The sequence below is a fragment of the Melozone crissalis genome, unplaced genomic scaffold (genome assembly GCF_028551555.1).
Source record: "Melozone crissalis strain CALT ecotype California unplaced genomic scaffold, PUWL_Pcris_2 ptg000056l_1, whole genome shotgun sequence".
NCBI lineage: Eukaryota > Metazoa > Chordata > Aves > Passeriformes > Passerellidae > Melozone > Melozone crissalis.
The window spans coordinates 6471341-6583412 of record NW_026535834.1 but is presented as its reverse complement, the minus strand read 5'-3'; the positions used below and the strand labels follow the sequence as shown (position 1 = coordinate 6583412).

General features: G+C 45.2%; 3 protein-coding genes and 1 non-coding gene across 5 annotated transcripts; 2 read left to right on the top strand and 2 right to left on the bottom strand.

Moving 5' to 3' along the window:
• Positions 1–1140: 1140 nt before the first annotated feature.
• Positions 1141–63366, bottom strand: ARMH4 (armadillo like helical domain containing 4). Of its 2 annotated transcripts, none has more exons than XM_054286771.1 (8): positions 63315–63366; positions 56144–57617; positions 55147–55359; positions 53306–53500; positions 40451–40705; positions 8943–8974; positions 2694–2828; positions 1141–1911 (listed from the first exon to the last, which is right to left on the bottom strand). In XM_054286771.1, the coding sequence occupies exons 2-8, from the start codon at positions 57582–57584 to the stop codon at positions 1843–1845; spliced, it is 2340 nt and encodes a 779-aa protein (XP_054142746.1). In that variant the 5' UTR covers positions 57585–57617; positions 63315–63366; the 3' UTR covers positions 1141–1842. The 2 variants fall into 2 exon arrangements, with proteins under 2 accessions (XP_054142746.1, XP_054142748.1); XM_054286773.1 differs by having other exon boundaries at positions 1141–1908.
• A 10904-nt stretch (positions 63367–74270) lies between these two features.
• ACTR10 (actin related protein 10) lies at positions 74271–86755 on the top strand. The gene is made up of 13 exons (XM_054286712.1): positions 74271–74375; positions 75851–75923; positions 77218–77300; positions 78186–78294; positions 80016–80123; positions 80304–80371; positions 80625–80704; positions 81648–81683; positions 82944–83023; positions 83120–83193; positions 84775–84856; positions 85462–85663; positions 86173–86755. Exons 1-13 carry the CDS (start codon positions 74299–74301, stop codon positions 86352–86354), a joined length of 1254 nt encoding a protein of 417 aa, XP_054142687.1. The 5' UTR covers positions 74271–74298; the 3' UTR covers positions 86355–86755.
• A 2249-nt stretch (positions 86756–89004) lies between these two features.
• Positions 89005–89077, bottom strand: TRNAK-CUU (transfer RNA lysine (anticodon CUU)). The gene has a single exon. It is a non-coding gene; the product is annotated as a tRNA-Lys (tRNA).
• A 93-nt stretch (positions 89078–89170) lies between these two features.
• PSMA3 (proteasome 20S subunit alpha 3) lies at positions 89171–99427 on the top strand. Its single transcript, XM_054286713.1, has 11 exons — positions 89171–89233; positions 90131–90213; positions 90642–90765; positions 92631–92732; positions 92825–92898; positions 93452–93524; positions 94436–94501; positions 97053–97099; positions 98611–98678; positions 98822–98886; positions 99239–99427. The coding sequence occupies exons 1-11, from the start codon at positions 89213–89215 to the stop codon at positions 99281–99283; spliced, it is 768 nt and encodes a 255-aa protein (XP_054142688.1). The 5' UTR covers positions 89171–89212; the 3' UTR covers positions 99284–99427.
• The last annotated feature ends 12645 nt before the right edge of the window (positions 99428–112072 follow it).

The following is a 112072-nucleotide window of genomic DNA, read 5'->3' as shown; positions in this document are numbered from 1 at the left end:
ATTCCCATGTCAGAAACATGGATTCCCATGTCAGAAACATGGATTATCCTCTCAGAAACATGGATTCCCCCTTCAGAAACATGGATTCCACCTTCGGGAACATGGATTCCCACCTCAGAAACATGGATTCCCTCCTCAGAAACATGGATTCCCCTTTCAGAAACATGGATTCCCATGTCAGAAACATGGATTATCCTCTCAGAAACATGGATTCCCCTCTCAGAAACATGGATTCCCCCCTCAGAAACATGGATTCCCCTCTCAGAAACATGGATTCCCCTCTCAGAAACATGGATTCCCCCCTCAGAAATATGGATTCCCTCCTCAGAAACATGGATTCCCTCCTCAGAAACATGGATGTTTTTCATGTCAGATTGAAGTAATTCCACAGTGGGAAGCACAGCCCAACAGTGCAGCCTTTTCCTGGTTATTTTGGCAGCGTTTCTGGGCAAAGCTGCATTATTCTCCCCTGCTCAATGCCTGTGACACCTCAAGCACTGTGTCCCTCAGTACTCAGGACAAAGAGGGCACCTCCACAACCCCCTGCACCCATCTGTGCCATGGATTCACCTTTCTCCCCACACCAGGGGTTCCCATCTCACCCCCCATACCTGATGTCTCTGCAGCTCTTGCTGTTTTCCCACTGTTAGCCACAAATCCCCCAACAGTGACTGCACCTTCTCCCCAAGCTTTAGAGCCTTTCTGAATTCCATGGTTTGGACACCAAGGCCCAGGGAATCCGTGGCTGCCCCATCCCTGGAAGTTTTCCAGGCCAGACTGGACGAGGCTTGGAGCAACCTGGGATAGTGGAAGGTGTCAGGGTTGGAACCAGGTGCCTGGAAAGTCCCTCTCCAACCCAAACCATTCTGTGATCCTGTGAGATAAGACCCATCCAGATCCCCCAAGGGTGCTGTTCCTCAAGCACCTTTCAGGGGCTGAAAATGCATTTTCCAGTGGGGTAAAGGAGTTCAGAGGCTGCACTCTCATCCCTGTGGGAATGCAGCCTTGGAAAGAGAAGAACCTGGAGCTGGTGTCCTTCCAAGAGGAGGCAGAAGCTGGGGAAGTCTCTGACCTGCCTCTTCTGTCACCTCCTTGCACACTGAGCAAAAGCCAAGAGATGCAAAGGCAAGAGCAGCCATTAGTAGATGAGTGCTGGTATTTATTGTGCTGTAACAAACAGTGCTGGTTGGACATGGACAGGGAATTTTGAGGTGGAATCAATGCTGAGGCCATTCCTGTGTGTCTCCAAGCAGTGTGGAGCAGAGCTGAAGGAAGAAAGGGGTGAGAGTGAGGGCACCCAAGGGCAAAAATGTGCTTCAAACTGTATCAAGAACCCTGTACATGGGCACTTCTCAGGCAGCCAGGGGTACAGGCCAGGCTTACAACTCATTAATAAAGCAGAGCAGCTAATCTTAGCACTAAGGAACTCTAGCTCAGGTCATGTAACATTTAAAATGAATTGGACAGAAGTCATTCACAGTAAAGATTTCCATTCCTGGGATGGGTGAGAGCTATTGTTACGATTAGATTACTGCCAGCCAGGACCAAAACAGTACACCAGGGCAAGAGGAAAATAATCATCCACACGGATCAGCTCCAGCTGTGGCTCTGAATGAGGGAGTGTGAGATCTCCACTACTGTATCAAAACAAACACCACGGGTGGCACACGTAGAGCATAGCATTGTCATTGTCATTGTCACTGGGCTGGGGACGCACCCCTGCCCGGGGCAGCCGAGGGAGCAGCGCTGCAGCAGCACAAAAGTCGCTCGTTCTTCTCCTCCCCCTCTCTCCCTCCTCTGGAAAGTCACGGGCTCTCCCTCCCAAGGGCACTGCAGTTCCACTCAAAATTCATCTTCAGAGCTGTCGGCCAGGAGCATCACTCGGTCCTGCATGCTGTTAAATTCCCTCTGCTGGGGGAGGAGAACAAACATCAGAGAGCTGCAAAAAGGAACCAAACTGAGAGAATTCGGATGCCCCCATCCCGTAACCGAGGTGCCCCAGCTCAGACAGACCCCAGCCAGGCTGAGCTTGGTTTCCAGCCAGGAGGGTTCAGAGTTTCCATACCTTCCTGTGAAAAATGTATGTATTTTATGATTGGCTTTTCGCAAATATTAAAATGAATATTAGATGTGTTGTGTTAGAAAGTAATGCTGTATTAATTCTCTTAAGTACTGTGTTAAATATAGTTTTAGGTTACAAAAATTGTTAAAATAGAAACTATGCTATGTAAAATACTTTCTTTAAAGAAAGGATTTGCAGCAAGATAGCAGCCACAGGACACCTGAATCTTTCAGATAAAAAGAATTTATTGCTCCATTATCAGAAGAAACGAACTTCTTCCCGCCTCAAAGGCGCTGTCAGGATTCAGAGGAAGAAGCTGACACTGACCAGACAGAATCCTGTGTTTGAATGGAATTTATGCATCATGGATGAGGTGTATGAATATGCAACAGGCTGTTGCTCTTAAGGGTTAATCCTCTGTTAACGGGTGTCCTTTTTCAGGTTCGTGCTGCCCAGAAAAAGGTACCTGGACGTCCGTAACTCTTTGTCTCTATTGTCTCATATTGTCCTAATTAAAATTGTCCAAATTATTATTACTCTAGTTGTATTACTATTTTTATATAATAATTTTATTGCTATTAAACTTTTAAAATTTTAAAAACAAGTGATTGGTGTTTCTCACACTCCATACCTTCCTTTTGTGCCGCTTGGAGCCGTTTCTCCTCCGGCGATTCATCATCTTGATGCTGTAGAGCGCTCCCAGGATGAAGAGAGCTCCAGCTATTCCAACTCCCACAGGAACCAGCATCCCTGACATGTATCCTGCCTAAATGGAGGAGAGAGGAGCAGAGCATCACTCCCAAAACCATCCTTTCAGAGCCATTTTCACCAGCCAAGGACTGCAATTAATCCCTATGGTGATATCCTCAGAGTTTCCTGGATTTGAGCCCCCATCACCTTCCTGCACGGGATGATTCCCCACTCCAGGAGCCAGTTGGTCACCAGCACAACTCAGCTTTTCCTCACAGACATTTACTGCTGACACCCTGCCTGCCTTTAGGAGAGGGACATTTCTCTCAGAGATGGGCCACTGTGTGCTGGAATCCTTGTCTGGGTGGAGGGATTCTAAAACAGAGGATGGGGCAAACGAGAGGGGCACACAGACTGGCGCTGATAAACTCAATTAGGAAGAGGAGGGAATGGGGTCAATTGTTTGCAAGTGATTTGCTACACCAGCAACTGGTTGGGAGTGTTTTTTTGTTTTGAAGGAAAACCTTGGCTGCCAAAGGAAGGTGATGTCGAGGCCTCCTCTGCTTTGTACTCAAAATCTTTGAGCCAAACACTTTGGCTTTGCATAGTGTGAAAAATGGGTATTTTATGATAGCTTTTTGCAGCTATTGAAATGAGTATTTTATGTGTTATGTTAGAAAGTTATGCTGTGTTAATTTTCTTAAGTAGTGTGTTAAATATAGTTTTGGGTTATAACATAAGGTTAAAATAGAAACTATGCTATGTAAGATACTTTTTTTAAAGAAAGGATTTGCAGTGAGATAGCAGCCACAGGACACCTGAATCTTTCAGAGAAAGAGAATTTATTGCTCCTTTATCAGGAGAAATGAACTTCTTCCTGCCTCACTCTGTCCCGAAGATGCTGTCAGGATTCAGAGGAAGAAGCTGACACTGACCAGACAGAATCCTGTGTTTGAATGGAATTTATGCATCATGGATGAGGTGTATGAATATGCAACAGGCTGTTGCTTTTAAGGGTTAATCCTCTTTTAATGTGTGTCCTTTTTCAGACTTATTTTGCCCAGAAGAGGTACCCACACTGTCCATAACTCTTTGTTTCTATTGTCTCATATTATCCTAATCCAAATTATCATAACTCTAATTATATTACCATTTTTATAACCATTTTATTATTATTAAACTTTTAAAATTTTAAAAACAAGTGATTGGCTTTTTTCACACATGGGAGGGGGTCCCCTGCATGGCACCAGGATGGTGATACAGAGGGAGGACACTCACACCCTCAGGTGGCCTTAAGGGGAGCACAGCAAAATTAACCAGCCCTAATTCAATCACTGCAATCAGTGTGTTTGCACTGCCCATTAAAACAAAAAATACAGTCAGCATGGCTAATCTAAAATTACACATCTAAACACTCTAAATCCTCAGGAAAATATTCCCAAATTCTTGCTATTTTATATTTTACTGCTTGAAATGAAAAGGAACATAAGTTTTAAAGTATTGTCTCAGAGTCCTCACCTAATTTGGGCAGGTGGGCTCAGCATTGCAAGGGAGGCAGGTACAGCCTGGCAGGTACAGCTTCACCCTCTGCCTGCTACATCCCCAAAAATGGATTTTTCCTGCCAAGGGACACAGGCACCAATTGTGAGGACTATCAGATAGCTCCCAGCAAGGCTCAGCCCATTGCTTACAACCACCTGCCTTCATCTGTGCTCTCAAAACACAACACAGCACACACACCATAATTACTTCTCTCCCATAATCCACTGAGTGAGAGGAAATAAAAAAAAAATTTAAAAAGCTGTTCAGGTGCACTAGCTTGCCTGTGTGCACTTACCTGGAGAATGAAAATAACTGCTTTGATCTGGGGCAGGCACCAATTGGATCAGGGTTTGTATCAGGGTTTGGGTCAGGTTTGGATCGGGATTTGGATTGGAATTGGATCAGGGTTTGGGTCAGGGCTTGGACTGGAATTGGATCAGGGTTTGGGTCAGGGTTTGGATTGGAATTGGGTCAGGGTTTGGGTCATGTTTGGATCAGGGTTTGGACTGGAATTGGATCAGGGTTTGGGTCAGGTTTGGATTGGAACTGGATCAGGGTTTGGGTCATGTTTGGATCAGGGTTTGGGTCAGGTTTGGATCAGGATTTGGATCAGAGTTTGGATCAGGATTTGGATCAGAGTTTGGATCAGGATTTGGATTAGAATTGGGTCAGGGTTTGGGTCACAGTTTGGATTAGAATTTTAGATTAGATTAGATTTTTGGCCTAGAGCAGCACCAGATCCTTTTCTATGGATCTCCATCGGGGCCTGCTCCCTCCTCCCCCAGAGAGGGCTGGTTTGCTCCCCCAGCCCCTCCAGGTCCTACTCAGTGCTTTAAACAGCAACAGCTCCTCTGTGTGTGGATCCCAAAGCCTGAGGGATCTTCAGCTGCATGGTTCAGATTCCCTGAAGCCCCTCCCAGAACAGCCAGCCCTGCTCAGCTCAGGTGCTGGGAAGGGGCTGCAGCCTGAGCCCAGCTCCCAAAAAAGGACACAGCTGAAGGCTGTGTCTCTGTGAGGCAATTAAGGTGCCTTAATTGGGTGACCTAATTAGTGCAGCGTGGGGTTTTCTATTTCTGGAACTTTGCTGCTGGCATGGGCAGTGAGGGGAGGCTGCAAATGGCTCTGAGCTGCTGCCCAGCTGAGTTTCCATGTCAGAAATCACAGTGAGCTCCTCAGCCTGTCTGTGAGCCTTTATCACACCTGACCAGCCCATGGCCTTTTACAGGTTTCCCCCCAGCCCCCAGATCCAGTGTTTTATACCCCAAAAACCTGTGATGTGATGCAAATCCATCCCTTCTGTGTCTTGCAGCCCAGCTTCTGAGGGCTACTGCACTTTCTCAACAGAAAACCCCATTTCACAGGCCAAAGCCACATTTTCACCCCATTATGGGAAAGAGGATGTAGCTTCTTTAGCTTTTAATACACCCAATCCATGCCCAGGACCTTCCTGGCCCTGCTGGGCTTTGAGATAACAGGAATAGAACCTGAGAGGAACTCCACGTCCATTATTTGCCCCACCAAATGCAGCATTTGCACAGTGACTGCAGCAAACCAGACATAAATCTGTCCCTGACCTGTGCTCCTGGTCCCACAGCCACACCTGAGGGACGGGGAAGGACATTTCTCTCAGAGATGTGCTGGAATCCTTGTCTGGGTAGAGGGATTATAAAACAGGATGGGGCAAATGAGAAGGGCACACAGACTGGAGCTGATAAAGTCAATTAGGAAGGGGAGGGAATGGGGTCAACAAGTTTATTTGCAAGTGATTTGTGACACCAGCAACTGGTTGGGAGTGGAGGGGAGTGTTTTTTGTTGGACTTTTCTAAGGAAAAATGTGAGGCAGGTGACAAATCCCAAAGGAGGGAGGTGGCTCAGGAGTGAGTGGAAATGGACACCAGTGGATCCTCAGTGACAGCAGTGCTTGTGCTGGGTGTGGGAATCCATAAAACCAGAGGGTTTTGGGAAATCTGCAAAAGGCAGGCCTTGGAGGCAGCAGAACTGTGATTAGAGCTAAGCAGCAGCCAAAAGATTGGTCAGCAGAAAAATTATGTAAAATATAGAAAAGCAAGGACAAATAGAACAATGGTTTGTGTATTACAGCTTGTCTAGAATAACTCCCTAAGCTGCAGAAAATTTTATCTAGTGAGATATTAGGAAGCTTTAAGCTTAATAATGGAGCTCTGTGCATTGTGTTTTAAGGCTTACAAGCAGGTATTGTATTTGAAATAAGCAAGGATTGTTTTAACTGAAGGTACATGTGCTTACAGTGGTTGGATGGAACTACTGTCAATGTGCTTTTGCTTTGTGTAATTGGTCAAAAAACTTTTAAAGTAAGTTGTAACATTAAATTCTTGGTCTGCTGATGGCATCTTCCCATTGTCAAAACCATGTAATAAAGCTGATACTAGAAAATAAAACAGCTCAAGGCTGTTCCCAGCAGTCCCATCCCATTTGTGGTTTGTACACAGACCCCAGCCAGTGATAGCTGGGCACTGCCACAGCCCAGGCTCTGCCTGCACGAGGTTCAGGCTCTGCAGGGCTCTGCTGGAGACAGGAACATGCAACAGGGAAGGACAGAGGTGGTCAACAAGGTGACAAGAGGAAAGACAAGCCACAGCTTCAGGGAGAAGCCACTGATGTCCCCAGGCTGTGCTGTGCCCCGTGCTGGCATGAGCAGTGCCCTGTGCATGCTGCAATCCCTCCAGGCACTCAGCCAGCCTCAGCTGCTCTTTACCTTGGCTGGGAAAACCATTCTCTGTCCTTTCAGCATCTGCTCTGGATGAATCCCAGGCCAAGGAGGCTCTAGACTGGCTCTAGACTTGCCTCCTTCCTAGTGCAGGCAGAAAGACAACTCAGCAGGGCTGGGCAGGAGCCCACCCTGAAACCCTCCCACCCCCAGTCCTGCAGAACTGCTCCAGGTTGCAAGGCAAGTTGTTTTCCATTACCTTCTGTATGGCAGTTGTCTTTTGCCAAGTGGGCAGTTTGCCTTATCTCTCTCTCTGAGTGAGCACAATCACTCCTCCCTCCAGGGAGACATCTGCTGATAACAGCTATTGAATGTCACTGCACGGCTGATAAGAACTACAGCATCCCATTGGGAGATGTGAGCCCAGAGGGAGGAGCCAAGCATTCCTACCTGGATATAATCTGGAGATCCTGGAATAACTGCACAGCTTCTCCACTGGATTCCCCAGAGGAACAGCAGCTGCCTCTTCTCCCACTGGATCTTCAGAGGAGGAATACATCCTTCTCTACAGGATCCCTGCTCCAGCAGAAAAACCCCTGACCCTGCAGGAGGGCTGAGCCACAATTCCAATGGGACTGCTGCCAACACCCTGACCCACAGGGTGTCAGGCTGGGTTCTGACTCTGTCGGTGTTGTTCTGGTGTACTGCATTATTTATTTTATCCTTTTGGGTTTTTTCCTTTCCCTGTTAAAGAACTGTTATTTCCTGCTCCCATATTTTTGCCTGAGAGCCCCTTAATTTAAAATTTATAGCAATTCAGAGGGGCGGGGAGGGTTTACATTCTCCATTTCAGGGGAGGCTCCTGCCTCCCTCAGCAGACTCCTGTCTTTCCAAACCAAGACAAGAACAGACCCCCAGGCCCTGTTTCTCTGCTCTGACCTGATGGTAAATGGTGAAAGTGCTGCTGGAATTTGGTGTGGAGCAGAGGCAGGGCTGGGCTGGCTGGGTGAGTCTGCCTGAGCTCAGGGATGGCTTTGCAGACATTGCTCCCACTCCCTGTGATGGTTTTTGTTTCTACTGACTCTGACCTTCTTCAAGAATCTCCAAGGCCTGTTGAGTCACAAAATGTTCTTGCTGTCACCTCATTTCCAGCTTCATGGCTCTTCTGTCAGTAACACAACACTTGGAAAGCTTCACAACCATTCTGAAATGTCAATATTTGCTCCAGGGCAGCAGAGCCTAAAAAGCCATCAGTGCCTGTGGCTGCAGAGCTCCTGGATGCATGGAGCAGCCCCTGGGATGCCAGGGAGGAAGGATCAGGGTCTGGAACCTTGTTTGTCAGCTTTGCTGTGTTTGATCATTCTCCTTGCAGGGATTTGCAGCACGTGGAGGTGGAAAGGACTCATGCAGAGGCACTGGCATGGCAGGCAGCCTCTCACCAGAGAGCAGCACCTCTTGATTTGGATCCAGAACTGAGCTCAGCACGCAGAGAAAAAAGGGTGGAACTAAGTTCCTTACCTTGGGGTCCCTGGAAACATTCCAGGTCAGGCTGGACAGGTCCTAAACACCTGTCTGGTGAAGATATCCCTGCTCAGTGCAGAGGGGCTGGGCTAGATGGACCTCCAAAGGTCCTTTCCCACCAAAACTATTCTAGAATAAGTTAAGGGGAAATTAAAAAAAAAGTAACTTGGGTTATCTGACAAGGTCATTTTCTGGTGCAGAGAAATCAATCAAACACTTCTGTCCCTCCTGCCCTTAGTTACAACCCATCAGGGATTCTTTTCCTGCATTCACACCACTCTATACCAGCAGCACCTGGCTCACTTGCCTCCCAGAGAAAATTTTAAGCCCTTTCTCAACTGTCTGTATGGAGATAAAGAACTGCACTGCCAAGAATTTATTTATTCCTGCAAGTAACAGTGGTTTTGCTTTGAAAGGAACTGAAACACTGAGCCTCCTTACCTTATCTTTCAGCTTCTCCATCCAGCTTCTCACTGAAAAATAAGGAAAAATAAAAGCTGCAATCATGTTGCTTCTATTAATTAGTGACAAATGATAGTGATAAGATTAAAATAGACAGCAATTAAATTGGCAAGCTGATAAGGCTGAACATTAGATTTCCTATTTCCTCATTCATGAGAAAAAGCAAATACAGCAAATCAACACAAGAAACTCTTGGAGTTGGCAGGCAAGCAGCTCACCTTTGGCTGAGCAATTCACATCTTCAGAGTGATTTAAAAAGGAAAATAAAAACCAGTATTTCAGGCTGTGGGTTTTTGACCATCACTTCTCATACACACACCAGGGTGTCTGACCAGGAGAAAACCTTTCAGTGCAGTTATTTCCTTCCCCTGGCCTCCTCTATGTGGATATTCTGCCCTGTATTTTGTATAGCCTGTAATGATGGCTAAAAATGTATTTTTCACTGCCTTTTATTGCCCTGCTTTTCTGGAATAGCCCCTGCCTGCTCTGGGAAGCCTCCAGAGGGCTGGGATGGCACTGGAGGGGCTGAATCACCAACCCAAGCAAATTTGTACTGCCAGCACTGCGACTTTCTTCTCTTGGCAGGTAAATAAAATATGAAATATGACAGCTCAGAATTAAAATTTTGTAATGGCAGGTGCTTTGGGATGGAATATTCAGTGATCTCAAAGAGCTGCAAGGGCTCAGCAGTGGGTGCAGGGGTCACAAACACCACAGGGCTCTGGGTGTGTCTGCACTGCATGGAGCAAAATACCCACAAGGATCTGCCAGGGTTTTAACAAATTCCTGCTCATAGGTAAGAGGCAAAAACCAGTTAAATACTGGGGTTTTTGGGGGCTCAGCAAGTGTGTTTTTTCAAGGATTCTCATCTCTCCAGGAGGACAATGCTAAAGGCACAGGGGACTCTTGGATGCAGCAATGTCCTTCTGAGGGATATTTCTTCCAGGATGCATTAACTCCCAAACGTCACACAAAGTTTATGGATTTAGACCTGATCTCCAAGCCTGCTTTGTTATGAAACATCCCTTCAAAGCTTGAATTAGCAACATGAGTGTCAGCATCACTCAGAGCACCCTTTTGAAAGGGGGAGCCTTTCTGTGAGGGGGCACAGGAGGGCCAGCAGCAAATGGATATTTTATGTCTCAGATGCAACACAAGTTCAAAGCCATTTGAATACTCCCTTTGAAGTGTGCGCAACATAACACCTTCAGAAGGATAACACCTAACAGGATCCCAAATTAGCTAAAGGTGAACACCTGTGAAGGAGGCCCAGGTGCGCTTATCTCTGATGGGAGAGCTGAGAAAAAAAGATTAATTATCCAGGAGAGGGACCACACACAGCACTAGAAGAGGACATGAGGTCTTGTTTTATCAGCTCTTCCCACCATTAGTCCTGGCCTGCATAGACTAAGCCATACAAAACTCAGTTTATGAAGGTGCCACCACAATCCTCTGCCAGCCCAAGCCTGCATGCCCTGGATTCACAGAATCACTGGGTTGGGATGGAAGAGACCTTCAAGATGATCAAGTCCAACCCAGCCCCAACAGCTCAACTGAACCCTGGCACCCAGTGCCACATCCAGGCTTTGTTAAACACACCCAGGGATGGGGACTCCACCACCTCCCTGGGCAGCCATTCCAGAACTTTCTCACCCTTTCTTTTTCCTGATATCCAACCTGTATTTCCCCTGGTGGAGCTTGAGGGTGGATTCCCAGTGGAATCCCAGAGAGGAAGGACACCCCTGGCTGCCCTGGGCTGGGTTTCCAGGTGTGACACTGCCAGGAGTGGTGACAGTGGCTCAGACCCACAGGGCTTGGGGACAGCATCCCCACCTGCACCTGCAGGGCTCAGCTGGCCCAAACCCCAGCTGAGCACAGCACAAAGCCTATTTTTACACCTCTCCCAACCATTCCATGGGATCAGTGATCTCACCAATAGCTGACCCACTTTGCTGCAGCTGAACAACAGCAGCAATTAACTCCAGAGTATTTCTGCCAAGGCAGAGGCAGGGCTGAGCTAAGAATATTCCATTACCTATTTTTAATGAACACAGATGCTGGCTTTGTTCCCCTCTGCTCCACCAAGCAACAGCAGCACCCAGCAGCTCCATAGTACAAATCTTTATTTGCTGTTACACATTTGTTTGTTATTAAACCCAGCCTTGCTTTCAGCTGTGAGGTGCCTTTGGAAATCAACCCAGGCCACAGGAAAAACAACCCAAGGTGATTCCCCCTGACCAGGTGCCTCTCCAGGGGATGTTCTAATGCAGCCACAGCCTTTGATCTCTGCTAGAGGAAAATAATGGCCCCAAATTATTGAGATTCAGGCAGGAGGTCAGAAAACCCTCAATGTCCTGGCAGGACTGCACTGGGAAGGAGCAGAGTGTGGAGCTGTGCTGAAGATAGCAATGCAAGAAGTTTTCTATTACCATCTGTATGGCAGATTACCTTTGTCAAGTGGGCAGTTTGCCTTATCTCTCTCTTTCAGTGACCACATTCACACCTCCCTGGGGAGGGGACATTGCTGATAACAGCTATTGAATGTCACTGCACGGCTGATAAGAACTACAGCATCCCACTGGGAGATGCGAGCCCAGAGGGAGGAGCCAAGCATTCCTACCTGGATATAATCTGGAGATTCTGGAACACCAGCACGGCTTCTCCACTGGATTCCCCAGAGGAACAGCAGCTGTCTCTTCTCCCACTGGATCTTCAGAGGAAGAATACATCCTTCTCTACAGGATCCCTGCTCCAGCAGAACCACCCCTGACACTGCAGGAGGGCTGAGCCACAATTCCAATGGGACTGCTGCCAACACCCTGACCCACAGGGTGTCAGGTTGGGTTCTGACTCTGGCAGTGTTGTTCTAGTGCACTGCATTGTTTATTTTATCCTTTTATTTTTTTTCTTTTCCCTATTAAAGAACTGTTATTCCTTCTCCCATATTTTTGCCTGAGAGCCCCTTAATTTAAAATTTATAGCAATTCAGAGGGGCGGGGAGGGTTTACATTCTCCATTTCAGGGGAGGCTCCTGCCTTCCTCAGCAGACTCCTGTCTTTCCAAACCAAGACAAGCTGTCACAGCCAAGGTCCCAGCCCTGTCAGGCTGGGGCCAGGACAAGTCAAGGAGCACAGGGTTACCATGAATTACAAACACTTCTCATGTCACCAATGCACTGTTCTAACAGCTGGCAGGAGATCACAAGCCCCTGTGTCACCAAAACTGAGCACTCACTGCTCCAGTGATTTACCCCTCTGTATGTGGCTAGGAGACAGAGCATTATTCCAAGGTAGAATTGATATCTATGCTAAGCAGCTACCATCAATTAATTCTGGGCTTCAGACTCTAATTATGCAACAGAATCCATAATTAATATTCTCGCTTGGTCTTGGGAGAGGAAGGTTGTGGCTGGCACATTCCCATGAAAATGCAGCTCTCTCCAAGAACACCAGGTGACTTGCCAATGAGGGCAAGCAAATAATTAGTAAAAAATACTCTCGTCCATGTATTTTTCATCATCCCCTTTATTCCTCCTTTCTCTGATCACTGAACGTTCTGAAGAAATTCCAAGAGTCTCTCTGGGTGTGAATTACCAACAAGTGTCTGCAGTGCTGGCTCATCTTCCACAGCACTTCCAGGATGGTGACTGGGACTGGTCCAAACTCTGCCTCAGCTTAATTTTGATCCCTTGGTTTCATGGGGAGCTAAGTAAGATGAGAGTGGAGCACTTCAGCAAATTACATACATAATCTGACATTTCCTCAGTGATTTATGTAATGTCTGCATCTCTGCAAATTAATTTTAAATAACATATAGCTTAAGATTAAGCCAGTCAGGAGCACAGAGGAGGAGCACACAGGTCTGGCAGTGGCCTCAGAGCAGCCCAGGATGGATTCATGTGCTATTTTTAGGCAGTTTTACCCAGCTTTCCCCTTCAAAATGTGCAGCCACATTATTATAATTCAGAAGCTCTGGTGCTGAAGAAGTGAGGCTCATTGGCAGAGGTCAGAATATTTGTGTGCTGTGGTGTCTGCCTGGCCCTTTTGGAGGGACCTGGTCCAAAGGGACATTCACAATTCCCTGTGAGCAAAACCCCTCTGGGATCTCTGGCTCTGGCAATGCAGGCAGAAGCTCAGGAGGGGACAGCAGGTGACACCTGAGGTACATGGCACTGGATGCATGTCACAGACATCTTTTATGGAAAATCCTTTCCTTAGGATTTTTCCTCCTGAGAAGCTGGGAGGCCTCAGGAACAAAATGTAAACATTGATTATCTGCTGCTGTGGAATGCAACAGGTGCATCTGTGATTGGTTTCATGTGGTTGTTTGTAATTAATGGCCAATCACAGTCAGCTGGCTTGGACAGAGAGCCTGAGCCACAAACCTTTGTTATCATTCTTTGCTATTCTATTCTTAGCTAGCCTTGTGATGAAACCTTTTCCTCTATTCTTTTAGTATAGTTTTAATGTAATATATATCAGAAAATAATAAATCAGCCTTCTGAAACATGGAGTCAAATCCTCATCTCTTCCCTCATCCAAGAACCCCTGTGAACACACTCATAGATGCCCAAAATCAGAAAGTGCTCTGAGGTCTCCCCAGAGCCTTCTCTTCTCCAGGCTGAACACCTCCCTCTCTCCCAGCCTGTCTCCAACCCTCAGAGCATCTCTGTGGTCTCCTCTGGACTCACTTGGGTCCAGATCCCTTTTTACGCTGAGCCTTCACTCCTGATCTCCCTCCCTGCTGCTGTTCCAAGGACTGTCCATCCCCAGACAAGTTCATTTTCATGTTCCAGGTCTCCTGTGCCCCCTCTGTCCTGGCGGCTGCAGGGGCTGGCTGCCAGAGCCTGGCTCTGCCTGTCACCCTCACCCACCCCAAGGCACCCCCAAATCTCCCACCAAAAGCTTTTCCCTGCTTCCCTCCCCACCCTGCTCTGAAATCAGGAGCACAAGTCCCCAGGGCCTCTTGCTTTGCCGACTTTTAGTAATCCTAATTGCCTAATTATCCACTCCAATGCAATGATAAAGCTGCTTAATAATTCTGTTCCCTTCTCATTCATTCTCTCCCTTCCTAGATAAGAAAATGCAAAGACTTCTGGTGGAGATTTCAATCAATAATTCATGCCCTACTGCCATCAGTTGTGTCTCTCCCCCTCCCCTCTTGGATGCCCTGCTGCTTTGTCTTGTCACTTTGGTTTCATCTAATCAGCTTGTTTTAATCATATCCTCCTTTTTAATCATCAGTTAAAGCAATTCTGGTTTTCCATGGCACATTATCATTCATCCCTGCAGATGTTGCCTGGTTTTCAAATCCAGCACTTACAGCTTCATTCCAGAACTCCATCCTGCTACTGATGGAGCTTCATCCATCACCTTTCCTTTCAATAACTCTTCCATCATGACCCCCAGGCCAGGGATGGGGGATTATCAACTTCTTTGTCTCACCATCCTCACAGTCAAGAATTTTTTTCCTTATATCTACTCCAAATCTGCATCTTTCAGCAAAGGAGAGCTGGTTAAAGTGCAGGAAATAAGAAAAAGATTGATTACTTTCAATCAGTCTGTACATACCAAGCAACCTGCCCTGTTCCATTACAGATTTCATCCCTTTCTCTTGCACGTTAAACTTTGTTTTTTCCCAAATGAGACTTGTGAGAACAATTTTGCAGAAATGCTTCGTGCTTCATCTGCTCAGCTCTGACAACTTAATGGCACAAGGGCGCATCTGCTCCTTTCCCTTAAAAAAGCACAATTTTCAATTTACTTACTAGCACAAATAAATAATAAATAAAATGGCATCTGCCTGGAAGGCAGCATATTTTTAATTCCAGAACAACTACACCTACCTGATGGGAATGTTGATGTATGAATTGCCCCACTGGAGAAGGCTTCAACAGCTGGATAATCAAACAAATGTCAAACTGACAATTACCATTTATGTTTTCAGATAAAAATTTTGCTTGGGTGAACTTTGAATTAACCCAGTGAACTTTAACAGCTACCATGGCACTGTCTGGTCCCTGAACTGCACCATCCACACCCTTTTCCCTGCCTCTCCAGCTGCAACCCAAGCCTGGTTGTGTGACCATGTTCACAGGGGTTTTAGGATGAGGGAAGAGACGAGGATCTGACTCCATGTTTCAGAAGGCTTGATTTATTATTTTACGATATATATTACATTAAAACTATACTAAAAGAATAGAGGAAAAGGTTTCATCAGAAGGCTGGCTAAGAATAGAATAGCAAAGAATGATAACAAAGGTTTGTGGCTCAGCTCTCTGTCGGAGCCAGCTGGGCTGTGATTGGCCATTAATTACAAACATCCAACATGGGCCAATCACAGATGCACCTGTTGCATTCCACAGCAGCAGATAATCAATGTTTACATTTTGTTCCTGAGGCCTCCCAGCTTCTCAAGAGGAAAAATCCTAAGGAAAGGATTTTCCATAAAAGATGTCCGCGACATGGTTGCAACCCAAGCCTGCCTCAAATCTCTTAGAAAAGAAATGGAGATGGGGAGACAACTCAGCACACTCACCCAGAAAGCAGGAACCAAATTGGGCTTCCCAACTCCTTCCCTGACCTTTTGACACTCCTTTCCCCATGGCATTAGGTCTCGTTCTTCCTTTTCCCTTGCACTTTTCAAGCCATTTTCCACTTTATCCGCCCCTTACTGAGGCTGGCAAAGGCACTGCCCTTTTGCCTTGGCATTTTTCTGTGAACTCACTTCTTCTGTGGGGCCTTCAAAACAAATATTGACATCTACACACCATTTGTTCCTCCCTCAGTGGCCCCAGACAGGCACAAGATGCTAAAGCCAAGCCAAGGTACAAAACCTGCCATTATCCAAAAAGGCACCAGCAGGACGTTGCTGTGAACTGGCTGGCACAATTTGTTGTGTGATTAAATATTTACTGATCACACTGTGTTCAAAAGCTGTGTCTGCTCTGGGAGAGGAAAGGCAAACTTTGTTCATGGAAATGGCAACACCTCTGCTGGGATGAGCTTCTGCCTCACCCTGCCCTGGCTCAGCTCCTGGAGGAACACAGGGAGCTCATGGGCTTCTTGTGTGCTTGAAATGCTCATATTCACCAGCTGTCAGAGAAACACAGACTGGGCTGGGTTAAAGGGACCTTAAAGACAGGCTTGTTCCATCCCCACACCTTCCACTATCCCAGGTTGCTCCAAGCCCTGTCCAAGCTGGCCTTGGACACTCCCAGGGATGGGGCAGCCACAGCTTCTCTGGGCACAGAACCTGTGCCAGGGCCTCAGCACCCTCACAGCCAAGAATTCCTTCTCAAATCCCATCTAGCCCTGCCCTCTGGCAGTGTGAAGCCATTCCCTGTGTCCTGTCACATCCTGCCCATGTCCAAAGTCCTTCTCCATCTCTCTTGGAGCCCCGTGAGGCCCTGAAGGGGCTCTGAGCTCTCCCTGGAGGCTCCTCATCAAAGCTGTCTCCTGCTGAAGATGAAAAATCTTTCTTTACTCATGAACCTTGACTCTGCAGCTTCAATAACCTTTTTAAGGTGGTATTTGTGTGCTGTTTATTTAGACACCACTATCCAAATGGAACTACCTAGAAGCATCAGCTGAAGAGCCAGGTTCTATGAAAGAATCCTTCCAGGCTTTTCCAGAGCACTGATACACCTCTTCCAGAGTTCTTCTGATCCCTGCACTCTCAATTCTAAAATTTTGCTGTACAATTATTTTTTTTCTCAGAGGTCTCCAGTAAAAAATTAATTAATGGTTTATTCTTCCCATTATTCATCCACTGGAGCAGGTGATGAATCAGCCAAAGTTTTCTTAAACAGTCAGGGACAAGCACCATGGAAAAAATCGTGGTCCAAACAGTTAAAATTTGGTTAAGTTATCAAGAACTAGAACACAACAGAATATAAATCTAACCAATTTAATGACTGGCATGGCTTGTGCAGAGTTGCAGGGCAATGCCTTGAGGGGACACATCACCCTTCCCCAGCAAGTGCTGTCAGGGCCAGGTTGGACGGGGCTTGGGGACACCTGGGCTGGTGGAAGGCGTCCCTGGCCACCACCCTGCACAGGGCTGTGAACAGAGAGGGTCTTTGAGGTCACCTCCAGTCCCAACCATTCTGAAATTCCATTATCTCAACCCTTACTGGCTGATTTCTGGAGAAGCTTCAAGGTGCACTGCGATCCTTAGTTTGCAGATCCTTAATTTCCTGATTTGTACAGGAAATGACACTACAGCAGCCAAGGATGTGGCCCTGGAAGAGAAATCCTTCCTCCTGCCAGCAGCAGGCTCTGTGTTGTGCTGTCAGTCTGCCCAAATCCCCGGGGGGATCAGAGGGAACCAACAGGTCTTGGAGGAAAACTGCACCATCCCATCCCAGCCACCAGAGCTGAGCCCCACAAACACTGTGGGGATTTCTGTCCCTACACCAAGCCAATATTTTAGCTCTTTCTGGCACCAAATCCCCCTAAAATCACTGCTGGTTTTGAGGGATGGCTGGAGGGTTTGACCCTGTAAATTTACCCCAAGATGGAATTTGGTCCCGTGCTATCTTTGAATGCCCATTTTTCTCCAAGCCTGTTTTCTGCTCCACAACCCAGCAGCCTCTCCCATGCTCTGCTACAAGACTGAACAGATTCTGGCAAAGACAGGATAGATTTGTGCAAATTAAAAACTAAATGTCAGGTTGCGGTGATGGGAGGGATGGAAAAGGTGGAGAAGCTGCAGGTGGAGAGCACCTCATCCTTCCCTCTGCTCCAAGAGCACCTCATACATCCTTCTGCTCCAAGGGCACCTCATCCTTCCCTCTGCTCCAAGAGCATCTCATCCTTCCCTCTGTTCCAAGAACACCTCATTTCAGCTGGAGGACAGCAGCAAAATGGTGGTGTGGCTGTTATGATGCCTTGAGGGGCTACCTGGAACAGAGGCTGGGCAGAATATTTAATATTCCTTCAATATTCCTTATTTAAGGAATAAAGGAGGGATTTATTAAAAGGCCTTCAAAGAATTCACCTTTGGCAGTACAAGAGCCTGGCCAGGGCTACACCCAAGATGGACCCCAAGTCACGAGTTTTTACACTTTTATAAGTTTTGGTCCATTTCCACATTGGGTTTAATTGTCCAATTCCAGCTCCAGTTTATGCAGTCCCAGTTTTCTCTCCTCAATTCTCTGTTATTTGCACTTTTTGGGGCTGAAGCTGCAATGGTGTCCTTGGTTCTAGGGCTGGAAAAGGATTGTTTTGTCTCAGTTACTGCGAGGAGAACTTGCTAACACTCCATATGAAGTTCAGAGTCACACTCTAAGGCAGTACAGAATCTGGAAATTATGAAAGCCAAAACTGAAGGCATCAGTTATTTGATTAAATACCTTCCAAAGCTCCAGCTGAAGCCACATGGTACTCCCCTGTACTGAGAGGAGAGGGCATTTCTCATTCAGCCCTCTCTAAATACAAACCCCAGAGATCTTCCTGCCCTCCTGGCAGAGCTCATGCCCTTATCTACTTTAAAGGAACAGCAGCTACACTGCAAAAATTATTTTTGTGTTTCAGTCTATGTCTGATATTAATCAGGATTGGAAAAGATTCTTGGTTTGCTTTTTTCCTTCCATAAAGAACCAAAAGTAATTTTCAGAATCCCATTTTCTGGGGACACTGTATGAAGGATTTGCCAGCAGCAAGGGCTGAAATGGGGAATTTTCCATTTTTGTGTTTAAGAAAAAGGATATATTTTTCTTATTTCAAGTTTTGGCCTTTATTTCATCTGTCAAGACGCAGCACTCCCCATGAAATGACTTAAAGATCAATAAAGGACTAAATGGTTGGAAACAAAAATGATGGAGTTGACCTTTGAAGGAAAAAACAGGTATTAGACTGTGTTTTCAGCCAACAATTATTCCACTAATTAAACCACAAAGCCCTGAGCATCGATTAGGTGCTAAAAATAAGATCTGACTATAACAGAGACTCATTTTCCTGCAAATCCTTGGGAAGAGCAGCATTGCCCAGTGTCAGTCACAAAAGGAAAATGAACTTGCTTGTGTCTGCTAACAGGACAAGTCTTACCCCACATTCCTCCCGCATCCAGAACTGAGCAACAATTCCCACTGGGATTCTCTTGGGATCAAACACCAAATGGAGCCTCAAAGTTCCTGACACCTGTCCCTGACTTCTTGTATAACTGTGGGCAAGTAAATTGGTCTCTCATTCCATTTTCCATCCTTGCTATGGGAATATTAAAGATAAAACAGATCACATCTAGTAGGTCAGTTGTGTTTCTTTTCCTTGTGTCCAAGCCTCTTCCTTCATAGTTAAATATCCCCTACTGTAACACCTCCAAATAATACAAATAATAAATCACAGTAAAATGGGGTTTTTGGAAATAAATGTTCTTTAGGATGCCATTATTTTAAGCATCCTGTTCCACCCAGGAACTTCCACTATCCCAGGTTGCTCCAAGCCCCATCCAACCTGGCCTGGAACACTGCCAGAGATCCAGGGACAGCCACTTCAAGCTTCTCTGAACTGGGATAAGTGGGACAAACCAGGAAATTCAGTGCCAACCAAAATGATGGATGGCTCTGCTGTCTTTTAGGCTGTGAGAGTGATGACAAGAAGATGCTGTCCAGAGGGATCTGGGCACCTGGAGCACTGCTGAGTGCTCTGGGAAAGTCACTTCATGTTTCTGAGTTGTCTCCCCAAATGTAGAAGAGGGTTAATGGCATCAGCTGCCTTTGTGCAAGACCTGTTTGGATACTCTGACTTGTAGACCCCTCCCTGGAGCTGCTCAAGGCGCATAATTATTCATTTCTTCTATTTCTAAACATGCCAGTGCTTCGTGAGCATTGGAAAATGATAGTATCTTGTTTGCCATAAATGCAGTAATTATAGCTAAAACTCTTCATTTACATGGAAATGACAAACAACAAATTAGAATCAAGCATCTACAATTAGGGTAAAAAGCCACAGCAATTTGTTATTCTTTGCAAGAAATCATTTTTCACATCATTTACTGGGAAGGAGGTCTCATTATGTAATGATATTTAGCTCTTCAACTACTTTTCAGCTTTATTAATTGCACTCACAACAGTTCTCTAATATCAACAAACATCTTCATCTGCTGGCTGGGGATCCAGAGCTGACAGCACTGACAGGATGTGGAAACCCAGAGAATATTTCTCTGTCTGCTCTGGGGTGTCCTGACCCACAGGGGAGCACTGACTGTGACTCTCATCCATGGAGAAAGTTTCCTAAACTCCAGAATAGACTGGAATCCACAAAAGTGTGAAATAGATTATAGAGAGCAGTGTAGGTGTATCACTTGGTGGGAAATTTAGGGTTTGGGATTTTTAGTGTGTTGTGGATGGAAGCAAGATGGAGGGCACAGGGTGTTGTCCTGGGTTTCTTCTTCATGCTGCTTCTTCCTTCTTCTTCTCCATGGGTTTGGGTGGCATTTTGTAATTGGGTGGAAAAGTCCCCATTGACTGATCCTCTGATGGAAAATGGAATAAGAGACCAATTGACTTGGCCACAGTTACACAAGAAGTCAGAGACTGGTGTCAGGAATTAAGGCTCCATTTGGCGTTTGATCCCAAGAGAATCCCAGTGGGAATTGCTGCCCAGTTCTGGATGCAGGAGGAATGTGGGATAAGATTTGTCCTGTTAGCAACTGATCCTCTTTGGGATCAGTTATTGGGTTAAAAGGGGAAATGATCTAGTTGTTAATTGGATAGTTGAGTCTTAAAAGACCTTGTAACAAGAGATTGTTGGCCATTTTGTGCCTTGCTGCTGAACTCACAGCAGTGAGACTGTTTTACTGATAAGAAATAACAAACACCTGAGTCCAAACATGAATTACTGTCTCAAGTGCCTCCAGTCCAGACCCAGAGAAACCAATAGCAGAATGTACCCAGCCCTGGGGTGTCCAGCACAGGAGGGACCAGTGGAAATGGGTCCAGAGGAGGCCACAAGATGCTCAGAAGGATGGAGCCCCTGTGCTGTGGGGAAAGTCTGGGAGAGCTGAGGGTGCTCAGCCTGGAGAAGAGAAGCTTTGGGGTGCCCTCATTGAAGGGAGCTGACAGCAAAGGTGGAGAGAGAATTTTTACAAGGACCTAGAGGGACGGGACAAGGGGGAATGGCTTCAAACTGACAGAGAGCAGGGCTAAATTAGATATTGGGAAGGAATTCTTCCCTGTGAGGGCGGTGAGGCCCTGGCACAGAGTGCCCACAGAAGCTGTGGCTGCCCCATCCCTGCCCTTCTAGGCCAGAGTTTTAGACTTTAAGATATAAAAAAAAGTAGTTACAAAGGTATAAACAAGGAGTTTAGAGTGCAGCACTGTAGGTTTGTGTGTCATGATTGACTAAGTCTACACTGTAACATGAGTCCATAAGATGAAATATTTAAGGATTGGGTCAAAAACATAAATATCCTTGTTGGCAGTGTTTGATTGGTGAATAAATCCTTAAAAGGTCTTGTAACTAAGGGTCTTGTGACCTTCTGAGCCATGCAGTAAAGATGTGAGCTGAACTCACCCTTCCTGCCTATGTAGAAGATAAGAAAAATAAATCTCTTTGTCGAAAAAAACTCAAGAGGTCTCATCTCCAGCTCATTCAAAATTGCTTCAAAAATCCCCATAACTAAGCACTAGCTCTACCTCCACATCCCTCTGGTGTTGTACCCCCAACCTAGGTCCTCATGTATGAAGTTTGATTGCAGTGGAGAGGCTGCTGAGAAGCAAAACCTCTCTTTGCTCTGCAGCACCTATCAGCAGTTATGGGTGAGGATTTGCAGACAAATTAATATCCCAAAATCTTGGGGACATTTGCTGCCACCCACTGAAGTTTATAAAATCACCACCACCACCTCCCAGACAAGCTCTGCACAGCCCTGAAAGGGTTGTGAAGGGTTTCAGCAGTGAAAGGGCTGATTTATCCTCAGATGCTCTGCTATCCACACCTCCCATTTATTTACACATGGCACAGAGCACTGCTCCTCTGGGACTCCAGTCTGGGTAATGCAATACATCCCAAACACACACCCAGAGCTGTGGCATCCTCCCATCCCGCTCCTTCCCCCTCAGAAATGAATAAATCTGGCATTTCTCCAAGCAGATTAAGATAATCAGCACGAATTTACTTACCCTGAGAGGGCATTACCCTGATTGGAGCAGGGCAGAGCCCACTCTCTGATTAGGACACTGATATGATGTGGCTCTAAGAGGATGTTTTGAGTGAACTCCTGATTTTGCTGCCATCATCTGTTCAAATAATGAAGAAACAATTGCATGCAAGAGAACCTTCACAACATTATCTGGATAAAGCCTCAGAGGCCAATCTGCTTTCAAAGCAGCAGCAAATGTTTATTTATGATCCAAGTGCTGAGGGCCACTTGGAACTGCTTGCTTTCCAAAGACCACCACATGAACAGGAAATTTTCTGTTGGCTTGGCACCTCTAGGAAATCAAATTCTGCAGAGAGAGACACAAAAAGAAATCACTGACAAACCATAAGGAGGAAATAAGCAGTGGACGCTTTTTAAAGTAATTTTTTGTAGTGGCCTGATTGCACTGTGGTTTTAAAGAAGATATTTAGATAAGATGTCAGGAAGAAATTCTTGGTGCTGAGGGTGGTGAGGCACTGATAAAGCTTGCTCAGAGAAGCTGAGGCTGCCCCACTCCTGGAATGTTAAATCCAGCGTGGATGGTGTCACTATCATATATTTTGAAAAATCTCTTCTCCAGGATTTCTTCTCCTGGCAAGATAAGAAGCCTCAGCTTCTCCATGTTTTGTTGCTTTGGGATGTGGTTTGGAGACTGTTTATTTAAATATGTGAATTGTTTTTAATTAATAGCTAATTACAGCTAGCTGTGTCAGACTTTGAGGAGTTAGTAACGAGTTTTCATTATTATTCTTGTTTTAGCTTTTTGATGTATCTTTCCTCTTTCTTTAGTACAGTAATATAATATAATATAATATAATGTAATGTAATATAATATAATATAATATAATATAATATAATATAATATAATATAATAATAATAAAATAATAAATCAACCTTCTAAGAACATGAAGTAAAATTCTCATCTCTCACCTTGTCCTGAGAACTTCACAATACCACAGGATGGGGCTTGGAGTAACCTGCTCTAATGGAAAGTGTCCTGCCCATGTTAGGGGGTGAAACAAGATGAGAATCCATGATTCACAAGTGAACTGCTCTTATTTTAGCTGCTAGACTAACAAATATTAGCAAGGAAAGAGGTTGGGGTTGTCAAAATCTCTCCTTAGTCTTCTAAAGAAGTAGCAGCAATGTTTTTGTTTTTAAGTGTAAATATTCTGCACAGGGAACTCCCAGGGGAAAATCTGCCTTTTGCACAGCACAAACAAAACCTCTGTGGGCCACCTGAAATCTGATCCTACATTTTCAGGAACAGTTTCATTGTTTTCTGTACCTACACCAGAGCACTTCTGAAATTTAGTCCTAAACATTAAAAGTGGTTGACAGGCCTTACCCTGTAATATTGTGAATCAGTTGACAGATCTGGGCAATAATGTATAACCTGGTTACAGGTTTGAGCGACAAATCCAAAGAACTGTTGACTTAAACCAGTTCATCACAACATCCTGATTTATCAATCTCTCCAGACTGAGAAATGCTATTTGTCCACTTGAACCCAAAGGGACACAGGAGCTGAAGTCTCACTTTTAAAGTCATTTCAAAGAGATAAACAGATCCACCAAAACCAAAGAGGCAGCAACCCCCACATTTCCATGTGAGCTGTTGGACCCATAACCAGCTTTGGAAATCCACAGGTAATTTAAGCATTCAGGAAAATTCCCATTTGGTACCTGGGAACAGCAAACAAGACCCTGGGAAGCTGAGCAGAGCAGACCTGGTGCCTTGCTGGAAATGCCATGACTTTCTGTGCTGTTGTACCAGCTTTTCTGCCTTGAAGGCCTGAGATAAAATCATTCAGGAGGGAAATTAACTCGGTCCAACAGCACCAGCAGCTGCAGGGCCGCCTGATCACAAAAGAAAACATGCAAAATCCTCATCCAGGGAAGGGGAAGACACAGACTTCCACTGAAATCTGCACTCAGCTGCCTGACTTTGGTCCCTCAGTTAAATTATTGACAAGGTCACATCTCTGATTTCAGCATAAAAGTGTTTTTTATGTGGAGCCTGGTTGTGGGAAATGGATTTGTAGAGAATTGTTCAAGTCTGACAGAAGGCTTACACAGTATGTATTTGTAAACTTTGAGATAAGAAATGCTGACTTAGAGATGCCATGGAATAGGGGAGACATTGTTGGGAGAGAAATGGAACTGCAAACAAGTGTCAAATGATGGCCTTGCAAATAAGACTGGATACTTTGGAGAAACAGAATTATGAAAGATGCATTGTACTAGGACCCACATGGGTAATTTTAGATTATTGGCTTTAAGGAATTTACAGCATGGTGTAGCTAAAGCTGATAGGCCAAGAAATGCTTATAATGTATTGTAATTAATAAATAGCTGGCTTCTGATTGTGATGGTGTGATTTATAACATCTGTATTGTCTCACCCTTCACATGAGACTGAAAATGGAATAAAAGTTTTTAAAATGCCTCTCTGTTGCCCCATCACTGGGTCAGAAAAAGGCATAATCTGACAAAATTGGTGTTTTGTGTGAGGAACAAAATATTGGTTAGTTTTGTGTTGTAAAGTTGTATGAAGACATGAAAGATGGGGAATTCACCTGGTGAATTTGAAAGTGCTTTGCAAGGTCCCTTCCCTTCCTGAGTCATAGCTCCCTGCCAGTCTGCAGAACCAGAGAGTTTTTGGGTTTTCTGTCCCCAGCACGTGGTTAAGGGCTGCAGGGGGAACCTCTGCCAAAGGGAGAGAAGTTAAGGATGGTTGTACTGCATCAGCTGAGCCCCACATCCCATCCCTGAAGGGAGATGCTCCCAGAGAAAGGCAAACAGAACTGATACTGCCCTTCCTCACTCTCCTGCCTGCACCAATTCACTGCTGACCCAGGGCTTCAATGCAGATTTTTGTCCCAGCAACTGTAAGCATTCAATGAGCAAAATGTAATACAGGAGGGAGAGACTGAATTTCTTGTTATAATTTCTATTGCTGTGAGAGCTGCCACCTGAGGTCACACACACACACCTGATAAATGCTCTACAAACATGCAAAGAAGAGTCAGTATCTGCCCAAAAGCAGCTAAAAGAATGAAATCCCACAGAGCACTGAATTGTCCCATCTGTGAACACCAGGCACAGGGTGGGGAAGTGATTTGCTCCAAGATTCAGATGAAAAAGCAACACTGACTGTAATCGGATGGGGCAGTTTCGGCCAGAGCAAAGGCCAGGCTGGCTTAGTGAGGATGGAGTGAACAAGAACATTTCTCCAGGAAAAGTTTATGGATGGGACAGTATTGTATCTGCAGGGATCCCTGTGGCAGGGAGGAATGATGAACCTGACTCCATGTTCTCAGAAGGCTAATTTATTACTTTATGATACTATATTATATTAGAGAATACTATACTATACTAAAGAATACAGAAGGGATACTTACTGAATGCTAAAAAGCTAATAATGAAAACTCGTGACTCTCTCCAGAGTCCTGACACAGCTTGGCCCTGATTGGCCAAAGAGTCAAAACAACTCACAGCAGAAGCCAATGGAACAATCACCTGTGGGTAAACAATCTCCAAACACATTCCACATGAGCACAACACAGGAGAAGCAAATGAGATAAGAATTGTTTTCCTTTTCTCTGAGGCTTCTTAGCTTCCCAGGAGAAAAATCCTGGGCAAAGGGATTTTTGGAGAGAGTGTGAATGGCACAGGACAGCACACAGCAACACTGCCCCTGCACACCCTCCTGGCACTCTGGACAAGATCTCTGCAGTCACTCCTTGCACACAATCCCATTTCTCCTCTCCATCCATGTTAATTTATCCTTTTGTTATCCTCCTTTTTCCCCATACCCTTCCCATCTCTGCTGTGTCCCTTTCCAGATGCACAGAGGGGCAGAATGGCACAGAGCATTCAGAGTTAAAAATGCTGGTTGTTATTTTTCTCTCTGTTCTTTACCCTCCACATCCCTCCAGGCCACTGCTCCTACTATATCATCCTCCCCTTTCTCTCATAAGGATTTGGAGCAGAGGCTTTGCTTTAATTTCTCCTTTCTGCCACAAGTCCCCAGTTTGCCATTCAAATTACAGGACTAACAACAAAAACAACTCTCAGCCTAAATTTCCCCCTGGAACTTGACTGCCCCTTGGATTTTCTCCAGAATTTCAGGAACATTATCCAGGCTTTCCTTCTTATCCAGTCATAAATAAACCCTATTTTGCTCATTTATTTACCCTGAGCATTAACACCCACCCATCCCAAGCTTAGAGGGACTGTGGGGAACATCTGAGGTGGGGAACATCTCTGCATCCCAGCTCAGGGCAGGATGGCTCCAACATTGATCACCTGGGAACCCTGGAGTGAAATCTGCTTTTAGAATCATACAACTATAGAATTGTTAAGGTTGGAAAAGCCATCTAAGATCACCAAGTCAAACCAGCACTGCCAAGGCCACCCTCAACCCATGTCCCCAAGTGCCACATCCACATCTTTTAAATCCCTCCAGGGACATCACCCTTTCCCTGGGCAGCAGCTCTGCCAGTGCTGGACAATACCCTGGTTAATGAATATTTTCATAATATCCAATCTACCTTCTGGGCAGTGAAGAGCAGAGGAGGGGAACACCTGAGCTGCCAGGCCATCAGAGGGGACTCCAGCACCCTCAGGAGCAATCCAGGTAGCTGCAGACCTCTGCTGGCTCATCCCAGGGAGATGAGGACAGGGAAACTCTCCTGCCCACCCACACCATGTAATATATCCAGGAGAACTGCTGGATACTGATGGAACAAGCAGGAGCTTGAAGAACATTCAGATTATATTAAAAAAATGGAAAATCCCACTGTTCTTTAAACCCTCACATTCATCTTCAGAGCCCACACAGAAGTGACTAACCAAACCTTAATAACTAATCACTGCTGCTGTTAATTAGTCCCACTGAATGTGCTTTTCCTCCTGCAGCTGACTCCAGTTTGGGGCTGCCTGCTCTGGTTTGGAGGGATGGTGCTGCAGCATCCCACAGAACCAGCAGGGCTGGGAAACACCTCTAAAATCATCAAATCCCACTGTGTGTGCCAGGCCATGTCCATGCCCTGCCCCAGGAGCTCCCACCAGCTGCAGTCACAGCTCCAGGGACATTTCTGGGGACAGAATTCCTGCAGGGCCTTGGGAAGGATCCTGGAGCTGCACCCCAAACCCTGCACTGCCCCAAAGGCATTTCTGGCTGCTTGGGGCTGTCACCATCAGCTGTGTCAGACTGAGGAGTCAGTCACAAGGTCTTCATTCTTGTTAATCCTTCTGGCAGGGTTTGAGACATCCAGCCTGGCCCAAACAACCCCTGGGGCTCTTGCTCTGAGCTTGTCAGGAGGCAAAGGCTGAAATCAGACACAAGGATGGTCCCAGAGAAGATCCCAGATCCCTCTGCAGCTCCAAGGCTGTGGAACCAGAGCATTCACCAGAGCAATGCTGATTTTGCCAGCTGAGATTCTGACTTTGCTCCATCAAGATCTCAGCAAAACATGCTCCTGGCTGCCTCTGTCTACCAAAAGTTCAGTTAGCTCCCTGCCTCTCCTGCTCCAGACTGCAATTACAGAATCACAGGATTGTTTAGGTTGGAAAAGTCCCTCCAGCTGTACTGGAGCAGGGTTGACTCTCCATGGAGAGTGCAAACTGCGACTTGAGAGGTGAAACAGCACACACAGGGACATGTTCTGGCTATGGGAGGGCAAATATAACCAGAAAGCTTCCTCAGGATACCCACTAGGTCTAACATGATACTTGACCCTCTACCCAACACTCCCTAAAACCAAAAAATCAAAAGAGACAGTATTTAACCAGAAAATTAAATTGTGTTTAACAGAAAATTACAAAACCCACAAGGGAGTTATTTTCCTGACAGGATATTTATACTGAACCCTATCTTGTAATTTTCCTGAATTTTCTTATGGGTAATTGTAAGGAAAGCCAGGATCGAGCAGGGCAAAGTAACTCTCAGGAAAAAACAGTTCCTGGTGGGATTGAAAGGGAAGACACTGAGATCTCCTCACTCCTAAACCAGAGCAACACCAAAGCCATTGAGGGGTGTCACTGTCATATTTTCTGAAAAATCCCTTTGCCAGGATTTCTTCTCCTGGGAAGCTGAAAGGCCTCAAAAAAAATGTAAATAAGAATTATCTGATTGCCTCTCCTGTATTTGCTGCTTTGGAATGTGGTCTGGACATTGTCTACCAACAGGTGCATGTTTGATTGGTTTCATGTGAATTGTTTTTACTTAATGACCAATCACAGCCAGCTGTGTCAGACTGAGGAGTCAGTCAAGTGTTTTTCATTATTCATTGTTGTTAAGCCTTCTGATGGATCCTTTCTCTTTCTTTAGTATAGTTTTAGTATAGCAATATCATATCATATCATATCATATCATATCATATCATATCATATCATATTCAATTATATCATATAATGTTATATAATTAATGATGAAATTGATATTCTATTATATTATATTATATTATATAGTATATTATATTATATTATTATATGGCACAACATGTGACATTGCTAAATAAACAGGGACAAGAAACACAAGGGTGAGCAGCCACTCCTGCAAAACCAGTCCATTCACACACCTGAGTGGTCAGAAGGGAAAAGGCGATTTGTAAAAACGGCCTCAAAAAGGACTCAACCTCTTGGCCTCACTCACAGTGATAAAGCCTCAAGCACAGATGGTGCTGCTGGTATATTAAAATAAATGATAGGCTATCAGGGAACAGCCTGGCTGAAACTCTTTATTACAGACCAGGCTCGGATGAGGCTGTGATTAGAATTACTCAAAAACAAGGAAGGGAAAAGAAAAAAGAAAAAAGAAACCAAAACCTCCAGTAATTCTCACCCTATCGACCCCGTCTGTGATTCATGTTGATACTCAGCATCTTTGCAAGACAACAACTGCTGGAGGTGTGTGGTAATTATTTTATTGTCAGACAAAAATGTGAGCAATTTGCTTATTTCCAATATATGCTCCTAACTCACTCTTCAGGTAGAGCAGAACTTCTACACACACACACACACACATATATATATGTGTATATATATATATGTGTGTGTGTGTGCATATATATATATATATGTATATATATTTTAAAATCATATAAAATATAATTTATAAATATAATTTTTATATTTTTATATTTATATATAATTATAAAACATAATTTCTATAAAAATATATTTAATATAGTTTATACCTATATTTAATATATATATTTATATATATTAATATATATGTATATATATAAATATATATGTATATGTGTGTATATATAGATACAGATATAGATTATTTATATATATATATTTATATATATGTGTGTATATATATATATGTGTGTGTATATATATATATATATGTGTATATATATATATATATATATATATATATATATTTTTTTTTTTTTTTTAGAGAGAGAGCATCCTTCCAGGAAATAACTTGGATCTCCTTTGATTCTTAAGGAGTCTTAATCAGAGTGAGCACCAGAGGGGAGACAGGTTTAGCATCAGTCATTTGTGGTTTGCACTGTCCAAGCAGAAAGTGCATCCACATTCTCATTAGGAAGGAACATTTTAAAATTACCCTCTCAATAAATTACCCTCTCTGTCCCTGCCACTTGTTGCAAAAAGCTCTTTTCCTCCATTTTTCTCTCACCAGCTCTGCCATGGGGCCAACATTTTAACCCCAAAGCTCAGCCTCTGATGTAAATCCCCAGAAGGACAGAGGCAATTCCAGGCTGCTGAACCTTCACATTCCCCTCTCTCCATTTTTTAAATGCCATGAAAACAGACAGGTTTTTGCAGTGCAGTATAGATCACTATTAGAAAATTAATGTGATTTCTCCAGTGTAAGGACAAGCCTCTTGTGACATGGCAAAGGCCACCCAGACAGGCACACAAAGGGAAAATGAGTAACCCTGACCCAGGGAAGGCACAGCCCTGGGCTCTTCAATCAAGCAGAGTGACTGCTGAAATCTAAAGGGAGAGAGGGGCCCAAAACCAGCTCCTCTGCCTAAATGGAGCCAAGTTTTCTGACATGGAGAAACTGCAGGGTGGCAGAAGAGGCAGAGCACACTGAGGAGTGACACACGTAAATATGTGCCTCTGCAGGGATGGGAAAGGACAGGATTGCTGCAGGCTAAAGAGAGAGCAAAACCACCATGATTTACATTCCCGTGGGGCTGACAGGCAAGGGGACAGGCAGTCCAAGGCAGCTGACAGCCCAGAAGGATTCCTGCCTCCCCGTGCTGTGCAGGGACCCAGATGGTGCCTGGGCAGCAGATGCAGCCCAGCCTTTGCAGCACGGAGCCCTGAGCTGGCTAATGGACCCTATCCCTGAATCCAGGCAAAAAAAACCACCCCAAGATAAATCACCTGGAGCAGCAAATGCAAAGTCATGCTCCAAGGTACTGACTGTGACACATGCTGACTTTAAAGGAGGTGTCAAACAGATGGATAGAGGCAGACAGCTGGGGAAGGTCAGAAATGCTCAGACACGTGCCTGAGATTTCTAACTTTGCTTTCTTGGGCTGACAAGAGCAACTGGAGGTGCAGCAGAAAGCTTTTTAGGAGTGTTCCTGAGCTGGGAAATCCAGAAGCTGGGAAATCCAGAAATCCAGAAGCCTGGTGCTGCTGCAGCTGCCCTTCTGTGCTGCCCAGCAAGCCAAGGAGGGAGAATTTCATAAATTCATTAACACTGGAAAAGATGACAAAGATCATCCAGACCAACCACCAACCCAGCACCAACCACCATTTCCATCACTAAACCATATCCAGGAGTTTTTTGAACACTTCCAGGGCTGGTGACACAGTAATTTCCCTAGACTTGACAATTTTTGGTGAAGGGTTCCCCTTACTAAACCTTCCCTAACACTCTATGTACACAAACATCACCCAAGGCTCCCCTCCCTGAGCTGTGCAGGGGAGTCTTCTGTTGAGTTTTGGGGTTTTTTTTGTTAGGGTTAGGATTAAATGTGTGAGATGGTATTTCTTGTTTGGATTTAGATGTTTATTAGTTCTTATCTATATGACAGTTTCACTAACTGTGAGTTCTACAGCACTTCACACAAACAAACTAAAAATGGAGCTGTATCTTTCTCTTTCTACAAGGCTTTATAAGGATAAACTGTCCAATTAAGAAAAGACACTTAAATTATTTTTACTTTTAACTCAATAACTAATTACTTGTGGCTTGCAATGGGGACTTTTTTATCCAATTACACAAAACCACCCAAACACATGGAGAAGAAGAAGAAGAAGAAGAAGGAGCAGCCTCCACCCTAAAACCTCCATCTTGCTTTATATATATTGCTATATTCTAAAACTTTAAACTCTGAGTTTTCCACTCTGCGATATTACACACTTCTATTCAAATTACACACTCATAATCCCAGTGCTATCATTCAATTTTGGAAGCCTTCTCCATGGCCTCAGGTCAATGCAGTGTTCTCTTGGGGCTCAGTGCCTGTCAGCACAGAAAGTCTGAAAGTCTCAGTAACCAGGGTTCCAACAGTCTTCCACAGATGTTTCCACCAGAGAAGCTGCTGAATCCTCCCTGCAGGTATTTCAGGGAATTTTTGCCTAGCAGGGTAGTGGGGATTAGGACAGGCAGGATTCCCAGCAGCCCTCAGACTTGGATTCATCCATTAGAAACTTTCCAACACCAACCATGGTGACCAAAATTCTCTCTTTCCTCCCACAGCCTGGCAGATGATTTCTCCATGCCTTCATGCCAACTCTCTCTGTGGGGATTTCTGAAGGAATTTTGAATGATTTAGAGATGGGACCTCTGAGTTTTTTAGATGATGTGATTTATTTTTCTTCCACGTAGGCAGGAAGGGTGAGCTTGGCTCACATATTTTCTGCATGGCTCAGAAGGTCACAAGATTTGTAGTTACAAGACTTTTTAGGGATTTATTGACCAATGAAACACTGCCAACAAAGATATTTATGTTTTTACCCAATCCTTAAATATTTTGTATTATGGACTCATGCTACAGAGTAAGCTTTCTTAGCCAATCATGTTATGGCACACAAACCTACAGTGCTGCATTCTAAATTCCTTCTTTGCCTTTGTAACTGCTTTTATTTTTTTAGATCTTAAACTCTAAAACTCTAAACTTTCCTATTCTTAACTTAATGTGTTTCTGCTTTAAACTATAAATCCACATTCTCACTTCTAGCACCAAAGTCTGGAAGCCTCTTCCAAGGTCTCAAATCAAATCCTGTGTTTAATTCTAAGCTTCTGCTCACAGGCCCAAAGCTCTGAGAGCTCCCTGCATTTCAGATTCCAACTCTCTCCAAACTGAAGGAAAAGAAGCAGAAATGCTGTGGATGGACAGGATCTCTTCCCTGCAATAGCCAGTAACTTCAGTTTAATACATTGTCTGATGGGGTTCCATCTTCTCTGTGGGCAGGGAGAGCCAAAAATGAGAAAATGCCTCTAAATCCTCCCCCAGCCCCTGGAGACAGCACTTAATGGCTGGTAACAAACGGGCTTAGTCTTCCTCTGACACGGGTTTAACTGGGTGCATAAACATTGTGGAAGGGCTGGTGCTTCAAAGTAATATTTCCAAGGATGTTTTAGTGCTGCTGCTTCCCAACACACTCCAACAAAAATGTCAGGGTAAAATATCAGCCTGATTGTTGTGAGCAGCAGCTCTGTGTCACCTGTTTCTGATAGCTGAGCTGGGAATCACCTAGACACCCTCTAATCTTCTGATTTACTCTTAGGATCACAGGACTGTTTAGTTGGAAAAGCCCCTCAAAGATCAAGACCCACCATTTCCTCAGCACTGCCAAGCCACCACTAACCCATGTCCCCAAGTGCCAAATCCACACAGCTCTTAAATCCCTTCAGGGATGGGACTCAAACACTTCCCTCATCTCCATCCCTTCCCTTAGCCTTGATTTCTGCCTTGAGGACAAGAGCTGAGGTGTTTCCAAGGGGAAGGACGTGGCTCCAGCTCATCAGGGGTTCATGCTCCGTTGTCACTGTCATATTTTCTGAAAAATCTCTTCACCGGGATTTCTTCTCCTGGGAAGCTGAGAAGCCTCAGAGAAAAAGGCAAACAATAATTATCTGATTGCTTCTCCTGTGTTTTGCTGCTTTGGAGTGTGGTTGGAGATTGTTTATCCAACAGGTGAATTGTTTTTATTTAATGACCAACCACAGTCCAGCTGTGTCAGGACTCTGGAGAGTCACGAGATTTTCACTGGTATCTTGTTAAGCCTTCTGTCTGTATCCTTTCTCTATTCTTTAGTATAGCTTAGTATAGCATAATATAATATAATATAATACTATAAAATAATAAATTAGCCTTCTAAGAACATGGAGTCAGATTCTCAATTCCCAATTCCTCCTGGTGACCCAGCAAATACCACACTCTGGGGTTGGAATCTCCCCATCCCAGCTCACAGAGCAGACACACTGCTCCTGTCTTCCCTGTCACAGACATCTTTTCTGCAAAATCCTTTCCTTAGGATTTTTCCTCCTGAGAAGCTGGGAGGCCTCAGGAACAAAATGTAAACAATGATGATCTGCTGCTGTGGAATGCAACAGGTGCATCTGTGATTGGGCCATGTTGGATGTTTGTAATTAATGGCCAATCACAGTCAGCTGGCTCAGACAGTCTGAGCCACAAACCTTTGTTATCATTCTTTGCTATTCTATTCTTAGCCAGCCTTCTGATGAAACCTTTTCTTCTATTCTTTTAGTATAGTTTTAATGTAATGTATATCATAAAATAATAAATCAAGCCTTCTGAAACATGGAGTCAGATCCTCATCTCATCCTTGAACCTGAGACCCCTGTGAACACTGTCACATTCCCTCTGACACACACTGGCCTCATTCCCAAGGGCACAGCAGTCTTGTGCTGGATGGAAAAGGGAAGAGCACCAAAGGGTGGTGGGTCAGGACCACAGGGCTCAGAACTGTCCGAGTTTTGTGTCTCCTCTAGGGTCCCACTGACCAAGATCCCAGCACAGGGCTGTGCAGCTTGAAGAAATAAGAAATATTAGAGAGAAACACTCCCCAAACCACCTTGGAATTAGATCTGACAAGGAGTAAAAGCCATCTCAGATGTGAATTGTCCCCTCCTGGGAGCTGCTTTATTGTTGTAACAGCAAATGTCACCCTGAGCTGGCAGAGAGGATCCTCACTGCTCACACACAGCATGCACAATTCCCCCGGACAAGACAAACCTGATTAAATATCAGTCTGCTCCAGGATTAAGATGCAACCATGAACAATCTCTTAAGTAAAAAAGAAGCAATTCCAAATGGAGTGCACATCCCTCAGGAGGGACAGAAACCTGAGTTAGGCACAGATTGATGGTGGGAGCTTCCCTGCTGCTTGGGAGAGGAAAAGGGAGCTAGCAAGGAACATATGGAACTGTATAAATTATTTGGAGCACCCAGAAAAGACAGGAAGAATAATCATCTCTGTTCCTGAGACTGCTCTTTTCTGTCTGCAGCCATGTGGAACCCAGAGCCTGCACGGCCACAGGACTGCCATAAATACCTGGACAGAGGATTGCTGCAGGCAGCTGCCCTTGGAGCACGTGGGGAAGGGAAATTTGCTGGTTACACTGCTCACCCTGGCTCCTGCCAGCCTCTCCCACCTGGCATTCCTGTGGACTGTCAGGATGGGGACTCTGAGGGTCCATTCCAGCAGAAATGCAGGTGTGCACATCCTGCCCCCAGAAGGGAAAGGCAATGCCAAGCACTCATTTAATTCCCCTCCTTCAAATCCCCACTCTGCAAAGGCTCCCCTGTGAAACCAGAGGGGTCACTGGGCCTCTCTGTGGTTTTCTCACCACCTTTAAAGCACAGATGAGCCTTCCCAGGGTGATTAAGGAGATAAATGCATTAAAGATTAAAAGGCACTCCAATGTTCCACTGCCATGAGCTGTAAGAGTACTTAAAATAGATCCATTTGGGGCAGCAATTAAAGAACATATTACTAATTTCTGAGTCTCAGCTCCTGCCTTCCTAATGCTGGTTATTTTTGCCCATAAAAGCATTAATCCTATCTTCCTGTAAAAAATGACATTTCAAACATTCATCATCTTCCTCTACTGTCCTTCTGCTCCTCTGCCTCCCCATCATTAACCAGAGGCATCTGTTATATGGTTTATGCAGTGCAATTTGTGACCACAGATCTGCAACACAATGAGAGCTATTTTCTCTGTTAGGAGCTGCTCAGAGCTGCAAATATTTTTTATCCATTATATTAAAAATATATATAAAAATTCACATTCCAGAAGTGTGTTTATTATGCAAGTGCTTTGTCATTACCTGAGAGAGTTATACAACCTTCCATTATAGTGAGAACTGATGTCCTACCCACAGCAGTACATGAAACACAGACATGGTTTCTATTTTGGAAACTACAAGTTGAGGATTATATTGTCACACTTCATAACTTCTTCCTAAATTGCTGGTTTGTTTTGGTTTTTTTTTTTTGTTTGTTTAATCTCTAAATCCTATCCACAGGGATGGTCCAAACTCCCCTGTGTGCAATTCCTCCATGGGAAGATGGAAATCAAAAATAAATGCTGTGGAACCAGGCACCTTCTCACAAGCTACAACCCTGTGATGTGGAATTGCCATGAACAGGTGGATGCAAAGAACACCCCAAAGGGTCAGCTAAAGAATGGCAGACCTGGACAAAAATTAATTTAGGTAAAAATAAAAATAAAAAATACAGAATAGCACCTAGCATACACACAAGCCACCACAAAGAGTAAATCCAGATGTAATATGGAACTGCAGGTTGATGGAGACAAAGGTGCAAAGCCAAGTTAGCAAACATAGAAATATTACATCAAGTGCACCCTAAATGGAAAAAGAATAAACCACCAACTCCATACCTTTTAAATGCACAAAGCAAACCACTGCATGCCCCAATGGGGTAAAATTAAAGGCTTAAACTTGTTCTAGATCTGCTGCTACCTACTGTGGATGGCAGGAGTTATTCCCCTTGGGATGTGGAGGACAGGCAGCACTGAGGCATCAGGAAATAGCTGGGAAGTCTGAGGCCATTTTCCTCTTGGCTCATTCTTGTTAAATTAGGAATTCTCACAGAACTGAGGGAATAAACACTCTTGAGAAGGGGGGGAAGAAGCCACCACCAACAGAGCAGAGGGGTTTGATCTCCTTGGAGCTGCACAGCAAAATCCACCTGCTCTGAGATGCATGAGGACCATAAACTAAACTAAACTAAACTAAACTAAACTAAAGGACCATAAACTGCTCACCAGGTCTGAACCCACCTCAGCCAACTGCATTTCTCTGGCAATGCATCACAAAAGAGGGAGCAGGGGAAGATCAGGTATTTTTATTTATTCCCTGAAAATTCACATTAATCCACCTGGTTCTTCTGACGCTCTCCAGGTGTTCAGTGTTTGCCTACCACACACCACCTACATATAAATAAAGAAACAAGTACCAAAGCCACCTCACAGGGAATGCAGAGAGGTCCAAAAGTGCTGCTCTGCCCTTCACTGGTAACCTGTGACACCAAACCAGATCCCAAATCACATTCAGACCTTGCTCCCCCAGAGCTGCAGGGTGCCAGGATGGCTTTTGGAGGGTGAAATTCTATTTTATAAATGCAGAGATTTTCTCATTTTCTGCTTTACTCTTTGCCTTTATACTGCTGGTTAGAGAGCCAGTTGATGGGCTGTAAAACTGTCAGTCTCATTACTGGCACTAATAAATGGCTTTTGCTCAGCTGGAGTTAATGTGGGACCATCTGACTGCCCAGAACTGACATTTTTAATGATTTTGTTCCTCCAGTGCCTTCTTATTGACCACTACAAAAATCCAAGCTGTCTCTTGCTCTGCCAAGCTGTTTTGTGGATCAAGCTCCTCGTTCTCCAGGGATCTGCAGTTGTGTCAGCCATCAGAGCAAGCAGCCTGGATAATAACTGGCCTGAGAACAGCTATTCCAACACTTCTGGGCTCTTCTGCACCCCAGATTTTAGCATTAAATGTCAAATTTCTGAAGGCTAGAGGACAGAAGCATCCCCAGGAGGAAGAAAAGTGTGAAAAGTGTTTTAAGAATGGAAAATGCCAGCTGTAAAAGTTTGGTGCTTGGATGTTGTCCCCTCTGTTGGGTGCTGTCACCTTCCCTCAGGTCTCCCTTTCCAATGCTGTATCCCAGGTGAAACAGAACAACTTCCCCTTCCAAACCCTGCTTAATTTACACAAAAAGGGAAATTCTTCACATCCCAGGGCTGTTTAGGGAAGGAAGAGACACACAGAGCTCTTCTGGGCATGTCCAGCAGTTACAAAGCAGTCCCCAAATTAAAAGAACTGGATCTTCAAAGATGAAAATCACCTGGAGAAAAAGGGTTTCAAAGGAAAAAATAGCCCAGCCAGCAGATCTAAAGCTTAACAAGTCTTTCACAGTGAGTCTGGTGTCTCCAGGTGCTCCAGCAGAACAATGGGAGCAGCTCCTCCAGCTTCCTGACAGGTTTTGGGGGGGTTTCTTCTGTTCTTAACCACCCATTTTATGCTTTTTCCCATCTTTCCTGTTCTCCCAAACCCTCTCCATCAAGGACCAGGCATGGACACAGAGGCAGCCTGATGTGTGCCACGAGTCCAGAGCTGGGATCCAGGGCAGAAATCCTCACCTGGCACAAGCTGGAGAGGGCAAGGGCTGCAGCCCTGCAGAACCATCTCCCATTCCTCACTCACTGCCAGGAAATCAGCTCTCACCCCCTGGGTTCAGCTCCTTCCATGGATTTAGGTTATCAGTGTGAGCCCATGCAAGCCCTTGGTTTTCACAGAATCACAGAATTATGCAATGGCTTGGGTTGGAAGGGGTCTTAAAGATCATTTAGCTCCCATCTCCTCATCTAGTTCCATTTCCTTTGTGCCTCTAAAACATAAATAAATTCCCTTTCTCTTAATAGTACTGCTGAGCAGCAGCACACTGCAGATGGGGAAGGAGCAGTGTCACTCTCCTGTGACACTGAGGCACTGAGGTCACCTGGACAGGAAAAGAATAAATGGCTTTTTACAGAAGTGCCTGCCTGCTGGAATCAGAGGGCTGAGTCACAAGCAGAGAGGCTGAAACCACTGTGTGCCCTCTTTTTTTGCCAGCACAGCACTGCACAAAAGTCCCACCTAACTCCTAAAAATGAACTCAGCTCAGCCACAGCCTCATCCTCACCCTCATGGGTGTTGTACTGGCTGGAGCAGCCTAAAAACAAAAGGAAATCCCAACCACTTGGATCTAGTGAGTTCCAGAGAACACCAAAATCCTCATGTGCCCAGTGCTGCAGAGCCATCACTGTGATGCTGACCCAGCTCACACTGCACAGGGAAGTCAATAAAACATAAGGTGGGGAGAATCATCCTGCCTTTTACCATCTAGTCTGTTAATTCCTTGTCTGAAACTTCTGCAAAGAAGCCGTTTCAGGGGTCTGAGAAACAGCACCAGGCCCTGGTTGTGACCGTGTTCACAGGGGTTTTAGGATGAGGGAAGAGACAAGGATCTGACTCCATGTTTCAGAAGGCTGATTTATTATTTTATGATATATATTACACTAAAACTATACTAAAAGAATAGAAGAAAGGATTTCATCAGAAGGCTGGCTAAGAATAGAATAAGAAAGAATGATAACAAAGGCTTGTGACTTGGGCTCTCTGTCCAAGCCAGCTGACTGTGATTGGCCATTAATTAGAAACAACCACATGAGACCAATCACAGATGCACCTGTTGCATTCCACAGCAGCAGATAATCAATGTTTACATTTTGTTCCTGAGGTCTCCCAGCTTCTCAGGAGGAAAAATCCTAAGGAAAGGATTTTCCATAAAAGATGTCTGTGACACCTGGTCACTGCTTCCTCCCCTGCCTGCTGTACCAGATCTGCAGCTCCTGCCCTGAGCCTCTTCCTCCAGCAGCTGGAAATGCAGCTGTGACTGCAGCCCAGACACAAACTATGAGCTGTGTCTGGCACAGAACCTCCTCTGTAACCCCAAAGCTGGTGGCAAACATTGTCACATACAACTCTTTGCATGTTCATGGCAAACATTGTCACATACAGCAGCACCACACATCTCTTTCACCCAGCTTGCCAAAGACAACCAGAAACCCTTAAGGACTCAAATTATTCCCCTCACACAAATCCAGGGGAACAGCAGGACATGTGAGACAGCCCTGACACAGCCCTGACACAGCCACCACCCAACAGAGTGCTTTTCAAGCAGGATTTAGTGTGACAGAGAGGGATCAGTCCTGCTGCAAACTCAATCTCCCCTTCAAAGGCCAACTCTCCCACAGAGGTCTGGAAATCAAACCTCCCACACAGTTCTTGAAACACAATCTTTGATTCAATTAAGGAAGCCAAGATCACTAAAGCAGGCTGGAAACAGCATCACTGAGGAGAACATCCAGGTAAAATCAGAATTATGCTTCCACGGGAAGCGATAGAAATCACATAGATATATATGAAGGACAATATATAAAAGCTTTGTGGATTTTTATTGGATGGGCTTCTCAGAACAGCTAACTCTAACAGTCACACACAAAGACCTTCTGTCTAGATGTGGTTCAGCTCCCAGAAATTCACCTGGAATGTTCCCACTGTGTTTGACAGGGCTTGGCTTGGGAATTGAGTATGCTGGGAAATTATTCCAGAGCTTTTGCCAAGCTGGACAAGTTCCTTTCTCGGATCTCCCTTGTCCCACAGAAGCTCTGACCTGCATCTCAAGGACCTCACACGTACAAACACTGACTCCTAGGTGGAGTAAGGCTAGAAATTAAACACAGGGCCTTCATGTACAGCAGGAATAAATTTATAAAGCTTTACAGAGGCTTTGCAGGTTTCTCTTCACACTGCCAGCACAGCTTCCCAAAGCTGGACCATAAATGGACCTCTTAAAATGTCAGAAAAGTTAAGTCAGACAAATGTCCTGAAGTAGCAAAGAGGATGAGGAGCAAATACCCAACTTCTCTGTCCCACAGGACAAATATCCCTGCACCAACCCATCCTGGGCAAAGGGAACTGAAATCTGCCCAGGAATCTCACCTGAGAAGTTTTTTATTGTCCAACCTTGGAGCAGGACAACACTAAGCTCTGGGAATGAACGAGCAGGATTGGAATATCCATATTTTCCCCAAAATGACAAGTCAGGTCACGCTGTCTGGGACACATCCCAGTTTCCCCCAGTTGTCACGGGTGAACTGGGATTCCTCAGGAATGACCCTGCTCTGTGTTCAGCTCGAGAGCCAACCCATGGCTGGCATGAGGGATTGTCTCACGCGGAGTGAAGAGCAGGAGGGGTGAAGGGTAAGGAAGAAGGAAAGGGATTTTCTCTTACCCAGCCCCTGGTTCTGCTGCTCCCACTCAATGGTGTCAGGAACCTGGTAGGACACCCCAGCCAGCTGGGCCACAGGGTTCTCCAGGCCAGCCAGGGGCTCCTGGGAGGTCTCTCCTGGAATTGTGAAGCCTGGCAGGTCTGTGTCACCCTCCATGCTTTCATCCATCAGGTCTAGGTCTTTGTCCTCCTCGTCTTCCTCTTCCTCCTCCTCTTCTTCCTCCTCCTCCTCTTCATCCTCTTCCTCTTCCTCACCCTCTGGCCAGGGAGACAGAAAAGAAATGTCAAGGAATATATTTAACTAGAGCTCAAAACAGGAGAGCAAACTTGAGTCAGCAGACACACTGCAGTAGTAGCACCTGTACTATATATTCTCCTTATGGTTAAGAGTTTATGCAATTGCAGTTTAAATTGAAGTTGCAATTCACAGGAGATGATTTCACATCTTAACATGGGGAAACTTCAGCCCCACAGCATCTCCCTGCAATTCAGCACAACATGCAAGGACAAGAGTCCAAACCCAGAAATCATTTTTTACCCTGGAGAAACAGAATCTTGAAACAGAATTGTTTGGATTCCTTGACATTGATGTTCAAGGCTTTAAATGAAATCTTGTGGCTGATCATTTTATTTCTGAACTGGACAGCAGTTACTTTGGGAGTGGGAAGCAGAAGGGTCACAGATCTCTGTGGGGAGCACCAGGTTGAGCTCCTCCAGAGCAGAGCAGCTGCAGGAACCTGTCCCTGTTCTCTGGCAGCAAAAACACCCACAGGGCTTCATCTGGAGGAGCTCATCACCACTGGAACTTGCTGGGGAACAAGGAGATGTCTTCTCAGACTCTCAAATTAGTGGAAAAGACAGTAAATTTTTGGTTCCTAGCAGCAGGGTGCAAACAAGGATGTGCACGTGTAAAACACCTGGGTTTCTGTAACTGCAGAGCTCCCTGCTTAACCCATCACAGAGAGATGCTCTTCCCCTGATTTCTGATCTTGGAGGCAGCAATGAGTTAGTTCAGTGTTTAACTGATTGATTGAGTCTTTCCCAGCTCTGGAAAGGGCACAGCTTTCAGGACCAGGTTGCTCCAAGATCCCACCTGGCTTTGGAAAGGGCTGGAAATAAGGCAACACAGCCAACACTTCACAGGAGAGCTGATAAATGAGACTTTGATGAAATTCTTGTGAATTCAGTGCAAGGTCTCCCTGCCCATGGAAGGTGGGCATAGAAACAAGATGATCTTTAAGGTCCCTTTCAACCAAAACCATTCTGTGATTCCATTAATTCTCTGCTACAGCAGATACCCATTTATTCCAAAACTGTTAACATAGGAAAAAATAAATATTTAAGCCATATTTCATACCTAGGATCTAAAATGGCAACACAGGAACCCCTGTAGTGGATCAAACCAAAGGCTTTTTCCTATTTTTCTTCTATTTTTTTTCTATTTCCAGCCACAACTGGCTGCAAATGCTGAAGGAAGTCTACAGCAGGGCAAATACAGAGCCAGCCTTCCCACAGTTTTGTGGGGTTTTTTTTCCCAAGTTATAGTTACCAAAGTCTCAGGGACATCCTCTGCCAGAATTTGCATTGGAGCAATTTAATAGCTGCTGATGGAGCCACCCACCAGGGGAAGATAATATCTGGAACAATGGCATGCTTTGAATTTCTCCCAGTTCCTTTTTCAAGGCTGAGAATTGAAACACAGCATTTATGCACTTTTATCTAATTTACACCAACTCTGCTCAGCCCTGTAAAAAAATCCCCTCCTGGTGTAGTCAGCCTGCGTGCAGGCATTAAAAACTAACAAACCACCCTTTGTTAACCAAATCCTTTATTTGTTATATTTGTCACCCAAATATTTCTGCTGTAGTTGTAGCTCCTGTAGGTTGGTGGCAATCCAGCCTGGATTAAATGGCCTCCAAAATTGGGATATCACAGGAGATGGGAATATGAGAAATCAGTGGCTGCTATAAACCCACTGTGCTGTGCCAGGGCATCTCCCTGCCCTGGAATTCAAGGATTTGCTCCCAACCACTGCATGTTTTCCTCAGCTCACCAGACAAGACAATCCCAGTGCTGCCTTTCACTCCTGTATTCCATACAAATGAGCTGCTGCTGCTGGGATTCAGCTGCATCACCCTGCTAGAGCCTGGCTTTTGGAAAGATCATTCCTGCCACACAGAGCATCTAATGGAGCTCCCAGGGATGCAGCTAGCTAGCCCCTTAAATTCCCATTGCATTTTAGAGGCAGTTTCTGTATTGTAATGTGCCCAGCATTTAGAATCAAATCAGAATTTTTCTCTGTCAAAATGCATGTTTTCATACAAAATACACAGCTGTGAAGCTGACAGTGGCACCTGGAGAGTGCTCACTGCAAAGACAAGTGAATACAGGTAATTTCCCTCTGCTGAGAGTAACACAGACATCAACAATCCCAAAATTTACCAGCAGAGACCCTGAACAGCCAGAAAACCAAAATATGAACAGAGCTTTCCCCTAGACTGGGAAAATCAGCCAAGAGAGAACAGGCATTGGGTTTTTATCTCTGAAAAACTTCTAAAAGGGTTTTAGAATACCCAATCTAAATCTTCCTTGGTGGAACTTTCAGGTGGTTTTCTCTTACACAAATTCAAAGATTTCATCCTAAAACAAAACCAAACTGGATCTCCAGCAGCATTCACCTCAAAATTGCTCTCACACTGAGCCATGCCAGGCACTCAGTTTAGAAACATAAAACTATTTTAAAGGGGGAAAAAAACACCCAAAAATGTTGCACAATCCCAGAATTTACCAGCCAGAACACCAGAGAAGAGGAACATGAACAGAGCTTTTCCCTAGACAGGGTGGGAAAAGCAGCCAAGAAGAAACAGGCACTGGATTTTTACCTTTGAAAAACTTCTCTGGGACAAGGGTTTTAGAATATCCATTCTAAATCTTCCCTGGTGGAACTTAAGGTTGTTTTCTCTTACCCAAATTCAAGAATTTTCTCCTAAAACAAAAACAAACTGTATCTCCAGCAGCATTCACCTCAAGACCCAGGCTAGAGACTCAGCTCAGCAACACAAGTCTATTTTAAAGGGGAAAAAACCACCCAAAATGCTGCACAATCCCAGAATTTACCAGCAGACACTCTGAACAACCACAACACCAAAGAGGAACATGAACAGAGCTTTTCTCTAGACGGGGTGGGAAAAGCAGCCAAGAGAGAACAGGCATTGGATTTTATCTTTGAAAAACTACTCTGGGACAAGGGTTTTAGAACATCCAATCTAAATCTTCCCTGGTGGAACTTCAGGTTGTTTTATCCAAATTCAAAGATTTCCTCCTAAAACAAAAACAAACTGTATCTCAGCAGCAATCACCTCAAAATTGCTCTCACACTGAGCCAGGCTAGATACTCAGCTCAGCAACACAAAGCTATTTTAAAGGGGAAAAAGCACCCAAAATGCTGCACAATCCCCAAAAATACCAACAGAGACTCTGAACAGCCAGAAAACCTGAGAAGAGGAACAGGAATAGAGCTTTTCCCTAGACTGGGTGGGAAAAGCAGCCAAGAGAGAACAGGCATTGGATTTTATCTTTGAAAAACTGCTCTGGGACAAGGGTTTTAGAAGCCCCTTGTGATTTTTAGCAATCCCAGCGACACACACCTGCCAGGATGGAGTGCTGAAGGCACAGATAGCCATCTCCCTGTCTCCAGAGCCTGCAGGCAGCCAAGCTGAACACCCAAATTGAAAGTGCTGAGACCACTTATCACATGTGATGATCACCAAGCTCCATCAGCCAGCAGGCAGGCACAGCAGAGAGCTGTGAGTAATGAGATCCTTGCAGCACAGCCCCTGCAAAGGGGGAAGGAGAAGGCTCTGAGCTGGTTCCCTTCTCCTCCCTGCCTCATTCCTGCATCTGAAATCAGCTTTTTAAGCCCCATCCCGAAATGCCAGCAGCTTGCCTTGCTGCAAGGTGCAGCGCAGAGCACCACTCGGTGGTCACAAGGAGGAAGCTGCACTTCCAAAAAAAAACCCCACAAACTTCCCAAATGTGGGATTTCAGCAGAGGAGGCACAACTCAGAGTGCAGAAGGCTGGGCATACTCATAAGGTGGGAAATGGGAGTGAGCAGCACAGAGCCAAGGCTCAGGCTGGAGGTTTGTGCTTCACACTCCTACAAAAGTCACATTTTCCCTCCTAAACTGGCACCTTCTGGCCTTCAAAATGCCTCAGCAGCAAAATGAAAGAAAACTGTTGGGAAAGACTGAACGCAGCAAGGAGTGAAAGTGCAAAGCCCAGCAGATTCAGAAGTAACTCAGAGTTTCATGTGCAGCTCAGTGTGAACTATTTTTGTGTGACATGGAATGGTTTTTACTCTGAGATTAGAGTCCAACTGTTAATGCTGCACTAAGCCCCAAGTGCCACATCCACACATCTTTTAAACCTCTCCAGGGATGGGGACTGGGCGGCCTGGCACAATGCCTGACCATCCTTTCATTAAGGAAATTTTCCCTGATATCCAACATAAACCTCCCTTGGTGCAGAGCTTGAGGCTCTTTCTCCTTGTCCTGTCATTTGTTACCTGGGAGCCCCAAGGAAAGATCTGAGATAAAATAACACACTTCAAGCAGAGTTTTTCCAGCTTTATTAATAGAAACAGCCACCACTGGGCTTTATCATGGGACTCTGAATGGATCCATTACTGACACAGGTGAGATCCAGAGGATGGGATTTGCTTTTTCACCTTGTGCTTGCTCCAAAAGTGAGGCTACACATCCACAATGATTTCTGTGGCTTAGGCAGAACTGAGACCCCCTCACACCTCCCTTGTGAGGCATTTCCCTGACCCAGCAGGAACCCACCACCTGAGGAATCTGAAGCAAACCAGCAGCATCCAGCAGGTAAAAGCACCAAAAAATCAATTTTTGGGCATGCGATGGCTTGGAAGAAGGTGGAGCTGAAGCCACTGTGCTCATATCCTTGCTGAAGGCAATGGAGCTACAGCAGGTTTGCAGCTGGAGAACCCTTCACTGGAGAGTGATGTTTCTATATTTAGGTATTTTCCATTAATGTTTGCAAACACTTGGATTGCTCAGGAGAGGCAGGAAAGCATCGTTCTGTCGGGCTGAACACACAGCAGCAGAAAGATCTTGCTGTGCCCTGAGCAGCCAGAGGCTCTCAGTGGAAGGTGACAGATGCACTCAGAGGCACAAAGTGAATTCAAAGTACAAAAAACCCCCACCCCACCAAAAAAAAAAAACCAACCAAAAAAAAAAAGCCAAAGAAACAAAAACAACAACAACCCCCCCCCCCACAAAACAAAAAAAAACCCAAACAAAAAGCCCCCCCAAAAAAAGCCAACAAAAAAACCCAAATAAATTTTAAAAAAGACAAAACAAAAAACTACACAAAAAAACCTCCAAAAAATCCCAGAATAACCTCAAAAAAACCAAAAAACCCCAAAAAACTCAACCAAAAAAAAAACCCCAAAAAACCAACCAAAAAATCCCCCCAAAAACCCTACCAAAAATATCAAAAAAAACCCCAAAAAACTCAAAAAACACAAAAAAATCCCCAAAATCCCACAAAAAAGCTCAAAAAACCCCAAAGAAACAAACAAAAAACCCAAAACAAACAAACAAAAAGAAAACTCAAAAAACCCCTAAAAAACAAGGAAAAAAAAAACCACAAAAAAACCTACCAAAAATACCCCCAAAAAACCTACCAAAAAAACCAAAACCAAACAAACAAACCAACCAAAAAAAATCCCCAAAAAACCCAAAAAAGCCCCAAACAAACAACCCAACCCAAACTAAAAAGGGAAGAAGCTGCAGGACAAAACCTGCAGTTGTCATTTGCTCTGTCCTTTCCCTCCCTCACACCAAACTCAGGGGATGAAGGTGTTCAAAGGTACCACAGAGGATTGCAGTGATCCCTGCCAGTTTTAGCTGTGTTTTTATGTGGTGCTCAGTGCTGCAGGGTGACCCTGTGTGCTAATACACCATGTAAATGTGTAAATAATGCTGTGTGAATACCAACAGGATCAGGGATGGGGCGGTCTGTGGCACTAAGGAGCCTCTGCCAAGGGTTTTCTCCACTGAGCTTCACTTTCTGCACTGCTTCTGTGATCCCAGCTGATTGTCAAGGCAGGGAGGCCTTTCTGGGACAAATCCTTCATTATTAATGTGCTGCCTGCATGTGATCAGTCAATGTCACCATCCAGCAGCCCCAAAATGCTGCCAGGAGCCTTTGGCAGCCTGGAAGGACAGAGCTGCTGGGAAGGTGGAGAGGATCTCACCAAGCAGTGCTCCTGAGCTGGGCCATGGTGTGTGATGGTGTTCACAGGGGTTTTCAGGTGAGGGGAGAGATGAGAATGTTGACTCCATGTTCAGAAGGCTTGATTTATTATTTAATGATATACATTACACTAAAATGATACTAAAAAGAATAGAAGGAAAGGTTTCATCTCAGAAGGCTCAGCTAAGCTAAGAATAGAAAAGGCAAGAATGATGACAAAGGCAGCTGCCTCAGATTCTCTGTCTGAGCCAGCTGACTGTGATTGGCCATTAATTAGAAACAACCACATGAGACCAATCACAGATGCACCTGTTGCATTCCACAGCAGCAGATAATCAATGTTTACATTTTGTTCCTGAAGCTTCTCAGGAAGAAAAAATCCTAAGGAAAGGATTTTCACAAAAAGATGCCTCCAACAATGGTGGGGCAACAACCCAGGCACAGAAACTCTGCCAAAAATCAGAATAAACCCCCCTGGGATGGGTTCTGCAAGCCCAGTCACCCACACTGCAAAACCACACAAGGGATATGCAGGATGTGGTGTTGTCTGTGCTCTGGAAAAATCAATCTCTTGGGAAGTTTCAGCATCTGGGCAATGCACAGAGACCGGAGAAGGATGTTGGGAGGAAACCTGGTGGGTCAGATCCTACACACAAAGCAGGAGGACACAACCCTTCTCATAGAAGAGATTTACACACCACAGAATCATTAAGGTTAGAAAAGCTCTCAAATCATTGAGTCCAACATTCCCCCAGCACTGCCAAGGCCACCCTAACCCAAGTGCCACATCCACACATCTCTTAGATCCCTCCAGGGCTGCTGACTCCACCACCACCTTTCAGTGATTAAATTTTGCCCTAATACCCAACCTAAACCTTCCCTGGTGGAACTTCAGATTATTTTCTCTTGTCCAAAATCAAGGATTTCCTCCTAAACCAAAACCAAACTGTGTCTCCAGCAGCATTCACCTCAAGAGCCAGGCTAGAGACTCAGCTCAGCAACACAAAGCTATTTTAAAGGGGAAAAAACCACCCAAAATGCTGCAGAACACATTGCATGTGCAATAACCAGTTTGCTCCCTGGCTTGCTGCTGTTGGACCAATCAGGATAAAAATTAAGACAAAAAGTGGCAATTTATCAAGTGAGGAGCAGTCAAATCAGTGCAGATTTAATGGCCATGACCTGTGAGTGGACAGGGCAGAACAAGACAGATGAAGGCAGATACAAGAGTTTACAACATGTCTTAACAAAATGCTTCCCCAGGAAAAGGGCTGTGGGCATAGGGATTTTTTACAAATCACAAAAAAATCCCCAAACAATGAAAAAAAAAAAAAAAAACCCCAAAAAACACCAGCAGAGACAGAAATTCCATTTTCATTGGAAAAAGCTGTTGGTGTTCTCTTCCAGAAGCATTCAATTCAACCCCACTGCCTGGGAACAGAACAACCAACAGGCCAAGAGTTAAGGAAACATTTAATTCCAGCTTTATTTTCTAGACAAGCCCAGACTGGACCATCACAGATGATGAATATTGGGGGGGCAGGTCTGTCATTATGGGCTACAGTCTCTGGGTTTTAACTCAGAACCTGTGAGGAATAAGGGGAGCCAGAGGGAAAATGACTGAGTGCTCATTCAGCTCATTTCTGTCTAATTTCCTGCTCCTTCCCCATCCTGATCCCCCTCTTGCAGTGCCCCAAAAGCTCCCAAAAATCCCCATGAGCAACACCAGGCATGAGCAGCTCCAGCAGAAAATGTTCCTGCTCATCTGCACCCACCTCCCTGGGTCCAGGAGGGCAAACTGCTTAATCCTCAGATTAAAACAAACAGAAACTCATTAAAAACTTTCACTCACGCAGCCCAATTACACTGCAATAATAGCAGCTGTGGGGGTTTATCTGTTATTTTTGTCCAAGCTTGGAGATAAGCTACAGCATTGAAGTGATATTTAAGTGAACTCTCATTTTTTGGGGGGGGCAAATCTAAACATCTAAGACTGTGTTAGAAACATCTAATACAGTTCAAAATTCACCCCAAAAAAATCACAAAATTCACATAAAAGAACAGGATCAAGGTGGGTCAGACTAAGAAATACCTGTTGGCGGCAGAAGAGTGGCAGAACATCACAAAGAACAGAGAGCCTGAAGAAGGGAAGGCTCCAGAGAAACTTTAGGGACCCTTCCAGTGCCTAAAAAGGGTCCCAGAGAGCTGGAGAGGGAATTTGGATCAATGCATGACAGGATAAGAGGGATGTCTCCAACCTGACAGAGGGCAGGGCTAGATTGGAGATTAGGAAGGAATTCTTGCCCATGAGTGGAGTGAGGCTGAGGCTGTACAGAAAAACTGTGGATGTATCAAACACTTCCAGAAGAGAGAGAAGGAAAAAAAAGAGTTGGGTTTGATACAAAAAAATTGTCACTTTTTTCATCATTTTTTGCTACAAAGAAAAAGGAGGGATGAGCCAGCACCTGCTGAGAAGAAGATAGAGGTCAACAGAGAGCAGTTCCCATTTCAGTGGGAGCAATAAACAAGATGCAACAGGAAATTGTGGACCAAAACCATTTAATAATTCATTCTGCACGTGCTTTAAGCCTTCTGCTCCTTGCCAGTTTAATTGATAGCCAAAGAGCTGGTGAGGAACTATAATATCAGGCTAGTTAACCATGCTGGGTTAAGTGCCTGTTTTATTTACACCTCTGCATCCTAATTTAAATTTTTAACAGGGTTGTAGAGATTTAATGAGGCAGATCTTAATCCATACAGTCAAGGTCCAAATAACAATCCCCTTCACAGCCTTAATTCCTGGGAAAAATACCCTTCACATTCAAAAAAAAAAAAAATTAAAATAAAAGAGATGGTTCCTTGCACTGTGCTACAGATCAAAAGAAAAATGGGGAGCTGAAGCATCTTTTATAAGTTTGTGTAAACGGCTACAAGTTCTGAAGTGTTCAGGAGGAATTTCTTCACAGAAAAGGTAATTAAATATTGGAAGGGGCTGCCCAGGGAGGCGGTGGAGTCACCATGGCTGGAAGTGTTTAAGAAAAGACTGGATGTGGTCTGGTTGACATAGAGGTGTTTGGTCAAAAGTTGGACTCAGTCCTGAAGGTTTTTTCCAACCTCAGCTGTTCTGTGGTACACAAAACAGCTCATACAGCAGGCTGCAAATGCACATGAAACTCCAAATTCTGCCAGCTGAGAGCCATCCTAATTAATTGGGAACATTCCACACTCAAGAGCTACTTGGTTAAAGCCTCCTCCTCTGGAGCAAGTGATTTTAAGTTGCCATTTTCAGAGCTGCTGGCTCTCCTGACACCACACAACAGGCACAGCAGCCTCTGCTTTAATCAGAGCTCTGAGCACCCTCCACAGCCTGCACAGCTCTCCTGACCCCTGAGCTGTGTGAGCAGCTCACTCCCAGCAAGAGAGCAGAGGGAATTGTTCCCTGGGAGGGTGGGAGATCCTGGCACAGGGTGCCCAGAGCAGCTGGGGCTGCCCCTGGATCCCTGGAAGTGTCCAAGGCCAGGCTGGACAGGGCTTGGAGCCACCTGGGATAGGGGAAGGTGTCCCTGCCATGGCAGGGGTTGGGAACAGAGAGTCAAGAGAAGCAAACCTTGAGCCTGCAGGGTTAGATACAGACTCAGCATCACCCACAGTGGCAGGACCAGAGTCTGGTGAGCTCTATCAGCAGGTTCCAGCTGCAAGCTGCACAGATTCTGCAGAAGATGGAGCATGGCACACATCCTGCCACCCCAAAGTGCCACCTGCCAAAGGCTGCCAGGCTGGGGATGTGCAGCCACCTCTGCCAACAGCATGGCAGATGCTACAGCACAGGAACCAAGCTGAAAAGCAATGTGGTTTCTTTCCAAAAAGTCACTTTTTGAGGGGTGTTGGGAGGCTCCCACACTGGTCCTAAGCCAGCTGAGCCAGTAGTGTCACTGTCATATTTTCTGAAAAATCCCTTTGCCAGGATTTCTTCTCCTGGGAAGCCGAGAAGCCTCAGAGAGAAATGAAAACAATAATTATCTGCTTGCTTCTCCTGTGTTTGCTGCTTTGGGATATGGTTGGAGATTGTTTACCAACTGGTCATTGTTTGATTGGTTTCATGTGAATTGTTTTTACTTAATGACCAATCACCATCAGCTGTGTCAGACTAAGGAGTCAATCACAAGTTTTCATCACCATTCTTGTTAAGCCTTCTGTATCTTTTTCTTTAGCATAGTTTTAGTATAGCATTCTATAATATAATATCATAAAACAATAAATCAGCCTTTTGAGAACATGGAGTCAGATTCTCATCTCTCACCTCATCCTGCAGACCTCACAAACTCAACACCAGTAGCTCTTTGTACCCTACAGAGAAAGCTGCAGTGCTCAGCTTGCTAGAGAGACATACAAATTCTAGGCACAGGGACAAAAATACATAATCAATTCCCCCAGACAAGCAAGCCTTATCCTCTGCTGTGTCCTGTCCCCATATCCTATAATCCCTTTATAGGATTTCTCTGACTAGGAAGGGCAAAGCAGAACCAAGCTCACCAAGGAGTCAAGGCAGGAGGAAATTTGCTCCCCAGCTCATCCCTCCAGAGTGCACCAGAGAGGAGGATAAGCTCATCCAGACACATTTCCATTTTGCCTGTGCAATTTGATTTTTTAAAACAGTTCTGCATCCAAGCCAGGCAGGTGAATACAATTGCAGAGATGCAATTAACCACAGGCAGTTTGGCACAGATGGTCCCCAAGAACCAGAGGGAGCTGAGCAGCAGGGGTTGGTATTTAATGATGAGCCAGCCCTTCAGTGAGACAAGGCAGCAGGACCCCACTGAGGGCAGCAGAGCTCACTCAGCTCCTGGCACTTCTTCCAGCAGTGAGCCCCTCCCCAAGGGGCCAGGATCCCTCATTGGGGACCCAATCATGTGCCTGCAACAGCATCCCCCAAAAACCTGAGTGTCCTGGGCTGGAGCTCCATGGAGCTTTAAAGGAAAGCACCCCCAAACATCCTGGATCTGGCAGCATCAAGATAGTCTGAGAGTAAACAGCAGGAACTGTAATTTTGGGAGCTAAGCTCCTAAATGCCACTCCACCATGAGGATGTGATACTCCCCAACTGCCTTTAAGCAAAAAAAAAGATGTTGAGAGAGCAGAGTTGTGGCTCAAAAATGTTCCTTTGTGCTTAACTGGGGCAGCAGCATCCCCAGGCAGAAAGCCTTTCCCCAAATGGTAATTGTAATCATCCCATTTTACAAGATGTGGATTCATCATCCCCAGCACCAGGGAACCTCCTGGCTCCCTGCACAGAGGTCTGGGCTGAGCAGGAGAGATCTACACCACAAGAGCTGTGCCAGTTGTCAAATGCACAAAGAGCCCCATGTCCCTTGGAGAACAGAACCAAGAAACCCAGATTTCCACTTGAGCCCTCAGCTACAGCCCACATCTGCCTTTAGAGGAGCTCAGAGCAGAGAAAACAGAGTGCAGAAAGAATCCAAGAAAGTTGCATCAGTCCTGTATTGGAGCAGAAAGATTTTTTTTTTTAAATGTCTGTGCAGGTCTCATTAAACTGAGAGACACCAATGCTCAGCTGAAACTGAAATCCCTCTTATCTTCCCATGCAGAAACCCAGGCTTCTAAAGGAGATCCCAGAGGGCTATAAAACACTTTAGCCTCCTGAATCACACTGCTCTTGCTAAGCACAGACCTTGTTTCCCAGCCTGAAGGATCAGCTTCGCCCTACACACACGACCTTTCCCTCCCCTGCTGCCACTCTCCCATCAGCACCACATCCCTGCCTTGCCAGAGACATCCAAAATTCATCCTGGCAAGGGCAAAATGCTGCAGTTGGAGCCCCAGAGAGCTCAGGGAAGGCTTCAAAGCCAGCAGCAAGCCAGGAACAAGCATTGGGGAAGGCTCCCAGCTTCTGCTGCCCTCTAAACTCCACAGGAGAGAGAGTTATTGCTTCCTGCAGAGAAAAGATGCTGATGAGCTGTTGTCTGGAGCACCCCACCTCTACTCAGAGGAGAAAAACCATCTGGCAGTGCCACCCCTGGAGAGCTGCCAACCTTTGCAGTAAAGCACTAAGGCAAGAGAAGGTCAAGATAAAGGAAGGGGAGCAAAAACAGGCAGGAAGATTAATTCCTGCCAGGTGCTATCAGCCCAGAGACTGGAGCACAGAACTGGATGGATGAGCAAGCAGAAGTAGGAAAAGGAGCAAGGAACAGTTCCTCTGCAGGAAAACTGTGGGTGAGGTGAACAGAAGGCAGATCAGGACTGCAGCCCAGGATCTGCTTTGCCTCAGCACCCCTTGGTGGGTGCATTACAGGTGTGCAGAGCCAGACCCTGCTGCAACAGCAACACCACTGCTGCTCCCCAGCCAGGAGAAACCCACCCCATCCCACCAGAGGCACTGGAATTTCAGACATCCTCCAGGACACTGCTCACTGCTTGCTTCCCGTGCCTCCTGGGAGAGCACAGGCTGTCCAACACCTTTATTGGGAACAGCGAGATGCGCACACAGGCAGACAGACAGACTGGGGGCTGTCAGGGCAGGGCTGGCACCCCACAGGAGCCCCCCTGGGGCCCAGCGGTACCTTCAGACTCCAGGCGCTCCAGCCCGTAGGTGCCAGCTGTGCTGGTCCTCCTGGCAGAGGGGGACACTGATGCTGGAGTCACCAGGACCACAGTTCTGCTGGCTGGCTCCTCTGTCTGTCCAGCTGGGGTGGAAGACATCCCACCAGGGGCTGGGAGAGCTTTCTCACTGGTGACCAGGATCCCATCGGTGAGATCTACAGGAGACAGGAAACAGCAGCTTTCACTGTCACATTTTCTGAAAAATCCCTTCTCCTGGGAAGCTGAGAGGCCTCAGAGAAAAAGGAAAACAATATCATCTCATTTGCTTCTCCTGTGTTTTGCTGCTTCAGAATGTGGTTGGAGATTGCTTATCCAACATGTGAATTGTTTTGACTTAATGACCAACCACAGTCCAGCTGTGTCAGGACTCTAGAGAGAGTCACAAGTTTTTCATTAGTATCTTGTTAAACCCTCTGTAAGTATCCTCTCTCTATTCTTTAGTATATTTTAATGTACTTAAAGAATTATATATACTCTTTATTATAGAGTATATATAATTCTTTAATTATTATTAATAATTATAGCTACTTAAAGAATTATATATATTCTTTAATATAAAAACATAAAATAATAAATTAGCCTTCTAAGAACATGGAGTCAGATTGATCATTTCCTTCCTGCCACCTTGAAAATACCACACAGCAACCATTCAGCGTAACAAGATTTTATAAAACCCCAAGAAACTCCTTAATGAAAATTTAACTCAAAGGAAGTCACTAAACTTTTGTTTCCTTAGAGATGTGACTCTGCTGTAGTGAAACTTTCTCTTCAAGGGCAGCCAGCAAAGGAGGGTCCCCTTAATGAGGCCACAACCCTTAAAGGTTTTAATTCCATTGCTTTAAGGGCTACTCATCACCACACCCTGGCATGATCAGAGCACCAAGCCATCAGCTGAGAACTGAGCCAAGTGACAGATCTAACAGCTCACTACAAAGATAAAAATTGGTTGAATTTATAATTAAATCCCAGAAACAAATTCAATTAGTGGAACCTGCCAGAAGAACCTTCTCCCCCTTACAAACAGACCCTAAATTCAGAGATACAATGCAAACAGCTTTTCTTCTTTTGAAGAAACACAAGAACTGCCAGAAAAGCTGCCCAGCAGCATTTTCACTACAATGGTCCCCAGTACTACAGAAACCCCAGCTCAAAGCCAGCCTGGTGCTGAGGGAGTCTTTACTACACTCCTATCAGGAAAACAGCTCCAACATTCACCTGCCAAGGTGACACCAAACCAGCAGGCAGCAGCTACAGGAGCAGGACTGCTTGGAGCATTTCTGTATGAGCTACAGCAGCCTGAGAACAATCCCCCATTTCTCAGTGAATATCACTGCAGCCTTCCACACCCAAGGGCTTGCCAGGCTCCTGCAGGAGGGTCTTTCCCTCACCACTGGCTCCCATGGAACCCTGGTGAAACATTTCCATCCTCTGGACTGAGCATCACCAATCTGTGACTGCCTTGGGTTCCTGAAGTAAAAACTCTCCCTCCATAAATAAAAAAATTGCTCAAGTATCTAAAGCTAAAGGCAGCTTGCAAGCAAGGATAGGTAAGGGGCTCATTTGGTTTGGGGCATTTTTTTTAACCTCTACTCCACTTATTTGGGGCAAAAATCCATATGCTGGCAAATCACAGTGTGGTGGATCTCATGGCAGAAAGCAGTGGCAGCCCAGGTTTAGAGGGGAGGGCAGAAGTTGAGCATAAAAAAAAAGTCACTTAAACAAGAATGTTGCATTGAGACTGGAGTGTGACACTGGTTCCAGAGGTACCACCCCACCCTGTGCCCTTGAAGCAGAATCCTACCTTCTGCATCCACAGGGCTCCCTGTGGAGGAAGCCCCAGTTGCCAGCAGCACCTGGGTGGCACTGGGAGCTGTCAGCATCTGGGTGTCCTCCCCGCTGTTCTCCTGAGGGAAGCTGGCAGCCCCTGCTCCCTGGGTGGCACCTGGCACCTCCGGCACAGCTGGCACAGCAGCAGCAGCCTCCTGGGCAGCTGCTGTCACCTCCTCAGCAGCACCTACAGCAAGAACACGTGTCAGGGTGGGCTCACAGGACAGCTGACAGCAGCAGAGCACACATCTGAAGCAGTAGGAAAGAACAGAACTCCAGGAATTAATTCCAGAGCCACAGGGCCAGCCTCCAGTGTCCCACTGAAGCCTCAGCCATGCACAAGGGTTGATTTTTGTGGCACAAGCCTTAATAGACAGTGTTGTTTCCCCAACATCTGGGAAACAGCAGAGAGGCAGCCTGCTGACAAGTCAAGTGCTTAAAAATTAATCTAGAAATTAATCAGTCAGGTTGCAGCACCAGCCTGCAATTAGCTTCCTTTCTCTCACAGCAAAAAATAGGTCTTGTGGATGCAGTGAAGGGAAATCATCCTTTTACATCTGCAGCCAAAGAGGGAAGAATAAAGATGCCCAGCAATTAAAAAGTCCTCATCAACCTCGAAACATGCCCAACACCTGACCTGCCTTTTTTTCTTTTTTTTAGCATTTCCTTTATATTTTAAACACCAAGTAGGAATGCTGTCATGAGGCTGAAGGTGGCACCTCTGGGGGTATGTGCAGGGCAAGGTGACACCTTCGGGCTGTCCAGGAGGAGTTCTGCCTGCAGGTGAGAGTGGGGACAAGCACTGGGCAGCCCCAGCTCCACCATGGGGTGAGGAGACAGCCCCAGGAGTTTATTTGCTCTCTGAGCACCCTTGTAAAGGCATTTAAGACAGCAGCAGCTCACAGGCTGCTGTCACAGCTCACTTCAAATCCCAGAAATGAGAGGCAAGTGTCCGTAAAAGCAAGTTTTACCTTTCCATGAACTCTGCAGAGTAGGAGAGAGGTCAGGCTGCGTATCTGTCAGCACAGCAGCCTCTGGCTGTGACGAAGGGATGCTTTTCTCCTCCTCTGCTGTGACTGCACTGATGTTTTCCAGTGAGCCAAGATCAGCTGTGCCTGCCTCTGACAGGCTCCCAGGGTGGGAAGCAGAGCTGCTGCTGCCTGGGGAAGGTGCTGGCAGCTCCTCCCCTTGCACTGGCTCTGTGCAGTTGCTCTCCTTGGCAAGCTCAGGCGCTGCTGGAGGGGACACTGAGGAGAGCACTGCTCTGGTGGCATCCTCTTCCTCCCCCACACCTCCCTGGCTGGTCTGGGATGGTTCTGTTGTCCCCAGCTCCTCATGAGATGTGCTTCTCCCTTGAGTGATGTCCCCCAGCTTGGTGTCATCCCAGTCAGGTGGCACAGTGTCCATGGGGGGGATGGTGACAGTGCTAGCTGTAGAGGGCAGCTCCTGTTGGGTGACACCTGTCCCAGCTTCTGGCTGAAGGAAGGCCTCAGTTGCCACAAGGGGAGGTTTGGCAGCCACAGATGTTGGTGGAGCCAGGGATTTCAGGGGGCTCCCTGTGTGGGCTCTCAGCATTCCCAGCCCAGAGGTCACACCTGCAGCCTGGGGGCTCGGGATGATGACAGGGAGGTGACTTGCTGCTTCCCAGCTGGGAGAGCTGGGGCTCAGTGTGGGCTGAGGCACAGCTGAGGGGTGGGAGCTGCTCTCTGCTTCTTCCTCCTCCGTGGTCCCAGCAAGGGGATTTGCTGAGGGGCCAGCAGAGCTGGGCTCCACTGCCACCCCACCCTCGGTTGTGGCCTCACCAACGGGGCCACCAGACTCCTCCTGGCCTGGAGGGCTCAGCGTGGTCACAGCTGTGGTCAGCATGGCCCGGAGGGCTTCATCCTCACGCAGCTGAGGCTCAGTGGGAGCCAGCTCCTCCTCATGGCCTGCAGGCAGTGCCCCAGCAGAGGGGGGACCCGCCAGGCCCTGGCTGTGGGGCACAGCACGGCTGGGGCTGGCAGGGAGGGCTTCTCCTCCTTCAGTGACACCTTCAGGGAGGGCTGCTCCTCCTGCAGTGACAGCCCCAGGGAGGGCTGCTCCTCCTGCAGTGACACCTTCAGGGAGGGCTGCTCCTCCTGCAGTGACAGCCTCACCCAAGGGTGTCCCAGATGGCTGTGCTGACACTGCACAGGGCTCCTCAGAAACTGTCTGCTCAGAAGGGCCCAGGTTGTTTTTCAAGCCCACCATGGCTGTCCTTTCATCTTGCAGCCCATTCCCTGCCCAGGGGCCATGCTGGACCTTCGTGACATCCTCCTCCTCCTCCAGAGGCTGGGCCAGGCATGGCAGGCTGGAGGACAAGAGCAGGATGCTGCAGGTGAGCACACAGAGATTAAATCCTTCTGATCCCCTCATGGCTGAGAGGAGATGCATCCAGAAGCCTGCAAGGCTGACAAATCCAGAGACCTAAAAGGGGAAAAAGGAACCAAGATTACACAACCCATGACCAACCACAGACCCAGGGCCTTAAATCATGGGAGACCAAAACTATGGCCAGTTGTGAGCAGACCCCTCCCACACATTCCAAGCAACGGATTCCCCCATCTGTTTTACTCTTCTCAGTCTACCCTACCTGAAGGTGCCAGACAAAAAACAAATGTTGATCTGAAGCCCCAAAACCCTGCCCAGCTCCCACCCAGTTCCTCCCTAGTAAGAGTGCTATGCTCTACCCAGCAGGCATCAGACCTGCAAGCAATGGTTTGGATCAACCTGTTGGTTCTGAACCAAGACCAAAAATGATGCTTGTCAGGGCCATGAAGTCTCAGACTTGTCCTGGCCAGCCCTGTTCTGTGCACTGGCACAGGAGGAGGCCAAGGAACCTGCACAGAGAACAAGATGGGTCTGTGGGGGGACAGCACAGCACCAGAGCCACACCAGGAGGCTTTAGGGCTGCATCAGGTCCTGGCTGAGCTCCCTGGCCCCACAGAGGAAGCTCCAGCCCAGAGAGCAGCACTGCAGCACTAGCACAGTGCCCACGCTGCACTGCACCATGGAGGCACTTCCAGAAAGCCTCATGTCCACAATCACCCAGGGATTCCAAGACAGCACTGAGCCTGAGGCCAGCAGGGATGCAGCCAGCTGACAGCCTGCCCTTGGCAAGCTCTGCTGCCTCCAGACACACAGCCCCAGCTCCCAACCACCTCCCCTGGGCATGTGCCCCAGCCCTGGCCTTGCTTCTCCAACTCCACCATCCCATCCAAGCCCCACTCAGTGCCATGACACAACAAACATCCCTCTGTCACAGCAGACCTGGCAGCTGCTCAGGGGCACAAACAAGCCCTATGCAAGGGCATCCAGCCACCAGCAGCTTCAAGTTCTTTCTCTCATGTGTTCCCCCAGTTCTGAGACCCCCAAGGTGAGAAAGCGCTCAACCTGTTAGGATAAGTCCAAAGAAGGGCCAGCAAGTAGATCACAGGGCTGGAGCACCTCTGTTACAGGCTGGGAGAGTTGGAAGGTGGAGAAGAAAAGGCTCCAGGGACACACTGGAGCATCCTCCAGTGCCTAAAGTAGTTCCAGAAGAGCTAGAGAGGGACTTTGGACAAGGGCATGGAGGGACAGAGCAAGGAGGAATGGCTTTTCACCTAGGTTTATATTAGATATTAGGAATAAATTATTGACTGAAGGTGATGAGGCCCTCAGGTTACCCAGAGAAGCTGTGGCTGCCCCTGGATCCCTGGTAGTGCCCAAGGCCAGGCTGGATGGGCTTGGAGCAGCCTGGGATAGAGGAAGGTATTCCTGCCCATGGCAGGGGGTGGAATGAGGTGAGATTTTATCATTCCCAAGTGAACTGCTCTTCCCTTTGGGCTGCAGGAATAACAAATATCAATAAGGAAAGAGGTTGGGGTTGTCAGAACCACCCACCCTCAGCCTTCCATAGAACAGCAATGGTCACCCTGTGCAGTACCTCTGTTCATGGGCACCAGGATAAATCCCTAGATTTATCCACACTCCTCATTTCCCCACCCAGACTGCACATCCAGAAGTATCACTCACATTTGTACCCACAGAGTGCAGCAACAGAGCTCAGAATTAACCACTGCAGGCTCCGGCATCTGGCTGAGCCTTCAGGGCACACTGAGTCACTTTTTCCATGCTCCCTGAAGCCTCATCCCAGCAGTTTGAGCTGCTGGAATAATTCCCCATCACAGGCCACACACATGCACCAGGTGCTCAGGGACAAGCAAAAGCCACCAAAAACTCTTCACCAACCCAGACACCTTCCCCTTTATTTTTAGCATCTCTGAAGGATGGGTGGCTACCCATCTATTTTCTATACCCCCCCCCCCAAAAAAAAAAATAGCTGAAAACTGACAATATTTAGCTCTTTTCCCAGGCTAATTCTTGATGCACTTTTGTAATTAAAAAGCACTAAGAATGCATTATGCAAGTTAAATTGTTAGTGCCTAACTCCATGCATCTGCCTCACCATGCAGATGAATATAAATCATGTTCACCTCAACACCCCTTCAGCAAGTGCCTGTTAAGAGCAGGCATATTGAAACATCAAGAAGTTGGGTTTTCTCTATTTAAAAAACAGTTTGGCTTTAAATACAGCTTCTGAAGAAGTCAGGAGCATTTAGGTGGCACAAATGCTTTCAGCAATGCTTAAAGACAAACAGAACTCCAGCTGCACTTGAAAAGCACTTCTCTTGCAGCCATATATGTTATACATATGTATATATACATCTGGACAGATAGTTTGTAGCTTTCTAGCTCTAGGCTCTCCAATAGCCCATGATATTCAGGATATGGTTAGCAGAACCACCAAAATGCTCATCTCTCAACAAGGTTACTCCATATTTACTAGAAGCTTTCTTCCTTCTGGAGGGTAGATAACATGGGCACAACACCAGCCTGATAAAAGAGTTCCTGGGTTCATTCAGAGCAGCTTCATATTGTTTCTACCAACCTGAAAAGCCCTGCTGGTAATAATGCTACATTTCTATAGGGCAAAAACCCATTTTGGAGAGTTATTTGCTCAGGAAATCCACGACAGGCAGATGCAAGCTAACCTAGACCTTCACACTCAGTGAAAGCAGGAGATAGTGGCCCAGAGCTTGCTGCAGGATAATGGCACAGGTTCACACTTCAAAGAAGATTAGTCAGAGCTTAAGAGCTGCTTAGCTTTAGGAAGAGGCTGGATTAGAGAGTGTATGAACAGCAGTGACCTGGCTATCTCCTTAAGCAGAGTTTGACACCTCGCTGAAGCGCTTCCCCTGAATGCAGAAGCTGCAGAGCAAAGCTGCACCGAGTGACATTTCTCCTCCCATTTGGCTGTTTTATAGCCAGGCTGGAGCACCCTGCCCTGACCAAGCACCTCCTCTGTAGTAAGGCTGAGCTCTCCTGCGAGCAGCTCCAAGGCAGTAACTCAATATTTCACACTGCAGGAACTCCCTGTCCCCACGTTTCACCTGGCATCCTCAGAGCTGGAGCCCTGGAGGCAGCAGCCAAGCACTGGCCAAGCTCTCGGTGGAAAAAACTAATCCTTGCTTCCAATAGGAAGCACACACTGAGGGCAAGAGGCAGTGCCAGCTACTTCCCCTGCACTCAATAACAGCAAATCCCAGGAGATGCAGCTCCTCCAGCCGCAAAGGCAGCACGACTGCAGGCAGCCAGGGAGCTTTATCTTCAGCATGGAAAATAATAACTTTCCTTTTAACACCTGGGAGGCTGGGAAAAAAAACCAGACAAAGAACTGCTAGGCTGAAAACAGGCCAAAACTGGACATCTCCAGGAGCTACCAACAAGAATAAGAACCATCTACCTCCGTGGGGAAGTCAGGAAGCCGAGGGACAATAAATATAAATTGGTCACCAGCTGAGGCAGTCTCAGACTCGGTTGGATCTTTCTGAGCCGGGCTGCTTGCCTGCTCCATACAATTAGCCCTTGCAGCAGTTATTAAACCATTAACCCCTCTGAATTCTGGAGGCTTCTTTGAGATCGGCTCTTGGGGGGCCCAACAAAAGGCAGCTCAGGAGGAGCCCCAGCCTGTTATGGCCACTCCAGCAGGGCAGGCTTGCAGGGGAGCAGCACAGGGCAGAGCAGATGTCTCTCCTTCAATAGCTGCTCCTTGCATGGACCAGTGGTTTGTGGAGACATGCTGCAAAGGATTAAGCTCCCCCTCTGTCCCAGCTGTGTGCAGCTACTCCCTCTGAGAGCTTTTTAAGAGCTTCATCCAGCCAGCTCACTTAGAGAAAACAACTCCCTTCCCTCCTCTCCAAAAAAATAAAAATTAGCTGTTACTTTCCATCTTTCACAAGTTATGTTTATGTTTCTACCCAACAGTATGATACAAACAAGTACCAAGTTTTAAACTCCCTCGAATTAATAACTCTGCTCTAACAATCCCTCTGACACAGGGAGGACACTCTGCACGCATCATAAAGCGGAGAGCAGGAGACGAGCAGGTCAGCCCCAGCCAAATCTGCCTCGCCTTTGAAAAGGGCTCCTCACACCTCCAAGCACAAGCGTGGTGCCAGCCCGGGCTGCCCGAACACTCCTGGGTGTGCTCAGCTCCGGAACCGGAATTCACGGAGAATTGAAATTCACCGACGATTCGTAGGGGAACCGGACAAAAAAAAAAGCAGCAAATCTTTTAATGTGAAGATTTAGCCAAAACATACAAGTCAAACAAGTGCCAGCCGTCAAGTGCTCTGTTACAGGGTGCTAATGTATGCCATCCGAGCCTCATTACTTGTGCTGAATACAAAAGGCAGCAGATAATGCACTGCAGAGCTCCAACTCCTACTTTTGTGCACAAGCCGAGAAAAATGCCATCATTTATGTCCTTGTCCAGTTCAACCGAGTGAACTGGGGGGCTGATGCCCTTCCAGCACACACTTCAGGTAAGCAAACCTCGACCAGCTCGACCACCTCAGTGAAATCCCAGCAGTGACACAACTCTACGCAAGCCACCAACACAAAGTCAGGTGAGAAAAATTACGTCGAGACAAGCACACAGCAGAGGGGCACATCCTCGCCTACCCTTGAGGACGCATCCTTAAAAGCAAACAAATGAGGTATTAATATTCTGTATGGCCAGCTTCCCGCCAGTCCCAGTGAGGCGCCTTAATACATAATACATCACCTCCACTTCCAGCCTCGGCATTCCAGCCGGAGTTCTTTGAGGAGCCACAGACATGACATGTTTTAGGCATTATTCCCCCAGCCACCGAGCTTTGTTCGGAACGGCACACGGACCACCTATGGAAATCCCTGCTTGGATTTGCCAGTAAAAGCTGCATAGTTCCCCGTGGCTTCTGACCCGTGCCAGGTCCCCGGCACCACAGAAGTCTAAGGTCTACCGAATTCCTGAGGGATTAAGCCAGGGAGGAGGGGGTGCAGAAGAATGAGGCCACAGGGTGCAGCAGTTTCCAGGCAGCAGAAAGGACAGAAACGCCGCTCCCCAGCCTGCCTGGGAGCACAGGGACAGCACTGGGATGCCAAGCAGCAAGAAACGCTCCGCAATTCCAGCGCCTCACCTAAGGCTGACGGAAACACCGCACAGGAGAGCGGGAGGACCGCGAGTCCCTGCAGGTGAAGGCTTAAGAGCAGATTAAACGCACCTGGTCCGGCCCTTCTGCCTTGGGGTCCAGAGAAGGGGATTAGGGCCGGCTCAAGGCTTGATTACACCCAGCACAGCTCCATCTCCCCTGATGTCCTCCTTAGTCATATTTACAGGTGACTTTACACCCCACAACTGCATTCTCTCCCCACCGGGCAGGGGATCAAGTGCGAGCACCCGCCCGGGGGCTCCTCCTGCCCAGGCCCGCAGCAGGACAGACGGACAGCGGCGGTCACCCCCAAACCACCCGCACGACAAACACACCCGCACCCCCAAAGACTTCCCGAGGGACCCCAGCGGGACCCCCATCCCGGCAGGACGGCACCGCCCGCTCTCCCCGCTGCCCCTTCCCCATCCCCCGGGGCTGCAGGGACCGGCCGGGAACAAAGAGCCGCGCCGAGGATGCGCTGCCCCGCGGGCAGCCGAGCATCGCTGGGAAAAGCCACGAACCGATGGAAAACGCGAAACCCCGGGGTGAACGCTGCTCGGGGGTGGGGTGCGATGCCGGCTGTGTGTGCGTGCCCGTGTCCCGGCCTCACCTGGCTCCCGCCGCCGCCGCCCGGTGCCGGCGCCGCGCTCCCCCAGCCCCGCGGCCGCACGGGCGGAGCGGAGCGGGCCGCCCACCGGCGGGCGGTGTCGGGGGCCGGCCCGCTCCGCCCGACCCCGCCTGCCTCCGGGGGCTCCCCGGCACCCGCGGCCCCCGCCCGCAGCCGCCCCTGGCGTTTGCTGCTCCTGCACGGGGAACTTGGAGCATCCAAAGCGCCGGGGCCGCGCAGCCAACTCCGCCTCAGCGCCCGACCCGAGGAGATGCCGCTCTTTGCTCCAAAACAAGGCCTAAGGCACCCTTGAGTAGTTTTCCATCTATTACAGATTGTCCTCCAGCGTTTTCAGCTGCAGAGGTCACCTTCCCCTAATACACCCTCCGCAAAGGGGAACAACTTCTTAAATAAGAACATCCGAATTAGAAGAGCTTTAGTCAATTACCCTTTTTCTGGGTGCTTTGTTTTAAGATTCTATTTGGCCAGTAGAGAAAAGAGTAAACAGCTTTACTTATGCTTTCCTCTTCCCACCTATTTTTTTTCTTATAAAACCCCCATAACTAACAAGAGAAGAAAACCTTTACACCATCAGGTCCCGACTCACACATCGAATCATTTCACCAAAAAGCAACTCAGAAGCCCTTACCTTGACTCCAAACCCAAAAGATGAGAACAGTTCAGCTTCCTCTTGCTCCCCTAACCCCAGTGCCAGGGGCAGCACGGGCTCCCTGCTGCTCACAGAGGGTTTTATACACCCTGCTAGGCAGGGCTGCAGCAGGTGCAAGGAGTTTGAGCTGGGCAGGAACAGGTGAGGAGAGACCAAAAATAATGATCTCTCACAGGAGGCAATGGCTGGGCTGGGGGCATTTTTGGGGGGTGGAACTGCTAGGAAGGACTAGAGGGAAGGTGTGGGACAGGTGAGTTAAAATCTTGACTTCCTAATGAACATGCTCTACCACACAAAGGAAATCAGGGAATCTTCCAGTTATGATAACAAACTAAAAAAATAAACTTTTTTTCTACACAAAGGTAGATGTAACCTGCTGTCATGGATCACTCAGCTCTTAAAATAAACAACAGAACTGGTGGAAGAAAATGAGCTATTCCTTATCAACAAATTGTTCATTATTTCTTTCTGTTCACTGTGCTTCTGGTAATAACATTTATATTAGTGATTTGCTCCCTTTGTGTCTCTAAACACACCTCAAAGTTTTACCTGTTAAATTTTAGAGAAACAGTGTGTTTTCCACTGGATTCCAACGAAACTGGATCCAACCCAATTCATTTGGTTGTAGCACTGTGCATCCAATATTAAAACTTTCAAAAGACAGATTTGTTGCAAGTTAGGGCAGTTTTTTTATCAGGGAAATATTGCTAACCCCTGCATGAGTTGAAAATAAAGTGTCAAAGTGCCTGTGTCAGCAATAAACACAGCCAGTGACAAAAGGCATGAGAAAGAACTTCAGAGTTAGGCTTGGGAGAGGAAATGGTCACTTAAACAATGGGGAAAGTCCCTGTTGGCTTTGCCTCTCTGAACTGTAAAATCCGGGCAAATTATTCATTAATCAATATTACTACTGCTATCAATGTGAAAAAAAAGGATGTTTCCTCTCTCCTCTAGGGCAGATGGGGTGTGAGGGAAGGAAGAGGTAAGAGCTGCATTTTTGATGTGTTTTAAACACCATTAACTCCCAGAACAGGGACTCAGAACTCTTCACAGGTTCAACTTCTGTCCTGGCCAATTCATTTTGTCCAAGGGCTCTGGATGAGAGGAGGGGGTGGCTCAGCCATGCAGGAGGTGCCACCTCCCAAGATAAAGGTGCAGCCAGATTTTCCAGACCAAAATCAATTCTCAAGAGCAGCACTGCACCTTGTGGTGGCTCTGGGATTGCTTCCCAAGCTGTTCAGTCATTCCTGAGTGGGGAAAGGGGCAGGAAAACAGGGACCACTCCAGCAGAAATCAGAGCCCAGGGATGAATCCAGGGCTGGGCTTCAGCAGCTGCACATTTCTCCCCTGGAATTCAGAACAAGGGATTTTCCAGTGGAAGGTGTCCCTGCCCATGGCAGGGGGCTGGAATGAGGTGATTCTTAAGGTTCCTTCCAACACAAACCACTCTGTGATTCTGTGACTGTTTTCAGCCCCCATTTCTATCTAACCTTTACAATTATTGGGGAAGTTACTTAAAATGTAAAGCATGTGGAAGGGATGATTTAGTGTTCTCCAAGGATGCAGAGCACTTAATAGACTGGAGAGGTTTTCACTTCCCCCTTTGCCATCGACTCCCAACCCAGACTGGCACTGTGTCCTCTCAAGGTTAAATATTTCACTCCTAAGCACTGGAACCAAAATAGCTGGTTATCTGTGGTTTTTTCCCTGCCTAAAATTGCACATTCCCTGTACGCTGCAAGTTTCCCTTCCCCGCATAACCTGCCAAAATCAGAGGCTTCTGCGTTATCAACAAAAATATCTGCTGCTGTAAGAAAGAGGCATGATGAAAGAGGCAGAAATCAGAAATCATCAGAGAGCACTCTTTTGTTATTCCTTTGTATGGTTTGTTAGTTGGAAATACTGATTTTTAACTCAGATCAGTATGCCATGCAGCATTTGCTTTGTAGCCAAGCAAAACAGGCCCCACTTCCACAGCAAGTTAAGAAACATCCATTCCTCTCCCCTGTCACCCTTGCTCTGGGTTGAGACATTTCAGTACAATCCTCTATTGGTCTTGTCCTTCAGAACTTCTCACCTGAGATGAAGTCAGAGTCTAAATTTGGATGTAAGCAGGCTCTTTCTTCCATGCAGGTAGCGTAGCTGGGAAAGAGTGGCACTCATGTGCCGTTCCCAGCTCTGCCTTTTTAGAGGATTTTCAAACTGAATTTCACTGCTCTCAGCCTCCACTTCTTCTGTAAAACAACAATACCTAATTTTTGTAAGAGCCTCTTGTAAAATCTGTGTATTATTATAGCAGCTGGCTCTGTTGTACAAAGTAATGATACATCAGATTTCTTTCACAGGTGATATTCCTGTCACTGCCTTATTGCAGAGCCCAAAAAGTACCAACAGCACGTCCTAATTAAGAGACTAGGTCACATAAAAATTTATATGAAGATATATTTTGCCTGTATAAAATGAACTAAAAAATCACTGTCCTGACAGCAGAATGCTGCACCTTATGCTGCTACTCCTGGCACCTGTGAGGAGATGTAGCAGCTCTCCTAAGTGTGTCAGGACATGCCACAGAAGGTAAAGGCAATTTTAAAATAGTTGCCGTTAATTTTGCTGCTGAATGACTTTCCCAAATTGAATATTGGGGACATCCAGCACACAAATCAGTGCACACCTCCATCACAAGACTCACCTTTGCACCAGATGGCAACATCTGTTTTAAGGGGCCCCTCTTTTCCTACTAAACAGCAGTCACTGGAAGGAAGTAGCCATGAGTAATTCAGGGAGAGTGAGAGCAGCATCCCCTGCCACAGAGAGGGAAGTTTGTTTAAAACAACTCCAATTTGAAAAAGTTTGTGACCAATGAGTTATTTCGAATGTAACCATGCTATGGATGAACAGATTTCTTCTTCCTCCATCTGCAAACCTGGTAAATGTCAACTGCAATTGAAACTCAGTCAGGAGAATCTTTTTGGATTCCTTTCTTCCGTGTATCTCACTGCTGGCACTAACAGGAAAGCTGGGCAAGGCCGAGTGGTGCCAGTGCAGCCCCACTGCTGGCTGGGATTTACAGTAATCAATCCTACAAGGAGGCATGGGATCCAGCTTCTGCTTCCCAGCCCTCGTGTTCCTGAAGTGCTCACAGCCATGAGAACTTATTTTTGTCACCAAAGTCAGCAGATGTAACTTGGAGAGCACACAGAGCCCAGATCTGCTGAGTAGGAAATGCCATTTTTACACACTCACTCTTCAGAGTGGAACCAGGCTCCTGCTGACTGGCTCAAGGTCGCTGGAATCTGCTGCAGTTGCTCTGGGAATGCAGCCCAGGAGGACCAGAGCTCACATCCATAACGGAATCACAGCACAGGCCTCGCTCTTCTTCATATCCTTCAACAAAATTGATGTTGTAGTGCCAAGGTGCACCACATATTACAATTTCCCCAGAGATAAAGTGCTAAGGAAGCCCTCCAGGTGCATATTGGAGTCTCAGCTAAAACATGAACCATCTGTCAGTTCCCTTGGACATTTCCCCACCATCCTAAAAATTCCACTATAAAATTAGGCTGGCAATAAAAAAAGGCACTGGACCCACCACCCCAAAGCAGGATGCCCCTAAGCCCTGCTCTGACATTAAACCCTCAGCCTCACAGATTCACAGAGAGAATCAAACACAGATCTCCAAGATCATTGAGTTCTACTTGATTGTTCACACACATAATACCCAGAGGCACTTTAGAAACTGCAGCTTTCTTTTGCTTTTCAAAACTTGAGGTTAAATTAAGCCCCCAAATCCACAGGTTTTAAACAAGTGCAGTGTCAGTACTGCCAGTCCATCCCTACCCATTCTAAAGTAGCAAAGAGGGGCTGAAAACTCCCACCACAGAGACTTTTGGGGTCTTTCCTATGGATAACATATGGAATTGGGATGTCACTGTGTTTTAGAGTGAAACAGCAATGCACCAGAAAACACCAGTGTTTTCATTTTTCCCCTTGAGGATGGTTAAGACAGAGAAATACACATTTTTGTTTTGGAAACATTAAAATTAATTAAGCCAAAATCCTACAGCAGGAACCAGATCCAGCTGTTTGCAGAACCCCAAGCAGGGGGTTTTCATCCTTTTTCTCCCTTCAGAGAGTTGATACATGGATACCCTTGAATCCCTGAGCTGGGAAGGGGTGGGAAGCACTCTGTGATCTCCAGAAGGTCTAAACCTGGCTCTAAGTAAGCAATTCCCTGATTTTGCGAGGAGGGGATGGGTCCATGCCTCAGTTAGAGGGAGAGAGTTAGAGATTAGGGAGAGCTAAAGGCAAGTACACAGGCTAAGCCAGCCAACGCAAGGACACAAAGGAGCGCTTATTTTATGACCAATTAAAAATAATAATGCTGTGCTGCTGAGCTCTGCCTGGGTCCAGCTGAAATCCGAGTCCCCGCAGGGGTCCGGGCAGGCATTTTGGCTTTCAGGGAGCGCAGCATTATCTGGGCGTGCTGCTCCGTGCCGTGTTTGTGCTGCAGGACACATTCCTTTATGTTCGCAATGTTCCCAAGCGCTCCGCGGGGATTAATTCAGCGGAGAGCTGCCCGTTTCGGGGCGAGCACAGAAAAGTGATTTTCTTTATGAGAAATTTTCCCTTTTAAGCCTCCGGGCGGGTTGTGCAGCTGCCACCTCGAGGCGGCGGCGCGGAGGAGAGCGCAGCGCTGCGCTCGCTGTGACAATGCCCGGGCCGCAGGACATCCGAAAATGGGATTTTCTTCTGCCAGAGGCTTCAATACCGACAGAATCCCCAAAAAAAGGAGAGAAAAAGGACAGCGTTAGGCAAAAGGAACTGTCCTACAAATTTGGTTTTGTTGGAGCGAGTCTAGAGGAGGCCGCCGAGATGAGCAGAGGGATGGATGGAGCAGACCTGCTGCGAGGAAGGGCTGGGATAATTGGGATTGTTCAGCCAGGAAAGAAAGGAGAAGGCTTTGGGGCGACCTAATTGTGGCCTTCCACTGCTTCAAGGTAGCTGAGAGAAAGTTGGAGAGGGACTTTTTACAAGGGCATGTAGTGATGGGACAAGGGGGAATGGCTGCAGACTGAAAGGGAGTAGGTTTAGGTTGGTTATTAGGAAGAAATTCCTGGCTGTGAGGGTGGGAGGCCCTGGCACAGGGTGCCCAGAGAAGCTGTGGCTGCCCCTGCATCCCTGGAAGTGTTCCAGGCCAGGCTGGATGGAGCTTGGAGCAACCTGGGATCATGGAAGGCATCCCTGCCCATGGCAGGGAGTGGAACTAAATGAGTTTTAAGCTCCCTTCCAACCCAGACCAGTCCATGATTTTATGATATAAGAATTTTCACTGATTTCAATGGGCTACTGTTAATTTCTTGTATTTTTATGTCCTTATGCAACCTCTTCCTTGCCTGTCAGAGGTAGCACCGCTCCCAAGAGTTTCATGAACTGGCTGCACTCAGGGAATAATTTCTTATTGTGTTATGGAAATCTTGCTTTTCACTCTGCTGGACATTCTGCTTACGAGCTGGCTTAATTGTCCCACTGTCTCCTTAGACTGTGAATAATTATCTCCATTTATATTGTTATCCTGAATGTATTTATAGCCCGATTCTTTTGGGTTAGCATCACCATCTGTTTCCTCAACAGTCACATATTCGGGGGAGAGCGAGTGCTCTTCACATTATGCAAGCAGCTTTCTTGATTAAACCAGCCCGGCGTGGATGGATTTTGTTATGAAACCCTGGCACATCTCTAACTCTCAGGCTCTTATTATCAATAACTCTGAAAAGCCCATCCATTAAATTAAGCCACTTTTAAGCTGCAGCTTGCATTTCAGAACTTGTGTTAACTGTGATTGATTAATGTAATTTAAGAGGAGATTTCCAATGGACTATAAAGACGGTGATGTGATTAGCAGGAAACTCTGATCATTCCTAACCCAGGGATAATATGTTCAGGAGGAAGCCATGGGCTGTGGATTCAACTAGGGCCCCTGATTTTTGCACAACATATCTAAGCAGTCATTTTATATAAAACATTCTATTTAAAACATAAGCATAGTGACATAAATATGTAATTATAGCACAGAAAGATATAAATGGGTGAGATCTGGGGATGAAAACAGATCATGCAAACATCACGCTTAGACTTTAGTCATACATTAACTAAATTACCCCAATTTTTACACCTAAAGTATTTCAAGAGCAACAACATGAAGTATAGTATATTATGTCTTTATAGGACCCCTATAACAGAGGTACTCAGGAGGATTTTACAGAATTTGAGAGGAGGAATATTCACACTCCAGTGAGAGCACATTCTCACCAGGCAGTGACTGCACAGCTTCCCTGTGCTGTCCTTGAACAGAGAAGGCAGACAGCATTCCTGGTAGTCACTTATCCCAGAATCATGGAATACCAAGTTGGAAAGCATCCCAAGGATTACCTGACACAACTTTTCTGGGCAAAATCACAGTTGAAATAAGATGGTCTAGCACCCTGTGCAGCTGAATCTTAAAGTGTCCAATGTTGAGGGATCCACCACTTCCCTGTGGAGATTATTCCAATGGCTGATTGTTCTCATTGTGAAAAATTTACCTTGTGTCTGAACAGAATCTCTCCAGGAGCACTTGGGAAATTCTGGGATTGTTTCCCTGACAGAAAAACCAAATACAGAAAAGTTTCTTGAATATAATTCAGCCAGGTGTAATTACCACCGCGTGCATGTTCTTGGTGCACTGGGGAATTGCTCAAACATGGCAGAGTTAAGGTTCTGTTGTGGAAATGACATTTGAACATATTTTCATGCCTCGTTGTTTGCATATCCTTTAAAGTTCAGCTACATTTCCATGTTCTGCAAGGCCATAAAATACTAACCATAAAAAAAAAATTTAAAAAGCCATTAAAAACATAACACCACATGAAATCATAAGGCAAGTTGAAGTCGGTGTCACAATGTTAAATCACTGCAGGGCTTTGTTTGTTTATTTTTTCATGTGTCAGCATCCTCCACTGCTGCCTTGGCAATGATCCCTCCTCCTCCAGAATCCACTGGGTGTGTGCTGGTCCCATCACTGCTTCTGTGTCTCACATCAGCACTACAGCCTTGTCCTTGCTCCTCAGTTTCCTCTCCTAGGAGAGGATGGGAAGCTGCTGATGGGTTGTTTAAGAGTGCCTGGGCTCCTATGGAGCTGTGGGATGGTGCCTGAAGGAGAGATAGCAGGGATTTCTGAGGGATTGTGGTTTATTATGATTTCTTTGCTTTGAGAGGTCTCCCCTGAGTTTGTCACTGCAAAGTTCCCTTTCTTCACACCCTTCCTGCATTCCCTCTGCAGTGCCTGGATTCCTCATGTGTCCTCCAAGATCCCTTCCAGGATCTGCTTCAGCTCCCCCAGTCTGCACTTCTGCTCCATGCACACCAGGACCTTCTCTTCTCAGTGCTGCCTCTTGACCCTGCTTTGTCACCTTGGTGACTTTAGGGTGACCAGAAAGGGGGGAACACGACAAGGCTGTGTCAGGAGCAGCAGAGAAAGCTTTTGTGCAGAACTGCTAGCCCATGGGCTAGTGAGGGGGCTGGCCCAGGCAACACAGCAGATGGTGGCAGTGACAGCTTTTGGCGTCTCACGTCACTCCCACTCATCACCCAGCTCCCACACACCTCCACCTGCAGGGGCTGCAAATAGGAAGTGTGGATGTGGGACACAGCAAAAAGCACAGCTCCACAAGCTGCTGCAGCAGCTCACAGGTCAGGGGGGTTGTGTTCAGTGACAACAGAGCACAGCAGTGTCACCTCAGCCTTCCCTGAAATCCTCTGCCTTCATTAGCACCCTTCTCCTCCTCTGCACCAACCCTCGGGCTCTCAGCCTGGCCTGGCTGGCAATGAGCAAATCTCTAGATCCAGATCTCCAGTTAATTCCTTTTTCAATGCTTGTTTTGCTTCCCTGAAGAAGAAATGGGTCTCGTGCACTTGGCTGAAATAAATATCCAGGATCTTTTGGGGGTGTGAGCAGGGCCACAGTCACACTCCTGGACATGACAACTGCCTGAAGAGCAGCAGCTTTTACAGGTGTGCTTATTGTGGGGAAGGGGAGGATTGGCAGGGGAGAGAAGAGGGTTGTTGGGAGTGCGGCAAGCACTACCTTTGGAATCTCTTCCACAAATTATCCCAAATTTGCATTACACTGAGCAAGATCTGTTAGAAATTCCCTTTTCCCAGCCAGGGGATGCAGTCACAGAGAGACACATACCACAAACAATATTCATCAGAACACCCTTTATTGATTATATTCCTTCTACTAAGCACAGCTGATCTTCTGCCTCTCCGATCCCCTGCCTCAGGCCACCCAGTCTTGAAAGCATGGATTCCTAGAAGGTCCTGAGCTGAAAGTGTGAAAAACGCCAATCACTTGTTTTTAAAATTTTAAAAGTTTAATAGTAATAAAATGGTTATAAAAATAGTAATATAATTGGATTAGTAAAAATTTGGACAATTAGGGTTAGGACAATATGAGACAATAAAAATAAAGAATTATGGATAATCCGGGTACCTTTTCTGGGCAAAATAAGCCCAAAAAAGGACACCCATTAACAGAGGATTAACCCCTAAAAGCAACATCCTGTTGCATATTCATACACCTCATCCATGATGCATAAATTCCATTCAAACACAGGATTCTGTCTGGTCAGTGTCAGCTTCTTCCTCTGAATCCTAACAGCGCCTTTGAGGCGGGAAGTTCATTTCTTCTGACAAGAGGGCAATAAATTCTTTTTCTCTGAAAGATTCAGGTGTCCTGTGGCTGCTATCTCAGTGTGAGCCTTCTCTTTGAAAAAAGGATCCTACATAGCATAGTTTCTATTTTAACATTATGTTATAACCTAAAACTATATTTAACACAGTACTTAAGAAAATTAATACAGCATCACTTTCTAATGCAACACATATAATATTCATTTTAATATTTGCAAAAAGCCAATCATAAAATATGCATTTTTCACAGGTTGAAAAATTGGGAAAAATTTCTTCACAGAAAGGGTTGTGCAGTCCCCTTGTCCTGTCCCCAGGGAACAAGGACAGGACAAGGGGAAACGGTGTCAAGCTGTCCCATGCGCAGTTTCGGTTGAAAAATTGGGAAAACTTTCTTCACAGAAAAGCCTGTACAGGCTGCTCAGGGAATTGATGGAGTCCCCATCCCTGGACGAATTTTAAAACCATGTGGATGTGGCACTTCAGGACATGGTTTAATGGTGCAATGGACTCGATAACCTTGGGGTGCTTTTCCAGCCTAAATGATTGTGAAAAATGCATGTATTTTATGATTGGCTTTTCGCAAATATTAAAATGAATATTATATGTGTTGTGATAGAAAGTGATGCTGTATTAATTCTCTTAAGTAGTGTGTTAAATATAGTTTTAGGTCATAACAAAATGTTAAAATAGAAACGATGCTACGTAGGATACTTTTTTTAAAAGAAAGGACTCGCAGTGAGACAGCAGCCACAGGACACCTGAATCTTTCAGAGAAAGAGAATTTATTGCTCTCTTACCAGAAGAAATGGTAAGAAGAAGGCGCTGTTAGGATTCAGAGGAAGAAGCTGACACTGACCAGACAGAATCCTGTGTTTGAATGGAATTTATGCATCATGTATGAGGTGTATGAATATGCAACAGGCTGTTGTTTTTAAGGGTTAATCCTTTGTTAACAGGTGTCCTTTTTCAGGCTCGTGCTGCTCAGAAAAAGGTACCTGGACTGTCCATAGCTCTTTGTCTCTATTATCTCATATTGTCCAAATTCAAATTGTCCAAATTATTATTACTCTAATTGTATTATTTTTTTATAACCATTTTATTACTATTAAACTTTTAACATTTTAAAAACAAGTGATTGGCGTTTTTCACGGACTCGATAACCTTAGGGTGCTTTTCCAGCCTAAATGATTCTGTTATTTTCACGATTTTGCTCCAGCGGGAGCAGCCCCGGCCACGCTTCCCCCGCCGCCCTCACGCAGGGCCCGCCCCTCCGGCCCCTCATGGCGGCTGCCCAAGCTGCCCCTACTGCTGCCGGAGCGGAGTTGCGGGGAAGCCGCCCCGCACGGCGCCTGCCGCCGGCACCACGGCGCTCCCGGCTGTGCTGGAGCCCTGTAGGATGGGGCGGGAGCGGCTGTGCTGGCCCAAGGGAGGCGGCGGGGCGGTGGAGGGGCGGACAGGCGCTGCGGGCAGCCCGGCGCGCCGGGAGCAGGAAGGGCCCGGTAGCGGCGGCTGAGGGAGGGGAACGGGAGGGAAGCGGGGAAGGGAACGGAGGAAGGAGGAGGAGGGAAACAGGGAGGCCGGGCCGCGATGCCGCTGTACGAGGGGCTCGGCAGCGGCGGGGAGAAAACCGCTGTGGTGATCGACCTGGGACAGGCCTTCACCAAGTGAGTGCCCCGCGCTGCGGCCGGGATTTGGGGGTGTCCGGTCTGCGGAAGGGAAACATTCAGGGAGACCTCAGAGCCCTTTCCAGTGCTTAAAAGGGCTCCAAGAGAGCTGGAGGGGGATTTGGACAAGGAGCTGGAGTGACAGGACATGGGGAATGGCTTCACACTGCCAGAGAGCATGGTTAGATGGGATATTGTAAAAATAATTCTCTGTGAGGGTGTGAGGCCCTGGCACAGGGTGCCCAGAGAAGCTGTGGCTGCCCCATCCCTGACAGTGTCCAGGACCAGGTTGGACAGGGCTCGGAACACCCTGGGATGGTGGAAGTTGTCCCTGACCATGACAGGGAATTAGAATAAGATGGTTTTTAAGTCCCCTTCCCATCCCAAGAATAATTATGTGAGGTTTTCCCCTTTCTGTCTTGATCTGTGTGGTGTGGAACTGGTAATGAACAGCCTACGTTTTTAATGTTGTGGTTTAGATTAAAACAAGATTTAGCTCTAGTGCTGAAGCAGGAATTCTCGCTATTTTTTTTAGTATTTCACCTCGTGGGCCAAAAGCTTTGTTACCTGGGAATGGGAGGATTTAGCAGAGCCTTCATGGATGGGGACAGGTGATTCCCATGGGTGGATTCACATTGACAGCTTTTCCCAAGTTTGGGGTGTTTGTGGGCTTTTATTCCCTGGGCATTGTTTATCCAATAAAACCCTCTTTTGGAAATGCCTTTTCCCTGAATAGTGCGTTTTTAGGATCTGTTTCCAGCCTTCATTCTGATAGAAGTAATAGCAGCTGAATTGGATGAGAAATGTTTGTTCTGTTGCAAATAAGGCTGAAATTAGCTGAAAGTTCAAGGAAAACTGCCTGTACACATTGGGACTGCACAAGCATCTGTTTGAGACAGAAGAAGAAAATTAAATTCTGAATTCAAGAAATTCAAAATTCTGCTTCAAGATTTTTTTTTTTTCCTGAACTGTTCCAAGATGTTGACACTTGCCAAATCCCAGAATCAAGCACTAATTGACTTTTTGCATTAAAAGTGCTCCAAGTCCAGCAGCTTTGCAGAAAACTGTATTTTTCCTCAGAGATTTGTAGTTACTGGGAGTTACCAGGGTGAAACAAATATCAGGCACTGAGGCTAAAATAGACTTTGAATTTATTTTGCTTTTAACTTCAGTACAGAGTTCTTGTGTGTTTGAGGAAGACCAGGTGGGTTTCTGGAAAGTTTGATTTGGGGTTGCTGCTGTTTTTATCCTTTTGTTGAGAGAGTCAATAAAAAAGATACAAAACATTTAAATTTAAATTTTTAAATTTATCTCATCTTTAAATTTATCTTAAAGTGGTTGGATAGGAAAAGTGTGTGCAAAACCCCTCTCTGCAGTAGGAGAATTCCCTAATTCATTACTCTGTGATGGTCCCCAGGCCCAGGGGATCAAGTGATGACTTCAAATATTTTAATAAAATCAACATTTTCTTTCAGGTGTGGGTTTGCAGGAGAAACAGGACCCAGGTGCATCATCCCCAGTGAAATCAAGAAACCTGATGCCTCAAAGGTGAGCTGGTTTTATGGTGTTTGTTATGGCATAGAAAGAATTTTGTAGATGTTTTTTCTGACCATCAGAAGCCATTTTTCACTGCCTGAATAAAATATTCTGAAACTTTATTATTACATTTTTCATTATTTTAACTGCTGCTATTAAGAACTGTGGGTAGGTGCAGGTAAGTGTGATGCCAGTGCTCAGTGCCCATGGAGCTTATGTTTTGGGGCATTGATTGAGAATAAATAACAATAATAACAATAATAACAATAATAATAATAATAATAATAGTTCTTTTCATTTAGTAGAGGTTGGAAAACTAATTCTAAGTTGCCTGTGTGAAAAATTAGCATTAATTAACTGGAATTCAGTGGTAGGGTGGGTTTATGTGGTGTTTTAAGGACAAAGCAAATCAGGCAGGAGTGAATATTTATATATAATCTCAGATAAAATATATATTATGTATTTTATATATTCCTTTATATATCCTCTGAATATATGAATATATATATAGACATACATATACATACATATGTATAATATATATTTTTATATATTATATATAATATATATTTATTCAGATATTTATATATTATACATATATATTATATATAATATATAAATATTTATATATTATATACAAGATATTTATATATTATATATTTATTTTTAATACAATATTAAATATTTAATATACATTTTATAATTTATATATTATATATACATTATATATAATATGTATAATATATATTAAATATTTAATATTGTATTATTAAAATATATTTTATATAATATATGTATATTTATATATAATATAATATAATATATTTATATTATATTTATCTAATATTTATATTGTCTATAATATATAAATATATTTATATTTATATAAACATATAGATTTATCTAAATTATATATTTAGATATTTTATATATAAATATATGCATTGTATACAATATATATTGTAATTTACATATTTTATACATATTATATATATTTATATATATTATAAATATATTTATATAAATATATATTTATTTTATATACAATTTATATATTTATATATATTTATATATATAGATTTATAGATTTATAAATGTATTTATTATATACAATATATTTTTATTTAATTTATTTATATATAAAATTATTTTATATAAATATATAAAAATAATTTTATAATAGTATTTTATAATAATTTATATTATTATATAGAATAATTATTTGTTTCTATATAATTATTTATATGAAAATAGAAATAATTACTGCCCAGCATTGGAGCTGACTGTGGATATTTTCTCTTCCCAGCCTGTCAGGGTGGTTCAGTACAACATCAACACAGAGGAGCTGTATTCCTACCTGAAGGAATTTATCCACATGCTGTATTTCAGGTACAGAGAGACCTTCCAGGCCTTCCCTGAGCACTTCCAGGGCTGTGAGCAGGGGATGGGCACTGCCTGCTTTGATAAGAACACTGAGATAAGGCTTTGCAAGGGGCTGCCTGGCTGTGGTGCTATGAGGTTATCTCACAGAGAGTTGCTGTCCTGCAGCAGCAGTTGCTCTGTAAGAGCAGGGGGTGTTTGATAAATGACCTTTGAGCTGAGGGGTTTATAAAGGGCCTAGAAGGGGAAGGCATTCCCTCAGGAGTTGCATTGATTTGGGGAGGGCTGAAGCTGCTGTCAGTGCAGAACTCTCCCCACAGTGGTTTGGAAGGAGGAATCTTTACCTGTGGAATGTTTTTACCTCAGCAGTACATCCCTTTATTCTGTTTTTAGTACCCTTGGTGAATAATGAAATTGGGCTTGGTCTTTTCTCTTTGCTTCCAATCCATATTTTTCCACAGTGAAAACCATCACAGGGAAACCAGGATTTAATTTCTGTGCCTCAGATCTGCTGTGGGCTGGGTTGGTTTCTTCTCCTGTCCTGGGCCAACACTTTTCAATTGGAATCAGGACAATTTCATCCTCTTCCACTGAAATCAGAGCGTCAGAGTATCATCATTCTTATGTGCTTTATGACACTGGACAAGCCATTGATGTCTTATTCTTGTGTTATTTTATATTGATTTAGAAATGTATAATGAATTCCCTGACTTTCTTTTAGGAAACCACTGAGGTTTTTAGATTTGTGAAAATCTTTGGGGTCTGCTGTAGTAAATGTATCTAAATGCAAATCTTTAGGATTTTTGAGGAAGATGGAATATGACTGTAGAACTGATCTCATAATATCTGCTTAAACTTCCCAGATTTATTTTGCACATCTTTGTCTGTTTTTAGGCACCTGCTGGTGAATCCCAGGGACAGGCGTGTTGTGATCATAGAGTCAGTGCTGTGCCCCTCACACTTCAGGGACACCCTCACCAGGGTCCTTTTCAAGCATTTTGAGGTGAGTCTTGCACAGAAATGTGCACATTTGCTCCACTTACCAGGAAGAATTTTGCTGACAGTCAGTACCAGATGTGGGAAATAAAAATGGAAATAGTGGCAAAAGAGTGAGAGGCATAAAAAAGAAAATTCAGATGATGGTGTGAGGAAGTAGGGCATGGAAGTTGGATTAAAGACCATTTTGTTCCTTTCTGACTCTTCATGGGGCCACAAAGCAGCAGCAGCAATTAGCAAGGCTCTGCAAGGTTTCCCTGCCTTGGAGATAACACAGCTCACAGTGCACTGTCCCAGACAGATCCAATAATCCCCATTGAGCCCTGCCTGCAGCCAGGATTTCTATTTAAACACTTCTAGTGCTCTGTCAGCAAATCTCCTGATTTCTGCCACAGTCAATATCTGCAACATGGCTGAGCTCATTTGGAGAGGAACTTACCTGAAATCAAATACCTGCTCTGCCTAATCAGCCTTTGTGAAGAAAAGCTGTGGGGAGAAAAAAAAAAACCTGTGGCTACTCCTGGATCCCTGGAAATGTCCAAAGGTCAGGCTGGATGGGGCTTGGAGCAACCTGGGACAGTGAAAGGTGGAACTGGATGGTCCTTAAGGTTCCATCCCACCCAACCAATCAAGGATTCTGTGAAAAGTCTGAACCTAATTCTTGTTTAGTTGTAACATAAAATGTTTTAAAAGGTGACTCCATGCTTCTTCAGTTCAGACAGGAGAAAGTTCAAGGTGTTTCTATAAAATTAATGAAACCAGTTTGACTTCACTGTCCTTCCACAGCACAGTTACCAACTAAGCTCAAACTCCTGCATAATTCTTTCTTACTATTGGTAAAATTTTCTGATAACTTCACCTTGCTGAAAGATTTGAGTTGATTATTTGAGTTTTTTCCCCTAATCCCTTTTGCAGTAATAAAATGTCTCAGCTAAAGCACATCCCATGCAAAATGGTTTGTTGAAAATGGCTCAGGTATTCAGTCATATTTTGATGGAGAGACTTTGTAACATGTTGAGAAGTCAGTTCATACTGATAGAAATTGAATTCTCTCTGATTTCTATTTTTCTGCTTGGTGCAAAGAGTGGTTTATTAATACAGGGTCAATATTTTACCTTCTGGCTCTGGGTTAAGGATCAGTATGGTTCCTGTAAGTGCAGGATTTATTGAAATTTCTTACTTATTTCACACTTCAAAGTGTTCTTTTAATGGAACTGTTGCTTTGTAGGAAACTTGATTGATGGAATTCTGGAAGAAGGAAGTAATTCTCATGTAATTTCAACTTAAGTTTCCACATTGTTTTTATGAGAGTGTTTCAAACAGCCTCTTCTGTTTGGATGCAGCAGTGTTTATTATAAAGCACACTTTTATGGATTTTTTAGCTCTTTTATTGACATCTTCAAGTTTTTACAGCTTTTGAAGTGGCTGTATTTCAGCTTCTTTCATTTTTTCAATAACAATAAGAAACTGGACCCGAGTTTTATAGCCAACACTTGCTTTTCTTGCAATCCATCATTACTGAAGTACCTGGTGTGCACCACAAAGAAGATGGACACAGAATCTGCAGTCCTGGTGTATTTGTTCATTAGATTACTACTGGAATAATTCAAGATACAGTTGTTTTGGTTTTGCTTTTAAAATGCCATTCAGGGAAGGCATCAGTGCTTTGTTTCTTTTTTGTTTCTTTTTTCCCCCCTTCTGCCAACTTTGCTTTTGTTATTTGTGTAGGTACCTTCTGTTTTGTTTGCTCCAAGCCACCTGATGTCTCTCCTGACACTGGGGATCAACTCTGCCATGGTGCTGGACTGTGGATATGCAGAAAGCCTGGTGCTGCCTGTATCCTTTCTTTTCAGTGGGGCTGCCATGAAACATGAGATTTTTATTGACTAGAAATTCACTTTGGACAAAAGCAGTTAGAAGGTGGCAGATGCAAGGGATTGTAGAAGGGAAAAGGCATTTTATTCCAGCAGACTGAAAACTAATGAAAAAGAGGAGAATTTCCTGAACTTGCTGTAGATCTATGAGGGAATTCCAATCCTGAGTTGCTGGGGTTCCCTTCCCTTGGGAGGAAAGGCCATCCACAAGTAAGTTCATAGTTACCCATTCCAGATTACAAATTATTTATTTGTGAAAGTTCCTCTTTGCCCATGAGCAAAAATTCCTTTTCTAAATCATAACTTGCTGTAACATCATCCAATTTTTAGAGCTAAAACTGTGCAGCTGTAACTGATGTGGTAAAATCTGTGGGAATGGGGTGTCCTTAGGATTATATTTACAAGGATGTAACTGCAAGGAATGAATCCTGTCCCTGGGTTCATGGATGTCTCTCTGTTTCAGGGAGCTGGAGTACCAGCTGCTGGAGCAGTGCACGGTGGACACAGGACTGGCCAAGGGACAAAGCCTTCCCTCTGTGATGGGTAAGGACTGGGGTGGGCAATCTGTGCTGGGAGATCCTAAACCCATTTTATATTCTGCTCTGGGGACAGAAAATAAAATGGGTTTAGTATTCAGTGTGTCTGCTGTGGCCTGCCTGCATGAGTTCTGTCTTGGCATCCTGGATCAGGAGCAGGAGGTTGCTGTTCCCCTGTACTCAGCACTTAAGGCCACACCTGGAGTGCTGTGCCCAGCTCTGGGCCCTCACTTTGGGAAGGACACTGGGACAATGGAACATGTCCAGAGGGGCTGGAGAGGGGCTGGGAGCACAAACCCTGTGAGGAAGCCCTGAGGGAGCTGGGGGTGCTCAGCCTGGAGAAAAGGAGACTCAGGGCTGCCCCCATCGCTCTGCACAGCTCCTGAAAGGTGCCTGTGCTCAGCTGGGGCTGGGCTCTGTCTGCAGCAGCACTGACACACCCAGAGCACACAGCCTCGAGCTGCACCAAGGGAAATACAGGCTGGATAGCAGGACAAAGTGTTTTACAGAAAGGGTGAGAAAGTTCTGGAATGGCTGCCCGGGGAGGTGTCACCATCCCTGGGTGTGTTTAACAAAGCCTGGATGTGGCACTGGGTGCCAGGGCTGAGTTGAGCTGTTGGGGCTGGGTTGGACTTGATGATCTTGAAGGTCTCTTCCAACCTTGTAATTCTGTAATTTCACAAGTGTATTATTCTTATGATAAATCTCTTCTCCCAGCAGTTTTGAATAAAAGCTGAGATAAAAGTTCTGCAGTAATTTTTCAGTCAGTTTTGAGCAAAGACAAACTTATTTCTGTTCTTAATATCTTCTCTGCTTTGGAAATCTTTGAAAGCTGCTGTCAGAGTGAAAGTTTAATCTATTCAATGTAATTCAAACTTAGAACAAAAGGTTTTTTTTAAGTAGGAAGAGAATTTAAGAATGAAACTAAGTTTTTTTTTTTCTCATTTCAGGCTCAGTCCCAGAAGACATAGTAGAGGATATAAAAGGTAAATATGTTTGCTTTGTATATCTCTATAGTGGAATGTGATAATAACAAGTGTGCAATATTTTACATTTAGGAATTTATTTCTCTTCTCTGCTGTATTTATTACCTTATATGAACTTGTGTTGTTCTTCCTCTTTGAAAGCAAAACCAAAACCAGGTTTTGAATTCCTCTTTCACTTTAACCTCTGTGTTGTTGAGTTGCAACTTTTAGATATATTTGTTAGGTGGGCACAGAAAGAGGATTACACTGTTGTGTTGTCTTGTTTATAGATTAACTAGAAAGGCTCAGTTTGCTTTAAAGTCAATTTTTCAAAAAAAAAGTATTTATAAAAGATGTTTTGGTGTGTTCAGGTAGGCAAGAGGAGACAAGAACTACATTTACGACACCAGAAAAAGTAGATTCTTTCTTCGGGAGAACTTGGGTGAATTCCTATGTGATTGTTACAACAGAGAGAAAAAGATGTTTCTCCTAGAAAACAGTAACTAGTGTGTATCCCTTGGGTCAAATTAGGAAGAAATCCTTCAGTCAAATGCAAAATAAATGCAGCTGGTGCTTTGTGAAATGGAAGTTGCTTTTCTGATTCCTGGACTTGCACACTTTTTCTGATGAGTTGTGTTTTCTGTGCAGTCTTTTGGAAGCAGAGACCCCAGGCTGGGGATGAAATTGTTGCTGTCTGTGTTGAAGGGTTGTTCCTTTGTGACAGCAGTTCATGGGGAAGATGCTCACCTGTGCCAAATCCCATAATGAAGTGTCCAATAACAGTGGCAGCTGGGATACAAATGGGGCTGGGCTCTGTCAGTGTTGTCTGGAAGCAGAAAACCCCTCTGGAGTTCTCAGGGTGTTGAAGAGTTGCAGTAAGGAAAATGTTGCATGGCAGGAGCTTGTTTAGGGAATGAGCAATGCCTCATTTGAAGCTGTGGTGCAAAGGCTGCTGTGAAGGCAGGATACAGCCCCTGGCACCTTGAGGCACCATTAGGAGCATCCCTCTGGCTTTACATCTTGTGTGGTTGGTGTGAGAAAGGACAGGCAGGATTTCCAACATGATTTTAGTGTCAGCTTTGTTTAACTTGTGATCTAGAGAGCACCTGAACTCTGCTGGAGAGGAGAGACTGCTTCTCTTGGCATTTATTTGATAATATCTTGGACCAGCAAGGGCCTGGAGTGTGTGTTCTTCTCTAAATTAAGAAAATTACTGGTTTTGCTGGTGATGAAAGGATCCGGGGCCTCACTCTGCCCTTCTGTTCCTTCCCCTCTGCTCAGTCCGCACTTGCTTTGTCAGTGATCTCCAGAGGGGGCTGAAAATCCAGGCAGCCAAGTTCAACATTGATGGCAGTGCTCAGGTGAGTGGAGGATGAAGCTTTTCCTGCTCTTTAGAGGTGGCTGCAGCCTTTTGGGGCTCTGAAATAATAATAATACAAGTTTGGTTTTGTTTCCAGCGTCCCTCACCACCTCCAGACGTGGACTATCCCTTGGATGGAGAAAAGATTCTCCATGTAGTTGGCCCCATCAGGTGAGAAATGCCATGGCAGAGTATTTGTCATTATAAGGATATATTTCAACTCTAAAAGCACATAAATGTAGCCATGATATATTCTGAAAAATCCTTTTTTTAGGATTTTTCCTCCTGAGAAGCTGAGAGGCCTCAGGAACAGAATGTAAACATTGATTATCTGCTGCTGTGGGATGCAACAGGGGCATCTGTGATTGGTCTCATGTGGTTGTTTGTAATTAATGGCCAATCACAGTCAGCTGCCCAGACTGTCTCAGTCAGTCACAAGCCTTTGTTATCATTCCTTTGTTATCATTCCTTTTCTATTCTTAGCCAACCTTCTGATGAAATCCTTGCTTCTATTCTTTTAGTATAGTTTTAATAGAATATATATAATAAAATAATAAATCAGCCTTCTGAAACAAGGAGTTTCAACATTCTTGTCTCTTCCCTCCTCCTAAGCCCCTGTGAACACCATCACACATAAGTTTTCATAAAATTGGATTTTAATGAGACACTTGCATATGCTTTTATTGCCTCTAAAGTGAAAGCTGCGTGCTGGGCACAGTGCAAGCCCATCATGGGAGGGGGTGGCTTCTCCAGAGCCCCAAGAGAGGGTGAGAACAGAGAGGTTGGAGGGATGGGGGAACAGAAATGTGTGTCAAAGCCTGATAAGAGGACAGGTTTAGTGATGTGAACAGGGCATTTGAACCTGGACAAAAGGAGGCTCAGAGGAAACCTCACTCTGCAGCTCCTGCCAGGAGGATGCAGTATTACAGCAGCCTGAGGAGGTCTTCAGGTGAGAGAAGGATGAGAATCTTGTTTGATGATCAGAAGGCTGGATTTATTGATATATGATATATAATACATTATAAGTATACTAAATAGAATAAAGAGAGAAGTTGCAGAGCTTGCTAAGCTAAGAATAGAATAGAAAAGAATCCATAACAAAGTTCTGTGTCCAGGGAATGTTTCCCGAGCTTGCTTCTGTGATTGGCCCTTAATTGTACACATGGAACATGAACCAATCACAGGTGCATCCTATTGCATTCCACGGCAGCTGATAATCATTGTTTGCATTCTCTTCTGGGGCCTCAGCTTCCCAGAAGATGGACAAATCTGAAAGAAAGGATTTCTATGAAAAAATGTCTGCGACAGATGCAGCCAGGGAACAAGGGACAGGACAAGAGTGAAGGGCCTCAGGTTGACTTGGGGAGGTTTAGATGGGATACTGGGGAGAATGTCTTCACTGAAAGGTTGTAAAGCACTGGAACTGCCCAGGGCAGTGGTGGAGTCACCATCCCTGGAAGTGTTCAAAACACACCAAGTGTGGATGTGGCACTTGGGGACGTGGTTTAGGAGTGAGCAAGGTGCTGATGCTGGGTTGAGGGCTGAATGTGATGACCTTAAAGCTCTTTTCCAAAGATTCCATGACTGTCCCAAGGAGCCCATGATTGTCCCCTCCCTGCTGGCACTGCTGTGTGACAGGAGTGACAAAGGTTGGAGCAGAGGGCTGGAGTTACCTGCAGCTCTGCTGTGCCCCAGTTCAGCCCAGTGTGTTCTGCTCTCATTAACACTCACTGCCTCCTGTCTGTGCCACAGAGACTCCGTGGTGGAAATCCTCTTTGAGCAGGATAATGAGGAGACATCTGTTGCCACTTTGATCTTGGATTCACTGGTTCAGGTACTTTTATATTAGAAACAGTTTAGGGAATGCCTCCAGCCTTGGACAACCTGCAGTTAAAAATGACTCCAGACTTTGAATCCTGCAGGCTGCTGGTTTACCTGTGGTGGAAGAAAAATTAATTTGGACATCTTTATTGCAGGCAGTATATTAAATTTAGTGCAGAATTTTTTCTTGGTGTATACAAATGCTTCACTTCTTATTATATTTAGGAAAAAAAATGCATTAGAAAACCACTATAAATGGAAATTTTCATTATGTGGTGGTGTATATATGTTAATTAAAGTTGGCTCCCTGTAGCTATTGATGCCATTTAAATAAGTTTGCAGAGATGCAATTTATTGGAGAGCCATGGACTTGGCTGATATGAGAAACATTTCAATTAGAATTCTTTATGAAAACAAATTGTTTAAGAAGTTCTGTGCCTGGAGCCTTCACCTCTGTACCTCCAGGCATTTCCCTTGCATTTCTCTTGTTATGTTGGTTATTTTCCAGCTAAATATGGGGGGCATAGAAATGGGCTGACTTTCTGAGAGATCTCTGAATGTCTCCCAGCTCAGGCAGTTTGATTTATTTGGGTTTTTTTGTGTCCCTGTGTGCATTAGTGCCCCATAGACACCAGGAAGCAGCTGGCAGAGAACCTGGTGGTGATCGGGGGCACTGCAATGCTGCCGGGCTTCCTGCACAGGCTCATGGCTGAGATCAGACACCTGGTGGAGAAACCCAAGTACAAGGAGGCTCTTGCCACCAAAACCTTCAGGATTCACACTCCCCCTGCCAAATCCAACTGCGTGGCCTGGCTGGGAGGTAAGAATGGGAACAACTGGGAAGCAGGGCTGAAAAAAACCCCTTTCAAGTGGGATTTGTGAGTAAAACCTTGTGTTTTTAGGGTTAACAAACCAGAACAGTTTCTGTGTACCAAATTCTGTGGTGCTTTTCTTCCCTGGTCAGCTGCTGTGGGCTGGATCTTCTCACAGCTGGTGGGAATTTGTGGTGCAACTTTTTGGGGGTAAAAATTGCCCTGAACACAATGGGGTTTGGTTGAAGTGCTTCAAATAAAAACTTTGTTGTAAGAAGTGGGTCAGCCAGGCCAGGTTTGCTGTCAGAGCAGAGCAGATGATTCCTTGTTCTCAGTTACTTTCCAGGGATATAAATGGGAGCAGTAGCTGGGCTAATGAGAAGGAAAGCAGCAATATCCATTCATCCCTTTAAGTTTAGGGGCAGAGCTGAAATATCCCAGTGAAGATTCTTGATGGGAAGAAGCAGAAAGAGAAATTCTCCATGGAATTAATGCAGATTTTCTTTTTGTTTGGCAGGAGCAATTTTTGGAGCTCTCCAGGACATCCTTGGGAGCCGCTCTGTGTCCAAGGAGTATTACAGCCAGACCGGCCGCATTCCTGACTGGTGCTGCCTCAACAACCCCCCCCTGGAAATGATGTTTGATGTTGGGAAAGCACCCCCACCACTGATGAAAAGAGCTTTTTCCACAGAAAAATAAGCACTTAAATTCCACTCAAGGATTCTGCCTCGTTTCAGCTGCATCCATGTGCTTTGGGTTTTTGTTCATTAATTTGTGTGTAACACTATTAAATATGAACAGTGTGGGTGTTGTCAGGGTATAGGCACTAACACTATTTAAAACCCTGTCCAGTTATAGTTTACAGACTTAACTCTGGCAGCTCCTCTGCTCTTTTGTCTTGTTTTGGAGAAATTCTGTCCCCTCACGAACTGTTCCCTACTGAGTTGTTTATTATTTATCTGCATAGTAAATGGCATTGCTGAGAGAATTTGGTTTAAGATATTTTCATTTTAAGCATGTTGAGAAGAATGAACAGCACTAGGGAAACATCTGTGGGAATTTTTAGTGCCAACTTCTGTATTAAAGTATTCCACCCTTGAGTCACATGTGAAGAAATGGTTTGGGGCTGTTTAGCAAAGGTAGTGGAACGTTATTTCCCTTGTTGTAAGAGTTTTAGCAGAGAACTCTTCTGCCTGTAATCCTCTCATAGTGCTGAGCTAAAACCTCCAAGAAAAATTCCAGCAGTGTAAGATTATAAATGAATTATAAACAGGTTTGAAGTCATACTTGACTCACGGTGACTGAGGTGTAAATCCTACCCTGAGGAGCAATTTTTGTCTCAAATTTGGGAAGATAAATATAACATTTTTGGGGTGGTGAAGCCTTTCATTGGCACAAACATGCTTTTTGTGACAGATCTCCCCCTGCTGCCTGCTGCCCACCTGCTGTGTGTCTGAAGCACGACTCTGCAAGTCAGATATTTAAAGAAATCCTCTTCTGGTGAACCCTGGCACAGGGAATGTGCTACAGCACTCCAGTAACTCCTGCATGGCTTTGTCATTGTGTTTTGCCTTAACAGGTGCTGTTAGTTTTTATAGCTGTGGGGTGAGGTTGGTGTTTCAGGGATCACCTCCAGGCTGGATGAACAGGCAGAGTCTGTTGCCAGGCACAGAGAGGTGTACAGAGCATGCAGCCTGGGCTGTGCTGCTCATTTTCAGTCACAATCTGGGAAATTTGGGGTGCAGGTTTTATTTTACCTCAGTAAGAGCTGAGCCAGAGCTTCCTGAGAGAGGAATTTGCCATCAGCACGAGTCCCATGGAGCTGGGAGCTCCTTCCCTTCTCAGGAGCTGGAACTCCTACAGAGCCTGTGGTGGTGCAATGATGTCATTTTCCTGAACTGCAGCAGACTGCAGCTGAGGAAATTCAGGATATTCTTAGCCCTTCCTTTTCAGGGGTATTTCTGTGCTGCTCTGCACACGTACCCTGGGACCTCTCCCGGCGTGTTCTGCCACCTCCTCCTGCCCACTCCCATCTCCTGCTGTGGGCTTTCTGCATCACTGACAGCCTCAGCTGCTTCTGTTCCACGTGGCAGGGAAGAATCCTAACTCCCATTTACTGCTGGGTCAAGTGTAGAGTCCCAGGACCTGCTAAGGCAGATTTTTATTTCATTGAAGGAGTGAGAAACACTCTTAATGGTGTGCCCTCAGAGATCACACTCTAAATGTGTAATGGTGTAGAAATGGCTGGGTTTTCACCCTGACTGTTGTAGTTCTGTCCCTGGCACGGCTGTGGGATCTGTGGATCCTCCCAGCAGACAAACTGACAGTGTCTGCCTGGTTTAGCAGGAGGACAGTGACAGACACAAACCCCTGCAGTGACTGGAGGATTTCCCTCTGAGGTTCCTCATTCCGGCAGCTTGGGGTTGGCCAATTGCAGACAGCTCCAGGTGAGTCCTGACTGGAGGAGGATTTTGGAATATTCATGAGCCCACTGCGGTCTGCTTCTCCCTGGGGGAAGTGGCTTTGTCTCATTCCCTCATCTTGCCTTTTGGTGGAATCAGATTGTCTCAAGTCAGAAGGGACCCCAGAGGATCCTGGAGTGCAACTCCCTGCTCCTTGCAGGACTACATGCAGTAAATCCCATGGCTGAGAGCATTGTCCAGATCTTCCTTGAGCTCTGGCTGGCTGTCAGCACGTCCCTGGAGATCCTGTTCAGTGATGGACCAACACAAACCACAGAATCCCAGAATGGTTTAGGTTGGAAGGGACCTTAAACCTTACCCAGCTCCACCCCTGCCACGGCAGGGACACCTTCCACTATCCCAGGCTGTTCCAAGCCCCATCCAGCCTGGCCTTGGGCACTTCCAGGGATCCAGGGGCAGCCACAGCTCCTGTGGGCACCCTGTGCCAGGGCTCCACACACTCACAGGGGTGAATTTCCTGCTGCCCTAAACCCCCCTTCCCCTGGGGCGGCTCTCCTGTAGTTCCTGTGTTTAACCAGGGTTCCCCCATCCCAGATGGAGAATCCCACCCTGGCTCTTGTTACATTTCCAGCTCCGTTCCTTATCCAGGTATCTCTGTAATTCCTCTCTATCTGTGGGGGAGCCCAGAGGTCCTACTTGATGAACATATGTTTCCTGCATTTTTTATTTAAAAAAAATAAAATATCATGGGATCCGGTGTTTAGTGGTCGCTACCCAGCTCCTCACGGCTTCTCTTTTGTTATGCATATGTCATTGCTGCATGCAGGTCTCTTAGAAAAACTGATTTTCATCGGTATTTATCGAAGGTTTTCCCTCAGGAGTCGGCGTTTCCCTCCTGGAACGTTTTGAGAAATTCAAAATTAATGCGCCCAACGTGGGGCTCGAACCCACGACCCTGGGATTAAGAGTCCCATGCTCTACCGACTGAGCTAGCCGGGCGCTGCGGAGAAAGGTCTCATTACACATAATTTAACGTAGCGCATGGTGACGTCACCCCGTGCGCGCAGCGCGGCGGCCAATGGGAGCGCGCGTTGCTGGGCGGTGGGCGCGGGACGGGCTGGCAGCGGCGCCGCCATGAGCTCCATCGGCACCGGGGTGAGTGCGGCGTGAGGGGCGGCGGGGCCGGGGCCGCCACGGGCACAGCGCGCCCGCCCGGCCGCCCCCGCCGGCCCCCGCCCCACCCGCGGCCGCACCGGACCCGCGGCGAGCGCGGCGCGGCGGCTCCGGGGCGCTGCGGGCGGCTGAGTCACTGCGGCCCGGCAGGCCCGGGGAACCGGCGGCGGGGCGGGGCGGGGATAATGCACTGCTTATACCCCTCTATATAATTATACATTCTGCATTTCAAATATATTCCTGTGATCCATGCGTTTGAATTAAGTGGGGACTTGCAGGGAAGCAGGGGAGGGACTGTGGATCGGGAGCTGCAGTGATGTGGCAGAGAGCAATGCGGGTACAGAGTGACACAGGGGAAAGTGAGGTTGGATATTGGCAAATAATTCACCCCGTGAGCGTGTGAGGCCCTGGCACAGGTGCCCAGAGCAGCTGGGGCTGGCCCTGGAGCCCTGGCAGTGCCCAAGGCCAGCTTGGATGGGGACTGGGGCTCCCTGGGATCATGGAAGGTGTCCCGGCCATGGTAGGAGTGGAACTGGATGATCCTGAGGTTCCTTCCAACTCAAACCACGCTGGGATTCTGTGAAATGTAAAGGCAGACAAATCTCCCGTGGGTTTGGAGTGTTGTGTAATGCTCAGTGATTTCACATCCAGCACTGTGAAATGGCCTCTCCTGGCTTTTTTTCCCTGTGTTCTTCTGTTTCTGTATCTTATGTGAGAGCTCAGCCTGCTCTGGGGAATTCACACCATCTTTGGCAGTGACAGTATTGAATTTTTTAAATGAATAGGCTTAATTTTTTAAATGAATAGGTTTAAATGAATCTGAAAATGCTGTGATACTCTGTGGGATTTTCTTCCTGAGAATTGTGTCTTTTTCTTCAGTATGACCTGTCAGCCTCCACGTTTTCTCCAGATGGCAGAGTGTTCCAAGTGGAATATGCTATGAAAGCTGTGGAGAATAGCAGGTAAGATACAAATGTCTGCATCAAATATTTGCTCTTTTGGCCTGTTTTACAGCAGTGCTGTTGGGCTAGAGAAACATGAGGGTAAAATTGGGGTGGTAAAATGAGTTCTGATCTAAAAACCCATTTTAGGGGGTGGGAGTGTCTCTGCTCCCTGGAGTGTGTGGGAAGGAATGTTGGGAACTGGAAAGGCAGTGAGATGGATTGGCAGGGTCACCCAGGGCTCTGTCTGCTCCAGATCAGGATTAGAATCACAATCCCAGGATGATTTTTGGGTTGAAAGGGACCTTTAAGACCATTTTGCACCCCCTTGTTTTCAGTGCTGGAGTTGTGACCAACCTCCCTTGGCAGAAATCTTATTTCTTCTGTCTTGATAATTGTCTGTGAAGCATTTTACCTTGTGAGGAACTGACATTTTTCTTGTTTTCCAGTACAGCAATTGGGATAAGATGCAAAGATGGAGTTGTGTTTGGAGTAGAAAAATTGGTGCTGTCCAAGCTCTACGAGGAGGGCTCCAATAAACGCCTCTTCAATGTCGACAGACACGTGGGGATGGTAAGGCACTGCAGAAATTGGGAGGTGACCCCCTCAGAAGGGTAAATTTATCAGTCAGAGAATCAAAAATAAGTAGATTAAGAAAGTAATGTTAATGTGTGTGTGTATAAAGTCAGAAATGCCAGTGGGTTTTACTGCTTTTTTGTTATTTATTCTTTAAAACGTACATAAATAAAATCCAAACTTAAAGAAGGAGATTGAGGCTGTTTGAAATTTTTAGGAATGCTTTTCCAGTTGTTCAGACTTGTATGTAAGTATAGACACAAGTGTTAAAATGGTGCTTTTTGACACAGTTACCAGAAAAGGTGTTTAGGGAAAACCTGCTGCATGTGAGGTTTTCTTCTCAGCAGTGTGGAAATCACCTGAGTTCCTCACAGGTTGGTGTATGGAGGGCAGGGCTGTCCATAACAGGTGTGAGAATGGTGCAGGGAGTGCTGCAGGGTGAGAGGGGCTGTGAATGCAGGGGATGGGCAGCCTTGCTTGGGTTGGTGCAGTCCTGGTAAATGAGGAGATGATAATTAACGAAGAGAACTTTGGTTATTGGTGTTCCTAGAGGAAAACTCAATCCATGATGCCATTGGCACCCTCAGAGGCTGGGGGCAGAGGGGCAGTGTGGGGTGCTGCATGCAGGGCATGGCTGAGCCCCTGCCAGGAGTGTGTGTGTGTGAGAGCAGCTGTGTGTCTGTGCTGTGTGTGTGCTGAGCTGTGCTCTCCCTGCAGGCCGTGTCTGTCTGTCTGTGTGTCTGTCTGTGTCTGTGTGTGTATTCTGTGTGTCAGAGCAGCTGTGCTCTCTCCCTGCAGGCTGTGTGTGTGTGTCTGTCTGTCTGTGTGCTGAGCTTTGCTCTCTCCCTGCAGGCTGTCTGTCTGTGTGTCAGAGCAGCTGTGCTCTCTCCCTGCAGGCCGTGTCTGTGTGTCTGTCTGTGTCTGTCTGTCTGTGTAAGCAGCTGTTCTCTCCCTGCAGGCCGTGGCCGGGCTGTGTCTGTCTGTCTGTCTGTCTGTGTGCTGAGCTGTTCTCTCCCTGTAGGCCGTGTCTGTCTGTCTGTCTGTGTGTGCTGAGCTGTTCTCTCCCTGCAGGCCGTGTCTCTCTGTCTGTGTGTCTGTCTGTGTGTGCTGAGCTGTGCTCTCCCTGCAGGCCGTGTCTGTCTGTGTGTCTGTCTGTCTGTGTGTCTGTGTGTGCTGAGCTGTTCTCTCCCTGCAGGCCGTGTCTGTCTGTGTGTCTGTCTGTGTGTCTGTCTGTCTGTGTGTCTGTGTGTGCTGAGCTGTTCTCTCCCTGCAGGCCCTGTCTGTCTGTCTGTCTGTCTGTGTGTCTGTGTGTGCTGAGCTGTTCTCTCCCTGCAGGCCGTGTCTGTCTGTCTGTGTGTCTGTGTGTGCTGAGCTGTTCTCTCCCTGCAGGCCGTGTCTGTCTGTCTGTCTGTCTGTGTGTCTGTGTGTGCTGAGCTGTTCTCTCCCTGCAGGCCGTGTCTGTCTGTCTGTCTGTCTGTGTGTGCTGAGCTGTTCTCTACCTGCAGGCCCTGTCTGCCTGTCTGTCTGTCTGTGTGTCTGTGTGTGCTGAGCTGTTCTCTCCCTGCAGGCCGTGTCTGTCTGTGTGTCTGTCTGTGTGTCTGTGTGTGCTGAGCTGTTCTCTCCCTGCAGGCCGTGTCTGTCTGTCTGTCTGTCTGTGTGTGCTGAGCTGTTCTCTCCCTGCAGGCCGTGTCTGTCTGTCTGTCTGTCTGTGTGTCTGTGTGTGCTGAGCTGTTCTCTCCCTGCAGGCCGTGTCTGTCTGTCTGTCTGTCTGTGTGTGCTGAGCTGTTCTCTCCCTGCAGGCCGTGTCTGTCTGTCTGTCTGTCTGTGTGTCTGTCTGTGTGCTGAGCTGTTCTCTCCCTCAGGCCGTGGCCGGGCTCCTGGCTGACGCGCGCTCCTTGGCAGACATCGCCCGTGAAGAGGCTTCCAACTTCAGGTCTAACTATGGCTATGACATCCCCCTGAAGGTGAGAGGGCAGCTCTCAGGGCTTTTGCCTTTTATTCTTGACATGAGAATGAAATTTTATTCCTTGTTTTATTTCTCCTTTTTTGCACACAGCACCTTGCAGACAGAGTGGCCATGTACGTGCACGCCTACACCCTGTACAGTGCTGTCAGGCCCTTTGGCTGCAGGTGAGTCTTGCACACACACTCTGTTTGTAAATAGCTTTTGCTTCACAGTTGCTGGAGCTGCTTCAGTTGTCTGAGTTCTTTTTGGAACCTGGAATTAGTAACCTACAGTTCATGTCCTAAAGAATCCCTTCCCTTTCTTTTTGTGTATGTCTGACACCTCAGGTGCAGAATTTATATTCCCATAAGGCTCTGCCAGCCTTCTACAGAGCTGGTTATTTGTCCCAGGTTTTTAAAGTTTGAGGGTTTGTGCCATTCAGTCTGTGCTGGACTTCCCTGTGCAATCCCCCTGCTTGCCCTGACAAAGAGCAGGTGACAGCTCCTGTGTGACTCTGGTGCAGAGGGGTAATAAACACAGACCTGCTGCCAGGTCACTGATCAGTAAAATGCTCCTGGCAACGTGCAGGTGCTCTTGGGAGGCAAATTGCTCAACATTGTAGGAGGACAAGAGGAGTTCTGCTCAAGGAAGGGTGTAGGAAACCCAAACTGGTGTAGTCTCTCTAGTTCTGTGTGTGTTGGTACAGGGAAAGGTTTTAATTTCTCTTTTCTCCTCCAGTTTCATGTTGGGGTCCTATGATAGTGATGATGGTGCACAACTGTACATGATTGATCCATCAGGAGTTTCATACGTGAGTGTGTCAAAAATATTTCCATCTTAGCATAAATTCCTTTTCTAGTTGGGAAAATAGTGAGTGTTGGTCCCAAAGAGCTGCTGTTGTTTTCTCCTTTTGCCTGGGGAGATCTCTGCTGAATCACTGCTGCCCCTTTGCACATCCTTGTTAAACAAACATTGTGTATTTCCTAGAAGTGCAGCTGGGAAATGAGTTTAAAGCTTGTCTGTCAGAAATTGGGAGTCCATGCACGTGGCTGTGTCCAGTGAGAACTCCAATGCTCCAGAAAGGCAAGAATTGCAGTGGTGCCCCTTCTCTAAATGCTTCAGCTGAGAGAGGGCTGCTCCTCTGGCACTGCCTGCCAGCAGCAAAGCAAAGCAAAACAGAATTGTCATTAATTGTTGTTAGTGCTGCATTTTCAGCTGTGTGTTAATGCACACTCATACTGCTGGATTTCTTAAAATTCTCTTGCAGTATATCCAGTACCATGGCTGTTGAGAGAAATAGAAATGTTTAATTGTTATGTGTTTACACTTCAGATACATTTGCAGTAGGTGGGTTTAGCTTGGGGTTTGCTTGGATCCTGTAGAACTTCTGTAGCTCATATTTAACTTCTCTCTTCAAACTAATTCTAGTTTATTCTTCCATTTCTGTAAGAGCAATTAAAAAAATCTATAACAACATTTTGAGCTGATAAATTTCTTTCCAGGAATTACTGAACACTTTTTTATCAATAGTGGTGGTACTGATGTAGTAATTGGGCTCCATTCAGCAATTTGGGGATGTGCCCCAAGACAGAACAATACCAAGGGTTTTTTGGCCTCTCATTATGAGTAAGGTGGGGTTGTCATGTGCTAAGTGACAGTAAGAGGTCTAGAGGGTCTGGTATTTATTACATTTCCTTATTGTTTGTTTCTTTTTTTTTTTAGGGTTATTGGGGTTGTGCCATCGGTAAAGCCAGGCAGGCTGCAAAAACAGAGATAGAAAAACTCCAGGTATGGTATAACAGTGTTGTGCTGTCTCAAGACAAATATTCCTGCCTTACCATGTTACCTTTTGGGTGCCTGAAATACATAAAATGCAGAAGAAGCAGGTGAAATATTTCCTTGTACACATGCCAGTGAGCCAAGTGAGTGAATATAAAAGTATAATGATGTTTTTAATTCTGAATGAAAACCATAGGGCAGCATTGTGCAGGGTGCTGTATTTATTTTTTCCCAAAGGTTTTAGATGATTCTTCTGTTTAACAAGTTCACAAAGGCAGCTCTTGCTAAGGACAAACTGGTCTGTGGAGAGAAGACAACCAAAAAGTGTTGAAGTGTGCTTTTAGCTGATTGAAATTATTTTAGAATCTTGAAAGATTTCTGTTTTCCTCATGTGTTTTAATATCTGACACCCTTGGAGACAACATGGAATCAAATCCTTCTCCTGGTCTGTCTCATGAAGTTATGTGATAAAATATAAATATATTTTTGGCCTGCAGAGGGATGTCACAGCTGTTCAAGGAAAGGTTCAGAGTTTATATGATTTTTATAATTTTAAGAATAGTCTATTTATGGTGCTTTAGCATCATGACTGAAAAACTACAGGAAAAATGAGAATGTTCTAGACTTGATTCACTCAGTTTTGAATACCAAATTAAAGGTGAGAGGCCTGCATGATCATTTGATCTTTATACTGGAATTGTGGCACCTGGGAAATCATTATTTCAGTTCCTGTGTGTGCACATTGGTAACACACAAATTACTCCAAATAGTTCATTTTCTGTTTGTGCAGTGCTGGGATTTTCCAAAACTTCTGCAGTTTGTGATGTGAATTCCTGGACCTTGAGAGCAGAGCTGTAAATGCACACTGTAACAGAGGTGTGGCACAGGCCCAGCTGAGGTGCTCATTCAGGGGGTCCCCAGTACTGAAGTGTGGGATCCTGCCCCAGCTCTGGGGGGTCAGTCCAGCCCCACCTGCCCATAACTTTTGTTCTCTGTGGACTGGGCAGATTTCCAGGTCACAGCTGATTTTGACAAGGTGAATTTGTCAAAGCTAAGATGGGAAAACCAGAAGTACAGAAGGTTTTGTGGGGTGATCCAGCTGATGGCCAGCTAGGATTTGTTTGTTGGGAGAGATGAGTGCAGGTGGAAAGGGAGAGGCAAGCAGGGAGTCAGGACTTTATCCCTGCCTTGGGGGACTGCAGAGCAGCTCTGGCTGGGGAGGATACACTCTGTGAAACTCTGAGGGGGCAAGAAGAACACCCTGCATTGATCACATCCTTTGCATTTCATGTCTGTAACTCAGCTGTGGGAAAACCTGTAGTTGTGCACAGACTGCTTTAATCTCTGCTCCTCCTGCAGCTCTGATACTGTTACAGGTTTTTGATACATGGACAAGATCATGATTAACTCCTGGGATAAAACTGCTCCCATTGTTTGCTTTCATTGCCTGCAGAATTAACACACCTGGGATGGGAGAAGGATAATGGCAGAAATGAAATTTACTTCAGTTTTCTTTTTTGTAAATATGCATGACAGTAGGAGAGCTTTGGGTTTCCTGTTTGACTGCTCACTTGATATGCATGAATATTCATCATTTAAATGTTTGTGTGACACAAGTTACATTTCTGTTCTGGACTGAGTGTCACAAAGGCAGTGGGTCTGTGTTTAGGGAATTCTCCAGATGGGATTGTGATGGCACATCTGTCTGACCAGGCATGGGCATTTCTGCTGTGCCTGTTGCTTCACCCCAGAAAGGGCTGTGACATTCCACATGAACTCCTGTCATCTTAATCCCTTCACCAGTGCCTTACAACTACCTGCCACACAGAGAGTTTGAAAATGTTTTGGGAATTGGAAGAGATGGTAAATTGCATTAATGAAATATAGGAAAATATATTACTGCTTCATAGGCCAGAAAAGTTGAGCTATAAAACACAAGTTTATTATGTCCTGGAAATCTGCACCAGCCTTTGTTCTGATGAACTGTGAAGCTGCCAAAAAACTGAGAAAATGTGAAATGAGATGCTGATGCCTTGCTCAGGCAGGTAGTTGGTTGTAAAACAATATTCTCCTCTTGGGGCATTACTTAAAACCCAAAATTACTTGCATAAAATGTTGGTAAGACCACAAGTATTCCTGTGCTGCCTAGAAGGAATGCCAATATTCCATGTGGATATATGGTGCCTCTCCCATGTGGTAATTTTATATCAGTTGAGCATAAAGCATCCAGGAACATGGCAAGCTTTGAGGATGCCAGCATCACCAGTGTAGCTGCTGAGATTTCAGCTGCTGGGTGCTTTGAACTGGGGAATTTCCAAGCAGTTTTATTTTCCTAGAATATTCCAGTTGTAATATTCTTCCCTGGATGAATGACTTGCATAGAGCAGGCTGGAAGATGCATTGTAGAGAAGAAATGGGGTTCTGGCCTTTTCTGCTCCTTTGACTACTGAACGTGAAATGAAGCTCATCAGGCACATGCACAGCCTCTCCTGTTCTGGCCCTGTGGAAGATTTATATTTTTTTATTAAAAATCTCACCTCTTTGTGTCTTTTGCCCACAGATGAAGGAGATGACGTGCCGTGATGTTGTTAAAGAAGTTGCAAAAATGTAAGTCTGCAACCTGTTTTTCCAACTTGACAAAAATCCAGCCTGGTGAGCTTGCTTTGGTTTCAAACTGAGGCTGTTCCTTTTCAATTGGGTTTTGTGTGTTGAAATGTCTGACTCTAATCCCTGGTTTTAAAATATTTCAACCAAGTGACAGATGAAGGGAAACTTCTTGGTGTGCTGCTTCTGAAGTAGGAGTTGTTTGAACAATGACCTGGTGCTTCAGAGAGGAGCTGCCCACAAATGATGCTGAGATCTTGGACCCAGCCTGAAAAAAAAAGACTCATAAGCTTGGGAAAGAAGCAAAGTAGAAATTCTTTAAAGAATATATTCAGTATAGCTGAATTGTTATTAGACATTTTAAAATAATTTATAATAATGAAAATACTTTTATTATAGTTCTGCTTCAGCTCAAACTCAGCAGCAGCTCTAGACAGGGCTCTGTTTTTCTGCTCAAATTCAGCTCCTTAGTAGCATTGAACAAGGTAGCAAAGATTTTAATAACTTTTAAACCTAAAATAGTAGGCACAGTCCAGAGCAGTGATTTCTTCAGGAGCCTGTGAAGGTGTGTACACTTTGTTGCAAAAGGTTTGTAACCAGCTGAAACGTGAGAAAGGCCTGGAGGTCACCTCAGCTAGCACACAGGAGGGTCTGTAAGCACAGAGGGGCATTTTCCTGGACACCAGTGTTCACTGGAAGTGTTTGTTTTCACTGGAAGTGTGCTGCTGAGGGTGTCCTGCCTTCCTCCACTATCTCCAAGGTTTCCACACTGGGTAGGAATTGCTGGTATTTTTCAGCTTCTGACTTATTAGTGCTTTCTGAAGCAAACTAAGAAATACAAAATACAGGCTTCTTAAACAGTGAAGCCACAGGTTATTGTGAGTCCTGCTGTTTGGAGTGTCTCAGCCCAGGATTGTTCCAGTTTGTTTGCATGTTCTGCAGGAACAGGATGAATCAAATCCATTTTGTTATTGCAGTGTTACCATTTCTATCCCACAGGGTAAGCAGTTATCACTGCTCTGGCTGGCACTGTGTGTGCTGTGATACCACTTGGAGTTTTTAATTCCCATTTCCATGTTTGCCATGAGCACCACATTGGAAATGTGTACAGATTTCTGATTACACACAAGATACTGTGTCTGATTTGGGATTTAGTGTTAAGTGTAAAGTGCAGTAAGGTTTGCAGGGGAAATGCAGGACACTCCAGGCTGTTTTATAACTGGTCTAGCAGAAGCAGGCAGTGATGATGCAGCCTTGGTTCTGCAGCATCTAAATCTTCATGTTTGTTCCAGTTAGGGCAACTTGAACAACTCATCTTGCTGTAATGATTTAAGGTGTTAGATTAGCAGTTAAGCTTGGAAAATTCTCTGATGGTTTTTGGTGGGGGAGGAGGCACAGGGAGAGCTTCTATTAATCATGAGAATATTTGAACAGAAGAAATCTGTGACAGGAACAAATTATATTTAGCCTGTTGGTCAGTCTGTTCTAATCTGTTCTTTGTCTGTTCCTTTCAGAATCTACATAGTTCACGATGAAGTAAAGGATAAAGCTTTTGAGCTGGAACTCAGCTGGGTTGGAGAAAGTAATGCATTTCTATAATTTCTATAAACACTCCAGAAAATTTGTAATTTTTGTAACTTAAGCAAAAACATTGCTTCTTAAATTCACTCTGTATGTCAGATCCTTGTGTGAATTGTAATTAAGACATATTCTTTTTATTGGCAGTAACCAATGGAAAACATGAAATTGTTCCCAAAGACATCAGAGAAGAAGCAGAAAAATATGCCAAGGTGAGTTATGACTTTGGTGTTGTTGCAGTGCTTCAGTGTCAAACTGCTGAGCTGCCTGGAAAATGTATCACCCCAGCACATCCCTCAGTGTGAGCTGGGTCACGGGAAGGGACAGGAGGGGAGGCTACAGTGTAACCCAGGATGGTTCTGCTCTCAGAAACTGTTCATTCACAGCCTGCCACAAGTGGGGTCTTTCCCTTCAAAGGTCACTGTGCTGATGGGAACTGTGCTGCCTGCAAGGGTTTGGGCACTGTGAGAGGGGTGTGAGGCTGCAGCAAACTCATTGTGTTTATTGCAGGCTGAATTATAAAACAACTGCTAGACTATAATTATACTTTCTTTTTTTAAACAGGAATCTTTGAAAGAGGAAGATGAGTCAGATGATGACAATATGTAACACATTGTTACTCCAAAACAAGTCCAACTTTTCTTATCTTAGACCAGGTTTGTTTATAATGCATTATGCATGGAATGCTGTTGTGTTCTTGTTGGAAGAAACCAACTGACCAACTTGCACTAATAAATTTTCCATTTTACTGTCTGTTAGCTTTTATTTCAAAATGTATAGGCCAGCAACTCTATCTAAGGAGACATTAAAAAGGAAAGACATTACCAGGCTGCTGTTGCTTCCTAAGCACTCCATTTGAGCCAGGCAATGCACAGAAAAACAATCTGTTTATACACTAGACAAGTTTCCTGTTAATGCTGCATAGTTTAATATTAAAAATTAGCACTCTGCTCTTCCTTAATTAACCAGCAGCACCATGTGCAGTTTGGTCACAGCCAGTCTGTGCCTGCTCTTGGCAGAGATGAGGACAGGGCCAGCTCCAGCAGCAGGTCCCAGTTTAGGGTGATGTGCTCAGCTCTCAGCTCCTAAAGCCTATGCAACAACAGGAGTGCAGCTAAAGGAATGTTAATCTGAAGTACTCAGCCTAGGCTTAGTGGAGGAGTAGGAGGAATTACAAACTAATTCAATTTAAAACAGTGCTTGTGTTAAGTTCTAAAGCTGTGAGATCTATTAAGCAATGTAATTGGAATTAATGCTTGAAGAGGCAAACTATTTTTAAACTCTTTTATTCAGCTGTAGTTAATCTTAACACACTTCTGAATCAGCTTCATCAATTGTTGACCTTTCCAGAAGAGAAAAACAAGCTTTGCTGCTGTCATTCCCCACTTCCTAGGAAAACAGACTGCCTGTTCCAGTCACTTCAAACTTTTGAAACAGCAGATGGGGCTGGGAACAGCCTGGTCTGGTGGAGGGGGACCCTGCCCCTGGCAAGGGAGAGCAATGAGAAGATCTCTCAGGTCCATTCTGACCCATATGATTCTATAAGGTAATAAACTGTTCTGTTCACCACCACCTTAAAACTCAGTTAAATTCTGAAGTCTTGTTTGCACATGCAGTTAAAATTCTAATGGCCCTGCTAATCTAAAATGCATACTTGTGTAATGAATCAAACTCCTCAGTTTAGGACTGCACACTCATATTCACCAGCTCTAAAAACAGAAGCTTTCCCTTACAGGTTGATTTTTAAAGAGTTAGTTTGGAAAATACCATACCTGGCCTTCTGCAGTCTCCTTTGTACCAGGATTACAGAGCACAGGTTCTGCTTCCTTTTTGTGGCACGGGAAGGGCAGCAGAGGGAGGTGGCTCTGACTGTGCCAGTTCAGGCTCCCTGAGCTCCTGTGGGACAGAAGGGGGCAGGACAGGCAGCCTCTGTCAGTGCCACCTCCTGAGGCAGCAGAGCAGCTGCTGCATTGAGTCAGCAGTGGAATTCCTGGAATTCCAGGGCTCCAGAATGAATTTACTACTGCAGCTTCCTGCTGACTCAGCTCCTGGAGTCACAGGCCAGGGCCAGTCAGGAAACTCCTCAGCAGCACCTGAAAGCATCAGCTGAGGCTGGACTGCCACTCCTGGCAATGGCAGCAGGGAAGTTCCTGATTCTCTTAACTGTGTCTTGATTCTATTCCTAAAATCACAGAATATTCTGAGTTGGAAGGGAGCCAGAAGGATCATCAGGTCCAGGATCGGACCCAGGAGTTTGGTGTTTGTAGCACACACTGTGAGCTGCTAAAGGGACTGAAGGTTGTCCTTGTGTGGCCACACCACCCATCCACCCCTGTGATCCCTTCAGTGACAGCCACTCACAGCTGGGGACAGGAGCTGGAACCACCCACAGCCACATTTCAGGGCACAGTGAGAAGAGCAGGACCAGCTGTGCATATTTAAAAGACAAAACTGAAGGAATATGAAGAGCTAGGAGGTGCACAGCCACCTACTTGCTTATCCAAAATCTCCAAATAACTACTTCTTGGAGAACATGGCAATCTAAAAAGCTCCTTTGAGGATCAACACTTAATTTTTCTGTACCTTTTCACCACAAGCAAAACGTCCCATGAAAAGCAATTTCAAGAGGTTGTACATGCAAAGTGCTCCCCAGTGTCTTGCTTGTCATGGCAAAGTTTAGTTAAACAATACCAAGAAGGTTATTAGTGTCAGATTATTTTCCAAATTTAATCATTAATTTACCAGAGTATAGACTCAGTTTGTTAATGAAAATTTTATGGTAAGGAAAAAAACCTACTTTCATTTCCACTGACTGCAGATGGGGAAAGAAAAACATGAGCATTAGAAGGTGAGAAAATAAATTTGCTTTTTTTGGGAGGGGAGGGAGGGTCAAAGAGGAAACAGAAAACCAGCAGAATTCTTTTTAATCACAGGTTCAGCATTGCTTCCTCTTGTCAGCAAGGCCCAGGAACATTAGAACAGATTTCTAGCCCAGAGACTCATTCCAGAAGCAAAACTACTGCAACTCCCCTGTGACAGCTATTTTTGTAACCCTGCACTTCCATGAGGCAACCACACTGTATTTAACAAGTAACTTACTAATTTTAGTTGCTTAAAAATTAACTAATTATACAGTAGTGCATTAGTCATCATAATGTTTCAGTAATTTAGTCCACAGCTGATAGGCTAAACAGAAACTTCAATGAGTTTTGCTACTGAGAATTATTTACTTGTTGCTATGTCAAACACTGGAGTTGAGAAGGGGAAGAAATGTTTAAAAAAGAAGGAAGTGGCTGCTATGGCCACACTGACCAAATGAACTAAAAATGCAGTGGGACAGCAAAACATGATTAAACTTTAATTTATGTTGAAGACCATTTATTCTAAATATATAATAAAGCTGTCTGAGGGAAATCACTTGGTGAACAAGTTCCAGAAGGGCTCATGCTGGATCTGAGATTATTTAGGTGACAACTAGATCTGTTCCAGAACAAGAGAAAATAACATTAAATTGCAAACAACCAAAAAGCTTATATTTAGCAGAGGCTCTCTTTTTAACTACAGGACTGGGGGGAGGAATCTGGCTCTGTTATAGACACTCCCATATCCTGCAGGCTTAAACAACATCTTAAGGACAGGAGTTTGATTTAAGCCCAGAGAACAACACCTGCTCAGGCAGCCAACATGAAGGTTTGAAAGGCAGCATGCATTCCTACAGAAGGTTTGGATCCCCTTCCCTAAAATTAAAATTAGCTTTTGCAGCTGGCTTGAAAATGGTCAATTATAACTTCAGTGTAATCAAAATGTGGAAATGCTTTGCAAGGCAAGCAAATGGCAGGGTGAAATCTTCTGAATTAGAGATGTGAGCAAGAGGTGAGTCTGAGAGTCTTGCTTGGGTTATTTCTGCCCAAAGCACTGGGAAGTTTCAGATCTAAAGATAGCAGAAAAGCAGCACTGCTTCCTCCAGGCTGCACAAGTAACCTCCTTTGTCCTACTCTGGCCATTTATGGGAACACATCAGACAGCACAAAGTTAAATTCCCACTTGGAATGCAGAACTCCAGTCCTTGCTGTGCTGAAACACTGCAGGGTTTCAGTGGGGTGTTCTTGCTCAGGACCCAAAGCACAGGGCTGACAGGACAGCAGGAAGGAAGAGGCTACAGCCCAAGTCATCCCTCCACCCAAGGAGTGTTTCAGAAGCTCAGATCCAAGCATGACACAAGAGCAGCCTGTTCAGTGAGATGCTTCCTCCTCCCCAAGTCTCTCACATCCAGTGGCTGTTACTCAGCACCTGATGAATCACTACTCTGCTGTTTATTGAGGCTGGATTTGTCACATTCCTGTTACAATTATTTAGTCAGCAAGTCCACATACAGCAGCTTGGCTCAAGGAAATTGAGAAGGGGACTAGGTGAACTGCAGGTGACAAATGACAAAACTACAGGCTCCAGTATCTGGTTATTTTATCCATCTCCATGACTGCACCAGGGCAGATTTTAGAATATGAAAGTGCACTTGCAGAGTTCAAAAAACAACTTTAGGCTATTGCATCAAGATAATTAATTTTATGCTACTCTAATAAGGCCATAAAAGTTATTGGCTTGGATAATAGCCTCTTTACAACTGCTAGTAGTGCTGATGAAATGATGGCAGGATTGTCAGAACTAACCCATATATGAAATATTCTGTGTGGCAGACATCCACGAGGCCATCTCCAAAAGAAATCCTACTCATCTGTATTTGGTGCTGACTCTCAGAAAGGAAACATTCCAAGCAGAACGTGCCTCATGCAGATCTGAAGTATGCCAAGCATTGATTGGGTCATTCATTTGTAACTTCTCAGCACCAAAACCAGCTCGATGGCCTGAGCTTAAAGCCCCACCCGCTGAGGGTGTGATGGCCATGTGGATGCAGCACTGCTGGGATGCTCCTGCCTGTGCAGTCCCAGGCACCCTTAAGGAAGGAGATTTGGAACAACTCCAGGGCTGTTTTGCAAGTCTCTTCCTGAAGATAAAAGCACAGCCATAGAAGGGAACACAAAACAGCCAATTCAGTAATGCATCTCAGCATGACCTTAAAATGAAGTACACAGTTGAAAGATTACAAAGAGAAAAAATAGTTTGGATTGTCATGACAATTCTGATGCTGTAATTGCACCAAAAATACAGCACAGAGTCTGTTCTCTCCCCCTCATTTTCTTCTTTCAGTTGCATGTCTGTAAGACAAGGACCAGCTTTCCTCTGCCCACCGGTTTTTCAAGTTGCATGCAGCAAGGAAGTTTCTTCTACTTAAGAACTGAGAGCTATTTTAAGATCCCAACTGCTTGTAACTTTCCTTTCTAGAGCATCTTGCTGCCTATTATGTCTAATTACCCAGGGTTGCAGAAAACAAGTGGTAGCAGAGTTAAGCCTTGCCTTACTGTAAATACATTCTAGTATTTTAGAACATAGGATCTACAACCAAGTTTCCTTTTTCCAGATGGATGCAGCCACCCCCTCACAGTGCTCTTTCATCTTCAGTACATTGCTATTAAAGGACTCTGAAACACTTGTTTAAAAATGGTTCTTAAGAGTTGCTGTGCCAACCAAAAATGGACAACTAGAATGAAGCAGGCAGCAGCATCACACAGTTTGTAGTCCAAACACATGCATAGCTTCAGATACAGGAAAAAACTGAAATCCCCTCAAGTTTCCCCTAAAAACAGTGTAGGAACTGCCCACTGCTAATACCATTTTAGGCAATGTGATAAAACAAGCCAATCAAGGGTTTAGAAAGAACACGGTGTGCTTTATTGCTGCATAAAATTAGATATAATTTGGTTCACACACTGTCTGCATATCCAAAATCAGTCATTAGGATTCCAATTTCACCAGATTAGGAGTAAGTTCAATTATAGTGAATTCACCCAAAAACTGATCCATTCCAAACACACCCACACACCCCCAAAACCACCCAAGTGATGCCTAAATATTTGTAATTGTATTTGTATCTTGTTTGTTGGGGTTTTAGAGGAGCAGGAAATCTGCTCCTTTCATTACCTTCAGAAAGAACAGAGAGCTGTTCCATGAGACTGCATTAACAGGTGACAGGAGCAGCACAGGAAGCAGCAGCTGCTTTAGCAGAATGTTCAAAGCTCACTCTCAATTCTAACCCCAGGTGCTCCCACAGCCAACAAAGCCCACCAAGGGAGAGCCTATTTCCCCCAAACACTTCTGTGCACATCAGGAACAGAAACAAACCTGAAATGCTGTTTGAGGCTGAAGCAAAATGTACTAAATGTGTTTTCCATCAGTTGGTTTAACAAGAGCTGCTTCCCCAGCTTGTGCCTACCCTCACACCAGTGTATCCTGTTGTGCTGCTTGCAAGGACAAGACAGATCACTCCCACAAATACATCTTCCATTGATCCAGAATAACAAAACCCTCTAAAAAGCCATGTATTTTGCTCTGTCAGAGTTCTGAATGTCACACAGCTCTGTTTAGAGCTGTAGCTAATGAGGTGACACTGCACAGGAGCCCTGCAGGGGAAGGCACATCCCTGAAGGTACCAACTCCAGCAAACAGCACAGTCTGGCAATTAATTAACAGCTTTAGTGTTGATGGGGCAGCCAACTCCCTGGCCACCTGGAAATGAGCTACCTGGAATAACAGCCTCCAAAAACGCACACAAATGAAAAATGGCTTTGCAAAAGATGGCTGAGCAGGAAAAAAAAAATCAGAATTTAATCACTGGCTGAACTGTAGGTTCTCACCAACAGCAGCTACTTACAGCTCAAAACAATTAATTAAGAACACTGAGGGCATTAATACTTTTAAGTAAGAATCAATACTGACCAACTGCAGTCTTATTAGCTGACGCTGAAAAGTAAATTAACCTGCAGTGACTGAAATAATTTGGACAAGCAAAAGCCCTGGAAGAAAGGCCATGCAAGCACTGCCCTCACCAGCTTTCTTTTGCTGAGCAGCCATGCTGAGCAGCAGTGCTGCTGCTTCCCTCTCTGTGCCAGGCTGCAGGCTGGCAGTGCCACACAGACTGCAGTGTCATACACTTCAGGGACACACACAGAGCCCTGGAGGGTCAAAGGCAGGACTGGGAATCCACAGTCCTGATCCTGCTGGATCATGTTGCTCTACACTCTGCATGTGTAACAATAAAGGATTTTAATCAGCAGCTTATCAGTGCTGGCAGGCCTGAGACACCCCTGGTGTGCAGGTGCAGCATGTGCAAGGACTCACCAGCAGTGCAGAACCCTGTTCTTTATCTGCACAAGTATGGAAAGGTGCATTTCAGTTAAAGTCTGAACCCTGCAAGCCACTTGCACAAGCTTTTTCAGACACTGGTGTATGAGAGCATGACTCATAAAACCTTTATTTCCTTCCTGGGCTTTTATTATATGGCTACTGCTGCAGGAAAAAGTCTTCACAGGAAACAGTGAGGGAAAAAAAAATCAATCTAAAATATAAACCAGCAACAGGTAGGAGAAAAGGATAAACAGGGAAGATTCTTATATATATAAGAATATATATTTATATATGTATTTATATATTATATAGAAATATAAACCAGCAACAGGTAGGAGAAAAGGATAAGCAGGGAAGATTCTTATATATATAAGAATATATATTTATATATGTGTTTATATATTATATATAAATACAAACCAGCAACAGGTAGGATAAAAGGATAAACAGGGAAGATTCTTATATATATAAGAATATATATTTATATATGTGTTTATATATTATATATAAATACAAACCAGCAACAGGTAGGATAGAAGGATAAACAGGGAAGGTTCTTATATATATAATATATATTTATATATGTATTTATATATTATATATAAATACAAACCAGCAACAGGTAGGATAAAAGGATAAACAGGGAAGATTCTTATATATATAATATATATTTATATATATAAAATATATATTTATATATGTATTTATATATTATATAGACATATAAACCAACAACAGGTAGGAGAAAAGGATAAGCAGGGAAGATTCTTACTTCAGATTGGCCATGACAGATCACTAAACTACTGACAAAGAAGAAGAGCCTGAATCTAAGAGAGGTAAAGAAATGAATGCAGCCAGAGTCAGTTCTCCACACCCATTTCAGCTCCCCAGGGTCAGCAGCAAGTCCCATCTGAGCCATGGGCAGCACAGACACCTCTCAGTGAACATTTCCTCCCAGTGTGGTATCACAAAAGGCTGGAAAAGTGGCCACACTTGCTACAAAGTAGATCTTAGAAGTTAAATATTTATGGAGGAGTAGCTTCTATTTCAGCATCTTAATTTACTCAAAGACTGCAGTAGGGTTCTTCAAATACAACATGCAGAACTTCAAAGAGTTTTTCTCCTGCTGGTTTTCATAGCAATGAAATCAGTAATTGCCACTCCCAAAGCCACATGGGTTTTGCTTTCAAGTTTTACCCTGTACATTTGATTTAGATGGGAATTTACTAAAGCAGCAGTAATTATAAACCAGAGATTTGACTTTGGTAGGAAGAATACAGACTATTTAGAGATTCAGGTAAAAGTTTAAATGTTTTCCATTTATTTCAAGAACATAAAATATATTCAATCTGTCGATGGGTAAGTGACTGTATTTACCAATAAAACTATTCCTTCATTCCTGTAAAAAACATATTTTCTCCCCTTGAAAGATCAAAACTTTCACAGATAAAGAATTTACATCAGGAATAAGCTTTCCACCTCAGAAGCCAAGAAAAAGGCTGCAAACGGCAGAGATAATTTGGAAGCCAGTTAAAAAGCACTGTGAGTTAAAAAAGTTTAATTTACAACACTGGAATGTTGATGCACTGATGCAGCCTGACCATGCACAAAATACATTTCTGGTACTAATCACTGTCTTGTGCCTGCCATGAAAAATGTTACTCAGAAAGCCTGAAAGGGAACTAATGACAGGTAGATATAAATATCTGATCCTTCACCTTTACTGCTGGCATCCAAAGTGTTCTTTTGAAAAATATGTAAGAACATTCTCCTGTGAGCAGTGCTACCCAGAACAGTAAATGAATTCTCATGTGACTTCAAGCACCTACTTCAAGTTTTGAAAGACAGGCTGATCACTTGATTGCAGGTGATGACAGAATCCTTTGCCACATCTAAATTAAAGCTGCTGCACAAATCTCCAGCTTCCCTGCAGTGCTGTGCAGTTGTTTTGCAACACTGCATGACTTCCCCAGGATAGCTGTAACTATCCTCACCAACGTGAACTTGCAGTCCTGGGAAATAACACAAAAAATTCAGTGTATTTGTAATCAAATTCCATATCCTGCAGCCCTTTATTGACAACAAAACAGAAATTAAACATTTATATTCAGGTAACTTAACAGCACTTGCCAAAACATGCAGAAACTGGCTTTAGAATCCATGCTGAAGTAAATCCTGGCAATAAGAATGTAGCTCCTAAATTAGCCAACATTAACATTTGATACAAATATGTCAGCTATCATAAAATTCCATACCAGAAAGAATAAAAATAGCCTCTTACAACACAGCTCTTGTTCTGTCCAAACACAAGATTACCGAATCAGTCTTAAAACAAGGAACATTTTCTGTGTGGCATTCAAAGCTTGCCTGACAGATGTCAGGAGGGCTCTGATTCCTGCACACCCTGCTCACACCTGCAGCCACAAAGCACAACAAAATCTTTGTTGTGCTTTGGTTTATTCAGAAATCTTTGTTGTGCACATGGTTTATTCAGAAAATGGGGCTGCTGCTCCCTGGACACCACTGAGGCTGCTGCCAGAGCTGGGCCAGCTGAGCACGGATCACTTTACTGGTGTTACTGGGAAAAGCAACTACAGAATAAGTGTTATTTCTGCAGAGCTGATAGAAATACCAATTCTGAGACTTTTCTCACACAAATATTTCTGACAGTGCTCTGCATCACAAATATTTCCATCATTACTCATGTCCAGAAGATACTGCACTGCTGTAAAACACCCAAGAAATCAGCACTGAACTTGAGTGAGGAAATGCATCAGTTCAGGCCTCCTGAGGGCTGCCAGGCTTTGGGTCTCCAGTGAGAACCCTCCCAAGGCAATGATTAAAATCAGCATGAAGTTATGCTTGAATAATTAAATGTCTAAATAATTAAATGTCCATTTTCTGAACTTGAGGACAGGAATGCCCCAGAGCTGGGGAAAATGTAAGTAAGCATTTAACAGGTTTCATTCAAGTTGGTTTGGTTTTTTCCCCTCTCTCACACACATGATTATAAAAATGAAGGAAGTTAATGCTGACAGTTAAATTTTTCTGTGACCAGGAAAGGTTTAATCTTCCATTTTTACAATCCAGCTATTACTGACTGATCTTTTTGCTGTCAACTTCAAATTTATTGGGATTTTTTTCTCTTTATACATGCACTTCACAATTTCTTACCATGCTCCTCTGAGCAGTTTGCAATCACTTAGATAATAAAGCTTTGTGGGAAGCATGTGACCTTAGTTTGTACAGAAATACTGCAGCTCCACACAGGCAACACTTCTGCAGATTCTCTATTTAACTACAGAAACACCAAAAGAAAAGAGCATTAAAAAAGAACAATAGAAACAGAAATAAAAGCTAAAAGTCTCCTGAACTGCAAAGTCAGAGTAGCACTGTACTTCACTACACAGAGAGAAGCTCAGTGTTAAAATAAGATCTAATATTTTTAATGTTTCTACAGGATTTTGGCTGCAATTGTACATGTATTCTGAGTTCTTTTAGCTACAAAAAAATCCAGTGTGTCAAGAGCAGGATGTGATTACTGAACAGAATAAAACCATCTCACTTATCCCAGAAATCTCCTTACTTTATCTGTGATCTGAAGGAAGCCACATGATACATTCAGCAGTTCTGCTGTTCCTATAAAGAGCTGTAAGATACAGAAATTCCTAAATTTGCTTTTTCTTATCCAGTGCCACATGTCTGGAAGACTTTGGGCAAGATTTCTGGGAGAAGTTTATTCTGCAACTAATGCACCAAACACATTTTCAAATGCTTAAGTGGATTATTTTTATTAATTTACTTACAGCCATCACATACAATTCCTTGTGACCAATGACCAGTGCCATGCTCAGAATGCCTTAATGCTTTTAATTGTTTTTAAATGAAGAAGCTTTTAATTTGTTCAAGCTAAACTCAAATGCATTTCCCCAGGCAAACCTCCCATGCTGTATCTACAAGACCTTTGGCACTAACAGAGTACAGACAACCCAGCACTGCTGCTTTGAACAGTGATCTAAAAACTGAAATGTTTCCATCTCACAGTGTGTCTGTTTACAGAGAGATTAGATCCTAAAGGACTTACTGTGAGTGTCCCACTCTAGAGCTTCTCAGCTGTTAACTCTGGGCAGTGAACACTCCAGGCCATGGTAAAAAGGCTCCAAGTCACCTCCTCTGCTCATTTCTTCCACTCATTCCCAGAGTTTCCCTCTAAGGGTTTGCACAGGGGGATGGGGCACAAAGATCCAGCAGAGCCAGGATGGCTGCAAGTTTCAGAGCTGTTTAACAATGACATTTAGGATGAAAAATGTCAGTACCATGGAGCAACTCTTGAGTCCTAAAGTTCCTATTCCAATGAAAAGATATTTAAATCAAAATTAGACTTTTTTCCTGCCTTGCCAAAAGCACAGTGTTCTCATTCCATCACACCAGACATCATCCCTAAGCTGAGTGAGAACATTTGTGCTGTGCTGAGCTGCCCACTGGGCATTCTTAGGTGCTCAAAATACCATAAAAGAACAAGTCACCCCTCCTGCTCACTGGTTGTACAGAAATAAAGTCCTTTTGCTCACAGCAGCTTGGTGGGTGATGTGCCATGAGCCTCCCAACTGTGCTGGCTGTAACTGCTACATCCACAGGGACAGGATTTTTAGGCTAGAAATCAGAAACAAGACTGATTAGTTCAATCACAAACTGTTGTTTATTGAATGGTTCTACACCCAGTACAGAGATACAAACCATGCCTCAGGAAAGCTCACAATCCAAGCCAGGATTTCCCCAATACATTCCACAGAGATCAGAAGTTCACATTCAAATGGAATTTTGGAAGTTTTGTTAACATTTGGGTTAGACATAATATATTCTAAGTCATAGAATCAGAATGGTTTGGGTTGGAAGGAACATTAAAAACATCATCCAATTCCAACCCCCCTGCCATGGCAGGGACATTTTCCACTATCTCAGAGTGGCCCAAACCCCAACCCTGGCCTTGGGCACTGCCAGGGACCAGGGGCAGCCACAGCTGCTCTGTGCCAGGGCCTCCCACCCTCCCAGGCAGGAATTCCTTCCTCTATGGAAGCTCTCAGTCAGTGCAAAGCCACTGCCCCATCCTGTCACTCCATGCCCCTGGCCAAAGTCCCTCTCCAGGTCTCCTCTAGGCTCCCCTCTGACACTCTCCAGTTTATCCCCTGCATAGAACAGAATGACAGCACAGAATCAAAGCTCCCTCAAAACTAAATGCCTCAACTTCTACATATTCTGTAGAGATATTCAGCCATCTTTATACTTACAACCTAGATCCAAACACCAAAATTCCAGACCTTTCCTCCATGTCATGCCTTGCCTGCAGTCAATTCCAAACAAGTCCTGTGTGCTTTGTGTATTATTACGTCTTCAGAGTTTACCTGCACACACACCTCTGCTCACTGACCTCTCTAGAGAATTCTCCCACTACTTGCCAATTTCTAAAGCATCAGATTTAATAATATTAAAAAAAATACAAAAGCCACCTTCAAAGCAGAACTTACATGGGCACCATACATAAATTAATAACCTATTTCTGTATTTCTGTCAATTAACACAATGGTCCCCCACTGTTGCTTTAGGTAACCCTTAGAGATACCTTTCAGCTTACAGTGAGCATTGTCAAACAGATACTCATCACTCTGGAACAAAAATTATGGATCCATTGCTTCAGAATAAAAACTATGCATCGGTATTACCATACAGCACAGAAAAAATTCTGTATAGTAAGTCAAAATCTGAAACTAAATTTAAAACATTTGGTTTTATCATAAGCTTCGGCCTGTAACTCCTACTTAGCAAAGTCAAAGCCCGTCTCTAACACCAAACTCCCTCAGAGGACCGTGACAGGTGCGGGTGTCTCTCCTGGTGAGGCAGCACTCCGTACAGGCAGCACAACCCCCCCACCTCCCAGAGGAATCCCTCATGTCCCCCGCACTGCTATCGCTGTCCCTGCAGACAGAACCGCGGGGAAGCGCTGGAGCAGCAGAGCCGGGCGCGTTCCCTCCCCACACGCGTCACGGGGCCGCTGCAGGGCGGCGGAGCCGCGCCCTCCCCCGCGGGAAGGCGGCGCGGGCCGGCAGCCCCTACCTGCACCCCGGGCGTGTCTCTGCGGGCGCTCGGGCCGCCCCGGCGGCT

Bases quoted from the DNA above. Each gene is read 5' to 3' on its own strand.
- ARMH4 (XM_054286771.1), bottom strand. From the start codon at position 57,584: ATGCATCTCCTCTCAGCCATGAGGGGATCAGAAGGATTTAATCTCTGT. The intron at 8,975-40,450 runs GTAAGAGAAAAT...CTTATTTTTCAG, and splicing joins GCAGCAGAACCAGGGGCTGG to TGAGAAGCTGGATGGAGAAG. The intron at 1,912-2,693 runs GTATGGAGTGTG...CTCCTCCCCCAG, and splicing joins CCAAGCGGCACAAAAGGAAG to CAGAGGGAATTTAACAGCAT.
- ACTR10 (XM_054286712.1), top strand. From the start codon at position 74,299: ATGCCGCTGTACGAGGGGCTCGGCAGCGGCGGGGAGAAAACCGCTGTG. The intron at 83,194-84,774 runs GTGAGAAATGCC...TCTGTGCCACAG, and splicing joins CATGTAGTTGGCCCCATCAG to AGACTCCGTGGTGGAAATCC. The intron at 85,664-86,172 runs GTAAGAATGGGA...TTTGTTTGGCAG, and splicing joins CTGCGTGGCCTGGCTGGGAG to GAGCAATTTTTGGAGCTCTC.
- PSMA3 (XM_054286713.1), top strand. From the start codon at position 89,213: ATGAGCTCCATCGGCACCGGG. The intron at 92,899-93,451 runs GTGAGTCTTGCA...TTTCTCCTCCAG, and splicing joins GTCAGGCCCTTTGGCTGCAG to TTTCATGTTGGGGTCCTATG. The intron at 93,525-94,435 runs GTGAGTGTGTCA...TTTTTTTTTTAG, and splicing joins ATCCATCAGGAGTTTCATAC to GGTTATTGGGGTTGTGCCAT.